Source organism: Mustela lutreola, chromosome 8 (genome assembly GCF_030435805.1).
Source record: "Mustela lutreola isolate mMusLut2 chromosome 8, mMusLut2.pri, whole genome shotgun sequence".
Lineage (NCBI taxonomy): Eukaryota > Metazoa > Chordata > Mammalia > Carnivora > Mustelidae > Mustela > Mustela lutreola.
In genome coordinates, this window is record NC_081297.1 from 68,381,637 (window position 1) to 68,512,864 (window position 131,228).

Genomic DNA, 131,228 nt, shown 5'->3' on the forward strand with positions numbered 1-131,228 from the left:
CTTCCTTTTGTCTGTCCTGCTGAGAACAGAAGTGACTTCTTGGACCTATCCCCTCTTGGGATGACTTGGGTGACTTCTGGGAAGTGGGGAGGAAAAGAGCTTAGACAAGTGAGCTAGAGGGTCCGTATACACACTTTAATTACAGAACAGGGCCACAGAACTTCAATTGGCACCTTTTGCACAGGGAGTAGGGCCACAGAACTTCCATTGGTACCCTTTGCACAGGGATGGGCCTATTGAAAGGAATAGCTGGTTATTCTTGATCAGGAAGACAATAAAATCCAATGGTCTCAGTCATCTCTGAGAACAGAGGGTGCTATCCTATAGAGACCCAATTTTACAATTGACAGTGAATTTTACAAATGACAGTGAAGCAGAAGAGACCATGTTATTTCTAATACCTAAGTCCAAGCCATCTGACTTAAATTCCTCACTAAAATGAGATAGGATAAAGGAAGAAGACCCTAGGAACCTTTGCTAAAAGGCCCATCAATCTCTGGAAAGCCAGAAATAGGTTAAATGGGCCCCTGGGCAAAGGTTTGCCAGATAAATTATAGTATGAAATATTCATTATGTTCTTATACTAAGAAATTATTCATTGTTTATCTGGACATCCTGTATTTTAATTTTCTACAACTAGCAATCCTATCTAGGAGAGGCAGCAGGTCTGCTCTTGCTCATGCCTCAGCATTTTACCTCCTCTGCTCCCATCATCTCTCCTATATTATTCACAAACATAAATAACAGCTCCAAAGGCAGACAGAAGGAAGTGAATAAGGGGGAGACAGAGAGAAAAGAGATGAAGAGAAGGAGGAAAGGAAGGAAGGAAAGCCAAGAAAAGAAAAAAAGAGACAGAAGAAAAAATACAGGGAGTACCTGTGTGGCTCAGCTGGTTAAGCCTCTGACTCTTGATTTCAGCTCAGGTCATGTTATCAGTCATGGAATCAAGCCCCATATAGGGGTCCATGCTCTGCAGGGATTCAGCTTGGGATTTTCTCCTTCTCCCTCTGTTCCTCCTACAACTTGCATGCACATGCTCTCTTTCTTCTCTGCCCCAACCAAAATAAATAAATAAATATTAAAAAAAGAAAGAAGGAAGAAGGAGAAATACAAGGAAAGACAGAAGGTGTGTATCTAAGAAATGAAAACAAAAGCAATTACAGGGAAACGGATTTTTTTTAAAGATTTTATTATTTTATTTGATAGAGATCACAAGTAGGCAGAGAGGCAGGCAGAGAGAGAGGGAGGAGGAAGCAGGCTCCCTGCCAAGCAGAGAGCCGGATGCAGGGCTCGATGCCAGGACCCTGAGATCATGACCTGAGCTGAAGGCAGAGGCTTTAACCCACTGAGCCACTCAGGCGCCCCAGGAAACAGATTTTTTTTAAGTTAAAGAAATAGCTTCAAAGAAACTACAAACACAACTTCACATTAAGAAGAGCTGAGGGGCGCCTGGGTGGCTCAGTGGGTTCAAGCCTCTGCCTTCAGCTCAGGTCATGATCCCAGGATCCTGAGACCGAGACCCGCATCGGGCTCTTTGCTCAGCGAGGAGCCTGCTTCCCCCTCTCTCTCTCTCTGCCTGCCTCTCTGCCTACTTGTGATCTCTGTCAAATAAATAAATAAAATATTAAAAAAAAAAGAGCTGAAAAAAAGAGGTAAAATAATCCAAAGAAGAGCTTCTATGACAATAGAAGGAGATAAAAAGTTAGCCAGCAAAGCTTAGGAAAGAAATGAGAGGAAAAATTAAAATGTCACAGAGATAAAAAGTCACATTAGAAATAGAATAAACAAAATTTAAACACTGTTCTGGGGAATGAAACAAATTAAACAGAACAAACTACAGGGATAGTTCTTGTGAACATGTTATGAATGGAAGATACAGCAGATACAAAAGAGCTATCATTTGTATTTCTGAAGCTGAAAGATAAAACAAAAAATTTTAAAACCTAATAACATTAATGATAATAATGATCATTATAATAGCTACTAATTATTTGAGCCTTTATGTGCCAGACACTGTTCCAAAACTTCTGACAATTATCTCATTTAATCTTCATAACAATCATACTAGCTACTATTATTCATCCCATTTAATAGATGAAGTAACTGAAATGGAGAGAAGTTAAGTAACTTGCTTAAAGTCACGCAGTTAGTGGTCGAGCCAGGATTTAAAACTGCCATATTTAACAATCTGTACCCTTAAACACTCAAAGTATTTCTAGAATAAGGAAGTCTTAAAACAGCAGATCTATAAAACAAGAAAAATTTGATTGTTGGTATAGTGATTGTTGGTATAGTGACCGGATAAAGATTGATGGGAGCATCCAAGCAGAAAAAGCAGATCCTAGAAAAGGGAAAAAATTGTATTGGCCTCAGACTTCACCATAATAAAAGTCAATGCTGCATGATAGTGTTGTAATGCCTATAATGATTTGAATGACAGGAAGGGGAAGATGAAAGACATACAGGAAGCTGGGCTGTTTTGTAAGTATAAAAGTAATGAGAAATATTTTCAACACGTAAAATTTTAGGAAATTCAGTACCAGTTAGCTTATATCATTCTTCAGCCTTAGACTATTCAAGACTATGGGTTGAAGCCCAAACTCTATGGTTAGCCTTTATAAATTCCTTTATAATCTCTCTTCTACCTGCTTTTTCAATCTCCTTTACAGCCACTCATTCCAGAGTTCTTACTCTACTTAACATCATGTTCAGTACTAAATCTTTCTTCATTGTTTTCAGTTCAAGAAATACTTACCAAACACCTCTGATGTTGCAGGCCCTGTGCTAGGTAGGCACTGGGATACAGCAGTGCCGTCCTTAGGCTGCTTGCTATCTAGTAGGGAAGTCTGATTCAGCAAGCAATTACAGGAAAGTGCACTTCAACATGGTGGCACAGGGAAACCCTGAACTCACCTCTGCCCAAGGACACAACAAATCCACAGCTACACATAGGACAAGGTTTTGTTTGTTTGTTTGTTTTGTTTTTAAAGACCTGAAAACTAGCTTAACAGCTACTCCTTAACAAAGGATTAAAAAGGCCACAATGAGACAGACAGAAGAGGCAGGGATGTGGTCTGGCCAAAAACCCCAACCTCAGCACGATGACCCACAAGTAGGAGAAATCTCACAAACACAGAGTATATTCCTGAAAAAAGAAGTTTTTGAGAACCACATTAGGTACCCCCAATCCTTGGGACCTGCACCAGAGAAATGAGCCCCCAGACCATCTGGCTTTGAAAATCACCATGGCTTATATCCAGGAGATCCAAAGGGATGGAGCAAACTAAAAGTCCACTCCTAAAGAGCTTGTGCACAGACTCACTCCCCCGGGAACCCAGTGCAAAAGCAACAATTTGAAAAACACTTAGACTGGGATGTCTGGGTGGCTCAATCATTAAGCAGCTGCCTATGGCTCAGGTCATGATCCCAGGGCCCTGGGCTCAAGCCCTGCATTGGGCTCCCTGCTTAGCAGGAAGCCTACTTCTCCCTTTACCACTCTCCCTGCTTGTATTCCCCCTCTCTTGCTATCTCTATCTCTCTGTCAATTAAATAAATAAAAATCTTTAAAAAAAAAAAAAGAGAGAGAGAAAAACACTTAGACCATATGTAAAGAAGATTCCATGGCTAGTTGTAAAGTATCTGCTGGAGGGCAGAGGTCCATTGAAACTGTCCAGGGACAGAGGCCCTGATAAAGACCATTTTTGCACTCTATCTCTACCTTGCTAGTGCTGTTTGTTCTGACCCAACACCACTACCCCTGCTAGCCGTACTCCACTAAACCTGGCAGATGGGCCTGCCCTAGGCAAGTGCCTCAAGCAACCCCAACCTGCACATATAATGTGGTCTGGTACCCATGCACCCAACTGTGGTTCTGCCCCACCAAAGCCAGCAGGTGGATTTTCTCCAACTTAGGATTCCTTCATAGCCCCACCAAAGCCATCAGGGGCATGTAGCCCAAACAGGGGTCACCCCTTGAATGCTGGCTCTGGTGCCAGGGGCCTTGCATTTCTGGGTCCCACACGACTGAAACAGAGTTATTGGCAGGCTATAGTTCCCAGGGTACTGCAGAGACAACAAACAGAAATGCTTCCCCAGTCTTCCTGTGACCATTCTTTAAACACTGAGAGAGCTGTTTTGCCCAGTACATAGAAACAAACACAGAGAATCAAGCAAAATGGGGGAATGGAGGAATAAGTTCCAAATGAAAAAAGATTAAAACCCCAGGAAAAAAATGAGATAATTTACTTGATCAAAAATTCAAACTAAGGGTCATAAAGATGTTCATCAATCTCAGGAGAAGAATGGATAAATACTTGTATAAGATATAAGAAAGTACCAAACAGAAGTCACAGAGCTGAGGAACACAATAACCAAACTAAAAAATATTCTAATAGGGTTTAACAATAGGTTGGACAAAGCAAAAGAAAGGATCAGTGACATGGAAGACAGGGTAATGGAACCCACCCAAACAGAACAGCAAAAAGAAAAATTAACTTTAAAAGTAAAGATATCCTAAGAGAGCTATGGGAAAACATCCATAGGAAAAATGTTCATATTAGAGGAGACCCAGAAACACTTATTTGGAGAAATAATGGCTGAAAACTTCCCCAACCTGAGGAAAGAAACAGACATCTAGATCCAGGAAGCCCAGAAAGTTCCAAATAAGATGAACCCAAAGAGATCCACATCAGGACACGTAATAATTACAATGTTAAAAATTAAAAATAAAGAGAATCTGAAAAGCAGCAAGAGAAAAATAACATTTTACATACAAGGGAAAATCCCATAAGACTACCAGTAGATTTTCAGGAGAAACTTTGTTGGCCAAAAGTGGCACAATATATTCTGAGTGCTGAAGGCAAAAACCCCTAACCAAGAATACTCTTCCCCTCAAGGTTACCTTATGGAATAGAAGGATCAACGAAGAGTTTTCTGGACAAGGAAAAACTAAAGGAGTTCACTGCCACTAAACTGGCCCTCAAGAAATGTTAAAGGAATACCTATAAGCTGAAAAGAAGAGACACTAATTAGTAACAAGAAAATACATGAAAGGAAAAATCTCACTGGTAAAGGTAAATATATAATAATGATAGTGGATTAATCACTTATAAAGCTAGCATGAAGGTTAAAAGACAAAAATAGTAAAAATAACTATAATGACAACAATCAGTTAAAGGATACACAAAATAGGGGTGCCTGGATGGCTCAGTGGGTTAAAGCCTCTGCCTTCGGCTCAGGTCATGATCCCAGGGTCCTGGGATCAATCCCCGCATTGGGCTCTCTGCTCAGCAGGGAGCCTGCTTCCTCCTGTCTCTCTGCCTGCCTCTCAGCCTACTTGTAATCTCTGCCTGTCAAATAAATAAATAAAATCTTTAAAAAAAAAAAAGGATACACAAAATAAAAAGATGTAAAATTTGACATCAAAAATATAAAATGTGGTGGGGGCAAGAGTAAAAATATAGTTTTGGAATGCATTCACATTTAACTTGCTATTGACTTAAAATTGTAAGATTTATATATAGCTGATATATGTAAGCCATATAGTAACCACAAAGCAAAATCCTATAGTTGATACAAAATATAATGAAAATGGAATCTGAATACAATGGTAAAAAAAGACATGAAACCAGAAGGGAAGAGAACAAGAGATAAAAAAAGATATAGAGAGCTACGACACAACAGCTAGAAAACAAGTAACAAAATGGCTATCTATAATTACTTTATATGTAAATGGCTAAACATTCCAATCAAAAGAAAGAGTAGCTGAGTAGATAAAAAAGACAAAATCCATCCATATATTGCCTACAAGAGACCTCAGAGGGCAAGTAAAAAGATATTTCATGCAAATGGAAACCAAAAGAAAGCTAGAGTACCTACACAGACAAAACAGACTATAAAATAAAGCCTGTAATAAAAGACAAAGATAGTCATTATGTAATGATAAAGAGTCTATCCAGCAAGAAGATACCATATTTATAAATATGTATGCACCCAACACAGAAGCAGCAAAATATAAAAAGAGTTTTGTGAGGTGGGAAAAATGGGAAAAGGGGGTCAAAAGGTACAAACTTTCACTTATTAAAAAAAAGTCATGAGGCTATAATGTATATAGCACAGTGACTAGAGTCCTTAAGATTGTGTTGCATATTATGTAAATTTAATGGTAAGGGGAGGATTTAGACATATTGTGGTAGTCATTTCATAACATATACAAATATTGAATCATTATTCTCAACAAAGGAATATAAAGGAAATATATAAAGGAAAGGTATAAAGGAAATATACCTCAATAAAATAATGGCCATATATGACAAGTCCAAAACTAACATTATATTCAATGGTGACATACTGAAAGCTTATCCTCTAAGATCAGGAACAAGAGAAGGATGATCATTCTCACAACTTTTATTCAACATAGAATTGGAAGTCCTAGCCAAAGCAATTAGGCAAGAAGGAATAAAATTTACTGACATTGGAAAGAAAAGTAAAATTGTCACTATTTGTGGACAACACATTTTTGTATATCTAGAAAACCCTAAAGACTCCACCAAAAAACTCTTAGAATGAATAAATGAATTCAACAAAGTTGCAGAAGATGAAATCAATACACAAAAATCTGTTGTATTTGTATACACTAATAATGAACTATCAGAAAAGGAAATTAAGAAAACAATCCTACTCGCAATTGCATCAAGAAGAATAAAATGCCTGTGAATGAATTTAAACAATAAAGTGAAGAGTTGTACACTGAAAACAGGAGGACATTTATAAAAGAAACTAAAAAAGACATGAACAAATGGAAAGATATTCCATGCTCATGGACTAAAAGAATTCATCTTGTTAAAAACTGTGTATTACCAAATGCTATATATAGATTTAGTACAATCCCTATAAAATCCCAATGGCGTTTTTCACAAAAATGCAACAAACAATCCTAAGATTTGTATGAAACCACAGAAGATCCTCAATAGCCAAAGCAATGACGAGAAATAAAAACAAAGCCGGAAGCATCATGTTCCCTGATTTCAAACTATATTACCAAGCTAAAATAATCAAAACAGTATGGAACTGGCATTAAAAATAGACACATACATGAATGGAACAGAACAGAAAGCCCAGGAAAAAACCCACACATACATGGTCAATTAATTTATGACAAAGGAGCCAAGAATATACAATAGGGAGAGCACACTCTCCTCAATAAATTGTGTTGGAAAAACTGGACAGTCACATGCAAAACAATAAAACTAAGCCATTTTATTTTTTTTGTTGTCCGATTGCCAAGGCTAGGACTTCTAGCACTATGTTGAATAACAGTGGTGATAGTGAACATCCCTTCCATGTTCCTGACCTTAGGGGAAAAGCTCTCAGTTTTTCCCACTGAGAATGATATAAGGTGTGGGCTTTTCATATATGACTTTTATGATATTGAAGTATGTCCCTCTATCCTTTCATTGTGAATAGTTTTAATCAAGAAAGGATGCTGTACTTTCTTTCAAAAGCTCTTTCTGCATCTATTGAGAGGATCATAGGGTTTTTGTCCTTTCTTTTATTTATGTAATGTATTACATTGATTAATTTCCAGATATTGAACCACCCTTGCAGCCCAGGAATAAATACCACTACCACTGGCACGTGGTGGATAATCCTTTTAATGTACTATTGGATCCTATTGGCTAGCATTTGAGTGAGAATTTTGGCATCCATATATTGGTCCATAATTCATAATCCAAATGGATTCTATAAACCAAAATGGACCCCCCTTTTAAGTGGGGTCTTTGGTTTGGGGATCAAGGTAATGCTAGCCTCATAAAATGAGTTTGGAAATTTTCCCTCCATTTCTATTTTTTTGAAACAGCTTCTGAAGAATAGATATTAATTCTTCTTTACATGTTTTGTAGAATTCCCCTAGGAAGCCATCTGGCCCTGGATTTTTGTTCATTGGAGATTTTTTATTTCTGATTCAATTTCCCTGCTGGTTATAGGTCTATTCATGTTTTCTATTTCTTCTTGTTTCAGTTTTGATAGTTTATATATTTCTAGGAATGCATCCCTTTCGTCCAGATTGCTTAATTGGTTGGCATAGAGTTGCTCATAATATGTTCTTATAATTGTACTTCTTCAATGTTGGTTGTAATCTCTTCTCATTCATTCATGATTTTATTTGGGTCCTTTCTCTCTTCTTTTTGATAAGTCTGGCCAGGGGTTAATCAATCTTACTAGTTCTTTCAAAGAACCAGCTCCTAGTTTTGTTGATCTAGTCGACTGTTCTTTTGGTTTCTATATCATTGATTTCCATTCTAATCTTTATAACTTCTCTTCTCCTGTTGGGTTTAGGCTTTCTCTTTTGTTCTTTCTCCAGCTTGTAATGTTGGGTTGCATTTCTGGGATCCCTCTTATTTCTTGAGAAAGTCTCCTATTGCTATACACTTCCCTCTTGGGACAAACTTTGCTGCATCCCAAAGGTTTTTAAACAGTTGTGTTTTCATTTTCACTTGGTTCCATGAATTTTTAAAATTCTTCTTTAATTTCCTAGTTGACTGATTCATTCTTTAGTAGGATACTCTTTGGCCTCCATGTATTTGAATTCTTTCCAAATTTCCTCTTGTGACTGAGTTCAGTTTTAAAGCATTATGGCCCCAAAATATGCAAGGAATGATCCCAATCTTTTGATACCAGTTGAGACCTAGTTTGTGACCCAATATCTGATCTATTCTGAAGAAGGTTCCATGTGCACTTGAGAAGAATGTGTATTCTGTTGCTTTAGGATGCAATGTTCTTAATATAACTGTGAAGTCCATCTGATCCAGTGTGTCATTTAAAGCCCCTCTTTCCTTATTGATCTGCTTAGATGATCTGTCCATTGCTGTGAATGTAGTGTTGAAGTCCCCTACTATTATTGTATTATTATTGATGTGTTTCTTTCATTTTATTATTAGTTGGCTTATACAAATCACTGTTCCCATGTTAGGGGCATAAATATTTACAATTCTTAGATCTTCTTCCTTTTGGATCGATTCTTTAATTATGATATAGTGTCCTTCCTCTTCTGTTATTACAGTCTTTTGTTTAAAATCTAATTTGTCTGATATAAGGATAGGAGACAATATTTGCAAATGACAGATAAAGGGCTAGTATCCCAAATCTCTGAAGAACTTATTAAACTCAACACCCAAAAAACAAATAATACAGTCAAGAAATGAACAGAAGACATGAACAGACATTTCACCAAAGAAGACATCCAAATGGCCAAAAGAACATGCAAAAACACTCAACATCACTCGGCATCAGAGAAATACAAATCAAAACCACAATGAGATACCATTTTATACTAGTCAGAATGGCGAAAATTAGTAAGTCAGGAAATGACAGATGTTGGCAAGGATGCAGAGAAAGGGGAACCATCTTACACTGTTGGTGGGAATGCAAGCTGGTACAGCCACTCTGGAAAACAGTATGGAGGTTCCTCAAAAAGTTGAAAATGGGGCTATTATATGACTCAGCAATGGCACTATTGGGAATTTACCCTAAAGATACAAATGTAGTGATCTAATGGGGCACCTGCACCCCAATTTTTATAGAAGCAATGTCCGCAATAGCCAAACTATGGAAAGAGCTCAGATGTCCATTGACAGATGAATGGATAAACAAGATGTGGTATACATATACAACGGAATAATACACAGTAGTCAAAAATGAAATCTTGCCATTGGCATCAATGTGGATGGAACTAGAGAGTATTATGCTAAGCAAAATAAGTCAATAAGAGAAAGACAATTATTATATAATCTCACTGATGTGTGGAATTTAAGAAACAAAACAGAGAATCATAGGAGAAGAGAGGAATAAATGAAACAAGATGAAACTAGAGAGGGAGAGAAACCATAAGAAGCTCTTAATAACAGGAAACAAACTGACAGTTGCTGGAAGGAAGGCAGGTAGGAGGTTGGTGTAACTGGGTGATGGACATTAAGGAGGGTATGTGTTATAATGAGCACTGGGTATTATTTAAGACTGATGAATCACTGACCTTTAGCTCAGAAACCAATAATATGTTACATGTTAGTTAATTGAAGGTAAATTTTAAAAATAATATGTCTTTCATATTCTGTAAATTAATATGGCAACAGAGGGAACTAGATTTATTGTAGTGATCACTTCTCAGTGTATACAAGTACTGAATCATTATGCTGTACAACTGAAACTATGTTATATATCAATTATACTTCAATTAAAAAAGAAACAAGCCATTATAAATAGGATGCATGCCACAAATGAAGAAGTATAGTGTATTGTCTAGGATGCCAGGAAGACCTTCCTAAAAATATGGCATTTCATTTTTTTTATTAAATTTATTTACTTATTTAAAAAATATGGCATTTCAAATGAAGGATGAGTTAGAATTAACTGGGCAAACAGGGTAAAGGGGGGTTTGGGACTTGGAAAGAACTGCACGTAGAAGGAAAAGACACAGAGGTGAGGGTGGGTAATAATATCTATGAGAAACTGAAAGAAATCCAGTGTAGCTAGAGTGTAGCAATCAAGAAAAGACTGGTATGAGATGTGGCTGTAGAGGAAGCAAAGGAAAGCTGACCAGCTATATCTATAAGTCATGTGAACATCTTTGTGCATGTCTATGGTCACAGCTTTTCCTGATTGCGTTCAGTAAGTGTTATTAATGATGAAGTCTACTAGTACTGTTGAGGGCAAGGTTCTAAGCCCAGAGCCCCCTATCACTGCAGAGTCTCTTCTGACTTAGTAAGCACAGTCTCACTAGCGCTACTGATATCTAGGTCTACAAAGGGACAGCTGAAGACCTCAAGTTCTTTTATCACCCACAAATGCATTCTTATGTAAATTCTATATATTCTTAAAAAATAGTTTTCATTTTAGAAGAGTTTTATATTACAAAATAGTCGCAAAAATAGAACATGATTTTCCATATGCTTCCTATATCCTTTCCCCTTTTGTTATCATATTAGTATGGTACATTTAATACAACTAATAAACCACTATTGACATATCATTATTAACTGAAGTCCATATCTTATCCTGATTTTCTTCATTTTTACCTAATGTTCTTTCCATGATCCCATCCAGGATATCACACTACATTTATTCATCATCCTTCCTCAGGCTCCTCTACAGAGTGACAGTTTCTCAGACTTTCCTCATTTTTAATGATCTTCAGTTTTGAAAAGTACTAGTCATTATTTTGTAGAGCATCTCTCAATATTGGGGTTGTCTTTTTTTTTTTTCTTCTCATGATTGGACTGGTGTTTAATGCCTTTTGGAAAGATCACAGATGTAAATAAAGTACTATTCTCATCACATCATATCATGGGTACATTCTGTCAACATGACTTCTTACTGTTGCTATTGACCTTGATTATCTGGCTAAGGTAATATTCACTAGGTGTCTCTACTGTGAAGTTACTCTTTTTCTCCTCCTTTTCATACTGTATTCTTTGGAAAGAAGTTACTAGATATACCCACCTCCATAACAACAAAATATCTATACAAATAATTTGGAATGTTTCTGTATAGAAAATGTATATATTTTCTCATATTTACTTATTTATTCAAACATTCCCTAATATGGACTCATGGATATTTATTTTATACTTTGGGTTGTAATCCAATTCTACATTATTAATTTTGTTGCTAAAATTGTTCCAGCTTTGGCCATTGGTAAGTCTTTCAATTGGCTTTTGTGTCCCTTTGACACACATTGTTGTAGTATTTATTTCTTTGAGAATTCCCTTACCTTTTGGAACTACAAAACACTACAGGAGCATCTTGTTTATATGCATTGCCCCAGTTCTACTATCAGCCATTTCTCCAAGAAACCCTGGTTCATATTGTTGAAGAACAGTATTAGAAACCAAGATCTGGGTGTTAGGTGTGTTCATTGTTACCAAGATGTCATTGCTTCTTAGCCTTCTTAGAGGACAGAGAAAGGACAAAATGTGTGTAGTGGCCCACATTACATACGTACTTAAAAATATTTATGTACCCATATGTATTTATATGAAGTTAAACATGAGGTCACAATGATGTCATATGTTCATGAGATAAATCTTTACCAACTAGAGTACAGTGCTTATGTACAATTTTTATTTTTTTTGCCTTTAGTCTTAGTTCCCACCCTTTACAAGGGGCACCACCCCCTACCCCAATTTTCTTTTCTGAGAGTATGCATTCCATTCTGAGACTGCCCAACCTCCTAAATGCTATTTTAAAATACTCTGTGCTGTAGTTCTATGGGGTTTAACAAATACATAATGTCATATATTCACCATTACAGTTGCATACATACATTTTCCACCATAAAAAAATCCCTTGTACTTCACCTGTTCAACCCTCCCTCCTCCAAAAACCTTTGGCAACAACTGATCTGTTTACCATCTCTATAGGTTTGCCTTTTCCAAAACGTCAAATATATGGAATTATACAACATATAACCTTTTCAGACATTTCTTTTTCTTAACAATAAACACTTATAATTCACTCACATTTTGTATGGTTGATAGCATACTCCTTTTTATGTCTGAATATACCATAGTTTCTTTACATATTCACTTATTGAAGAATATATTGAATGCTCCCAGTTTTTAGCAATTATGAATAAACTTGCTTTAAACACTTGCATGCAAGCTTTTGTGCAGACATAATTTTTCAAATCAGTTTGGTAAATACTTAGGGAGCATTATTTCTGGATCATAAGATAAAACTATGTTTAGCTTTATACACTCTAGCCTTTATTATTTCCTTCTGTTTGCTCTGGGTTTAATTTATTCTTCTTATTCTAGTTCATTAAGGTTGAAGTCTAGGTTGTTGATTTGAGATCTTCCTTCTTTTTTTAATATATTCTTTAGAATTACTGAAATATACATCTGAAACTAATGATGTTCTATATGTTGGCTAATTGAATTTAAATTAAAAAATAATTATATAACTGTTTGAAACTAGAAATTTCCCTCTTAGCACTATTTTTATTCTATTCCACAAATTTGGGTATGTTAATTTTTCTCCCCGTCCCCAGTTTTATTGAGATATAATTGATGTATAATGTGGTATAAGTTTAAAGTGCACAATGTATTTGTGTGCACAATAATTTGATACATTATATAAAGTGCACAATGATTTGATACATTATATATTGCAGATTACATAATCTGGCATCTCTATCAGATTACCCCTCATATGACCTTAATTATCCTCTCACTAAAAGTAAGCTTTTCTTTTTTATTAAGGGTTGCTCTATTTGTTGCAAGCTTTTGTTTAGATTCCAGAATCCTCCAAAAATGTTTATGGTTACAGGGTTTTTTTTTTGCCACTTAATCTCTGCTTTTGCAGAGAGATGTACTTTGTGAGTTCCCTACTATGCCATGTTGCCTATCTCTCTCTCTTTTGCCTATTTTTAAATTGTTTTGTTTCCTTATTACCGCCTTTTAAGAGTTCTTTATATATTATGGGTATAGTCCTTTATCTGCTATGTGATTTGCAAATCTTTTACCAGACAGTGATTTGTGTTTTCATCCTTCTAATAGGATCTTCTGCATTGCAAAAAAAAAAAAATTTTAAGATTTTTTTATTTATTTGACACAGAGAAAGAGATCATAAGTAGGCAGAGAGGCAGGCAGAGAAAGAGGGGGAAGCAGGCTCCCTGCTGAGAGAGCCCAATGCAGGGCTCGATCCCAGGACCCTTAGACCATGACCTGAACTGAAGGCAGAGGCTTTAAACCATTGAGTCACCCAGGCACCCTTGCATAGCAAAATTTTTTAACTTTAATAGAGTTTAATATCCACGTGTTCTTTCATGGATCATGCTCTTGGTGTTGTACATAAAACCACATCACTGGGACACCTGGGTGGCTCAGTCAGTACAACTATTTTAGCTCAGGTCATGATCCCAGCATCGTGAGAGCAAGCCCCAAGTCCGACTCTGTGCTCGGCAAGGTGTCTGCTTGAGATTCTCTCTCTCTCTCTTTGCCCTTCCCCTACCACTCACATTCTCTCTCTCTTAAAAAAATAATAAATAAATAAATAAAATCTCATCACCAAACTCTGTCATGATTTTTCTCATGTTTTCTTCTATAAGCTTTACAGTTTTGTATTTCATATTTAGATCTATAATCTGCTTTGAATTAATTATTGTGAAGGGTATAAAGTTGGTGTCTATGTTAATTTTTTTGCATATGGATGTCCAATTTTATAAGCAATATTTATTGAAGAGACTATTATTTCTCCATTGAATTGCTTTTGTACCTTTGTCAATAATCAGCTGACTATATTTGTGATATTCTATTTCTGGGTTCTCTATTCTGTTTCACTGAGTTATGTGTCTATTATTTTGCCAATGCCATCCTGCTTGATTACTGTGGCTTTTTAGTAAGTATTAAAATATGGCAGCGTGAGTTCTCCAATTTTATTCTTCTTTTTCAGTTTTATGTTGATTATTATATGTTCAGATCTGTATCTTTGACCTTAATTATCTTTTTAAAACACACCATAATAGAATAGCTGCCAGGCATGGTGACCTTTAAAGTATGTAATATTAAGTAAATGTATTTGAGAGAAAAGAATAGACATGTTCCAAGGATTCCTTGCTATACAATCATGAAAAAAAAGAAAAGTGTGTTGAAAAGACATAAGAAAAGGCAGAAAATTTATGAGGATTACTACTCCACACCACTGGAAAATGTAGTTATTAACACTATGATCCTAGATCCCCAAGTTGAACACAATTACCAGTTAAAATATTAGTTCAATGTCTGAATTTGTGAATCTACTCACTATCACCAAAACCATTTATAACACTTCGGTCATGACAACTTGATCTAATTTTACTAGAATTAACATAAAAAATCTTCCAACTAAGCAGCAATGTCCACAATAGCCAAACTATGGAAAGAACCTAGATGTCCATCAACAGATGAATGGATCAAGAAGATGTGGTATATATACACAATGGAATACTATGCAGCCATCAAAAGAAATGAAATCTTGCCATTTGCGACAACATGGATGGAACTAGAGCGTATCATGCTTAGCGAAATAAGTCAAGCAGAGAAAGACAACTATCATATGATCTCCCTGATATGAGGAAGTGGTGATGCAACATGGGGGCTTAAGTGGGTAGGAGAAGAATAAATGAAACAAGATGGGATTGGGAGGGAGACAAACCATAAGTGACTCTTAATCTCACAAAACAAACTGAGGGTTGCTGGGGGGAGGGCGTTTGGGAGAAGGGGGTGGGATTATGGACATTGGGGAGGATATGTGCTTTGGTGAGTGCTGTGAAGTGTGTAAACCTGGTGATTCACAGACCTGTACCCCTGGGGATAAAAATATATGTTTATAAAAAATTTTAAAAAAAGAGAATAACTAAGAGTGTTCGGATTTTTATTTAAAAGTAATGTCTGTGACAAAAAGCACATAAGAGACCGTCTGTCATATTCCATACTAATTTTTCCAGTGAAGAAATTTTAAAGTGAATTTGTTGCTAAGATGAACAAATGCCCTACACATATTCCTGATGTCTCTGGAAAACTTGAGTAAATCTGAGAAAAAGAGTCAACATGACAGAAGATTCTTTTAAAGGACTATAAAAAGTTCATAAGCTTAAGCAGCAATTCAGGTTGCCACAGAATTAATGTTCCTGATTCCAAATTAGACCAAGTACTCAGAATGATGGATTTTCAGACAAGCAAGAAAGCTCAGGAAATTTTATTTTTATAACCATTTAAAAAGAAACATAATGCTCATTTCTTCCCTTGAGTAATATAAATTTTAGTGTCTTCTCTTTAGTACTAAGTGTTTCAGAATCTTCAGGAAATGTTAAATGTTAGAACTAAAACAAGATGATATTAAAATAATCAGTGGGGATTCTACTGTCAGACTCTGGTAGGTTTTGCGGGCCGACAGGCACGAGGAGAGCGTCCGGGCCAGCCGGTAGCTCCCCTTGGGGCTGAGTGGGCTGGCGAGTGTCGCGAGTCCAGGCGCATTAACGAACCACACCAGACTCGGGGGATCTGTTGAAGCAGGATCTCACTTTATTGAGCGGGGTTGCAGCTTATATCGGGTAGGGGATGGGAAATGAGGTCAGCGGGGAGAGAGCCTATGGGGTTTGGTTACGTAGTCAGTAACTGGGTAGGGTGTGTTGGGCGAGAGGAGGAAATATCAGAGATATGTGGAACCGAAACCACCACGTTGGCGCCAATACTGCCACGGTGGCGCCTTTTCTAGCCGGAAGAGAAGGCAGGCCAGCGCCATCTTTGCTGTGCCCAACATTCTACTTGAAATAGCTTGGTCTCTACTTAAGGAAAACCATCTATTCAATATCATCCTCAGGAGACAATATGGAAAAATAGCATTATATGTTCAATTATTGAACATCTCATTTCGTTGTTCCTCCAAAACCCTGGAACTCTTTGTTATAGGTTCTATAATGAGATAACTTTTTTCTGTTGGATGCTATTAAAATTTCCTTTGTGTTTTTTAACTTGAAGGGACCAGTGTCAATGTTGGTGGTCTCTAAATTAAGACTGCATTTATTTTTAAATGTATTTGCAAGTGGAATGGGTCATTCTTCAATTTTGTTTAACAAAGTTAGAATATATCTTTTCTTTAATAGGTACTAATATAAAACTCATTTTGAAAATGGCATATTGTGACTTATGGATAATAAATATTGGCTTGTCTTACCCCTTTGACACTATGTGTAAGCCAACATGAGTTTTACTTTATCCTCTTAGCAGTTGAGTAATGACGTTTTAGCAGAGGTTCTTTTATTTATTCGCTTTATACATTCACTGATAACTTTAAGGCTACAAAAAAAAAATCCTGCTGCTTCTCACTAATGGTAACAAGGGTCAAAAGAGCCTATGTGTTAAGATATTGAATGGATATTAATATAATACAGCCAAATTTCACTGGGCACCACAAATTATGTCACAGTTTTATTAAAGCCCAAAGTTTAGTTCCTAGTTGCTTCCTACTGGTGATACAGCATCTCAGATTCCTTCCAAAGTATCTCCTAAGTATTCCTATGGTGTCTTGCTTGCCCTAAACTTTCACCATATTTGTTCTACTGGGCTACAAAAAAACCCTCTCTTACAGTTCCATCTAGCAAAGCAATTCTTTGCTGATGACTACTGTTGCTCTGTTGAGAACTGGTGGGAACTTAGCACCATCACATGTTGTTCCTTTGCATGTCACAGTCCCTCCTGCTGCCTTGCCAGGCACAGCAGTTCTTCAAAGACAGCTACACTTAGCTTTCAAGGTACCCAAACCACACTGTTGTCCATAGCAGGGGTGGGCAGATGGCTCCCTCAGATTTCTAACTTCAAGTGCAGTACCAAAGATATTTGGGACACAGTGGGTAAAGATTTTAATGAAACAATCCTTTTGGTTTCTATTTAAGCCATTTAGTTTTTTTCCCCTGGGACTCAGAAACATGTTCAGGGGCTAGACCCAAAACAGATTGAGTAATAATCACTGAACTGTACTCAGAATCCTTATTCTACCAGCAGAAAATATGGCCAAATCTAAAGCTGAGAATCTACCAAGTTTAATTAGAAAGAAGCATTAACAAATTATTTTTTCTTACTAAATATACAGGTATAATATTTGAAGTGAATATTGATGATATTTGAATTCAAATGTACAGAGAGATAATATTTGAATTTTAAATTATTTTTCACTCAACAATTCTTTGTTATTCCTTCAGTTTTTTTCATCATTAAAATGACATCATAGTACTTCTAGTTTTCAGTCCAACATATAAGCAGCATAGAAGCCACCACTCAATGCTGATGAGTAAAAGCTGAACAAATTGAAAAAACAAAAACTCCTCTTATGACTGTCAGAGAAGTGAGTTCAAGAGGCAAATCACTGTTCCCCCAAATTGGAGAGACACACAGATGAATATAAAGAATTATAACTTACCCGAACAGAAACCTCAAGGGGAGCCAGGGCCAAGGTAGGAAAGCCTAAACTTCACTGGTGAATTTCTGGAAGCTCAGCGTGGACAATTCTGATAGCTAAAAACTCCAGGAAGACCCACTCAAAAGAGCTCCCATACTTTTGGTGTTTCAACTCCTAGAGCTGTATGTAGTTCTCACACTGAATGTCAGAGAAAAATACATTCATGCTTCCATCAGGGAGAGTGGAAAAAAACCATTTTTTAATATGTCAGAGCATTCTGTTCTTAGTAAGGCCTATCCTCAAGCGAAACTACTTTAGCAGAGCATGAACTACTGGAATCTCATCAGAGACTAACTGACCAGGAGGAAAGGAAATACCCAACTCCAGCTCACTCACCCCACCTAAAGAGGAAATGGGAGAACTGAGAAGCACTTGTGAAGCCCACAGTCCAGAGGTATAATCTTTACTGAAAGATTAGATATAATTGGGGTGCCTGGCTGGCTCAGTCAGTACAGCATGTGGCTCTTGTGCTTAGAGTTGCAATTCCAGTCCCATGTCGGGTGTAGAGATTACTTAAAAGTAAAATCTCAAAAAAAAAAAAAAAAAAAGAGGGATTGAGACCTAATCATAGGACTATAGAACATTTCCTACCCACCCCTCCCCCATAACTTACTATCATATTCCTAAAGACCTACTTTAAACCAGTTACTTTAACCTAGTATGTCTAAGTCCATTGAGGCTACTATATATATCTATCTATATATAGATATTTATATATATATATGTATAGGTAGATATGTATATATACATATCTACCTATACATATATACTACCTATACATATATATATTATTATAGTAGTAGTTTATAAACTGGGTGGGTTATAAACCACTCACAAAAAGTATTTTTCACAGTTCTGGAGGCTGGATAGTTCAAGATCAAGATCTTGTAGGTGCTACTTTCTGGTTCATAGATAGCCATCTTCTAGGTATGTTTTCAAATGGCAGAAAAGGCAAGGGAGTTCTCTGGGGTCTCTTTTATAAGCTTTCTAGTCCCATTTTTAAAGGTTCCCCCCTCATGAACTAATCACCTTCCAAAAGCCCTACTGAGAAATATCATCCCATTGGGAATTAGGTTTGAACATTTTGGGGGGAATTTTGAATTTGGGGAGGATACAAAATTCCATCTATAGCAGAGTACATCATGAATGGCTAACAAGAAAAAAAACCACAAGGCATACTAAAAGCCAAAAAGCACAGTTTGAAAAGACAAAGAAAGCATCAGAATCAAACTCCAATATGGCAAGGATAAAGGAATAATTTGACAAGGAATTTAAAACAATATGCTAAAGGCTCTACATAAAGTAGACACATGCAAGAACAAATGGGCGATGTAAGCAAAAAGATGAAGGTTCTAAGAAAGAATCAAAAGAAATACTAGAGGTCAAAATCACTGTAACAGAAATGAAGACACAGCTGAGCAATAGATAGCCAAGCTTGAAGAGATCACAATAGAAATTTCCAAAAATGAAAGGAAAACAGAAAAACAATACTGAAAAAACCAGAAGAGTCTATCCAAGACCTGTGGGACAATTATTGAGACATAATAGAAAATATACATATGTTGGTCTTTGCCCCTAGTTCCTGGTACAGAGATAAAACAAAACAAAACAAAACAAAACCCTTGTAATTTCCTACATGATAAGAATATTAGGAGCTTATTTTTTTCTAATACTTCTTCTTTGACCCTAGTCAATAACAGAAAGCTCCTAAATTCCCTAGAATTCCTGGGTGACAGGTGACTCTTGGTGGGCTCCTGGATGGCTTTACGATGAGAGTTGTTCAGCAGAAGTAAATAAGGAAATTCCATCCTGCCTCCCATCCTCCAGGAAGGAGTGAGGTACTGGAGACCGAGTTACTGACCAATCATATTATATAATGAAGCCTCCATAAAACCCCCAAAGTACAGGGGTAAGAGAGCTTCCAGATTGGTGAATACATCCAGGTGCCAGGAAGGTGGTACACCCAACTCCATGGGGACAAAAGTCCCTGCACTCAGGACTCTTCAGGACCTCACCCAATGTATGACTTCATGTGGCTATTCATCTGTACTTTTTTCTATCCTTTATTACATAACAGACATATAGGTAACATCTAAGTCAAAGTGAGTTCAGTGAGCTGTTCTACCAAAGACTGAACCCAAAGGGTGGGGCATAGAAACCTCCAATTTATAGTTGGTTGGTGAGAGGAAAAAATGACAAGCTGGGACTTGCAAATGACACCGAGGTAGGAAGGGCAGTCTTCTGAGACCAAGCCCTTAACCTGTGGGGTCTACACCAACACCAGATACTGTCAAAATTGAACTGAATTGGGGTGCCTGGGTGGCTCAGTGGTTTAAAGCCTCTGCCTTTGGCTCAGGTCATGATCCCAGGGTCCTGGGATTGAGCCCCACATTGGGCTCTCTGCTCAGCAGGGAGGCTGTTTCCTCCTCTCTCTCTCTCTCTGCCTGCCTCTCTGCCTACTTGTGATCTTTATTTTTCAGATAAATAAATAAATATAATTTTTTTTAAAAAAATTGAACTGTAGGACACCAGCTGGTGTTGCTGAAAATTGCTCAGTTGTGTAGGGGGGAGGGTGGGGGGTAGTCCGCATATCTGTTGTCAGAAGTGAAGTGCGGTAGTGTGGTGGTAGTGTGAGAGTAAAGAAAAACCAAGGATTGTTTTGTCCTAGACAACTACCGAAGGTGTAACATACATGTAATGGGAATATTGGAAGGAAGGAAGGGAGAGAAGGATAAAGGGAGACTGAGAGAAGAAAAAAAAAGGGAAAAGGAAGGAAAAGAAAAAAATACGTGAAGTAATAATGACAGAATTTTCCCCACATTAGTACTAGACACCAAACTCTTCATCAGGAAGCTCAGAGAACACTAGGCAGGAAATGTGAGAAAAAAAAAAAAAACACCTACAAACTGTAATGAGGCAGAGAAAAAAACTGTAGAAAATAAAAGATAAAGACAAGATCTTAAAAGAAGCCAGCGTTTAAAAACAACAACAATAACAAAAAAAAAACTTATCTATAAAGGAGCAAAGATAAGAATCACACCCAAATTCTTAGAAACCATGCAAGCAAGAATGCAGTGTGGAATGACGTTAGCAAAATGGCCAAATAAAGATGTGGCTCACCTGTAAGCCCCCAGCAACAATTTGGTATCCATTAATAGGAAAAAAATTTCCATTGTCAGAGCTGCGGTCTACAGCACCATACACCAAAGGACCTGCAAGGAGCATTACCTACCCCATTTCTTCAGTAGCAGACATACTGACCTAAGTCTTGACTGTGGCCCTCCTGCTGGTCCATAAAGCAGTTCCAGTCCTTCTTGACTGTGGTCTGGAAGCCGGTCAAGAACACTGTCTTAGATAATGCCTGCAGAGCCTTTGTGAAAGTCCAGGAGTCTAGCAGAGAAGTTCTAGCACACTGCTGGAACAAAAAAAAAATACATTTGGATACCCTGGAGAGAGTAAGAAAAAGTGACTTTACTCATACCACCCTTCATCTGAGGTGGCACAGCCCAGGGTCAAGAGAGAAGTAATCGGCTTGTGATTTCTCCTGCAGGGGAAAGTGAGTGTGTGTGACTGTGTGGGAGCCCCCAGAGAGGTCCATATCTCTCTCACCCCACCCAAAGCAGTATTGAGTCTTGAGCTGCACAGCTGGCAGGTGGAAGGATCCTAGAAGGGCAGCAGATAGAACTCTCTAATGGCATTAAAGGGACATGGATCCCACTAACAGCGTCATGAACTCCATCAAGGAGCTTGCCCACAAGCTCTTGGGGACACTGCCTAGAAATCACTCCAGTGGCACACAGGTATCCCTAGCACTCAATCTGTCTCACCCACGTACCCCACTCTGTGGCTGGTTCCCTACATGCACTCTCAGAGTCAGTGAATATATACAGAAAGCCAGACTGAATCCGTGAGTCAAAGAGAGACCACAAATTTGAGCTTTAGCAGTGTCCTTAGAAAGCAAAGGTAGTCTATTGGCATAAAGGTATGTTGCAGGACTGAGAGAAAGCAAAGAAACTTAAGAATTCTGCCACAAGATGAAGTAAGAAATGTTCAACAGACATATCTGTAAAAGATCTGAGAAAGCCTCAGAATCTGTAGCAACGCTGATGGAAGATATTTCTCTCCCAAAGTCACCCAGCAAAGACAGAAGGAAGTGTGTGAAGAGAACAATGCAAGACATCAAAGAACATGAAAAATCAAGAAAACATGACACAATCAAATGATCATAAAAATCATTGTCACCAACACCAAAGACATGGAGATCTACCCAATAAAGATTTACCCAAAAAAGAATTCAAAATGGCTGTTTTAAGAAATCTCAATTAGCTACAAGAAAACAAAGAAAGAGAATTCAATGAAATTGGGAAAAGAATACATGAATAAAATGAAAATTTTAGCAAAGAGATATAAATAAAAAGAGCAAAACAGAAATTCTGGATCTGATTAATATAATGAATGAAATGAAAAAATGCAATAGATTACATCAACATCAGAATGAATGAAATAGAAGAAAAAAATCTGATTCAGAAGATGGGACCTTTATATTATCCAGAGGAGAATAAAGAAAAAAAAATGAAGAAAGAAAGAAATCATATGCGATTGATCGGATAACATTGAAAGACCTAATCTGTGAATTACTAAGGTCCAAGAAAGAGATGTGGGCAGAAAACTTATTTAAAGGAATAATGGCTGGGGCGCCTGGGTGGCTCAGTGGATTAAGCCGCTGCCTTCGGCTTAGGTCATGATCTCAGGGTCCTGGGATCGAGCCCCGCATCGGGCTCTCTGCTCAGCAGGGAGCCTGCTTCCCTCTCTCTCGCTCTGCCTGCCTCTCCATCTACTTGTGATTTCTGTCTGTCAAATAAATAAATAAAATCTTAAAAAAAAATAATAATAATAAAGGAATAATGGCTGAGAACTTTCCAAATCAGGGGAGAGATTTGGGCATCCAAGTTTGTGAAGCTCATAAACATGAGGAAGTTTATCACCACTAGAACTGCCTTACAAGAAATGCTGAAAGGAGTTTTTCAAGCTGAAATGAAAGGACATTAATTAGTACCATAAAAACACGTGAAAATATACAACACATGGGTAAAGGTAAAGATTTAATCAAATTCAGAATACTTTATTACAGTGGTGTGTTAACCATTTAACTCTAATAAAACGGATTGAGCCCCACATTGGGCTCCCTGCTCAGTGGGGAATCTGCTTCTTCCTCTGCTTCAGCTGTTCCCTCTGTTTGTGCTCTCTGACAAATAAATAAATACAATCTTTTTTAAAAAGAGATAAAAGCGAAGAACATTAAACTAATAAAAAATTAAAATACATATAGCTACAATACATTCTTAATAAATACACAATACAAAAGAGATATATTGTGACATCAGAAACATAAAGAGAGAAGGAATGAAAGTGTTGAGTTTTTTATGCAATCACAATTGCGTTTCAGCCACTGTGGAGAACAGTATTGAAATTCCTCAAAACATTAAAAATAGAACTATCTTATGATTCATTAATTCTTCTACTGGGTATATATCTGAAGGAAATGAATTTACCATTTTGGAGAGATATCTGCACCTCTACATTCATTGCAGCATTATTTACAATAGTCAAAACACATATTTGTATTTGGAATATAATACCCAGAATGAATGCCTGGCATTGTGTTTAAACAAACTGATACAGAGAGATCTTTCAGGAAAAAGATTTCATATCTCTGGAAAAGCGCTAAAACTTTATATGATCACAAGAAAAAAATAAGCTAAATGTATTATAAAGATCTCAAATGATGTTAGATTTAGTAAAATTTATTCCTTGAGTTCTTCATGTGACAACATGATTAGATAGGCATAAGATAAACTTATAATTGTCAGCTAAGGAGTCCATAAATGGCTATAAAATCACCTGACTTAAAAAAAAAATCCAGTCCTATTATTCTTAGTTTCCTTTTTTACCCTGGAACTACTCTCCGTTGACTCTAATGACCCCACCACCCAAGGAAAAGAGATCAGTTACATAAAGCTTTAGAGTGTTATCATAGAAAGTGCTTCGTCCATTGTTTTAATAATGTAAAATTCTCTTCTGGTTTTGCTCTGATTATTTATATAATAGTCTCAGTAAATTCTCTTTGCATGAGGAAGACACTATACAATTTCCATCTGTAGTGATTCTAATCCTCCAAGAAAACCCCAGTCGTCTTCTTAAACTCAAGTTATTTACTTACTTATTTATTAACTTATTTATTTATTTGCCAGAGAGAGAAAGAGAAAGAGTATGCATGAGGGGAGGAGGGGCAGGGGGAGAAGCATGTTCCATGATGAGCAAAGACCCCGATATGGGACTCAATCCCATAGGATCATGACCTGAGCTGAAGGCAGACACTTAACCAACTGAGCCACCCAGGTGTACCAAAACCCCAGTCTTCTTTAACCTAGAAGGATTCTACAATCAGTATTGAGATTGTTGTTTCTTCTTCTCTACTAATCCAGACAGGGGCTGGGATCTGAGCTCACAAGAACTGATGAGAAATGTTACTTTTACCTTCAAGACATTATTTGCTAATATTCTGTATGGATAGTCACAAATCTACACTTTTCAAGTTTTTGAAAATGTGTCAGATGTGTATATGTTAACCCAAAAATCTGTTCAAGACACACTAAGAGGGGCACCTGTGTGGCTCAGTGGGTTAAGCCTCTGCCTTTGGCTCGGGTCATGGTCTCAGGGTCCTGGGATCGAGCCCTGCATCAGGCTCTCTGCTCAGCAGGGAGACTGCTTCTCTCTCTCTCTCTCTCTCTCTCTCTCTGCCTGCCTCTCTACCTACTTGTGATCTCTCTCTGTCAAATAAATAAATAAATAATCTTTAAAAAAAAGACACACTAATAAATTTACATAGTAATAAGTACAGTTTGAGTCCTTTTTTAAAAGGAAAAATCCTTTATATTTTAATATAACTGTGTGTGTGAGTTTAGAGATTGGTAAGAAGGGAGATAGACTATCTTTTTAATAATAGATATTTCAAGTGGGTGGGAGTTGACTTGTAAAGAAAAAGGGGAGTAACTTTTCTTTTGCAGTTTGCCGAGGTCACTTAAGAGAATTTAAAAAAATCTTTTCAAAAGAAAAAAAATTAAATGGAGAATTAGATGACTGAGTTAGCTCCTAAAACACTAATTCTTCTACAGATAACAGATAAACGTTGGACAATATACAAAAATTACTTGAAGATTCTGGAGAGAAAGTAAAAAACAACAGGTAGTTTTGGGAGGAAAATTGAAAAACTGGGAGACGAGAGTGACACAAGGCATTTCACATTTTTGTGTGGAAGACAGTTTAGCCTGAGGTCAGGCCAAAGTGGTGGCACTATGCAGAGCTCCAATAATCTGTAGTTTTTCTGGCCTGAAGACTGAAAATACAGAGTTCAGGGCAACCTGCATCATTATAAGCTGAGAGTGGAACCTTAGAAAAGAAAGAACCAAAGAGAGATCCCTAAATTTTGTTTCCAAAATATAACCAAGTTTCCAGCTGACCCTTGAACTACAAACACACAGCAAATAGCTCAGGTATAAAAGAACTACACTGAAATTTGAGCTGTCACCAAAAAGATTTTGCTGTAAATTGCATGCTCAAACAAAAAGATGAGCACTCTTTGGAGGACTAAAATGGAAAACAAAATCTCCACAACATTAAATTCAAAATATTCAAGATACGATCCAAAATTACAAGACATATAAAGGATCAGGAAACTGTGATTATCTTTCAAAGAAAAGATAATAAATGGAGGCTAATCTAAAGATGACTCAGATGTTAGTATTAGCAGACTAAAGCCAGCAGACAAGCACTTAATCAAGCTATTATAACTATGCTTAATGAGGTAAAGAAAAATACACTGTAATAAATTAAAAATAGAAAGGCTCAGAAGAGAAAAATTATGAAAAGAACCAAACAAAAACTACCCCCCCACACACAAAAAAACAATAACTAAAACAAAAAATTTACTGGATGATCTTAACAGCAGAATGGTGATAACAAGAGAAAGAATCAGTTAACTTGAAAATAAGCCAATAGAACTGCCCCAATCTGAAAAATAGAGAAAGAATGACAGAAAGAAAATAAACAGATATTCATGAACCTGTGTAACAATACCAAAGGTCCAAAATTTAAGAAACTAAAGTTACAGAAGGAAAATTAGAAGAGGAAGAAGCAGAAAAAAAATTTGAAAAAATGTCTGAAAATGTACTTGATTTGTCAGTATAATAAAAAATACAGATACAAGAAATTCGGCAAATCCCTAGGATAATAAATATGAGGAAAATAATAACTAGGCATATCCTAGTCAAACTGATGAAAACAAAAGATAAAGAGAAATCTTGAAAGCAATAAGAAAAAAATGATAACTAACATACAGAAGATATGGTTAATGGCTAACTTTTTAAAATTTATTTATTTTAGAGACAGAGAGAGTGAGGGAATGGGCAGAAGGAGAAGAAGAGAGAGAATCATAAGCAGACTTCCCGCCAAGCATGGAGCCTGATGCAGGGCTCAATCTCATGACCTTGAGCTGATGACCTGAGCCAAAATCAAGAGACAGATGCTTAATTGACTCAACTACCCAGGTGCCCCAAATGGCTGACTTCTCATCAGAAACAATGGAAGCCAAAGGTACTGGAACAACACAGTCAAAGTGCTAACAATAAAAAACTCAACAAACCTGAAATCTTTATCCAGTGAAAATACCCTTCAAGAATGAATGCAAAATAAGAACACAGATAAAAGATAGCTTGGAAAATTTATCTCCATCAGATTTTCAATATAAGAAATTCTGAAGGAAGTTTTTTAAACCGAAGAAAAATGGCATGAGATAATCTTAGATCTTCAGGAAAGAATAAAGATCATTAGAAATGCTAAATATCTGAATAAATAGAAAGGGCTATTTTCCTCTTAATTTCTTTAAAACACATAGGACAAATAAAAGCCAAAACTATAACATTTTCTTATGAAATTTTTAATAGAAGTAAATATAACACATGACAATTATAGCCAAAAGGACAGTAGGGGCATGAAAATGGACCAATACAATTGAAAAGTTTTTACATTTTATGTGGAATGATATACTATTAATTCAAGGTGAACTTTGAAAAACTAAAGGTATATATTGTAATCCCTAAAGCAATTACTAAAATATGCAAAAAGGTAACTAAAAAAAACTAGACAAAGTCTAGTCTAGATAAAATTTTTTAAAACACTAGATAAAATAAAGTGAAGTTTTAAAAAAAATAACTGAATAATCCAAAATAAATCAAGAAAAGAGAAAGAAGAACCAAAAATGAGGAGGATAAACAGTAAAGAAAATAATAAAATAGTAGACCTAAATCCAATCACATTAGTAATTGTATTATATGTTAATTGATTAAACAATCCAAGTCAAGACAAAGATTATCAGATTAGATTTTTATATAAAGGAAGACGCAATCATACAGTCTGTATAAGATGCTTTAAATATAAATATACAGATGAGTTGAAAGTAAATGGGAAAAAAAGCCCATGAAAATTTTAAGTATAAGAAAGATGAAATTAGTGTGTTGAATAGCTTCAAACAGTATTTCCAGAAACAAAGGGGACATTTCATACTCATGGAAAAGGGCCAATTCACAGGAAGACACAATAATCTTAATTGTATACCCATTCAGTAATCAAGCTTCAAATTCATGAAGCAAAAATGACAAAATTAAAGAAAGAGAATCACATTACTATAAATACATTTGGAGGTATTAATATCTCTCTCTTACCAATTTATGAATAAACAGGTAAAATATCAGTAATAACATGGATGACCTAAACAACATGATCAATTATCTGATCTAATACAGAACATTACACCCAGCAACTGCAGAACAGATGTTCTTTTCAAGTGCACCTGGTACTTTTTATCAAGACAGACAAATATACTTGGCTATAAAAAATGTCTCAATAAATGCTGTATGATTGACATCACATGAGTTATACTCTTGGAAAATAGTGAAATTAAACTGGGAATCAATAATAGTAAGATATGTATTTTTTTTTAAAGATTTTATTTATTTATTTGACAGACAGAGATCACAAGTAGGCAGAGAGGCAGGCAGAGAGGCAGGCAGAGAGAGGGGGAAGTAGGCTTCCTACAGAGAACCTGATGCAGGGCTTGATCCCAAAACCCTGAGATCATGACCTACGCCAAAGGCAGAGGCTTAACCTTAACACTGAGCCACCCAGGTGCCCCAAGATATGTATGTTTTTAAAGAAAATTTTCAAATATTTGGAAATAAAATAACACCCTTATAATTACATGGGTCAAAGGGAAATGACAAAAGAAATCAGAACATATTTAGAACTGAATAAAAATCAAAACACAATATATCAAAATTTGTGGGATGCAGCTAAAGCTGTGCTCAGGGTGAAGTTTATAGCTTTAAAATGTTTACATTAGAAGAGAAGTTTAGGGGTGCCTAAATGGCTCAGTCGGTTGAACACCCAACTCTTGATTTCAGCTCAGGTCATGATCTCAGCACTGTGAGATAGAGCCCTGCATCAGGCTCCACACTTAGGAGGGAATCTGCTTGAGAGTCTCTCCCTCCCTCTTTCTTGGTCCCTCCCCCTTTCTTGGTCCCTCCCCCTGCTCATGCACTTGCGCGCTCTCTCTCTCAATAAGTAAATAAAATCTTTGAAAAGAGAGAGAGAAATTAAAATCAATGACCTGAGGATCCCTCTTTAAAAGTTTTTTTTTTTCATTGAAGATTTTATTTAATTGTCAGAGAGAAAGAGCACAAGCAGGGGGAGCAGCAGGGCAGAGGGAGAAGCAGACTTCCTGCTGAGCAAGGAACCCAATGTGGGATCCCAGGACCCCAGGAACATGACCTCAGCTGAAGGCAGATGCTTAGCCAAATGAGCCATGCAGGCATCCTTAAGAGTGTTTTTGTTTGTTTTTTTGTTTTTTAAGAGCAAATGAAACCTAAAGTAGAAATAAGGAAAAAAAAATAAGCAAAAATCAGTAAAATAGAAAACAGAGAAAATTCATAGAGGCAAATGCTGTTCTTTGAAAAGATCAACTAAATCACTAAAGTCCTAGCTATCCTGATCAAGATAGAAAGGCGACACAAACTATTAATATCAGGCATGAAAGAGGGGTCCTCATTACAAACTTTACAGATAACAGAAGGAAAGTAAGAGAATACTTTGAGTAATAATCTGCCAACAATTTCAACAACTTAGCCAAAATGGACAGATTCCTTAAGAAATTCAACTTACCAAATTTGACACCAAAGAAAAAGAAATATCTATTATTTATAATCTTCATTCAAAGAAAATGCCAGGCTAATATGGATTCTCTGGTGAATTTTATGAAATGCTTAAGGAAGAAACAATACTAATATTATACAAAACTTTCAAAAATTAATTAGAGAATAAGGGAACACTTCTCAATTCATTTTACAAGGATAGGATTACCAAAATGAAAAAATATGATTGAGACAGTACTAAACAAAATGAAGAAGCTTCATCTTTTAAAGCAGCTGGAAGTGAATATTTCTGTAAAAAATTCACTCCCAAATGTTTGTATATTCACACTTACGTACCTGTAGGCTCATACTCTTCTATCTAGGTTGACTTATTTTAACAGCTGTTTGAAAGTATACTCTGGAATGAAACTTAGAGCTACTTCATTAAATAATATAGATTTTTAGCATATTTATTTATTAAACACTTCATTAATCTTTCTATTTTCTTAAGATTTTATTTATTTTAAAGAGAGAAAGCACATGCAAGTTGGGGGAGGGGCAAAGGGAGAAGGAGAGAGACTCTCAAGCAGACTCCATGCTGAGTGCAGAACCCGATGCGGGGCTTGATCTCACAACCCCAAGACCTCAGCAGAAATCAAGAGTGAGAAGCCAACCCAACTCGGCCACCCAGATACCCCTACAAAGATTTCCTTATTTCTGTTTCAATTATCTATGTTTTGCTTTTATACAGCCTCAAATCCTTTTTAAAGTACATGTAATATAAACAACAGAGACATAATTGAAATATTCTAGTAGCTGGAAAGAAAAACAATAATTAAATTGGGAAACATCCTCATAGGAATATTGTGGTAATTTAATTCCTGTCAATCAAATGGTAATAATACAAGTTTTATGACACAACGGTAACAAGAAAATAAAACTATGAACATTCGATTTGTAACTATGTGCTATGTGTACCATGAAGAAATATTGAAAGAAAACATGCATAAACGAAAAAAATATTCTGTTAGTTAGATGGTGATTGTTGCCCATTCCTGCTCTGTATTCCAGATTGCTTCACTGTTGTTGACTGTTCGTCATAATTGTTAGAAGGAACATTCCAGTGAGGAAGGTTTTGAAGATGTTTCATGGATGTTAAAGCTTAATCAAAGTGAAGACTGTCTTTAAAACTTTTTATTGTTGGGCACCTGAGTAGCTCAGTTGGTTAAGTGTCTGTCTCTGGTCCAGGTCATGATGGCAGGGTCTTGGGATTGAGCCATGCATAGGGCTCCCCACTCAGTGGGGAGTCTGCCCCTCCCCCAGCTTGTGCGCTCACTCTCTCTCTCTCTCAAATAAATAAATAAAATTAAAAAAAAAAAAGATTTGGGGCGCCTGGGTGGATCCGTGGGTTAAGCCTCTGACTTCGGCTCAGGTCATGGTCTCAGGGTCCTGGGATCGAGCCCTGCATCAGGCTCTCTGCTCAGCGGGGAGCCTGCTTCCCCTCTCTCTCTGCCTGCCTCTCTGCCTACGTGTGATCTCTGTCTGTCAAATAAATAAATAAAATCTTTTTTAAAAAATAAAAATTTTTATTGTTATAGAAAGCATAAAGACTAAATTACTTTGAAACTAAATTCACCTAAGAAAAGGTTTATTTTGGAAAATAGTCAATTATTGTTTATCTACATATTATTAGATCCTTCTGAGAATGGCTTTATCTCATGGATTTGTTCTATTATTTTAAAAATAAATCTAGAAGAGAAAGTAAAAATCAGTGGAACTCATATAGTAAATTCAGAAGACATGTATCTATTGCATGTTAACATTCTGTTGGCTTGAGAGCTGTGCAAATACCCTTGTTAAAAATATGAATATAAGATATAAGATTCTGATAAATAGTAAAATAGTAATTTATGAAGCTGACAAAAGTACTTCTGAAAATTAGTATGTAAATGATTTTTATATGCCAAACATCATTTTAAGAAAGAATATCGTCATTTTTTGTTTTGTTTTTTTAATTAAAAGTCTATCTTCTGTTGGCTCTAACTATTATAAGATAGCTTTAGGAAAATAAGACTTAAGTGGCTGGTTTATTAAACTGATGCAAATTTTCCTATATGTTATTTCCCCATATGTTTTAATAAAGGAATTTCTCAAGGGTGAGTATATATTGTCTATTAAATCCCACTGTGTCTTTTGGATTATCAGTGTTTAAAAGAGTATTTTCTTTTTATTTCCTAAAAGAGATTCTGGAAAATTGCCAGAATTTTTAAAGGGTGAAAATCTCACTTAACATTAAAAAAAGTTTTAAAATTAAACAAAGTATTACTCTTTAGGACTGTTTGAGAAGTACTGCCATCTTTTCTGCAGACTATTCCTAACTTTAATTAGTTGTATGACCATGGGCAAGTCATTTTATAAATCTGACCATTGATTTCTTAATTTTTAATGAATTATGGATGGAGAAAAAAAGGTAAATGTTTCTATGATGTTGGAGCAAGAGGCAGTGATTAGGAGAAGCTTTTCTAAGCATGACAAAAATCTAGAAGCCACAAAAGAAAAGCCTGCAAGATTTTAATTCCTAAACAGTAAAACCAAAATTTCTACTTGGTAAAACAAACAGGGTTTCATCGTGAACAATGATGATGACAAATAACAACCAGGGGAAAGTATTTGCAACAAATATGATCATATACTAATAGTCCCTGTATATAAAGAGCTTAAAAAAATTTACAAAACAACAAGAAAAAGACAAATATTTCAATAGGTAAAAAAGAGTAAAATTACAGGCAATTTCCAAAATTGGTCTCCAATTATTATTATTATTTTTAAGATTTTATTCATTTATTTGGCAGACAGAGATCACAAGTAGGCAGAGAGGCAGGCGGGGCGGGGGGGGGGGGAGCAGGCTACCTGCTGAGCAGAGAGCCTGATGCGAGGCTTGATCCCAGGACCCTGGGACCATGACCTGAGCTGAAGGCAGAGGCTTACCCCACTGAGCCACCCAGGTACCCCTCCAATTATTTTTTTTAAAAAACAGAATAATCCAGGGGCACTTGGATGGCTCAGTTGGTTAAACTTCAGGCTCTTGATTTCAGCCTAGGTCATGATTTCAGGGTTGTGAGATTGAGCCCCATGTCAGGTTCCCCACTGAGTGTGGAGCCTGCTTAAGGTTCTCTCTCTCCCTCTCCTTCTACTCCTCCACCACCACTGGACCACTGGCACACACCCACAAGCCCTAATTCTTTAAAAAAAAAAAAAAAGGAATAATCTGATGAATGCAAATTTTTACAAGTGTGATATCCTTTGTTAGTTGTTGGATTGGTTATGACAAAACAACATGGAATATCAAATGTGGTGGACTGGAAAAAATTATGTGACTAGTTTGCTTTAGGGAAAGAGCTATCTTTACCTACAAAAAGATCTTGATAACTTATTTGGGATTGGCAAGAGAAAGCAGAATTGGGTAAGTCTCTTTACTTAAAAAATGAACAGGAATTTTGGATGGGGTGGAGAGAAGAAAAAAGAAAGAGAATGAAATAAAGCACCTGTGGAAAGCTAGAGCTTGTGTTAGGAGAGATGGCCAAGGTTCCTTTTTACTTATTTTTATTATTTTTTAAAATATTTATTTAGTTTTCTTAGAGAGGGAGCATGCATGAGTGGGGGAAGGAGAAAGGGGAGGGAAAGAATCTCAAGCAGACCCCCTGCTGAGATGGAATCCATGTGGGGTTCTATCTCACAACCCTGAGATCATGATCTGAGCCAAAACCAAGAGTTGGACACTCAAGTGACTAAGCCATCCAGCCACCTCAGTCAAGGTTCTTTTTTAAAAAGGAGAAGTAAGAGGCACCTGGGGGGCTCAGTAGGTTAAGCATCTACCTTTGGCTTAGGTCATGATCCTGGGGTGGTGAGATCACATATCGGGCTTCCTGCTCAGCAGGGAGTCTGCTTCTCCCTTTGCCTCTGCCGTTCCCCCTGCTTGTGCTCACTCTCTCTCTTGCTCACTCAGATAAATAAATATTTTTAAAAAATTAAAAAGAGAAGCCAAATATTTGATTTTGAATTATTTCCTGTATGGTTCCTTGATGCAATATCTAACATTATCTCCTAAATTAGTAGTTCAAGTCAAGTATCAGCAAAGCCTTGCCTATATCTGGCAAAGATACTAGTTTCTCTTTATAAAAGTAAACTCTGGTTGAATTAATCATAAAGGGATTCAATAGAAGGATGCTGGGCACCTCACCCAAGGACTCGGAGAGCTAGGGAATTAGGCTTGGGACTAAGCAACTGGTAAAAACAACGAACTCATGTCCAAACCTGGTTCTGGCACGGAAACATTTAGCAGTGTGCAGAAAAAGAGAGGAAGAGTGAGAGAATTTAGCCATACTATTAGTGTCATTATATCCTAAATTAAATATAAAGTGTTTCTGACTGATCATATGCCTCTGCATAGTACCAAGAGAGGCTGCAAAAGTGACTTGTGTAATTCCTATAGTGAGAAATGGACTTTGACTCTTACCAAGACTCATAGAGTTCAGATTCTAGGTACCAGAAAAAAATGAGATATGATCACTACAATGGTTTTTGGGAAAAAATAAAGGAGAAGCAGCCATGCCCCATATTTGGGTTAATACCTGGACATTGATAAAGAATAAACTACAAAATATAGATATGAATTAGTAAACTGAATAAAGCAACATATAAAAAGGATTGTACACCATGACCACATGGAATTTATTCAGAAATGTAAGGTGTAACCAAAAAATCAATTCATATACCTTATCACTAGAATAAAGGGGAAAGTCTTAAACAGATTCAGAAAAAGTATTTGACAAAGTCCAATGTATGATAAAATCACTCAACAAACTTAGTTCATAGATAGAAAGGAACTTCATTAATGTAAAGGGCTTCTATGAAAACTCATAGTCAACATCATACTTAATGATGAAAGACTGAATGGTTTCCCCCCTAAGATCCAGGACAAGACAAGGATGTCAGCTCTTACCACTCTTTTTTTAAAGATTTTATTTATTTGACAGACAGAGATCACAAGTAGGCAGAGAGGCAGGCAGAAAGAGAGAGGAGGAAGCAGGCTCCCCGCTGAGCAGAGAGCCCAATGCGGGATGTGGGGCTCCATCCCAGGATCCTGGGATCATGACCCGAGCTGAAGGCAGAGGCTTTAACCCACTCAGCCACCCAGTGCCCCAGCTCTTACCACTTTTATTCAACACTGTCCTGGAGATTCTATTCTAGCAAGGACAATGAGGCAAGAAAAGGAAATACAAGCCCATATTTGAAAGGAAGAAGTAAAACTACTTCTATTCACAGATGACATGATATTGTATGCAGAAAATTCTAAGGAATCCACCAAAAAACTATTAGAACTAAAATTTTAGCAAAATGTCAGGAAACATGATCAACAAAAATCAATTTTATTTCTACACACCTGTAGTGAAGAAACTCAAAAATGAAAGAAAACAATTTCATTTGTAAAAGCATCAAAAAGAATAAAACAGGTATAAATTTAACCAAAAGGAAAAAAAAAAAAAAGAAAGGAAAACCTATACTCTGAAAACTACACAAACACTGTTGAAAAAAATTAAAGAAGTAAATAAATGGAAAGACATGTCATGCACTGGACTGGAAAACTTAATATTGTTAGAGGGCAATAATCCCCAAACTGATCTACAGATTCAGTCTGATCACTATCAAAATCCCAGTAGCATTTTTTTTTGCAGAAATTGACAAGTTGATCCTAAAATTCACAAGAAAATCCAAGGGACTCAGAATAACCAAAACAATGTTGAAAAAGAACAAAGACCCATATTTTCCAATTTCAAAACTTACCACTAAGCTACTTGTAATCAAGACAAAAGATCAACTGGGATAGGACAGACATAAAGATCAACGTAATACAATTGAGGAATCTAGAAATAAACCTTCATATTTGTGGTCAATAGATTTTCAACAAGGATGTCATGACATTTTAATGAAGAAAGGAAGTCTTTTCAGCAAATGATGTTGGGACAACTGGATATCCATATGCAAAAGACTGAAGTTGTATATACACGAAATTTATACATATACACATAAAAAATTAATGGATCAAAGGTCTAAATGTATGAGCTAAAACTACTAAACTCTTACAAGCAAATATAGGCATATATCTTGGTGATGTTGGAATGGGCAACTAGTTTATTAGATACGTAACCAAATCACAAGTAACAACAATAAAAATAGATAAATTCAACATCATCAAAATTTAAAAATTCATTCTTCAAAGAATACCAAAGTGAAGATAATTCATAGAGTGGGAAAAAGATTTACAAAGCAAATATATGATAAAGGACTTGTATCTAGAGTATATAAAGAATTTACGGCTCAATAATAAAAATAGCCCAATTAAAAATGAGCAAATGAGGAGTACCTGAGTGGCTCAGTCAGTTAAGTGTCTAACTCCTGATCTCAGCTCAGGTCTTGATCTCAGGGTCCTGAGTTCAAGCCCTGCACTGGGCTCCATGCTGGGTGTGGAGCCTACTTAAAAAAAAAAAAAATGGGTGAATGATTTGAATGGACACTTCTCCAAAGATATATAGACAAATTAACACACGAAAAGATGTCCAAACTCATTAGCTACCAGGGAAAGGCAAATTAAAATCACAATGAGATACAAATTCATATTTAATAGGATGGCTGTAATAAAAAACACAGAAAGTTCCACGTTTACTGAGTGTGCAGAGAAATTGGAATCCTCATACATTACTGATGGGAATATAAAATGGTGCAAAAGCTTCTTTGGAAAAGAGTTTGGCAGTTCTTCAAATGGTTAAACAGAGTTACCATATGGACCTAGCAATTCCACTTATAAGTATATACTTAAGAGAAATAAAAACATATGTTCACATAAAAATTTGTACATGAATATTCATAACACTATCATTCATAATAGCCAAAAAGTGGATACAACCAAAATGCCCATCAATTGATGAATAGATAAATAAAATGTGGTATATCTATATGACAGACTATTACTCAACAAAATAAATTAAAGAAGAATAAAAAAAGAAGTACTGTTACATGCTAGAACATGAAGGAACCTTGAAAACATTATGCTAAATGAAAGCCAGTCAGAAAAGCCTGCATATATATTATTCCATTTATATAAACTATCAAGAATTGGCAAGTCCATAGAGACAAAGTAGTTGCCTAGGGCTGGGGGATAAGGAGTGACTGCTCATGGGTATAGGATTTGGGGAGCGTATGATGAGAATAATGCTCTTAAAACACTGATTCTGAAGGAAGGACCTGGGTGGCTCAGTCAGTTGAGTGATCAGCTCTTGCTTTTGGCTTGGGTCATGATCTCAGGGTCCTGGGATTGAGCCCCACCTGAGGCTCCATGCTCAGCTTGGAGTCTGCTTGGGTTTCTCTCTCCATCGGCCCCTCCCAACCCTTCCATCTCCTTCCGCCTCCGTCTCTGGCGCGTGTGCTTTCTCTCTAAAATAAATAAAATCTCCAAAAGCAAAAAAATTTATGGCAAGGATTCTTGCATAACTCTGAATATATCAAAAACCATTGTACTGTGCACTTTAAATGGGCAAATTGTATGGTGTGATTAGTGTATCTCAAAATAGTTGTTAACTTAAAAAAAAAAACATAGAAGAGAAAGAGAAATTAGTTAAGTCAGAAATTAGAACCAGATGTAACTGGGAATAAAATAAATTCCTGGAACTTTCAGAATCATGAAGAAGACTCTAGACTTATCCTAGAGCATAACATGAGTTTCAAGAAAATTTTATCTAGCCTTTATGTGAAGAGCAATGGGTTAGACATCCGGATCACATTCCTGTTGGTAAGTAGTGTATGAGGGAACTGGCACTCTCATGCCCTGTTGGTGTATGTGTAAATTGGTGCAATGTGTCAAATTTTTTAAAATTTTAAACATGTGTACCTTTAATGTGGCAAACCTACTCCAAAGGATGAATGCATTAAAGCATGCTTTGTAATATTGAAAACTGAAAAAAAGAAAACTCTGTGTGTCTATCTATAAGCAATTCTTCTCAATCCTAGCCAACTCAGTTCCCTTCTTATAATAAATACGTTGTTAACACTTCCTCTACAGTTCTAAAATGGAAGTCATAGATAAACAAAATATACCTAATTGTAATACCAAAGAGAAATAAAAGGAAAGCAATTTGTAACAAAAATAATATGTATTTCAAAACGTGAATACTTTAGACACAAAGTATACTCTAGACACAAAACATACTCTAGAGGGCGGTACCATCCAGTTAAGAACTCATTGTTTACAGGAGGCTGGTTAAATTACAATGTATCCAAATGATGTCTGTATATCTAAATATGCATGGAATGATGTATATCTAGGATGATGTATATCTAGATTCACTGATATATTACTGAATCAAAGAGCAGGTTGTAAAACAGCAATCACACGGATAGTTTTATTTATGTAAATATATGGGAAATGGTACGAAGAGATACTCACTAGGATGCTGATGACAAGATTGTCTCTAATGATGAGCTTCATGACGATTATTGATTTCTCCTTGTATATTTGAACTTTCTTATCTCTATATAAATTTAAAAGTTTATGGCAAGTCCCAGTGGGACAATCACAACACAAATCCCTTAGGTTCTGGAATGAGGTCATGTCATCTGCAATGGAGTCTTAAATATCTTTTGTTGAATAGTTACTGGTCTTTTCCAGGCAGATACCAAAGTTGGTGTTGGGGCTAGTCACAGTACATGGATAGCCAAGGCCATCTCTTGTGTTGTCAGGTGAGCATCATGGCTCAGAAGTATTGCCAGGCAGAAGTTGTGAGGGCATCCACATTTCTGGCAATTTCTACTGAAACAAGTTGCTGTACCTGGTCTTCTTCCACAAATGCATGAACACCAACTCATCCTGTGAGCTCTACCACTTCCAGTCCCCTGTTATTTCTGGGTCCCTAGCTGTATCTTTTTGCAGAATGGTACAAGGCATTTTGCTGCTCAAGACCAAGTAAGACCCAGCCGCCTTGGATAGCCTCATGGTATCTGATGGGATCTCACTCCTGCTCCTGTCCCCCACCCTCATAAGAAGAAAAAGTGAATGGTGGTTTTTACTGCCCCCCAAGGTTGTGCATCTGAAGCCCACTCAGGAGTTTGCATACCTGGGCACCTGGCTTGCAATGTTTCCAGGAAGTACAGGCCATGATGGCCACCCTACAGGAAAAGAGAAAGGAGAAGGTCAAGTTCCATTATGGGAAGAAATAGTAGCTCATGAGATAACAGAAACAGGCCAAGAAGAAAAGACAACTAATAAATACAATGAGTTCCTCAAGACCCAAGACTCCTTGTTTGGGTCCAATAAAGATTTTATTTCTCATGCTTGGCCTGACCTTCCCATCTTCCATTGGTACCCTAGGATGTGGGGTACCTAAAAGTGGCAGTCCCAATGTCCAAGTGCTACAGGCAGCTACTTAAGAGTGGCCCTGAAAGAGGGGAATACCTCTAAGTGAGCAGAGATCTGACTTGCAGAGATCTCCCCATCCAGAACCAAAGTCATTCCACAGCTGCTAGAAGTGTTGGAGGCTGATAGCTTTCAAATGAACCCTACTCCAGAACTTACCTTTGGCTTAAGAAGGCTTCCTTACATTTCTGGGTTCTGCCAAAATTACTGGTAATTGAGGTAGCATAAAGTCTTCAGAGCTCTCTGCAGGAAAGGTTGATACCTTTGCTGGACTGCATCATAGTTTAACTTCTTCCTCTGTCCAATCTTACTTCCTTTACTCATTCCAGAGTTGGATCCCAAGAGCAATACCCAAGGAAATTTCTGCATCTGAATCTCTGTGTCAAAGTATAGTTGTGGGGAATTCAATCTGTGACAGATTCCCTTCCCTGTGTATCTTATAACTGTTAAGACCTTTTGTATTGTGAGTTTTTTAAAAACTAAAAGTTACTTAAATAAGAAAGGGGACTTATTGGCTCACATAACTGGGCAGGTATCAGGATTGATTTGATTCAGTGGCTTAATGATGTCAAGGACCCAGTTTTGCTCCTTCTCTGCTCTGCCTTAGAGAGAATCAGCATTACTCTAAAGCCAGCTTTGTTCACAATGACAGTAACTGCAGTAATTCCAGGGTTTATATTCACAACCCTCACCATCCAAATGGAAAGAGGAGGTTTTTAGCAGCTTTATTTAAAGAATAAGGAAAAATCTTTCTCAGAGTCACTAGCAATTCAAGGTTCACAGATACAAATTGGTCAAAGTCTGGGTTTCCTAAACCACTTTGCTGTGACAAGAGATGTGGGATTACCTTGAGTGCTTTAAAGTAATCAGAGTTCATTCCTGGAATTGTTGGTATGTTTTAATCTTTGCCTTCTATAACCACATGGATGCTATACAAGGGGGAGGTATGGAAGGAATATTGTAGAGACAACCCATATTCATTTGCTAGGACTGCCATAACAAAGTACCACAGACTGTGTGCTTAAACAAGAGAAATCTGTTTCCTCACAGTTCTGGAGGCTAGAATTCTGAGATTAAGAGGTTGGCAGTATTGTTTCTTCTGAGGTCTTTTTCCTAGACTTGTAGATGGCCATATTCTCCTGTGTTTGCCTGGTTTACCCTCTGTGTACACACATGTCTATGTGCTAATCTCCCCTTGTTATAAGGATACCAGTCATATTGGATTAGGGTCTACCCTAAAGAACTTATTTTAAATTAATTCCCTCTTTCAAGACCTTGTTTCAAATACAATTACACTCTGAGATGTTGGGGATTAGGACTTAAAACACATGAATTCTGGGGGCGGGGGGACACAATTCAGCCTAAAACACAAACTCAACATCAGCATCAATTACATCCTGAAATATGTTCATTTGGTTGACTGTTGCAATAAATTGTAAACTCTTTAAGGGCAAGAACAATATCTTATTTATACCACCAGTGCCCAGCACAAAGCCTGGTACACAGTAGGCAGTCAATAGAAGACAACAACTGCTTGCTGAGGACTATAAAGTGTTCATCACACTTGGTCAGTATGAGGTCACTGGTGATTTTTTCCAGGAGGAGTTTCAGAGGCGTGGTGATGAAATAAGCCTAATTGTTGTGGGTTTAAGAGTGAATGGATAGGTTTGGCAATATAAAAACTAAAACATTCTTATGACAAAAGCCACTATGAGCAAAGTCAAAAGATGATTATGAAAAAAATAGTATCTACATATATGGGACACCAGGAGTTAAGAGCTCTAACATAAAAAAGATCCTATAAAAAGTTCAGAAAAAGAAGACAAACAATAAAACAACATGATAAGGCTATGCACAGCCTTAGAATATATGAAAACAAGTTCAGCCCTATTAGTAGTCAGGGAAACACTAATTAAAATACTAGTGAGATAGCATTTAATGCACATTACACCAACAAAGATGTAAGATTCATGCTTCAGTCCTGGTAAGAGACAGAGAAATAGACATTCTACCATTTTGATTGGAATGTGAACTGCAATAATTCTAGAGGTAATCTGGCAGTGTCTTACTCAAGACATCTTTGATCACAAGTAATAGAAAACCCAACTCACCCCCCCATGTCCCCAAAAGTTATTTATTTAACTGAAAATCTAGACATAGCTAGATGGAATCTACTGAAATGTTATCATTAGAATCTAGTTTCTTTCCATGTTTTAGTTCTGCTTTCCTCTGAGTGGAAGTCATTTTCTGTAAGTCTCCATGAAGAGAGCTTACATCCTTACAGCAACAAGTTTAGCATAGAAGAAAAGTCATTGATCTAATTCTTATTGCCCTGAATTGAGTCATGTGCCCATTCCTGAACTATAGAATATTATACCTCTGTGATATTTTACTCTCATTGACCAAATGTAGAAGCCAATGGAGGAGTCAATATCATTTGTAACCCCATAGTTTAATAGATGAGTAATTCATCTAAAGAAAATGAGGTGCTGTTACCAGAAAAAGAGGAGATGGATGCTGGGTATCAAAACAAACAAGACAAAAAAATCCATATATATCCTCTCCAGGCAGTATCTATCAAAATGTGTACATATCTTTTGTCTCAATAATCTCAAGTTAAGGACTTGAGTCTATAGAAAGAAATTGCACAAAGGACACTCATTCTAGCAATGTCTATAATGGCATAAAATCTGGACAAATCTATATTATCTACCAATAAAGGAATGGCTTAAAAATTATGGTACATTAACAGTATATTGTGCAGCTAGTTAACAGAAGGAGCAAGAAAAGAGTATCCATTATAAACTTTAATAAGAAAAAGTTGCAGAAAAATATATATGGTGTAATTTACTATTTGTAAAAAATCAAAATTTCTATTAATATGTATTTCTGTAACCATTGGAAAAAATATGGAGAGAAACATTAACCTTTTAACCTTGATTTTATCTAGGATTGGGATGGGGAGAGGAAAACTATCTTTTTCTTTATTTTCTTCTTTATTTTCTGTTATACTTCTGTGTTGTCTGAATTGTTAAAATGAATGTTTATTACCTTTTAAACAAGTGAGTAGAAAGTGAAATGAGGATGTAGTCTTAAATATAAACTATTTTTAGATTTGGAGAGAAGAAAGATAAATTAATCTCCAGTAAAGCAGAGATTGAAAAGATGGAAGACAGAGTAATCCATCAGGTGGGCCCTGAGGGGATGGAGAGGATCCATTTCAGAGCAGTGTCCCCAAAGCGCCAGGGCTGTGATGGCTTCACTGTTTCACAGGGAAATACAAATAAACAGTGTAGTTCCTAAAAATTTAGTTCTTTAGTGTTGAAAGTGCATTTTCTTTAAAGGAATTGAGGGTGATAAGAGATGGGAGGACTTTAAAAATTTATATCATTATTTGTCAAGATTAAAAGTTAATAGCCCTATCTATGCCAGTTCCTGAACTGGTAGAAATACTAATGGTCTGTAAATCCCAAAGTCTGGAAAAAAACAGGTCTACAGCACAAGTAGAAAGCTAAGTAAGCATTAAGCAAGACAAGAGCTAGTGCTTCCTTTGTGGTAGAGGAAAAGAAGTGTGTATGGATATAGATAGTTATAGACAGAATTGGCAGGTATAGGGAAAGAAGGTAAGAAAGTTAAAAGACTATGGTGAGATCTTTTTCTGGGTTAGGGTTGAGGGGCTCTGCAGGCGTAATTGTAAAGTTGAGACTTGACGGGAGTGTTAAAAAATGGTAAGAGGTGCTGTGGGGGTTGGGAAACCAACCTGAGAGAAACTGGAGCTTTTAATATGGAATAATACCTGACTCTATTTTGTTCAGATTTGTTCCTTTATGAACTTGTCCTTGGTCCTTTTTGTATTCTCTCTCATTTGACACCCCCTTTCCCAACCAGCACTTTTGTTTTTATTCCTTTTATGACACTTATATTCTTTCTTTGTTTTTGTAATTATCAGTACCCATTAAACTGTCTCTGAGACACTATTCATTTATCTATAACAACCTCATAGCATGTCCCAGAGAGTAGAAACCCAACTGATTGGTGCTGAAGTAAATTTAATTCCACATAGAAAATGGCTGTATAATAATCCACATCATCTTGATTAAAATTTTTCACAGTTGTGAAAACAGAGATAAAACATTGGCTTTTTTCTTTTTAATTCCTATTAACTAACTTTTCTCTATGGCATGTATTTTTCATTCCTTAAAAAGATAAATTATTTGGTCATAATTTGCTTGTAAGAGTCTTAAACTGTAAACCCTTGGAATTCATACACTTCTGTTATAAAACTGCTACAGAAATCATTAAAATAAAATTTCCACTGTAATGGATATGAAAACTGAGGACCTGAAAAATTGGGCAATTTGTTAAAAACTGCAAGGGTATCATGTGAGAGTCCATATGAGAGTCTTATTTCCAACTTAATTCAGTTACACAGTAATTCCACCTCTTAATTTCAATATTATTTTGTATTCAATTTATAGCAGTTAAATTAATAAGTTATCTCTGATAAAGCTCTCAAAATCAATACACTGATTATCCTTCAATTTTTTTTTTTTTTAAGATGCCAGTATGGGTTGCTGTTGCTATGTGACATGTTTGATTTTTTTAAATAAAGATTTTATTTATTTATTTGACAGACAGTGATCACAAGTAGGCAGAGGAAGGCAGAGAGAGAGAGAAAGGAGGAAGCAGGCTCCCTGCTGAGCAGAGAGCCCAATGTGGGGCTCCATCCCAGGACCCTGGGATCATGACTCAAGCCCAAAGCAAAGGCTTTAACCCACTGAGCCACCCAGGCACCCCAACATGTTTGCTATTTTAAGTACCATATTGTTTGGATATTTTAATCCAATAAGCCAATTGGGCGTTCAGTTGAAGGTTGTTTTACGAAGGGTATTATTTGTGTTATTTATGGTTATAATCAAACCTTAAATATTGACAGTGATGGTTGGTATAGCAATCTTTACTCCTGCATTTTATAGTTCATCATTTATTTAAAACTCTGTATCTCTTTATTATATTATAAATAAAGAATTGAAACAACAGAGACAGTAACAAATCCTCACATGCAAATGTAACTAGGAGGATGCTGCACGTACAGAAATAGTCTTTTCCCTGGAAAGATAAGAGATGGCCTATTAAAAGCCACCACCCTTTTTTCTACTAGCACATGAAAGTAGAAACTGCTAGTACATTAGCATTAAAAACATTTTTCTCTTAAAATATTCTCACATGGGTGCCTGGGTGGCTCAGTGGTTTAAGCCGCTGCCTTCGGCTCAGGTCATGATCCCAGAGTCCTGGGATCGAGTCCCACATCGGGTTCTCTGCTCAGCAGGGAGCCTGCTTCCTCCTCTCTCTCTCTGCCTGCCTCTCTGCCTACATGTAATCTCTCTGTCAAATAAATAAATAAATAATCTTTAAAAAAAAAAAAAAAAAACTTGTTTCAGAAATAAGTTAGAATGGGGAGACAAGTTTTTAAAAAAAAAAAAAAAAAAAATATTCTCACATAATACCTACAGAGTCCAAATGTAAAAAAAGTGGAAAATGAATTATCTGCCAGAGAATAAATATATCCAAAAATCCCTATTGTTCAGTACAGAGGTTCCTCAAAAAATTAAAAATAGTATTATCTTATGATCCAGTAATCACAGTACTGGGTATTCACCCCCAAAATATAAAAACACTAATTCAAAGGGATACATGAACCTCTATGTTTATTGCAGGATCTTATTTACAATAGCCAAACTATGGAAAAAACCCAAGTGTTCATCAACAGATGAGTAGATAAAGAAAATGTGGTTTATATATACAATGGAATATTATTTAGCCATAAAAAAGAATTTTGTCATTTGCTACACGAATAGATCTAGAGAGTAAAAAACTAAGTGAAATAAGAAAGATAAATAACATATGATCTCAATTATATGTATCATTTAAGAAAACAAAAGAGCAAAGAGAAAATAAGACACAAGAAACAGACTCTTAACTATAGAAAACCGATTGTTACCAAAGGGGAGGTGGGTAGGGATCAAAGAGTATATTTATCATGATGAAAACAAAATAAAATAAAATGATAAAACAAAGGCAAAATAGCCTCAGTGGGGGGGAAATGATTTATATTGTTCAGTTTTGCTGAAATGGTATATACTATTATTGCTTTTTAAATTTTTTATTACTTTTTAAAATATTTTATTTATTTACTTGACAGAGACATTGAGAGAGGGAACATGAGCAGGCGAGCAGGTAGAGAAGAAAGAGAGGGAGAAGCAAGCTCCTGGCTGAGCAGGGAACCCCATTCCGGCTGGATCCCAGGATCCTGGGATCATGATGTGCGCTGAGAGCAGACGCTTAATTACTGAGCCACCCAGGCGTCCCTGCCTTTTTTTAAATTGTAGTTTTCTATTGGCAGATATTATCATTTGACCTCTCATTAAATTTTAAGAAGGAATCCTTTTTAAACAAATAAATAGATTTTCATGTAAAATACCCACAGAAGAATATTGCCCCATTAGTCTCCATCTGAAGTGACGCTCCCGGAAGTCGCACTCTCGAGGGCGAAGATGTGCCTGTATATACATGACAAAGCTACACCCTGTTTCGGTTGGATGGCTCATCACCGTGCTTGTTGACCTGATTATTTTATGGAATTCTGTTTGCTCTGAGAGTGACAGGAAAAGGCCGTTCATAAACATTTTGTTCTTCCATCAGAAAAAAAAAAAAAAAAAACCCCACAACATTTTAACTCCTCTAGATCATCATTCCCTCAAACCTTCCGAACACCGCAAAGCCCACCTAAATCCCCAGACCTCGAATCAAAAACTAGACATCGTTAAAACTCCAAAGACTTTGAAGTCGGGCCAAGGCTGCCATTCGTATACCCCCCCCCGCAATTACGGACCAAGTTCTCATTGAACGACAGCTCACTGTGCCAGGTGCTGTTGTTAGGAACGCGGGAGACCCTGCCCCAGAGCTCGCAGAGCCAGGCGGACTCGGAGCCGACCGAGCAGGATGCGCGCACAGTACCGGGAGCAGGGGACGTGGCAACCAGCCTAGTCTGGGCCACAGCGGCAGAGAGGTGGCCTGCCGGCGGGGTATCGGCCACGTGGGGAGGCAAGCCGTCCTGGGCAAGGCTTAGCGTGGTTCAGGGGGGCGCCGCGTGCACAGCAAGGGGACGGGGCGGACCGCAGGGAAAGGGGCGTGCGGCGCGGCTGGCCGAGACCGAGACCCGGGGGAAGCCGCGCCGGCCGGGCGGTCCGGAGCCAGAGCTTCCTCCCGTGGGAGCCATTAGCAGGACCCCGGGGTGCGCGGGGGACGGGAAGGACCGGCTGGAAGAGGAGGGGGTGGCCGCCGGCGCGGGAGGAGCAGTCAGGAGCGTGCGGAAATTGTCCGGAAGAGACACTAGGAGGTGGAGGAGTCAGTGACTTTGAAAAAACAGCCCGTGAAGGTCTTTCCGAAGGAAAACGAAAGCTCTGACGACCGGACGGGGAATGAACCAGGCGCACGGGTTCCACTTCGGAGGTCCGGACCAGGTACCGCAGCATCACGCCGCTGCCTGACCACCGAGTGGAAGTCCTCTAAGCCCAGCATAACCAAGTTTGATTTTTCTGCTGTGGTAATTAAGACACGGGGAATAGCGTAGGCTCGACGTGCCGCAGGGAAAACCTCTCCCCTAGGATAACCATAAAGATAGGGTTGCAAATGCCACGCAAACCACCTCACGTCCAGGTCCACGAGGGACTCCCTCATTGTCCACCGCAGCTAAGCCCGCTCAGCCGCCAGAGGAGCGCCAACTCCAGCGCCCCACACACGGCGCCTGCGCACAATCTGCAGGGTGGGAGGATGACAGCGCGCGGAAGACGTTTCCCAGAAGCCCGCGCCACTCGCCGCGGTTCTCCCTCCCACTCCCAGGCCGCGTGACGTCACTCCGCCCGCCACGTTCTTAGGTCGCTACGGGTGGTTTGGCAGCGCCCCCCAGTGGTCTGGTTGAGCGTTGCAGCAGGGCGCGCGGGGACCCAACAAGCAAGTAGGGAGAGCCGCCGCCGCCGCAGTCGTCACCGTAGCGCGCCGACATGTGGCGGCGCGGCTGAGCCGAGCGGAGGGGAAGAAAGGGGAGGGCACCCGCGGGGAGGGCAGGGGAGGGAGGAGGCCAGACAAGGCGGGGGGAGGGGGAGCAGCGGTGGCGCAAGTCGCGCGGAGCAGCGCAGCCTGGGTCCGCTCTCTGCTCCGTCGGCACCTCCCGACCCGGCGGGTAGAGCCGGCGCCCCAGCGACCCCCGGGACAACTCCAGGCGGACTAAGGAGTCCATGTTGGGGAACTTGGCGTCGTGACGGGGACCTAGGGACCTGCAGTGGAGCCGCCGCCGCCGGAGCAAGCGCCTCGACCTCGGCCTGAGGTAAACACGGGCCGACCCCGGGGGCGGAGGGGCTCCGGCAGCTGTCGGGGCGAAGTGGGGGCTGTTACAGGCTGGCGCGGAGCGGAGGAGCGGGCCCGGGGCGACGGGAGGGCGGACAAAGTTTCGGAATCGCGCGCGGCCCAGACGGCGTCCTGCGCTTGGAGGAAAGTTGGAGCTGCCTCTTGAGGCGGGGGAAGCTGCGGCGGGGAGGGCCCCGCTTCCTTCTCACTCCCCGGCGAGGGAGGCCCCGCTCCGGCCGCCGCCGCCTCACTGGCGACACCCCGTCCCATTTCCTCCTTGTGGCCTACCCGGCTCCCGCCGCTTCTGCCGGCGGAGCCTGTCCCCGCCTGGATGCGGGGTCCGGTTGTGGGGGGTGGGGTGAGGCAAGGGGCTCCACGACCGAGTGGGCACACACACCCCCGCTCCCTGCAGGGGAAACGTGTCTTGCTGGGCTTCCGGGTGCTCCCCGACCCCCGAGTTCGCTTACTTAGAAGACTTTGCTTTTGTCACTGGTGTCCAAGCCCGCTTGTGAAACCAAACTTTACTGCGCCGTGACCTCTCCGTGCGCGAATAGGGAAGAGCCGGCGCTGCTAGGCATCCGCGTTTACCCCGGTCCTGAATTTCAAACTGCTCTCCCACCCCCAATTTTAAACCCGTTTCCTACCCTGACAACAAAAGGGCCGATCTAAACTTAGCCAAATGAGTCGCTCCTCCTCAACACCTAGGAATTTTAAACCATTAAAGATGTTTTTTAGAGATGGCTGGCCGTGTTGCTACCCACATATTTTGAAAAATTGTTTTGAAAGTAAATGCGTGGTTTAAGCAGTTGGTTAAAATACAGATTCAAATGTTGAATTGTAAAATCCCCCTAGCATATTTCTCTAGAGGATTTCTTCCAGTGTCTGCCCAGTTGAGCGATTATTAGTTATTTTGGATTGCTTCTAACATCTTTATTCATACCACCAGTGAAATAAGATATTTAAGCAAAACTGATCAAAAAGTTTTTAGTGTTTGGCTAATGGGCGCTGATCTTAAATATTCCCAGTTTCGGAATTTTCACTGAATTTCGGAAAAAGCATATTAATAGATACATTTTTCATTTTAAAAGTTAATTCGAGCATGTGACTGCTTACCTCAGGAGAATATTGAAGGCAAAACATTCTTAAATAACTGGCAGTTTTTGTATTTTATTGGTAATTGTATTAAAATTTTGATAATCAAATCTCTAGGCCATTGCTTTCTCAGGTTTCTTTTTGCGTTTGGCTTAATCGTCTCACTTTTTTGCTGTTGGTTAAGAGCTGCAGTAAAAAGTTTGTGAGATTTTAATTTTTGTTGCTTTAAATTATGGGGCAGATGAAATTTTGAAATTGTCTTTGGATTTCTTTCGCTTTATACTCAAAGATAATCTGAATTTATAATTTTAAAAAATTAGTTATTCTTTCTGTGGCTGCAGTTTTGCATTATAATATTTTTCGGTGCCTGCAAGTATATTAATAAAAATTCAGTTTTACGTTCAGATGGTGACCTTTTTGCCTGAGAATTTGAGTACATCAAAATAAAAAGGATTTTGAGTACATTTTAAGATTTTGGTAGGATAAGATTTGGATGTTTGCTTACGCCTAGTGTACTCACACTCTAAATTTAAACATTCTTCAGTATGTCAAGGGGGAATACAACTGTAGAGGAAAATAGAAAATTGTTCATAAATATACTGCCTGCCTCAAATGTGTAATGAAAAAATTTTAAGTGATTTTTTTGGTATGTCTTCAGGTGGTGGTAGTGGGGTCCATGAGTTAAGATTGAAACTCTTCAGGGGTCACCCAGCTTCCCCATTATTTTTTGGGCCCTAGCCTGTGCTTAGGCAATTTTCCTGAAAAGCTGTGCTGTTGATTAGAGGTAAGAGGAAACACTTCAGTTGCCTGGTGTTGATTCACCATCAGTAGCATGTTTTAATAGTAGGAGAAGTATTTACTACTCATCGACTTAATACTGAACTTTTTAGGTACACCTGTGAGAGACAGTTGTGAAACCTAATCAGAGAGTGGCAGATGTAGACATAATAAAAAGAGTCAGTCTTAGAATTTTCATTGTAGCTTCCCTTTAGCAAGGTCTGCCATCATCTACCCTTGCCTTTTAGTGACGTACACTGGATCCTGACTTACTTTGCCCAGTGAAATGAAGGTTAAAACCTAAATTCTTAGTTTTTAATTTAGGTTAAAACCTAAATTCTTATTCTTTGTCCAAAGAATAAATTAGTAGCTTTGCACCTTATCTTGTATTTGAATTTTACTAACTGGTAATAGTACTGAGTAGAGCTCAGAGTTAAAATACCTGGTATTCTCTTAATATTCCCAAGACTCATCTTTGCATTTTCATTATTGTCTTTTTTTTTAAAAATCTGTGGCTTTGTTAATTCTGGTGCTTAGGCATATACAGTTTTACTATAAAATGTAAAAACAATACCATCATTTCTTACTTACAAAATAGTTTCCTAAAAAGTCTCACAATGACCTTTGCTTAGTACATGGTCTTTAACACTCAGCTGCCAGTGTGATCTTGATGAAGTTTGTCAAACCATGTCACTTGTCCTCTCAAATGGCTTCTTTTCTCAGTCATAGTAAAATCCAAGTCTGTGGTTTACCAGGCTCTGTGTGGTTTTTTTTTTTTTTGTTTGTTTGTTTGTTTTTTAAGATTTTTTCTTTATTTATCTGACAGAGATCACAAGTAGGCAGAGAGGCAGGCAGAGAGAGAGGAGGAAGCAGGCTACCTGCAGAGCAGAAAGCCCGATGTGGGGCTCGATCCCAGGACCCTGGGATCATGACCTGAGCCGAAGGCAGAGGCTTAACCCACTGAGCCACCCAGGTGCCCCGGCTCTGTATGTTTTGTCTCTTCTTCCTCTCTGACTTGATTACCTCACTCTGTTCCACCAACTTCTACTCTGCTACTAAAGTTTTCTCTGACTACTCTGTATAAAATAGCAGACCTTGCTCCCACATTTCCTATCACTTTGTAAGCCAGATTTTCTCCATAGCGTTAATCACTTTCTAACATACTGTATAAATTCCTATATTAAGTTTATTGTATTTCTCTTTCACTTTAGTGCATTTCTGTGAGAACAGGGTTTGTCAGTTTGGGTCATTGTTTTGTCCCCAAATACCTGAACAATACCTGATATGTAGTCGATGCTTATATTTAATATTTAATAGGTCAACCTGCTTTCAGCTGGAAACATTAAAAATAGTAATTGTGGTTCAAAACTTTAAACTATGCAAGTCTGTCTTTTGCATGAACTCTAAATTACTTGTATCCATGGTTTATATTCAGTTCAGGGGAAATTTTCAAAGGAGAGTATGATCGAATGTGATCTTAAAACTGATCTGTCAGGATATAAATGGAACTAAGGATACGAAGTTAAGAGTAAAGTGGTATAACTGTCTTACTGTCTAAAATGTTGTTGTTTAGAAGCCAAATTGGACTTATTTTTGGTAGTTCCAGGAAGTAGAATTATGATTGTGGTAGTGGATATCAAAAGGGAGGAGAAGCAGCAAGAGTGGGTATAGGGAGATTAGGACTCTTTCAGTAGTAGTACAGAAGAGATGGAGGATAGCTTGAATTAGGATGAGAATTGTGAAGGTGGGCAAAAGTGAATTTAAGTGGATTTAAGATCACCAGGCCTCTGTTGATGGACGGAAAGTGCGGGATATAGAAATTTCAACCATCAGCTCAGGGAAACAGCTTGGTTGATGGTGATACAACATAAGGTCCAAGGTGCTTTTGATTCTGGCATATTGCATTAAAGGTATCTCTGGAACTTTCAGATGGAAATTACATAATATGGTTCTAAATTTCAGAGAAGAGGTGTGAGCTGAAAATAGAATACTGGAGTCACTGATATAGATAGTCCAAACTACTGGTGGAATTGCCTAAGGGAGGGAATATAACTTGAATGGAATCACAGTGGCCTTTAACATTAAAAAAAAAAAAAAAAAAAGTACACTGGAGGAATGTAAGCTCCCAAAGAATACTGTGAAGGTCAGAGAAGTATGAGTTGAATGTGGTATTAACAGAAACCAAAGGAATAGAGTATTTTAGGGGAAGAGTAATCAGTAGGGTCAGGTGTTGATGAGAGTTGAGTAATATAAAAGTTTAAGATTTTTTTCTTAAGTTTTATTTATTTATTTGAGGGAGAGAGAAAGAGAGAACGAGCAACAGCACAAGTGGGGAGGAGAGGGAGAAGCAGGCTCCCCGCTGAGCTGGGAGCCCAGCTCAGGACTTCATCCTAAGACCCTAGGATCATGACCTGAGCCAAAGGCAGATTCTTGACCGACTGAGCCATCCAGGCCTCCCAAGATTTTTTTTTTTTAGAGACACAGAAAGAGGGGGAGAGGAAGAGAGAGTCTTAAGCAGGCTCCAAGCCCAGCACAGAGCCCAACAAGGGGCTCGATCTCCGCCCTGAGATCACCACCTGAGCCAAAATCAAGAGTCAGGATGCTTAACTGACTGAGCCACCTAGATGCCCCAAGAGCTAAAAGATTTTTTAGTAGAATTTAACAAGGAGTTCATTGGCATTTTGAATAAGCAAGATAGTAAGCTGCTTATTTTCAATTTGATGTTCCTGTAATTACTTAACTAGTAAAAAAAAAAAAAAAACTTGAGATCAAAGATTAAGAAATTATCTGTTCACATTACAGAAAAGATGTAATGTTTGTCAGACATTTTTTATTTGCCAACCACTCTGTTTTAGACATTTTATATGAATTTTCATTTGACCTTTTCAGCAGTCTTGCAATGTTGGGCATATTAATCCATTTTACAGAAAGGAGTCTGAGGCTCTAGAGAAGTTAAATGACTTGCTAAGTGTCAGGGAACTTGTTAAGAAATATATACTCAAGTCCATCTGACTCTTGGGCCTTTAGTTATTCGTTGTTTCAGTTGGTCTCTCAAACTCTGCCTCAGTCCTATCTAGAAGTAGACTTTTCTGTGATGATTGAAATGTGTATCTTTGCTGCCAATACAGTAGCTAATGTGGCTGTTGAGCTTTTGAAATATGGCCAGTGCATCTGAGGGAAGGAATAGCCGTTACAGCGCAGATATAGATCAAAAGTCATTGAGAATCCCATAAATCATAAAGTAGAGTCTTTTCTTATAAGAAGAGGTGGAAACACATATTCTTCATTTGGAAGGAGTAATATTCTGCTTATATATTCATTTTAGGTGCTATAAATGAATCTTGTAGACAGTCTTTTTTTTTTTTTAAACAATTTTAAACTTTCAGAAAATTCTAAGTACAATACAAAGGACTTTTTTCCCTGAACTACTTGAGAGTAAGTTGCCAACACAGTCCTGCTTAAATCCCAGATACAAGTACAGAGAAGTTTTTTCAAACCCTGAGCCATTTGGGAGTAAGTTGCAGATGCCTTCTCATCACCCCAAACAAGGATAAGGACTTTCTTTTATATAAATATATAAAAATCAGGAAATTAACATTGGTATATTACTACACTTTAATTCTCAGACCTCATTCAGGTTTTCCAGTTTCCATAGTAATTTCATTTGTTAACAAGAGGATCCAGTTCGGATTGTGTTACATTTAACTGTAATGTCTTTTTACACTTCTACCTAGAACAATCTCTCAGTCTTTTCTTGATTTGTATAATCTAGGCACTTTAAAAGATTGCACGTTAGTTTTGTTAAATGTCTCTCGATTTAGATTTGCCTGGTATTTCCTCATGGTTGGGTTCAAATTGTGCATTTTTTTTCCCTTAGGAGTGTCTCAGTTAATGCTGTTGTGTTCTCATTGCATCCTATTGGATGGCATACCATTTCTGTCTGTGCTGTTATTGATGATGTACGCTTTGATCACTTGGTTAAGGTGAAGTCTCTCAAGCTTCTTCACTAAAGTTTTTTTTTCTTTTTAGTAACTAACAAGCATTTTGTGGGGAAGTATTTTGATACTTTATAAATAGCCCATTCTTTATCAGATTTGCTATTTATTCTCAAATTGTCCCAGCTTTGACCAATGAAAACCCCTTCAAGCTGGTTTTTGTGTCTTTTGACTTGCTTTGAGTGCTTCCTTACTGTTTGACATGAGAAGATGTTCTGGGGTCACCTTGCACATACTTTCCCTGCTGTGACCCTGGAATCAGCCATTTCTCAAGGAGGGATTTCTTTTAGTGGAGAATTTGGGTGCTATTTTTATTTCTGTATATATAAAAAAACATGAGCTGGTACTAATTTTTCCAGTTTCAGTGTTTGTTTTCCAATGTTTGTTTTCATTTTCTCCCTTTCCAAATTTATAACTCCCTACTCTCAGAAGGAGAAACCTGACCCAATATCCTTAGTGTGTTCAATCACCATGATGTAGCTAAATTCCTCCCTCATGTTGCATAAGATTTTCACTCTTCCTAAGGCTCTGATGATTTGTGCCAGGAGGCATTCCTCATCCTAGGTCCCTTGGATACCTCACATTGAGGATCTCAATGTTCTGCTTGAGTTCCAGTACCTCACTCTGGGCTACCTCATATCCTTCATATGGACACCTGGCATTAACTTGGGTTCCAACACCTTCGGGCCGAATACCAACAAACAGACATGTTTTCTTAAAGATTGTATTCATTTGTTTTTATAAAAGATTATCACACCAAAACTTGTAGTGAAAATTATGATCAAATAGGTTCTCAACTTTTAAAATTTAAATCCTCTTGAGACCCTGACATCTCTGTTAGTGATAATACTAATCTTCCTCCTTATTTTCTCATTTACCCAAAAGTTCTCAGATGTACTTTCAGTTGAGTCTTTTTAATAAAATTTTGACAGTAAAGTTAAAATTGGTTCTTTGGAATCAGTCAGACCTAGCTTTGCATTTTAGTTGTCCCAGATAGTGATTGTCACCTTTTATTGGTGACCTAATCAGTGTCCTCACCTATTTTAATTTTTAAGGAACATTTAACCTGACTGAGTCCAGTGGTAATAGCAGCTAACGCCAATCCCTTTTGTTTCATACCTTTAAGTTAACTCTGTTTAGCAATTTTGAAACCTTTTTAATGCAGTATTACTAGTATACAATATTAGTGGTGTTTTAATTTTTAAAATGTTCTGTAGTATCAGATCTTGAGGATTAAATGTGCAAAGGCATGTCAGTTTATGGCTTTATATAAAGGAGGCATTTCCCTTACATAATCTTCTGCTATAAGTTTGTTAATATCTGTGTCTAGTAGATCTGGGATGAAACATGGCCTTTGCCTTTAAGGGGCTTAGATCTAATCAGGCCTTCTTAATTTGCTCCCCAGTGTTCCTCCATTTTTCCCTAATTAGTTTCCCATACTTTCCTCTCTTTCTCCACTTTCTGCTGCTACATTATTTCAAAACACCCAGTTTAAACATGTCAAATTAGTTAAATGGGATCAAGGTGTTCTTTTCCTTAGTGATTTCCTACTTTTTACAAAACACAATTTAAGGTCCTACCTTGGACTTAAACTTTAAGTCCCTTTACATTCTGGCCCATAATTATGTCTTTACCCTTATCTCCTATTGCTGTACTAAATGAATTCTTTCTGACTAAATTAGTCCTGAAAAATGCTTGTAGTTCACATTTGGCACTTAGCATTTGCTATCTTGTTCATCTTTTGTATGCTACTTCTCTAGCTCTTGTTTTTGCAGCAGGGAGGGTTATAGTATCCTAATCTGTCTTTATATTCCAAGCCAGGCTCAATACCCTGGCCATTTTAGTAGTTCAGCTGCTTAAAGTAAACGAAAACAGAAACAAATATTCAAGAGAGCAGCCACAGCATCACTGCTTTGAAAATACTCTGGGATCAGTGAAATAGCTTACAAATGATAAATGATCTGTTAACGTAAATATACTTGTAAAACTATTTTGTATGCCTAGATGGCCTGTCAAGAAAATTGTTTCTTTAAATTATTGTTCTAATAGGGAATAAATATTAATAACTTAAAAAATTTGTAAGGTAATCCTTCACCTGAAAACCTTATCATAGAAGAGCCTTCAGATAGGACAGCTTTAATGCACTAAAGCCATATTTCTTTAGGAACTGTTGTACGTGTTCAGTTTCTTAGACATCAGTATGATTAATATGAGGGAGATGTGTGAAATGGAAAATAGCTTTATTGTTTCAAAACTGCTACAGGAGTAGTTAAAACTAAATGAAGGAGACACTAATCCAATCAAGCTTCTAAAAGAAGTTAAAAATATATTTTATATTACTATAGCCACTCCAGCTTCTTTGATTACTGTTTGCATGGTGTATCTTTTTCTGTACTTTCATTTTAACCTGTGTCTTTATATTTAAAGTGAATTTCTTAAAAAACAAAACCAGATCTATAAATACAGAGAACAAACAGATAGTTGCCAGAGGGAAGGGGAGGGTGGGAGGCTGGACAAAATGGATAAAGGGGAGCAGGAAATACAGGCTTCTAGTTATGTGGTGAATAAATCACAGGAAAAAAGGCACAGCATCTAGACTATAGTCTTAATATTGTAATAGCATTGTATGGGGACAGATGGTAGCTACACTTGTGGGGAGCATAGCATAACATATAGAGAAGTTGAATCATTTTGTTGTATACCTGAAACTAATGTGACATTGTGTGTCCACTATACCCAAATAAAAAAAATTTTTTTAATTGAGTTTCTTGTAGACAGTATGTAATTTGTTTATATAAAATCTAATCTGACAGTATCTCAGTATGTTTGTTATTTATATGTAATTATTGATAAGATATACTAATTTCCCATTTCCTGCTTTCTTCAATTAAGTGAATATATTGGATATTCTACTTTAAATTTATCTGTTGACTTTTTGACTGTATCTCTTTGATTTATGTCTTTGTGGTTGCCTTAGGTTTACTCTTGACAACTAGAAATGTGTCTAGCTTGATTTGAGATATGCTATAAATGGAAAATACACACAGATCTCAAAGACTCGTTTACTACCACAAAAAGAATATAAAATGTTTCATTTAATAAGTTTTTTACTGGTTAATATTTGGACATTTTGGGTTAAGAAAATATACTAGATTGGATTTTATCTTAAATATGACTACTAATAATATAAAATTGTATGTGGCTCACATTATATTTTTATTGGATAGTGCTGCTCTGGGAATTATATATATACTGAAATATTAACAATCTATTTAGAGTTAATATTTACAGTTGGAGAAGCCAAACAACTCCTCCAGTGACCTTTATGATAAAGTTGTTGCATGTATTACATGTATATGGAATGAAAACCCCACTAGGCAATAATGTAACTTTTGCTTGCAGTAATCATGCTTTTTAAAGAATTTGAGGAGAAAAATAGTCTTTTATCTGTATGTGGCTATTGACTATTTTTCTTCTTTGTTAATGGAATTTCAAGTTTCTTGTTACCATTTCTCCTCAGCTTGGAGAACTTCCTTTAGCATATCTTTTAAGGTAGCTGATAAATTCTCTTAGTTTTTCTTTGTTTATTATTATTAATTTTATTAACATATAATGTATTATTTGTCCCAAGGGTACAAGTCTATGAATCATCAGGCTCACACATTTCACAGCACTCACCATAGCCCATATCTCTTTGTTTTTGTTTTTTTTTTTTAAGATTTTATTTATTTATTTGACAGACAGAGATCACAAGTAGGCAGAGAGGCAGGCAGAGAGGAGGAAGCAGGCTACCTGCCAAGCAGAGAGCCCAATGCTGGGCTCGATCCCAGGACTCTGGGATCATGACCTGAGCTGAAGGCAGAGGCTTCAACCCACTGAGCCACCCAGGCACCCCATCCACTTTCTAATGGATTTCTTTACCAGATACAAAATTCTGGGTTAAGAGTTATTTTCTTTAGCACTGAAGGTGTCCTGCCTTCGTAGATGCCATTGTTTCTGATGAGAAGTTTGCAGTAATTTGAATCATTAATTTCATCTGTATGTTGTGTTTCTCTATTTTAAAGATTTTTTTTTTCTCCCTTTTGCTTTTTCGTGGTTGATTATGATTTTTCTAGTTATGTTTATCCTTTGAGTTAGTCCTATTTGTTATCTCCCCAAAATTGTGAATTTTTAAATTTGGGGAGGTTTTGGGAATTACTTCTTCAACATTTCTTTTTGTTTGCTTTTTTTTTTTTTTAATGTACTAATCTCTTTCTCTTATTTTTCTGAAACTCAGATGACATAAATAGAACTTTGGATATTGTCCATAGGACCCAGAGACTCTTCATTTTCTTTCAGTCTTTCACTTCTCTGTTCTACAAATTAGATCAATTCTTTTGATACATCCTCATATTTACTGACTCATTCCTTTGTGTTTTCAATCTGCTGAGATCTTACTTCAGATGCTATATTTTTCAGTTCTAAAATTTCCATTTGTTTCTTAATTTTTTTATAGCCATTATTTCTCTCTTGAGAATCTCTGGCTTTCCATTAATTTCCTTTAATATATAGTTACCCAGATTAATACCTGTTTTCTTTTAAGCCCTTTTAACAAAGGGCTAGTTGAGTTCCAATCCTGATACTTAGAACTGGCTTTGTGACCTTAGACAATTTACTTAATTTCATTGTACATAGGATGGAGAAGTTTTCACAAAATACTATAAAAGTTAAATGAGATCATTTAGGAAATGTCAGAAAGTAATATCTAGAAGTAGTGTGGAATGCATACCTGAAAGTCCAGCTCTTGGGGCATTTGGAACATTTATAATAAGATTACAGTTAGGAAAGAATCCCAGTTATCTGCCCATGCCCGATGTTAATTTAGAAGAATGTTCTTTCTTTTTCATTTTTTAAGTGAGTTTTCATAGTAAGTGATAATATATTTCCAGATTAGAATAGTAATGTTTTATAGAAGTAAGATGAAATGTCTCTTTAAGTTATGTATGAGATATTTATTTGAGAATACATTGATTATATGCTTAGGTAACATAAAACTGTACTTATCTGAGACAACTGCCTAGGTGATTTTAAGAAATTCAGATTATAGGCAGAACTGGAGTGGAGAGTGTGAATGTCCTGCTCACTACACAAAACAATTGCTTTTTTCTTTTCAGTACTAGTTTCACTATAGCAATTTGTACCAATTTACAAAGGATTAGAGAATGACATTTCTTGAGGAACCAAAGAATGACCTTTCACATCTTTGCAGAAAAGAGACTAATTTCTGAAGTTGAAACTCTATAATTAAGGTTTTTAAAATCTTGTTTAAATAAAGTATTTCAGAAATAGTGTTTTGAACATTGTCCTTTTTTATCCTGTTACAGTGAAATCCATTTCCATTCCACTGTAACAAGCATTTGTATGTGGTCATTTATTGTCATTAACTCCTCTTTGATTCTTAGGATTTGTTTATTTATTTGCAGGTGTTTTCTGTGCTATTTATGTTTTGGGGAGGTGGGTAGGCAAGGATTGCCATTTCAGGTTGGGCATCTTTCTAAGGTAGAACAAAGGTTAAGTTAAAGATATAATTGATAGTTTTTCTGTTTTGGATTAGAAAAAAAGATGAAAAGATAACAGTTCCTTTACTTCCCATACTTCCATCCAGGACAACTTTGTTCTTCTTGCCAGATAAGAGGGTATGGTGCTGTTGATCCCAAGGGCTCCCCTATAGCTAGTCCTTCTGGGAAGTTTGGTTGTGAGATGAGTCTCTACCACCGCACTGTTCCTTTTGTTCTTTGTTCGTAGTAGGCATAACATTTAATCTTCTCAATGTAAATTTTGCTTTTCCACATTTATAACTCTCCCCTTCAAGGGATCTATAATAGGCATTGAGGAATTGCTGATGGAAAGAAACCAAAAAAGTCAGAGTGTTAGGTTTGCCTTTAACCATTTGATTAGTTATGTCATCTTGTGTTAGTAAATAGGGATAAGAAAATGGAGATGAGAATCTTGAAGACAGGTGAAGATTGCACAATCAGTTCCTCCTTTCTCTTCTGTCCGCCATACCTTAAGCAGGAGTGGTGGGGTTATTAGAGAAAAATTGCATAAATATGTATTGAAATTATTGGAGGACATATAACATGATACTGCTTTATAATATTTTTCATTTGGTGAAATAGTGGAAGCTTTTCCTATGATTTTCTTATCAACTACTTTTCATGATGAAAAGTAGCCAGGCACATAGAAGACACTCATTTTTCTTTTTTAAAAGAAAGTATTGCTTCATAGATACATTCTTTTCATAGAGTGAACACCTGTCACATTAAAGTGTAACCCACGGGCGCCTCCATGGCTCAGTCAGTTGAGCGTCCGACTCTTAGTATCAGCTTAGGTAATGATCTCTCAGAGTTGTGGAATTGAGCCCTGGGTTAGGCTCTGTGCTCTATGCGGAGTCTGCTTGAGATCTTCCCTCCCTCTCTGCTCCTTCCCCTGCTTGCTCGAGTGCACACACTTGAAATTAATAAATAAATAAAGTCTTTAAAAAAAAAAAAGTGGATCATCCAGTTAGAAGTCATCTGTAATGCTGGTCTTCCCCCAAGTAGTGAAAAACTTGTCAGCTCCATACCATTGGTAGGGTCTTGGAACTGATCTGTAACACTGCCTTAAAATTTGAAGGAATTGTGAGGTTGTGCCTGTTGCTTTTAATCTCTCTTTCTCCACAGCCTGTAGAATACATGACCTTTGACAGAAATACAGGAACCAGAAATAGGAAAATTAGATACCTCTTCTCAAGCTCATCAGTGACAATGATAGTCTTTACTTATAAAACATTTTCAGTTTAACTCATATTAGTAAAATTGACCTTATTTGGTTTTGTTGTTCTTTGAATTTTAATACACATGTAGGTTTTTATTACCATCACGAGTCAGGATTCAGAATGGTTCCATTACCTCCTAAAAGTTCCTTCACACTATCTTTGTAGTTAAACCCTACTCAAACCCAAGTGACGACTAATCAAAGAATTCTTTGTCATTACAGTTTTGACCTTTTGAGAATGTCATATAAATGCAGTTGTGTAGTATGTAACCTTTTGACAGTGGCTTCTTTGAGTATATTGCCTTTAAGATTCATTCAAGTTGGTGAGTGAAGTGCTAGTCCATTCCTTTTGTTTTAGACTGAGTGGTATTTCATTGCATGGCTGAGAGTACCATAGTTTATTTTTTGTTAAATCTAGTATGTCAGTTTGTTCTTTTCTTTTACCATCTTTGTCTGGTTTTACTATCAGGATAATGCTGGACTCATAAAATGAATAGGGACGTACTTACCTTCCATTTTCTGGAGGAGATTGTGTTGAACTGTTGTTATTTCTTAAAATTCACCAGAGATCCTGGAGATTTCTTTTTTTTTTTTTTTTGGAAGACTGCAGATTTAATTTCTTTAAACAGTACAGGTCTATTTAATGCTGTTTGCTAGAGGATTTTTATTGATTTTTCCTTTCAAAGAATAGGCTTTTGGTTTCATTGATTTTTTTTTTTTCCTGTTTTTCATTTCATTGATTTCTGCTCTCTAATTCTTTCCTTCTGCCTGCTTTGTATATCTTTTTCTTTTTTAAGTTTTTTAACATAGAAGTTTATTTGAGATCTTTTCTGATGTAAATACTTTGCAGTTATGCTTACCCTGCATCTCACATTTATAACTATGGATATATTTGGATTTAGTTCTACTATTTTAATTTTTAATTTTTTAGAATGAGAGCACATGCATGTGCAAGGGGGTAGGGAGCAGAGGGAGAAGGAGAGAATCTTAAGCAGCCTCCATGCTCTTGGTGAGGGGCTTGATCTCACCACCCTGAGATCATGACGTGAGCAGAAATCAAGAGTCAGATGCCCAACCGACTGAGCCACCCAAGCGCCCTCATTTTATTTTTTTGGTTCCCTCTTTGTTCTTATGTAATCTCTTTCTTTGGGATATATGAATGTTTTTTAGTATTCCTTTAGTTTATTGTGTTTTTAACCTGCTATATATCATTTTTTTAGTGATTGCTCTTAAGGATTATAATACATACATTTATATTTTCACAGTTTCCTTAGAACCAGTATTTTATCACTTCAAATGAAATATAGAAACCATATCATCGTATCGGTCCCTTTCCCCTTTATGTTGCAGTTGTCTTGTGTACATCTACATCAACAGGAAATCTTACTAGAAAGTGTTATAAAAATAAAAATTAAAAAAAGAAAGTATTGTAATATTTGCTTTTCATTGTCAGATACGTTTTAAAGAATTCAAGAGGAGGGTAGTTAATTATATTTATTCAGGTATTTATTATTTCTGTTGCTCTTCCATCTTCACAAACCCAACTATGGTGTGTCTAGGCATGGATTTCATTATCCTATTTGGGGTTTGTGAGCCTCTTGAATTTGGAGGTTTATATCTTCCATCAAATTTGGGAGTTTCTGGCCATTATTTCTCTTCATCTTCCTTTTTTTCTGCATTGAACTCATTTTTTTCTCCTTGGGCTCTTGACATGAATGTTAGGGTTTTGGTGTTGTCCCAGGTCCCTGAGGCACTAATATTTTTTTCAATGTTTTTTCTGTTGCTCACATTGGGTAATTTCTGTTGATCTGTCTTTAAGTTCACTGGCTTTCCATTCGGCTATTAAGTCTGTCCTGTGTATTTTTCTATTTCAGTTATTGCATTTTTCAGTTCTAAAATTTTCATTTGATGGTTCTTTATATTTTGTGGGTTTTTTATTTGTTTTTGCTGTGACTGTCTAGTTTTCCATTTGTTTCAAGAGTATTTGCTCTTGTGGAGCATTTTTTTTAACCTGCTTTAAAGTCTTTGTCAGATAATTCACCCAGTGCTCTAAGATCTGTGTTATCTCAGTGTTGTTCTCTGTAGGTTCTCTTTTTCCCACAAGAGTTTGAGATTTTTTTGTTCTCTCTGCCAAGTAATTTCGGGTTGTGTTTTGGAGATTTTGAACATTGTGCTTGAATCTTAGTGTGTTGCTTAAATGCTGCAGAGACTTGATGTTTTTGTTTGGGTAGGCAATTGATTCAGTTAGGTTTTAGGCCACAATTCTAACCAGCTTTTTTCAGGTTGTAGTTTTATTTTCTATTTTTATTTTTTTTAAAGAGTTTGTCAGAGAGAGAGAGCCACAAGCAGGCAGAGTGGCAGGCAGAGGCAGAGAGAGAAGCAGGCTCCCTACTGAGCAAGGAGCCTGATGCGGGACTTGATCCCAGGACCCCAGGATTGTGACTTGAGCCAAAGGCAGAGGCTTAACCTACTGAGCCACCAAGGCGTCCCCAGATTATAGTTTTAATCTCAGTTCTGTTTTCAAAACCTTTGTAGTACGTTTGGGTTTTTCCCATAATGTGTATTACCCACTAGCCAATCTGTGATTTGCATGGGGGTTTATCCTATATTTTATTTTAATCTTCATAGTCTATGATATGCTGCTTAAGGTTAAACCTGTAGATGAACAGCTCAGGGGTAAGCTAGTAGTTCACAAACAACTTATAAGTTACTTAAACTCTTTCCCATCTTTTATGCTCATGGTGTTTTCTAGATCCCTTGGAGACACCCTCCCCCCCATCCTCTGGCTGGAAATCCCAGTCTCATTTCATTAATTACACTGTGGTATATATTTTCTACAATTGCATCTGGAGGCAAGTGACAGGAAGACAGGAGGAAAATTGAGATTAGTCCAGTTTCTACAGTCAGTGAGGATGGTACCTTTCCCTCAGAGTTTTCTGCTGGCTCCAATGCCTGCCGCTGTTGCAGCTGTCACCACAGGATTGCTTGGGAATTGGGTCATGGGGAATGAGAAACAGAAAAAAAGAGATTTCCCTTACTCTTTCTAAGCAGTTAGGAGACCCCTTTTCCACTCTTTGGTCAGAGACAGAGGGCCTTTCCGGGAGCTTTCTCTTTTGCTACTCTTTCTCCCTTCTCCTGTTCAGAACAGCTTTTTGGGTTTTAGGTTGCATTAAGCCCAGGCTGGGGGCAAAACTAGATGGGAAAGTCATGAGCTCACTACCAGCCTGAATATCAAATTCTGGCCTCTTTCTCAATCCACCTGCTGTTACTTACTTTCAAAATTTCAATTAGCTGCTCCATTTATTCTGTCTGGGTTTTATAGTTTCAGTCAGTGAGATTAACAAGGTGGAATGTGCTTACTCCATTTTACCCAGAACCAGAACTCCAGTTTACTTACTGCCACTTACAGAATGCAGTGGCAACTTTGAATCTCCTTATTTCATTTATATATGGTTTATCAGTAACATTTTTTTAACATGTAAGAATGCGAGCCCTATTTTTTTTTTTTTTTTAAATAAGATTTTGTTTATTTATTTGACAGACAGAGATCACAAGTAGGCAGAGAGGCAGGCAGGGGCGGGGGGAGAGGCTCCCGGCTGAGCAGAGAGCCCGATGTGGAGCTCCATCCCAGGACCCTGAGACCGTGACCCGAGCCGAAGGCAGAGGCTTGAACCTACTGAGCCACCCAGGCGCCCCCAGGGCAAGCCCTGTTGAGGAGATGATACTACATTAAATGTAAAAGGAAATAGGAAAAATAATTTCTCTTTTAGAGCATAGTCTTCATGAACCCTAATCTTCCATAATTATATTACATTTGAAAAAACTGTTTTCCTATTTTCAGTTTAGTCTACGTTTTCTGCCCGAGGATTTGCAGTTCCCTTCACTTTGGAAACTTTTTTCTTTAGTCATTTTAACCTTTTAAAAATGATTTGCTTAAAAAAAAAAAAAAAATGATTTGCTTAGGGGTGCCTGGGTGCTCAGTTGGTTAAGTGTCTGCCTTTGGCTCAAATCACGATCTTAGGGTCCTGGGATTGAGCCCTGCATTGGGCTCCTACTCAGTGGGGAGTCTGCTTCTCTCTCTTCCTCCTCCCCTCCTCCTCTCATGTTTGCATACATCCTCTTTCTCAAATAAATGGAATTAAAAAAATAATTTTCTTCTAAATAAGTTATTGGTCATTGTAGAACTTAGTATGAGGTGATATGCTTCATATTAGTGGACTCTTGGCTTTCACTCCACAGGAATTTTAGAGACATTTTGAAGCACATCTTCACTTCCTAGATTGATATGGGAAGCTGATTTTATTTTAAGACTGATAAGTGTAGATGACTTCATCTTTTCTGTTTTCAGTTTCTTTGGTAAACAAGATTATTTGGTCATCAGTGAATGGTGCTTGGAAAACAAGCTTTTTTCTGGGTGTAGGCCCAGGATGAAGGAAGGGCCTGATTCAATCAATAGAATATGAAAGATTTCCAGAAATTCTTGTTGTTGATCAGCTGCTGACAGGCAACCAAATCACTGAAAATCTTATCAAAAACTAAATTAGGAAGTAGTTCCAGGGACTGATTGTGCAGTAGTAACGGAAAGAAGAGCATGTGTCTTATCTGTTCAGGCTGCTATAACAAAACACGTGGCTTATAAGCAGTGAAATTTATTTCTCAGAGTTCTGGTGGCACAATGGTTGGGTGAGGGCTCTTTTCCAGGTCACGGACTTTTCCTTGCATACTCATGTGATAGAAGGGGCTTGGGATCTCTCTGTAGCCTCTTTTATAAGGTACTAATCCCATTTATGAGGGTTCCACTTTTATGATTTAAGCACTTCCCAAGGGCCCCACTTAACACCGTCGCCTATTCAGCATTTTAACATGTGAATTTGGGCGGATGCAAACATTCAGACCATAACAGCATGTAAATGAGTTCACTAAAACTAAAATTGGTTGAAAGTCTCAGGTTTCATAGCCATTTCAGTTTTCTTGGTAGTTATAAAGGTGGGGTGAAATTGAAACTATTGGCAGAAATGAAAATTTTGTTGCTGTTTTTATAAATACATACCATAATTTGCTCGTTCTTCATTGTACTTTTTTTAAAAAGATTTTATTTATGTATTTGATAGAGCACAGGTGGGCAAGGTGGCAGATAGAGGGTCAGGCGGAGGGTCAGGCGAAGGAAGAAGAGAAGCAGGCTCACCAGTGAGCAGAGAGCCTGATGTGGGGCTCAGTCCCAGGACCCTGGGATCATGACTTGAGCCGAAGGCAGACACACTTAACCAACTGAGACACCCAGGTGCCCTGCCCCGATTATTATTTTAAATGTATGGTGTTCATTTAGACAATATACTCAGATAATTGTGTGAAATATACTATTTTATAATTGTAGAAAGAGAAAAGATCCTTCTCTTTTACCAGTGTGTATGTGTAGCCATTGTCTGAAAACCTTTTTTGGAGATTAAGCCTTTATGGTGTGGGGTTGGGCACAGTGTTATCGTTTATGTTTGCCCAATGGTCATTTCCATATAGGAAGTCTAACATAGCAAGCACATCAGCTTATCTATGTGCTGTGATTCACATTTGTCCTTTCTTTTGAAAATTAAAATTGGGGCACCTGGGTGGCTCAGATGGTTAAGTGTCTGTCTTTGGCTCAGGTCATGATCCTTGGGATCCCGGAATCAAGCTCCCAACTTAGTTGGGGGTCTGCTTCTCCCTCTCCTTATGCTCTATCTCACTCTGTCTCAAATGAATTAAAAAAAAAGATTAAAATTCTCACTATCATTTTTAAATTGGCAATTCCAGTTCCAAGTCCTTTAAAGATGGAAATGCTCCAGTGGTACAGAATGGTCAGAGGGTTAGAAAAATATATTTTTAATCTATTTGCTCTCAATTGGGAATCCTTTTTTACAAATGTAGATATGTTACAAGGATTTGGTGGTTATTATGTGCTCCTGTTATGTCTTGCACTTACCCCAATTACAGCACCTACTTACTGTATTATATTATAATTGTTGATTTTTGTTCTTGTTTTTGTTCGGTATGTCAGTGCTTAAGGCCTAATGGCACCTAGAAAATAGGGGCATTGGCTAAGTATTCATTGAATGAATAAATACGGACTGTAGCAAGGAGGGGAGTCTGGTATAGGGCCTAACTAAAAGAAAGAGGGGAACAAAAGAGGAAAGTGACTATTGGTTAAGTATACTTAAGGTCTGGAGTTCAGGAAGTAATTTAAATTCTAGTAGTTGTTGAATTTCTATATCTTTTCCTAAATTGTCTTTTTAGGTGATGTGGCCAGTCTATTTGTTGGGGTAGATCTTTTCTAATTCTCCGTTACTTTGTTTTCAGTTGTTTTTTTCCTATGTGCTGAAATGTGACTTGTGCTTCTCTCACTAAACAAAATGTTTTTTTTCATTGTTTGCCTCCATTACCTGTAAGTATCTTCATATGTGAAGGCATATACTTAACTGTGTCAGAATGTCTTCCATTCTAAATAAAAGGTATTCACTACTCAAAGCCTTCTGGAATAAATCATTTTTTATGTTTAATTGTTCTTTTATCCTGAACCCAAGATAAATAGGGTCACAGCTGGGTGAAAGTGAAGTAAAATAGGACTAATTTTCATAATTCCCTCCCCAGAATAATTTGATAGAAAACTGATTACGTGACTGTTCCACCTGAAGAATCTTAAAAAGGTAAGAGGGCTTGTGAATATTTCCATACTTATGAAAAACTTAAAATGGCACTCGTAGGTACTACTTTGGGAATTGTGGTTATAGCTTCACTTAACTATGTATAACTTCCTGGAGTTGCCATGTTAAAACATAGTGTTTTATCTCCTATACATATATAAAGTAGGAAATAGGATGTTATAATAATCCTAGAACTATTTTCTTTTGAGTCCTAGATTTTGTCTTGCTGTGACATTTTTGTTTCCAGATAAATAGAATAAAGAACATATTTACCACATATAAGATCTGTTCAAAAAGCTATTTGGCGAATTAAATTTTGTGAACTCTTCTCACATTCTTTCTGTATGTGGGTATTCTTTGAAATACAGAAGTTTTAAAATATGAAAATCTCATCCTAGTGGGAGTCATACAGATTAACTATCTTATATCCTGTGATACATCTAAGATCCTTTTGGGGTGGGGCCATGTTTGTGCCTGTGTGTTAGTTGTTGAGTACTTCTTTTGTCCTAGTCTTTTTGCTAAGCACTTTAAAAGGATTATGTGATTATGTAATTTAGTCTTCATAATGACTGAAGTGGTTACTACATTTATCTCCATTTAATAGATGGGGAAACAGGCTTAAAGACATTATCAAGTAAGTGGCAGACTAGTTGTGGTTTGAACCTAGACAGTTTTTTCCTAAAACCTGTGCTTAAAGGGACAGTCTGTCTCTTTACAGAAGCATACTGGTATTAAAGCTCCAGCAACAAACTTGTAGGGGAGGGCTATTTTTAAACAAAAACATGTTAGAATAGCCTGCTTGAAGCAAAGAAAACTACTTACAAACTTAAATAAAATTGCGGTACAGGTAGAAAAAAAATTGGAGCATTTTGTAAGGGATTTAAAAATCAAAAATTGTAGAGCAGGACTGAGTTGATTAGCAGAGAGGCTGTAAAGGAAATAATTATTAAGCTGAAGGAGTTAATTACTTTAACCTTACTCTGAAGTGAATTAATTGAAGGCACTGGAGCAAATATCTGTGATAGTTTAAGCCACACTGAGAAAATAAATGTAGATAAATCAACAAAATCACATAGCCTTCAGGGGTGTTTTAAAAGGAACTCAAGGACAACACTGTAGAACCATTGACTCAAATGTGTAATAAGTAACTGTTGTGCCAGAGTACAGGTTGAATATAGATGTGGAGATGCCTATACTTCAGAAAGCTTGAAGAGCCCTCTGCAGTGAGAGACTGAGCCACATCTGTAAACTTTTTCTGGAAAGGGCCAGGTCGTAGGTACTTTAGGCTTTGCAGAGTATATAGTTTCTGTTACAGTTATTTATATTTGCCAATGTAGTGCAAAAATCATAGGCAATATATAAAGGGATAAGCATGGCTATTCAACAAAACTTTATTTTCAGAAAAACTCGGCTGGTTTTTTGAACATTGGCCTATAATAATGGATACTATCCCTCCCTGGACATCACTGAAAAATAGCCTTGGAGGATCAAATTTTTAATAGCATTGGGAAGCAGTTAATGACTTTATTTAAGACTGGCATTGAGATGAAAGATCCTGCACTGAATAGTAATGTAACATTTGCGTGTTTATTACTGCTAGACAATCTCATAAGCACAGGTTGGCCTGACACCAGTGCCCAAGTCATTAATCATGGAAATATACCACTCAGAGTACCTCCTTAAATGCCCCCTCATTTTTAACTGAATATTTGGCACAGGGGATTGAATTTGGGGACCAGTTTATCTTGGATTAGGGGATTGGAAATAAAGGAGGAAGAAGAATAAATTATCTTAAGAGTAGTTCTGGGAGTCACTGATTCTCTGAAGACCTTAGCTGTGTGAATCAGTATACTATTTAGCATCTTCGTGAAGTATGCTTGTCCTTGGCATAAGTATGCCCAGCACAGGGACAGCTCTTACTTTTTCCCAAAGTCCCTTTCATTCAGTCTTGGTTCCCATTTATCATATCTGTGCCCTTTATGATAGAGTCTATAATGGCAGAATTGGGTGTGAGAGTGGGGTGGGAAACAGAGTTAAACTTCTCATGGCTTTTCATAGGTCTTCTTTTTTTGTACCCCCAAAAATCTGACTACTCTTGACAGAATATTAGTAGACTTTATCAATTTAGTTGTTACTCAGAAGTATTGATTTGTGTTTTTTCAGTCCTCTGTTTGCCTTTATTTTTCACTTTTGTCTAGGGAAAACACAGAAATTGGGCAGTTAACACTTTTATTACGCTTCCCTATTTTTTTGTTCTTATTAGCACCAATAATAAAAATAGGGGCCCCTTGTTGACTCAGTTGTTTGAGCTGCTAGCCCTTAATTTCAGCTCAGGTCATGATCTCAGGGTTCTGGGATCAAGCCCCATGTCAGGTTTTATGCTCAGCAGGGACTCTGCTTGAGGATTCTCTCTCACTCTCCTGCTGCACAACACCCCCCACCCCCGCACCCACCCCATGCATGCTTAGACACTAGCTCTAAAAATAAATCTTTAGGAAAAAAGTAGTAATGATAATAACAGCCACTAACTACATGGCAGTGGAGCTACGATTTGATTGTATGTCTAAGTCTTAACTAGGATGTACATCCTTAACTAGGATGTACCATGGACTTGCTTGAAGGACAGTAGGAGGAAGCAAGGAGGTGGAGGTTTGAAGTGAACTGGATGTAGATGGAAGGAAACAGACTTTGAAAGAGAAAAGGATGGGGAGAAGGGAAGGATAGAAACTTTAAATGGAGTTGGCCAAGGCTAAAATGTTTAGTTTCTGTTAGCAGGAACCCCTTGTCCTTCTCCAATTCCTTGAAGCTTGTTGTGCTTCAGCAATTACAAAAGAAAATACATTGCTAGCGTCTTAGGTGTAGCTTGAAATAATTTCCTTTTATAGAGAATGGTAGTAATATCCTAGAACTGTGCTCTCTAGCATGGTAACCAGTACCACACTGGATTACTTAAATTTAAATTAATTAAAACCTAAATAATATGAAAAATTTTATTCCTTGGTTGTAGTAGCCACACTTCAGGTGCTTGTTAGAACAGTTCTTGTTGGGCAGTCTTGTTCTAGAGAACTGAGCTATCTTCTACACTACTGTTACTTGAATGCACTATAATTGCTGGCCTGGGATTCTTGCTTCCATGTATTCCAGGGTATGTGTGGGAAAATGAGTTCTGAATTCTGAAAACTGATTGGTAATAGTGCTCCTTCTTTTAAATTCCACATCTAAAAGTTGGTGCTTTTATGATAAATAAAATTTGTAAATTAGGTCATTCTTCCCAAACTGATTTTATGAACATATTTGGAATAGGATTTCTAATACGTAACAGAAACAATATATACTGGAATAAAAAGGGCAACTTGTAAGATATAAGTGCTTTAAGATCATTATGTTAGGAATAAAAGACTTAAAAGATACTTTAGCTTGGAAAGGTGGAGCCTGAGAAGAAATATTAAAGATTGAAATTTGTAAATTAGTCATCTGAAAAGTAAACAGAATTAAAATCAAGAATGAACAACCATTCTTTGAGATTCATTTGTGGTAAACCAAATTTAAAAGAAAATTCTGTTTGGTTTATAGATAATTTTTAGAGCTCGGTTGAACTATTAAGGAGTCTAGGTAGAATATGATATGATTAAGAGTCATTAATAGTTAATATCATGAAATCAAGTTATATCTCTTTGGATAACCACAAGAAGGGATAGTTCTGCCCACCCATAGCTTATCTCTTAAAGACCACAAATTATTGGCTTAGGACCATGGTGTCTGTATTGTATTCCTGTGTTCCTATTACTGGAAATTCAAAGCAAAACTGGTATTAAAAACCATGAATCCTTAGATTAAAAATGAATCTAGGCAGATAGAACAAATAAGCATAATAAGTTATAACTTTATATGCTTTTGAACTAAAAGTTGTGACTTTTATCTACTGAAATGCTAAAACCCTATCATTTTGAATGAATAAACTAGTAATGTAGCATAATTGGTGTTAGATACGGCAGCAGTAAATACATGATGTATTCAAGAAGAAGCGCACAACTTCTAAGAATTTGGAGCACTTGGTGTTTTAAGCAGATTTCTAACAAGGAAGGGCAGTCTGTAACTTGATTGAGGGTTTCTCAGTGATAAACTATTACTTATGTACTCCATTGCATGCGTTAAAATAGAGAGGGAGTATTTGCTAATTTTACCTCATACACATTTTCTTTGACTAACAAATTCATTTCCTTTCCCACATTTCTCATTTTGCCTCTCATAATCATTTTCTTAGTCCTCAAGGCCAGAGTAATCTTTGACTCCTTCCCTGTATTTATTTAGTCACCATATCTCAGAAATTCTTATTTGTTAATTCTTTCTTTTTTATTCAGTTCATAGCCAGTTACCCTAGCTATGTGGATCTCTCTGATTCTGTTCTCTCCCTGCTATAATCCATTTCTGTGCTTTAGTGGCAGATCATTCTTTTAAAAGAGTCGTAATACTTTTATCATTTCAGTCTTCAGAGGAATCTGTAAGATTGGATCTAAACTTCTCAATCATTAGAGATCCATTTGTAATCTGTCCCTACTTGATTTGCATTGTTTTGCTTACTGCTTTCCTTACTCATTACCATAGTCTTCCAGATGAATTTCTTGGCATATATCCCTCCTTAGTACACACAGACACACACACACAGACTCTCCTTTCTCTCTGTCTCTCTCCCCCCTTCTCTCCCTTTCTCTCTTTCTCTTATACTTTTCTTGTTGTTGTCAGATTGGCCTTGTTAAATGCTATTTTACTACTTTATACTGTTGCCTCTTAAATGTAGTAAGCTCAACACATATAACCTGTCACATTCAGTGAAAACTCAGTTCAAATTGATCTCTTTTTTCCCTAAGCTCTAATTATATTTATGCCTGTACCACGAAATCTATCATTTATTCTTTGTTGCTTAATACTTACAGAAAGCTTTTTCTTTCAGTAAGACTGCTTGATGGCAAGGAGTATAAAAGAGTACTGGATTATCCATAAAATTTACTGGTGTGGCTTGTACTGTGTTCTTTTGTGTGTAAAATAATTTCTTACAGTTCTGGATTTTTCGTTGTTTTTCATTGATACTGGAAGAATGCAAACATAAAAACTCTCTATTATAATTCATCCTATAGGAAGTCCATTTTTAAGGAGAAATGAAGAGGAAAATTATATATACCCTAAATGTGGGTGATCAAGAGTATGAAGATACGGAAGGTAAATTTTTATCTTTTATAAAGCTTGTGTGTTGAAAGCAAAAGACTTAGTGGTTCTAAACTGTTCATTTGTGTACATTTCAAAATTTACAAAGAGTTTTTTTGTTTTCATTTATTTTCATTGGTCTTAAATTCTGAAATAAGCTTCTGAATAAGAAGTGTATACATTTTTTCCCCTCCTCCCATGACTTATTTTTGATTGATCAAGGTTTTTTGTTTGTTTGAACTCTTTCTTCTTAAATTTTTTCCCCTACTGGTTTATGAATATATTAATCTGTGTTTGTTGTTATAATCTTATGCTTTGGGTTTTTTAAATAGGTGGCATTGATCTTTTCCTCTACTTCTAAATTTAATAATTTAATATTTACTGTTAATAGTAAAAGAACCTTAGAACACTTTAACTGATCATCCTACTCTTACTTATAGGTAATAATCATCCTTTTTTTTTTTTTTTTAACACCACAGATTAGTTGATTTTTTAAAGATTTTATTTATTCGACAGAGAGAGATCACAAGTAGGCAGAGAGGCAGGCAGAGAGAGAGAGGAGGAAGCAGGCTCCCCGCTGAGCACAGGGCCCGATGCGGGACTCGATCCCAGGACCCCGAGATCACGACCCGAGCAGAAGGCAGCGGCCCAACCCACTGAGCCACCCAGGCGCCCCAATTTGTTGATATTTTTAAATGGATAGTATTTGAGGGGATTTCTTCTCCATTTCTTTTTCTTTCTTTCTTTCTTTCTTTCTTTTTTTTTTTTTAAGATTTTGTTTATTTATTATTTGAGAGAGAGAATGAGCATGGAGGTGAGGGTCAGAGGGAGAAGCAGACTCCCTGCTGAGCAAGGAGCCTAGGATGCGGAACTGGATCCTGGGTCTCTGGGATCATGACCTGAGCTGAAGGCAGTCACTTAACCAACTGAGTCACCCAGGCATCCTCCATTTCTGTCTTTTTTCCTGAAAAATCTTGAAGTTCTTTTAGTGAAAGTCTATTAGTGGGGGCACCTGGGTGGCTCAGTGGGTTAAGCCGCTGCCTTCGGCTCAGGTCATGATCCCAGGGTCCTGGGATTAAGCCCCGCATCAGGCTCTCTGCTCAGTGGGGAGCCTGCTTCCCCTCCACTCTCTGCCTACTTGTGATCTCTGTCAAATAAATAAATAAAAGCTTAAAAAAAAAAGAAAGTCTATTAGTGGTAAATTCTTAAGTTTTTGTATTTATTTTAACCTCTTCAGAACTATTCAAAGAGCTACAATTCTGTATTGATAGTTTTTGTTGTTTTCCTCTTAGCACTTTGGGGACACTACTTAACCATTTTATGGTTATGTTTTTACTGTCAGGGAATCCCTTCTCAGCCTAATTGTCAATCCCTTAGAGATGATCTGTCTTTTCCTTCATTTTTCTTTTTAGATCTTATTTTTATCTTTGATGTCTTTGATGTTGTACAGATCTGCTGCATTGTTTCTGGCATGGATTATTTTCATTTCTCTTGGTTACCATACTTTCTATGTCCTTTTATCTTTTGGATCTTTTTTGTTTGTTTGTTTTCTCATTTCTCAGCCATTACTGCTTTAACTGTTGGATGTTCTTTATTCTCTTCTTCTGGGCTTCAATTAGTAGGTTAGACTTTGTTTTGACCTCATTTCCCACTCTCCCAGGTTACATCTCCTTGTATGTCTGATACAGTCTAGGTAGTTTTCTCAGCTCTCTCTTACAGTTCACAAATATTCTTTTCTTCTGGGTCTAATACACTGTTTAATCATTCTATGTTGTATTTGCAAATTCTGATATTTGAAGCCAGTGGACATCTAAATAAATTTATCATTAGTGAGTATAATGTGTAAAATATAAATAATTGTTTCTGTTGATTCTTACTCAAAGTAACTTATTTCATAGGTTTGGTAATGTTTCATTATGAACTCATATTTGATAAATTTAATCTGTAGAATTCTGAGGGCCTACCTAAGGGATGTTTTCCTTCAGAGGATTTGTATTTGTTTTTTCCTAAACCCATGCTCTACTTTAGCATGGTGTCTTGACTTGATATGGAGGTTTCTTAGGATCAGTTCCCCGGCCTGGGTTGGTTATAAGTTTTTAGATGTGAACCCTAATATGAACATTTGCTCTCAGGACAATCTCCACTTTTCCACTTGCTTGGTGTATATTGTTCACATTTCAGCTGACAATTTCTTTATTGTTGTTTCATTTTATGTAGAATTTTTGAGTTTCTTTTACTTTTGAGCCAACAGTACATATTCTTTTATGTTGGTTATATTGCTGGTGGGCATTTAAATTAGTACAAACCGTAAGGGATAAAATTTCATAGTATCCAAACTACAACTGTAGTCCATCAGTAAGTTAAAACAAAAAAAAAATGCAGACTAGTGTATATAGTGTTTTAGTATTTGTGTGAAGAGGGAGCCTTAAAAAGATATGTTTTCAGGGGCGCCTGGGTGGCTCAGTGGTTTGGGCTGCTGCCTTCGGCTCGGGTCATGATCTCATGGTCCTGGGATCGAGCCCCGCATCGGACTCCCTGCTCCGCAGGAAGCCTGCTTCCCTCTCTCTCTCTCTCTCTCTCTCTCTCTCTCTGCCTGCCTCTCTGCCTACTTGTGATCTCTGTCTGTCAAATAAATAAATAAAATCTTTAAAAAAAAAAAAAGATATGTTTTCAAGTTGCTTGCTTCTGCATTAAAAAAATATCTTTGGAAGAACAGAGAAGAAATGTAATAGTTGTTACTTATTGCATTTGGTGGATCTGGATGGATGGCAGTAGATTTGAGTAGGAGATTTGTCATTATAACCTTTTTTTTACTTTAAAATATTCGAACCATCTGATTATTACTTATTTTAAAAATTCATAAAAGGGCGCCTGGGTGGCTCAGTGGGTTAAACCCTTTGCCTTCGGCTCAGGTCATGATCCTGGTGTCCTGGGATCGAGCCCCGAGCCCTGCATCGGGCTCTCTGCAAACCAGGGAGCCTGCTTCCCTTCCTCTCTCTCTGCCTGCCTCTCTGCCTGCTTGTGATCTCTGTCTGTCAAATAAATTTAAAAAAAAAATTTTTTTTTCATAAAAAAATTATTTTTATTTCCCCATTAAAAATATAAATTAGTAAATGTTGGGGGTATTGTGCTCAAGGAGATGTTTATTACACTGTAAGATTTAATTACTTTGTCTTTGGGGGCCCTTTAGAATATCTAGTTCTTGATACTGCCTTGAACATGTCATTTGGTCTGGAAAACTTGAAAGTGTATATGGCTGCTTTACTTTATAGGTGAAGAAAACAAAGATAATACTGCTACCACTGGTCTGTTGTACAGTGAAGCTGACAGATGTCCAATATGTCTTAATTGCCTGTTAGAGAAAGAAGTTGGTTTTCCAGAAAGCTGTAATCATGTCTTCTGCATGACCTGTATTCTTAAATGGGCAGAGGTGAGTCTAGAATGAACTAATATTATTGTACTTTAATTTCCTAGCATGGTATCATGCCACCTAAATAGCTGATAATACTATTTTATAAGTAACACTTGTTCCCCTTACTCTGGACAAATTTCCCTGTATTAATCCAATTCTGTCAGTATATTTTCTTCTAGTTTTTTTTTACACATCTTTTTTGTTATTTTATAATTTAAAAATATTAATTGCACATTTTTTAAAAAAAAACAACCTTATAGGAATAACCGATTTTTTTTTTTTTTTGCGAGGGAGTAGAAATGCAGTAATTTGTCTTCAGTGTACTTTATCCTCTTGAGATAATATCTGCTTACTACTAATAACGCTTTCTGTCCATTTTGTGTTTTATATTTTTCAGGGAATTTTTATGTAGATTATTTGATTTCTTGTATCAGCCTTGTGGAATAACAAGAGCAGATATACTAGGGTTTTTCAGTTTTACGATTTCATAGCTTAGAGAGGCCGGAGTGAATTTAGAACTGCCATTCTCTAATTCCTGTCTTTAATGTAGTGTAAAATAATTTCAGAGTCCAAGTTAATGATATTGCTTGAGATTCTTCTTAGGTAGTAAGTGATTAAGAAAAGGATATTTTGGACTTACAATGTATTATGTTGACTTAGTTCAGGCCAAGTAGATCATGGTACTAGTACATTGAATCACTGAATATGCATTATAAGCCCTATTGTTATGAATTGTGAAATAAAAATTCATTGTCATATGAATCATGCTGTATTTTTCTGAATTAGTAGTCCTTCAGTAAAAAAGATAAATCACGAAAATATTTTTTCAACAGTAGCTGCATTCAAGTTGATGTCCTTAAGCACATTGGATAATTGCTTCTTAATAATTGGAGCTTTCAAAATTCTGTGTTTCACTTATATTTTTATTAATAGTGTAGAAAGGAGAATATAACTGTATACTGATGCTGTGGCCAAGTTCTGGAAGGAGGAAAAAAGATTTGTTATACCAATTGAATTCATTTATACCAATTGAATTCCGGTATACCTGGAAACAGTTCTCATTAGATTAAAGCCTCAACTGGTCTTGGCAAGAAGGGACTAAGGAGAGGTAAAAATGTATTTTGGGAAAAAATATGTTGAGTTTAATTTAATTATTAATATAATTATGAATCTCCATGTGTTTATAGGAGCACTGACTAATGAATGCATATTTTTCTCTGCCACCCAATTAAAGATTTCATCTGTGTTGAATTTAGTGCACCTTGGTTTGCTTTGTGATTATATATTTTAAAAGTAGAGATTTTTGCTTCCAGTAGAGAAGTAACATTATTAGATGGGTAGAAGGTTTCAATTCAGTGCTTTCATAGGATTTTATTTAGCTGAGCTATCTGAGGTTTGTACTCCAGGTTCATTGAAATAGGAATCAGAATGGATATCAAGAACCAAAAAGAAGTACTTATTTACATTTACCTTACACCCTCCTGAAATTTGTCATGCTCCTAAAGTTTCTATATCCAAAGTCAGAGTTAGTTTTTAATCTTTTCAAGCTCTAAAATTTTGGTTCTGTGTTTATTTAAAACAAAAGCCATGTAAGGCCTTTCAAGTGATCAAGTAACTAAGCTTTAGTCTGTAGGTATTTTATACAGTATGCCTTCCCCAGGTAGGAATGATTCAGGGTAATAGAACCTATAGTTGCCTTCCTGGCCCGTAACCTAATTTCCTGCGTTTTGGGACTCTAGAACAAATTAAGCATGTCCACTATGACTATGTTTAATTTTAAGGAACTCTTGCATGATAGGCCTGTTGGTTTGTGAAATAATGGTGATGATGATGATGTAGAAATAGAATATTAAACAGTAATTAGCACTTAAGGAAAGTTGAAATTTTTATTTAAAGCATTAATATTAGGGCTGAGACTCTAAAACTAAACAAAGTAGACCTTTGAACTGATTTATTACACACAGAGCAATACACTAAAACTAAAGTTTATTAGCCACTTAAAAAGTTATTTTACCAAATTTACCTACCTATATTTTACCTACATTACCTATATATTTTACCTTATTATATCTAAATGGTCTAAACATATTGTTAGTTTTTACTTTGTAAGTTTAACCTTGATCCTCTGAGTTTGCACGTTTTAGTTTATTTTATTCATTTTATTTATTCATTTGAGACGGAGAGAGATTATGAGAGGGAGGAGGGGCAGAGGGAAAGGAACAAGCAGGCTCCATACCAAGCAGGGAGTCTGATGACTTGGGGCCAGATCCTAGGACCCTGAGATCATGACCTGAGCTGAAGGCAGATGCTAAGCCAGTTGAGCCACCCAGGCATGCCCTAAGTTTATATATTTTAAAGTAGATAATTAGAAAGGTGAAGGCCAAGAGAAGTCTGACACACAGCTGTAGTAGTGATAGCTGATTCTTAATTGTGATTCCTATAGACAATAAGATATCACTTCCACCCATACACACACAGGTTGAGAAAATAGGATTTATGATTTGGCAGATTGCCAAGAAGTGGTTAAAATTTTGGCCCTAAAAAGGTTTTAAGTTTAAAGCCTTGGAAGCATTTTATGTTTGAAGTATTTAAGAGATTATGTGAAGGGACACACATAGGCGATGAGGAGGTTCTGATATCCACTAGGGTTTTCTATCTTTAATATAAAATACTTCCCTATCTTTTTAAGTAATTTTTTAAATGTGATTATCTTTCTTTCTGTAAGCAAATTATCTTCCAACTTATTTATCTCAGTTTTCCATCGCATACCAAATGCTGATAGCTTCAGTTTGAGAAAGTAAGGTTAAGGAAATCAAATTTGGACAGCTGGCAAAGGTATGTTTTCTATTCTGAGAGTAGAAATGAAGAGGGTCTTACTATGATGAGTACAGTTCTTGAAGAAGTTAAACGACAGTGTTCAATGCAGCCAGGTGAGGAATTTATTTTTCAATTAATAATGCATACCAAAAAATCAGAACCTAACTAGTTGACTTATATCTTGATTACTGATGGGTTTTATATGTAGATATTCTTTATGCAGTGAGTAGAAATTTACACTCTAGTGATTAGAATACTTTTCAAAGCTATATTGCCTGGATTTCTTTAATTTTTTTCCTGGAATTTTAGTTTTTGTTTATTCCTGAATGAGACTAAACCTCTCTGTTGTGTAGTTCGCTGTGAACAAAAATGTAAACATCTGTGGAGCAATACTGCTAGTCCTTATCTTTAAAACTTTGTAAAGCATTGTCAAATACATTATTTCATTTACTTATTACAACTTGTGTAGAGGTGATTCAGGACTATCATCATCCTAAAAGTAAGAGAGGTTGCTCATTCTGGGTCCTCCAGAGCTTGGAATTTGTGACTCATTATTCCAGATCCCCTGTTGTTTCTCCTCATAGATGAATCCTTTGGTAAAGCAAGGAATATTTTTACATTGTGAACCACTCATTATCTAAAGTGAACACTTGTAATCTAAAGCATAAATGTAATAGATTTTCATTTAATACTGTTTTTACCAATTAGGTAAATTAAGATGTATTTCTGTATAGCCTACTTTTAAATGTCAGAATTTTAAAATGATTTGTGCAGGTAGTTTATGGAATTTAGTGTTTTTATTTTTCCAGAGAAAGAAAGTATTAACTATTAAATGTAAAAAGAAATTATAATTAAAAGTAATTCTTACCCAACTGTTGAGTTTTCAAGAACCAAAAAGAGTTCCCTTTGAGTAGTTAGACAAAATGCTTTCTTGGTATTAATTTTGTCACTGACAGTCATTTGTCCTTTAGGAATAGATTTCTGAAAGCTGTTACAAAGAACCACAGTTTCACTAATGTGGACTGACAAGGACTGTCTTGAAGAAACTGGTTAAGTGTGATAGGGATCTTGTAGTCTGTCTGACTACAGGTGAGCACTTTCTTTGGAGGTGTTCAGGCTAGGTATCTTAGAACCATTAACAAGAAAAATAGGTTCTTGTGAATAGGTTTTCAAAATAAGCCTCTAATGGTATGCATTCCTAAATCCTTTTTATTTGCTCTTGAACTGTAGTTTTATGTATTGTGCTCTATTTGTTAGTAGGAAGAATAGATGTTCTAGAGATTCCCATGAACAGACAAACCTACTTAGAAGCATAGGTACTGAGATTTAGTCTTAAGAGCTTACCTTTAACACTTGCTTCTCTCTCTCTAGGAGGGGCTATCTGTAGGCAGCCTTTGTGATTGAGGATAGAGCAGCAACAGGAAGCAAGAAATATTAGGAATCAAGAATCCTGAATTCCAAATAAGGAAGGTTTCCTGTTCTTACATTTAAATATGGGTTTGTCTGAGCTGAGAATTTACAACGCTTCAGAATACTAGGGTATGTTTTACTAAAATCATTAGGAAGATTTTTTTTTTCCTATCAAAATTGCCTCCACTGAGAAAACCTTAGTACAGAGCTTCATACATAAAATTATGCTCTGTTTTTCAATACACATTACATTGTAAAGCAGTGATCAAATTCTATTAATTTTGTAGCTCTGTCAAGTTGAATGGTGATATTGAACTATGTTGATTATAAAACAAAGTAAGATACTTTACAGATTGTTGAAATGAAAGTCATATTGGCTTAAATAGGTGATTGAGTATTTTTGATGTATATAAGAAATCGAAATGGTGAATAATCAAGGGGTATTTATTTTGTGTATATAAGGAAAACAAAATTTGGGATAATTTTCTTCAAAACTGAAGTCACATTTTTAAGCACAATAAGCATATTAGTTCAGAATTTTCTATGTTAGTTTGACTTGTGCATTTTTTAAAACCATACAACTTAAAAACTAAATCATCTATATTAGTAACAAACTGTGAAGACTAAGATTAAAATATCTGACATTTTCTGAATGGCTGTCTGTTGGGTATAAGGGTGAAGTACCCTTGGGAATGCCTTAAAATTAGGCCAGTGCAAACCATTTTTTAAACTCTATTTGCAAAACTTTCCTAGTAAAGGTATTTGATCATCATGTTATCTGTAATTTTATGCATTAGTACCTGCTAATGATGGTGTCTTTGAACTTTGCCCTGTGTACTTTTCTTACAGTATACATTAACAAAAAAATTAATGATCCACTTGATTTTTTAAAAATCTGTTTTGATTTCTTTTTTATTCTTCTTTAGTCAATCTTTTTTTTTTTTTTTAATTAAAGATTTTATTTATTGGGGCGCCGGGGTGGCTCAGTGGGTTAAGCCTTTGCCTGCCTCTCTGCCTACTTGTGATCTCTCTCTGTCAAATAAATAAATAAAATCTTTAAAAAAATTTATTTTTATATATTTGACAGACATTGATCACAAGTAGGCAGAGAGGCAGAGAGAGAGAGGAGGAAGCAGGCTTCCTGCTGAGCAGGGATCCTGATTCGGGGCTCGATCCCAAGACCCTGGGATCATGACCTGAGCTGAAGGCAGAGACTTGAACCCACTGAGCCACCCAGGTGCCCAGGTGCCCCTTCTTTAGTCAGTCTTAATTTCTTGAAGTATGCTATGACAACTTAACTCAGGATAACCAAATTTCTCTTCTATTTACCCTTTGAATTGTTTTGTTAAACTGTTCTAAGGTCAGAACTGAATATCATCATTTCTAAGTAGCCATGGCAAAGATACTATAGGTAGCTTGTTTTCTGACCTTTGCTTCCTTAACTGGAGAGGATAACTTGGTTTTCAGCATTTTTTCTGATGGCCGAGCCTGAGCTAAAGAAAACCTATTAACTTATTTTCTAGTACTAACTAGATTTAGAAAATGTAAGCATATACAAATTTTGATAATATATAACAATGGTTTTCTGACTTTTTGCTGTTTTCTTTTTGTTTTTGTAATAGCAGTGAAACCTTTTCTTCAAATGAAACCTTAAACAAATCTGTGGCAATTAAGCTTAAGGAGAACAGAACAAAACCAAAATCTTACTCAGAACCCTGTTATTTGAAACATCAAAATGGAATGTCTCAGTTAAAACTGTCAGTTTTAAAGGCAGGAGTGCCATATAGCTGGTGTCAAATGAGGAAATTTGATAAGGAAGAAAATACAGTTATGTAATTTCAAAGTTTTTGAAAGATTCGATGCACCTAATTTAGAGTAAGTTTCTTGAACACAGTGGCTTTCTTTATTTGTTAGATATTAGTGTTTTGAAATAGTTATAATAAAATGAAATATTTTAACTTCCATAAAAATCATTGAGAATGGTCTCTCACATGCATGTATAAATCATATTGTGGGTTGTCTTTTTGTTAATGAACTAAGCTTTTTTTGTTTGTGCAGTGAAGTTAGTTGATGTTTAGAAGACTTTACACAATGCTTAGTATATGACATACACTCTTCTAAGATTAATTCCGGTAAGAACCTTAGAAGTTCTATTATCCACATAGTTACAAATGAGGTAACTGAGACGCACGAAAAGTATGTTACTTGCTCAAGGTTACTCTCAGAGCAAGATATGAAAGTACATAGTAGATTCACAGCGTCCATACATCTTTGTTAATGGCTTTTTAAAGAACATGGATGGAAACAGTTTTCATCTATCATTGTTTGAGCTTTTTTTAAAAAAATATTTATCTAAATTTGCCTTTAAAATAGAAGAATATTCTGAAACTTTAGTTATTTATAAGAACTTGAAAGTTTTTATTTATTTTTTTAAACCAGAGAGACAGACAGACAGAAGAGGGAAAGAGAAAATTTTAACTAGGCTCTATACCCAGTGTGGAGCCTGATACAGGGCTTGACCCTACTACAACCCTGAGATCGTGACCTGATTTGGGCACTTAACCAACTGAGCCATCCAGGCACCTTGAAAATTTTTACTTTTAAATACTATTTTGAGTTATAAATATATTAATACAACCTTAGTTGTATTAAATTAAATTGTTTTAAATTTAGTTGTCTTAATCTCCTTAAATTCCAGTTTAAGAAATTTCATATAGAAAATGTTAATATGGTAAGCAACAATCACAAAAGAACTCAACTAGAATTGATATTTGCAGTGCATCATTTAAAAAGATGGACAGCTTTGTCACTACTTGTTGCAAAGCTTCTTAAGGGGTCAAGTTTTCTGTAAGGAAAGTAATAGCATCCTAAATCCCTATTACTTGGAAGTAAGCGGAGCTGGCTTCTACCAGTCTGAACTGATTTAATGCAGTAAGGTCACATTTCCTAATTCAGATGTGGTAAAACATTTTATCAAGGCCTACTTAAGAGGAAGAGAAAAACTACTTTTTAGAGTAAGTAGAAAGTAACTCAATTTGTATTTTGGCTGCTCTCAAAGTGATGCACAGGCTTTGTGAAAATGTATTCTATGATCAAAGGCTACACATAGTCTATCGACCTGTGCTTATGTAAGTGTATCTTGGTATGTTCCATAGTCCAGAAAGGCAAAAATGACAACATATTTTTTTTAAAGATTTTATTTATTGTTTATTTGACAGACAGAGATCACAAGTAGATAGAGAGGCAGGCAGAGAGAGAGGGGAAGGGAAGCAGTCTCGCCGCTGAGCAGAGAGCCTGATGCAGGGCTCAATCCCAGAACCTTGGGACCATGACCTGAGCTGAAGGCAGAGGCTTTAACCCACTGAGCCACCCAGGCACCCCAACAACATTTTTCACTAGAGAATATAAGATAATTTACCAAAATTCCACTACAATGTTGTGGTCTTTTAGGCTTTTGCTGTTACATTGTTAAAATCCTGTTTTACTTTTATAACCATGAGCACTAGTAATATCACCTTTTGGTATTTTTATATGGTATAGAATCTTCCCTTCATCATGCTACCAATGGGCAACATACTGTATCTTTAATAATTTAAATAATATAAACCTATTTCTATGCAAATATTTAAATACTGTAATCACAGAAACTCCTATAGTTGATGCACATTTATTTTGAAAGTATAGGAAATAATTTTATCAAAGTTCATTTAGGATCACAGTGATCAAAAGACTATTTTCCTTAATCTATAAGGAGTGCCTACAATTCAATTTTAAAAAGATTAGAAACTTAATAAAAAAGTTAGGCAAAGGGCAATGAATAAATAATTTAAAGAAAAGGAACTTTGTGAAGCACTTAAAAATACAAAAATATGCCCAATCTTACTATAAAAGGAAATGTAAACTAAAATTTTTTTTTTCTTAAAAAAAGATTTTATTTATTTATTTGACAGACAGAGATCACAAGTAGGCAGAGAGGCAGGCGGGGTGGTGAGGGGTGGAGAAGCAGGCTCCCCACTGAGCCGAGAGCCCGATGCGGAACTCGGTCCCAGGACCCTGGGATCATGACCTGAGCTGAAAGCAGCGGCTTAACCCACTGAGCCACCCAGGCACCCCGTAAATTAAAACTCTTAAGCATACCATGTTATTAATAGAGAATGGGACCACTCAGAAATAGTAATATAAACCAGTTTAAGATACATAATTAAGAGGGAAAATTTGGTTCAGCATATGTTTAGTTTTACTGTATATTAAAAAGATACACCATATATACATGTATGTGTGGGATATATCCTAAAGGATATATAGGAAACTACTTCTGGAGACATTATTGCTGGTGTAACTGTTCATTCAAAACAATTGATTTGGGGAGAAATGTTAAGTCATAGAATATTAAGATCTGTACAGGACCTGTCCAAGTCATTCCTTTCTACAGCTGATTTAGAGTTGCCCAAGTGCTTTAGGTCACAGAGCTGTTGATTTCCATGTAGTTCTCCTTTCAGTATACCAGTAGTTCTCAGCTGGGCAAGCAGGTCTTAATGGAATTATCTTTATATTTTGATAACAGAGATTTTATCTCTTGTGGATTGGTATAGTACACTTATGTAGCCAGCATGTAGTAGGTGCTCAGTAAATGTTTGAATGAATTGAACAAATTTAGGATATTTATTACTCGTTTTTATTTATTAGACTTTGACATGGTATAGGTGGAAAGTATTTTATCTTTATCTTTGAAAGAAGAGAAATTATTTTTCTGTTTCCTTTTCTAGTGGAAAACTTATTATAAATGCATTTGTTATGGTTTAATTTTGATCTGTTCTAAAGAAACATTTGTAAAGTTACAATTTGCTAATCATTTTTCAGATACTGGCTACATGTCCTGTAGACCGAAAACCATTTCAGGCAGTGTTTAAATTGAGTGCATTGGAGGGTTGTGTTAAGGTAAGGTTTATGTTTTACTTTGTAGTATGAAATGTATAAACTTAGTTGAGATGATTTTCTTTAATAGATTTCCAGTTTGAGTATATTTATGAATTGTTCAACTTTAGGTTTAATATGTGATTATTATTTCTATTCAGCATGGCAAGCCTAGACCTTTCTACAAGGCTACAAAAATTATGAACCCTTTTTATTCTTTGCCTTCTTAAAGAAGACATATCTATGGTAGTCACCTTACGATTTTCCACAAAATACGACTTCTGATGCTCTAAAGGAAGTTTCACATTTAGTCTTAAATTGTAGGAGGTTTAAATTTTTAGAATGTTTTTAGTGTGAGGATGATTATATATCAGAAACATTTACTAATTAATTGGATAGTGCTTTGAATATATTCTTCCATTGAAAAGGGGTTTGAAATGGAATATGAGATTCAAAGACTGACCCCACAAAAACTTAAGTTTGAAAGACCTGAAAATTGTTTTTCATGAAAAGCATTATTATGTTTGGAAGGTTAAGCCAATAAAACTAAATATAAAATGGTATCTTTGTTTTTAAATGCTGGTGCTTGAAGGAAAGTGAGCAATTAGAGAATATGGGGTTTTGTAGAGATCTTGAGAGAGACTGCTCACAGTTTCAGGGTTAGTATAGGCAGATGACTTTTATTCTTTATGTACAATTTTATTGTAATCCTTAATCATAATCACTTTCATGAGATGCACATTTAAATACATAACCTCATTGATGTTATTTATGGTTATGAACCATGATTATGGTTTGTATTTAGATTAATATTTGGCTTACAAATAAAAGAAGAAAAAAGAAATAGGAACATATTCCTGAGTTAATGAATAAAAGGTGAAATGACAAAAGGAGAGTAAGTAGTTATATAAGATATATGAGAAGATTTCTTGAGATAACATTTACAAGTCATGAATGATGCATTGCGGTACTTGGCTGGCTCATTTGGTAGAACGTGCAGCTCTTGATCTCAGGGTAATGAGTTCAAGCCCATTTGCAGGTAGAGTTTACAAAAAAAAAAAAGGAATTTTCAATATATACATACCTGATGCCACTGATGAGGGGTAGAGAGGAAGACTATTCCCAAGTAGCATGATAAGCCCATAACAACTCAGTTGCTGTCTTTATGAATAGAAAGGGGTATGGAAGTGACATACAACTATTTAAGCATAAGGTATTCTCAGTGTAGGTATTTATAATTTGTTTTGATATATTTTTACCAGATGAGTCTCAGTGACATAAGGAACAAATGAGATTATAATTCAAATAATATGACATATGTAAAAAATTTTTTGCTTGTTGTAATTGTGTTAATTGTGCATCTATATAAATTAGTATGTCTTGGAGAAAGATACTATATAAATGTTATGATCAAAATTAAAGCATGGCTTCTCTGAAAGATAGATTCTCTGTTTTTCCCGACTATATATATAATGTTGCTGAAGATGTATTGGCATGAACTAGCTTCTAAAGATACTGTCCTCTAAAACTTTATTTTGTAGCTTTATGTGAAATACTGTTTTTGTTGCTTAGATTAACAACTTATGTTTTCTTTAATATGGTTTGTATTTTACTTAAATTAAAAGTCTGCAGGGGTGCCTGGTTGGTGCAGTTGGTTGAGTGCCCCACGCTCAGTTTCTGCTTGGTTGTGATCTTGGGGTTGTGAGTTTGGGCCCCAGGTTAATCACCACACTGAGCGCAATCTGTTTGGCACTTTATCTCTCTCTCCCTCTCTCCCTTCCTCTCTCAAATAAATTTTTTTAAAAAAGTTTAGAGGAGTGTTAACCTAATTTAGTCACTTAAGTATTTCTTATTATGTGATACTAACTATATGTTGTTAATATTTTCATTTGACCTTTACTTCTGAATCTTCACTTTATCCCTTTCCAACTAAACGAATGAGACATCTGTACTTGCTTACTCCCTTTTTATACTTGTTTTTCAATTCATATTGAACATTTTACCTCTGTAAAAGTGTCCTCACTAAGGTTTGGGATAATTCTTTGTTTTCTGCATGTGGTACTTTTGACTGCCCTTTATTTTCTTTGGCTTATAGGGTATCTTTTTATGAATTTTGTATGTATGTTTTACTTTTCTGACCTTTTCACAATCTTTTCATCTCTCTGCCTTCCTTACCTTCTTAAAAAAACATTTCTTAAATTTTAAATTCCTTTCAGTGTCCTGGGGATACTTTCTCTCTAAATCTTCTCAAGTACTCCAGTAGTTATAAGCTCTTACAGGTATTTGTATGGCTTCTAAAACTATCACTAGCCCAGATCTCTTTCCTCAGAACTAGATTTATGTTTTCATCTGCTTGTTGGATATCTCCGTGTAGAATACTGAGGAATGTAAACATTAACAGATCCAGAACTCATCTGGGAGTTTTCCTTTTTTTCTTTCTCCCTCATCTTTGCTTAGTCCTTCTGAGCGATGTCTTTTTTTTTTATTTATTTGACAGACAGAGATCACAAGTAGGTGCAGAGGCAGGCAGAGAGAGGAGGAAGCAGGCTCCCTGCTGAGCAGAGAGCCCGATGCGGGGCTCCATCCCAGGACCCTGGGATCATGACCTGAGCCAAAGGCAGAGGCCTTAACCCACTGAGCCACCCAGGCGCCCTGAGCAATGTTTTAAATTTGTTTTCTCTTCATTCTTTTTTTGTCACTTCTTTGTAGACCTTCATGCTGTCATTTAGACTGGTTCTGCCAATAGAAATATAGTACAAGCCACTATAATTTAAAATTTTTACTTTCAGTAGTTACATTGAAAGAGTAAAAAGAAACCATTAAAATAAATTTTTATAGTATATTTAATCGAACATAACTAATGTATTATGTCAACATACAGTAATTTTAAAGAATTATTGAGAAGTTTTATCTTGTTCTATATCTTTGAAATAGTATATAGTTTTACACTTAGAGTACATCTCAATTCAGACAAGCCACATTTCAGTGCTCAATAACCACATATGGCTAGTATCTTTTCTAAGTGTGTAGATCTGCTATACAACTCTAAAAGCTTTCTTCTGGTTTCCCAGACTTTATAGTCTCTCCTTAACTGGTTTGTTCTCTACAATGCTTTAATACCTCCATTTATTCACTGTTTCCCCTGGAATTATTTTCTTATTTGAACCCCTTTACAATCTCTTCCTAATATGTTACATCAGCTTCATATCCTGCTAATATTTTCTTACCGATCTGCATTGGCTTCTCATTGTTCCTTGTAACTATGTTCATTCTTCTATTCAGAATACTTTTTTCTTAGACAAATTCCTACTCTTTAGGACTGACTCATTAAAGTCTTCTCTTTTATCCTCAAATAGTAAATTTCTCAGTCCTACATGTATACAGAGATCTGTGCTCAAGAGCACTTTCTGTTTACATGCCTCTCACTATTTTGTTTCCCTGGAGCTTTAGCACACTTACCAGTCTTAAAGCTTAGGATACTTGAATGAATAAGCATGTGTTTGGGCTACCCTTTCATTCAGAAAATTTTGCTTCTTTAATTTTTTTATGCTTTCAGAGGAGAATTGATAGACTATCATTTGTGGTGCTGGATTATCACTTTAAGGATTTTGCTTTTCTTCTAGGTTCAAGTAAAAAGACAGTTGAGAGAAACAAAAGACAAAACTGAAAGCTCTTTTAAGAAGCAGCTCTCCTGTTGTGAAAATTCTAAAAGCTGTATGAGGTTAGTGATGAACTTCATAAGTGGAGTCCAAACGTTTAAAACCAGAAGGTAGCTAATAATAAAAAATAAAGAGTTATCTTTTTTTTTTTTAACAATGTGGCGTTTAAATGTATTTAATTATTTCTTTTAAAGCACACACTTGATATTAAGAAATGATCCGCTGAAATCTGAGAATTGAATTTGAACTATCTTATTCATGAATTTTTTTGGTTTTTTTTTTTTCTGTAATCTGTTTAGATGAATATTTTTATAAAATAAAAGTGTTATAGCAGTGTAAATTAAAGCTTATTCATTTCTGTTTATGACAAACCAATAATGAGTAAGTATTGGTATACTGACCACATTTTGGTTAGCACCACTCTAGTATTTATGGACAAAAAGTAGAAAATAACTAACGATGTAGCACAACATTCTTTATGAGACAGTTATAATTGAAACTGCTTATTATTATCTTTATAGTTTTCTTTTTTTGTATAGTAGCAGGCACTTGGTACCTACCATAACAACCATTTATGTTTTAACATGTTTGGATTTCTTTCTTTAATTACTGTTGTTAAAATGTAATTGCCTAGAAATACAGTGCTTAGTACTTGAGTTTATTAGGTATTTAACATATTTTTTGAACTAAATTGAGAAGATAGTGTACTGGAAATTAATTCATTATTAATACTTAAATTGTTCCAGTACATTTAGAAGTTAAGCCCATTTTGATCTGACATATATTCAGAGCTTTCCAAAAATTGTATTCTGAAGACAATATATATTGTCAAATTCATAATGAAACCTATGATTCATTAGTATATTTAATCACAATACTAATTTCTTTTTTTTTTCTTTCAAAGATTCATTCACTTATTTTAGTAGGGGGTGTGTGGTAGAGGGAGAGAGAGAGTCTAAGCAGATTCTGTGCTGAGCATGCAGCCTCACTTAGCTCGATATCCCAACCCTGAGATCATGACCCAAGCTGAAACCAAGAGTTTGGACCCATAAAGGCACCCCTTGAATACTGATTTCTTAACAGAGTAGATTTATTTAGTTACTAAAACAGTTGACAGGGGCGCCTGGGTGGTTCAGTGGGTTAAAGCCTCTGCCTTTGGCGCAGATCATGATCTCAGGGTCCTGGGATCAAGCCTCGCATGGGGCTCTCTGCTCAGTGGGAAGCCTGCTTCCTCCTCTCTCTCTGCCTGCCTCTCTGCCTGCTTGTGATCTCTGTATGTCAGATAAATAAATAAAATCTTTAAAAAATAAATGAATGAATGAATAAAATAAAACAGTTGACAGTAGTTGTTAAGATTTATGCAGTCATGCCACAGTTTATAACACTGCGGATCTTTAGATCTTTTTGGAAGTTATGGACTTATTTTAGAATCTGAAGAAGACTATTGACAGTTTCTACCAGAAAAACAGGTCATAAAACATACTTACACACAAAACTTTGTATGTGATTTTAAGGGATTCGTGGAACAGCCATAAACCCAAGTTAGTAAATGCATTAGAGCAAATTTTATTAACATTTTCTTTTAACTCGGAATCAGTTTTGATTCTTGCATTTATGTTTACAGAGAAGATGGTAGCACACTTTTCCTAGGACTCTGAGAAACTTCTGCTAGCTTCATTCTTGATACATCTCCTGTTACTTGATATGACTGTGTCAAGAATATACATTTTTATGCTTCCTCTGAATTACCACAGTTCTTTGGCCCTTACTGAGAGTGCAGTGGTCATCACTGTATGTCCTATATAACAGGGTCATACACGGGGTCTAACACAGCTGAGGTAGTTCATATGCTTAACTGCTTTTTCTCAGGGATTTGTGGTAGCGGGATGGTATAGAGAAATAACAATTACAAAATAATAATTTGCTTTTGCCTACCAAATCAGCCCCTCCATAATTTCTCCCAAGGCGGAAAACCTGTCAGCTATTGAATATTTATAGTATATTCTTTTTTGGAGTCTTTGGTGTTTTAGCATTCCTTTCATTCAATCTTATATTCACTGTAGTCTCTGTAGCACCTCGATATCCATTCAGTGCTGCCTCTCCCTTCTAAAGCAGTACAAAACCCCTGATGCCCCTTCCTTTCTGTTACTTTCTACCAGTTCCAGGGAAGGGGATTGTGGTTTTTTATTTGGTTTGGTTTGGGTGTTTTTTTTCTTGGTAGTGAACCTCCCTTGTAAGTCATTGGAGTGGAGAGTGGCATCTGAATGGGGAGTAGCAACTGGTCATTCTTTCTTTGCTAGAATTTAAAACTCAGTGCATAATCCATTTCATTTTGCTTGGCAGTGAACTGAAAAATGAGCAGAACAACAAAGTTCTCTTAGTTATTTCACCTCTCTATTAATGTTTACAGAAAAAAAGTCATAAAAGAAGATATGTTAAATGCAAAACTTAAGGATTTGAAGATGACACATAGTAAGTGACTTGTTTAACTTGTGTTTTCTACCCTTTTTTGTTTCTTCAGTGCTTGCGTTAAAGTTCTTATTAGATACATTTTGGTTCAGAAAATAGTCATACAGAGAGCTCTACTGAGCTCTGTACATTGTGTTCAGTCCTATATCAACTGTTGCCATGTAATCATTTATGCTTTCCCTTCCCCCCTTTTATGCTCAGCTTGGAAGGAGGGAAGAGATCGAGTGCGAGTGTGTGTGCGTGCACACGTGTGTGTGTGTGTGTGTGTGTGTGTGTGTGTGTGAAAAGGAAAAGGAGAAAAGAGTGTTTTCTAATTACTTGGTGGGTAGCAGCCTGCATGTGGTCTTACTCCATACATTAGTGCAGAAGTGCTTAGGGGAGATAAGGTAAAATACCTTGTGGGCCAGAAACTGTAAGCAGTAGCCTTATAGTTACTGAGAGAGGTCTATGGCAGTAGGAAGTTAATTCACAGTTCCCAGAAGAAGTTGTGGTTTGGCCTCTAATCACACTTCTAACTTGAAACTGTTTGGAAATGGAGCACCTCTTACATATTTATCTGATGAGCAGTTAAATATTCCTGTCTTTTGTTCTTTTCTAGTGCATGGTTCTCTAAGTTAGTAAAGCTTTGCAGCAGGGTGTGAGAAAAATGGCACCACCGTTCTTTGTGACTCCTCCTCAGGGCTCAGGCTATTGATTCTGTTTCAAAGAAGAACTTACTATAGGTTGTTTATAAGCAGGGGGGTGAACATTTATTTTTCAGATTAGGTTCCTATGAAGTTCTATTTATAGATATAAAGAATTAATTCACTGTTCTTAAAAGTAAATGATAATCAGCTTAATTTTTTTATAGATTATGAGGTTTGGATGTTATTACTTTTGCTGATTAGAATTAACATGATCTCTCAGGTTCATGGATGCCCAGATTTACTGCCTTTGAATTCACTGATTACATGAAATTGCAATATAAGGACTTCTGTGGTCGTATAGCATTTTTCTTTAGTTAAAAACTTTAGATGTCAAAACTTCTTCTGTCATTGCTATAGATTAGCATCATTTTTTATGGATAGCCTTTGCTTGGTATAATTCTAGGATCTGATATAAAATTTATGGCTGAGGAAGATTAAATGATGTTTTAGATTTTCTTTAAATAATTTGGCATGCTTTCACTATATTAATCTTAATTTTAAGACTACTGTAATTTCCTTTAGTGTTTATCTTCTGCCTGGCTTTATTTTTAGAGAGAGAAAACTATTCCTGCCAGAAGGTTAACATTGTCCAAGCCCTGTTAAAGTAGTGCTATGTCTACTTGTTAAGATGCCTGAATTATTTGTTTGGTTTAGGATAGTAAAAAATACTCATTATGCTTTATGAGTGGATACTACAGAAGTACTAACTAATACCTAGGTAATTATGAGCAAATGTGTATACAAGTCTGGATTCATTTGAGGGTACTTGGTGATTTTCCTTTTAGTTTTTTTCTGTGATGTTGCTTTTTACTTGGGGAATTTAATATATCTAACATGGCCAGTTTTACTTCCTGCATTGAAATAGATTACGTACCTGATAACATAGTTAGTTTGTATTTAAGTATTGTATTTAATGAAAATTACTCAGGTTTAAGTTCTAAATCCATCCATACACAGTATGTACTCAGTGTGAGATGTTTGTACTAGTAGAGCCAGAGAATTGAGATCAACTCATCCCATTCAATAAACCATGCTAAGCACAGTTGTAGACTCTTAGGAGTATAGCAGTATACTAAAGAGACAAAGTGCTTGCTAACGGAGTATCTTCTGTGGACAATGAAAAGATAAATGTGTGTAATATGACAGGTAGTGATAAATGCTTTAAAGAAGAATAGAACTGGGGCGCCTGGGTGGCTCAGTGGGTTAAAGCCTCTGCCTTCAGCTCAGGTCATGATCCCAGGGTCGTGGGATCGAGCCCCGCATCGGGCTCTCTGCTCAGCGGGGAGCCTGCTTCCTCCTCTCTCTGCCTGCCTCTCTGCCTACTTGTGATTTCTGTCTGTCAAATAAATAAATAAAATCTTTAAAAAAAAAAAAAAAAAAAAAGAAGAAGAATAGAACAGGGTAAAGTGATAAAGAATGATGATATTATAGATGTGATTATCTCATGTAAGTGGTCAAGGAAAGCCTCTTGGTGAGTTTATATTTGAATAGCAACCTAGAATAATTAAGGGATGAAGTCATAAAGAATATCTCAAGGAAGAGCGTTCTAAGTGAGATAACAGCAAGTGCAAAAGCCCTGTGACAAGAGCAAAACCTTGATATGTTCAAGGAATATTACAGAGGTCAATATGACTAGAGTGATTGAGTTAGATAGGTAGAGGAGGAAGAATAAGACATTGGTGGGCAGGGCCGTTAGGGCCTGTGTGAGATGGGAAGTACTTTCTGGGATAACATCTGACATATTATTAAAGGACAACTCTGCCTATTAAGGGGAAACAGATCATAGGAGGACTGAGAGACTAATAAGGTGCATTTTCTAGGCTAAAGATCATGGTAGATTGGGCGGAGAAGGTATTAGTGGAAGTAGTGAGAAGTGGTTCAATTCTGAATCTATTGTATTTCAAAGGGGAAATTAACAGGATTTGCTGATGGATTGGATGTTGGGTATAAGGTTGATTTTAAGGTCTTGGCTTGATTGTTAAAATGGAGTTGCTGATTACTAAAATGGTGAAGGCTGGTACAGTGTTTAGGAGTGTATAATCAGGAATTCTCTGTTGAACATGGAAGATGCCTACTCTACAACCAAGTAGAGGTTCTCTGAAGAAATACGGATGTTTGAATGTCATATGCAAATAAACCATTTATCTTTGGGCCATCTTATAGATGGTCCCCAATTTATGATGGTTAGACTTATGATTTCTGACTTTTAGTGGTGTGAAAGTGACACACATTGAGTAGAAAGTGTACTTTGAATTTTGATCTTTTCCAAGTCTAGCAATCCATAGCATATAGTACTCTCTTGTGATGTTAGGCAGCTCCTGGTCAGCCATGCAATCACAACAGTAACCAAAATAATATACTTAAAACTACCCTCTACCCGTACAGCCATTCTGTTTTTCACTTTCAGTACAGTATTCAGTCAATTACATGAGATATCCAACACTTTATTATAAAATAGATTTGGTGTTAGGTGATCTTACCCAATTATAGGCTAAGGGAAATGTTCTGAGTGTGTTAAAGGTAGGCCTAAGCTAAGCTGTAAGGTTCAGTAGGTTAGGTGTATTAAATGCGTTTTAAGGTGTTTTCAACTTACAGTGTGTTTATTGGGATATAACCCCATTGTAAGTTAAGGAAGGTGTGTAATTAGAAAAAGCTTGATTCTACATGTAAGGAGGTTTTACAAATACCTCAGCTATTTATTATACCTGTATATTTTTTGTTTATGATTTTATTTTTAAAAAATTGCCTAGATCTATATTCATTTCCTAGGGCTGCTGTAACAAACTAACCACCAACTTGGTGGTTTAAACCAACAGGAATTTGTTTTCTCACCATTCTGGTGGTTAGAATTCTAAAGTCAAAGTATTGGCAGACCCATAATCCTTTTCAGGGTTCTAGGGAAGAATCCTTCTTTGTCTCTTCCTAACTTCTGGTGGCTCCTGGCAATCCTTGGCATTCTTGGGCTTGTAGCTGCATTACAGGATTCTCTGTCTCTGTCTTCACATGTCCTTCCTCTTTGTCTCCCTGTATATCATTTTCTGTCTCTGATAAGGACACTGTCATTGAATTTAGTTAAGGTCCACCCTAATCCAGTATTATATCAATCTTACCTGAATTGCATCTGCCAAGATCCTCTTTCTCTCTCTCTCTCTCTCTGTTTTTTTTAAGATTTTATTTATCTGAGAGAGAGAGAGAGTGCAAGTGTGGAGGAGGGTCAGAGGGAGAGGGAGAGGGAGAAGCAGACTCCCTGCTGAGCAGGGAGCCTGCTATGCCATCGAACGGAGCTCGAACCCAGGATCCTGAGATCATGACCTAAGCTGAAGGCAGAGGCTTTAACTGATCCACCCAGCTGCCCCAAGATCATATTTCTGAATGTCATAATATTTTGAGGTTCCAGGTGGACATGAATTTTGGTTGAATTCTTTACAAAGTCACTGAAGTGTAAAACACGGAAGAGTTGTTACAGTATTTATAAAATAAAATTTCTAAGTGATAGGAAAACAGTGTACCCCAACCCTGGTGCCTAGGTTGTGTTCTCCTAGTACCATTTCCCAATGAAAGTACCAGGGCATCTTGAAATAAATGACTGACTGATTCCAGGTTTGAGGTAGTAAATAAGATGTGTCTAGAACATTTTTCTAAAAGCAAGAAGTTTTTAAACACTACTTGCATCATAACAAAAAGTCTTTAGGAATCAATTTGCTTGGGCTCCCTCTTGCCAAAAATGGGATAATTTGAGCATCAAGAAGAGTAATAAAAAAAAAAAGAAGAGTAATAAAACTACAGTTATTGAGACCTGTCAGATAAGTTGAAATCCAAGAGTTCATCACGCTACCTTATAAGTAAACACACTAATTGATCTGTTTAGGAGGATGCTAGGAGGTTAATTTATTTTGAAAACCGGTACATGAAGAAAAATATCAAAGCATCTTTCATGCTTTTCCTTGCGGTAAATAGATAGATGAGGATAATTGAACAGTAATAAAGGAAAGTTAATTTTTTTTTTAAAGATTTTATTTATTTATTTGACAGAGAGAGATCACAAGTAGGCAGAGAGAGAGGAGGAAGCAGGCTCCCTGCTGAGCAGAGAGCCTGATGCGGGACTCGATCCCAGGACCCTGAGATCATGACCTGAGCCGAAGGCAGCGGCTTAACCCACTGAGCCACCCAGGTGCCCAGGAAAGTTAATTTTTTAAAGAAATATTTCAGCACATAATTTTACATGGAATTACAGATTATGAATATCAGCATTTTGTAAACTGTAGTGAATTAATGGCTCCTAGGCAGTGATCAGCAGTGGTTGTTCGCATCACAAAAGGAGGGAGCAGCAAACATTAAACATCTCCTTATAGAAGTAGATAATATACAGTAGTAATAACAAAATGAAAAACCCTGCATCTGATTAAAAATCTGACTACTGATTTATAGGGTATATAGAAACACAGAAACATACTAAGCAACTACAAGGGGATGCAGTCAGCAAAATTTAGACACAGACGAATGACTTGGGTTTCTTCAGTCCGAAAATTCCAAGGAGTTTAAGAGGGATGGAGGGGACTGTGGATTAAAGAGACAAGCATTAAAGCAACCACAATTTATGGACCTTATTTGGATCCTTATTCTAACATGTCATAAAAAGAAAGTAAGCAAATACAACTTGGGATGCCTGGGTGGCACAGTAAGTTAAGTGTCCACCTTCAGCTCAGGTCATCATCCCGGGGTCCTGGGATGGAGCCCCACAGTGGGCTTTCTGTTCAGTGGGGAGCCTGTTTCTCCATCTCCCTCTGCCTGCTGTTCTGCCTGCTTATATGTGCATTCGATCTCTCTGTCAAATAAATAAAATCTTTTAAAAAAAATACAACTGTGGACAGTTGGGGAAAATTGAGCATTGGGTATTTGATATTAAGGAATTACTGGGTTTTTGTTTGTGAGAATGGTATTAAGGATTTTTCCCCCTTGTCTTTTTGGAGTTACATACTGAAATATTTATGTATTAAATGATAAAATGTCCAGAATTATTTCTAAATGATCCTGAGAGGGTTGTAGATAAATTAACAGTGGGGATGAATTAATAATTTTGGAGACTGGGATTTGGGTATATGGGGATTTCATTATGCTAGTCTGTCTACTTTTCGGTTGTTTGAAATTTTCTGTAATTAAAAGAAAGTGCTATGAGAATTTAATTGTCCATTTCTGCCTTCCCCCATAGTGGTACATAAAGTAATTCAAGGCCTTATAGTTAACTTTTAACTTACAGTTAAGATACAGTATATTGTCTTGGGTATATGGGTTTTTTTTCTATATGATTCTGTTTCTCGTGGTTATTTTCTAAATGGCATTTTCCACGGTATCATGCAAAGTGGTAGTGACCATTAAGTGTTTAACAGTTTGATTGTCCTTGGCTGCAACTACCTGATGACAGAAGATAATTGATCTATAGATATAACAAATAGAAAACTGAGATTCAGGAAGTTAAACTAATAAAAATGTGCATGAGAACATTACCTCCAATTTCGGGAAGTAGTTTCCTTTAATAAAGGAAGGAGACAGATTAATGTTAAATAAAAATGGCTAAATTTAACATTAGTCAAGTCTGCTCTGTAGGTGTCATTTTTTGTACTTCATGTAATGTTCAAAATCATTAATAATTGTAAACTTTAAGACAGTTTTAAAAAGCTCGGTATCTTAGCCAGGATCACACAGCTCACAGTTGGACCAGCCAGAATTTGATTAGTCTTCAGACTCCGTATCTGGTATCTCTTCCCACCACACAGAAATATTAAAGCATGCTATTAGTAATGTTACCCATCTTAAGCCTTTCACTTTATGGTTGTCTGTAGTTTTTATAACTCAGATTATTATCTTATTTTGATGGGTCTTATTTGGATGTACTTTTGAGCTAAAAAATAATATAAAATTAACTGTCATTTTGATAGCATCATATCTGTTTTCTACTTGATAGATCAATTAACCTTGATTATTTTGCCTTACCTTTCAGAAATGTGTTATCAGTCTTTTTTTTTTTTTTTCCCAGACTAGTTTATAAACCATACCTATAGGAATAGAACATTAAAGAGTTTTTAACCTTTAGTTTTCACTTTCCTCCCTCTTATACTGTTTGTGGGAATGCAAGTTGGTACAGCCACTCTGGAAAACAGTATGGAGGTTCCTGAAAAAGTTAAAAATAGAGCTATGACCCAGCAATTGCACTGTTTATCCCAAAGATACAAATGTAGTGATCTGAAGGGGTACCTGCACCCAATGCTTATAGCTGCAATGTCCACAATAGCCAAACTGTGGAAAGAGCACAGATGTCCATCAGTGGATAAATGGATGAAGAAGATGTGGTGTATATATACAATGGAAAATACTCAGCCATCAAAAAAATGAAATCTTGCCATTTGCAGTAATGTGGATGGGTATTTGCTTAATGAAATAAGTCAATCCGAGAAAGGCAATTATATGATTTCACTCAATATGTGGAATTTAAGAAACAAAACAGGAGCATAAGGGAAGAGAGGAAAAAATAAAACAAGATGAAATCAGAGGGAGACAAACCATAAGACACTTTTTTTTTTTAAATTTTTTTTTATTTATCAGAGAGAGAGGGAGAGAGAGCGAGCACAGGCAGACAGAATGGCAGGCAGAGGCAGAGGGAGAAGCAGGCTCCCTGCTGAGCAAGGAGCCCGATGTGGGACTCGATCCCAGGACGCTGGGATCATGACCCAAGCCGAAGGCAGCTGCTTAACCAACTGAGCCACCCAGGCGTCCCACCATAAGACACTCTTAATCATAGGAAACAAACTGAGGGTTACTGGGACGGAGAGGGATGGGGAATGGGACAACTGGGTGATGGGCATTAAGGAGGGTACCTGATGTAATGAGCAATGGGTGTTATATACAACTGATGTATTACTGACCTCTACAGTAATACACTAATACTAAAAATACTGTCACTGAACTGTACAGTAATACAGTAATACACTATGTTAATTAATTGAATTTTGATTTTAAAAAAAAAAGGAAAGTGACTCAGCAGCCCTCCCTTCATTCAGTATGAAGCAATAACAGAGAGAGCCCCTAGCATCTAATAGTGCTCCAGTGCGATCACTGCTCTTTGCTGGTAACATTCCTTCTGATGTGTGTTTTCATTGGTTGTACTAAATTAAAAGGTTAAATGTTAAAATTTCAAAAAAAATTTTTTTTCATATTCTGCATGAGATTTTTTAGTTTTTTTTTTTAATTAACAGACTGCCTCCTTAGAAGACACTGAGAGAATCTGTAAATTATTACTTGTAATTGTCCCAAAGTTTAGGGTAGAAATGAGCCTTTATACAGGAGAAAAGCAACCTTGGACCCTTAAATTTAACCACTTGATGACTGAGCAAAGAATGAAGAGATTAAGTTAAGGTGAAGGTAAAGTTAGTGGCAAGTTATGCATATTAAATATATCTTTATTTACTTAACCTGTTACATTGAACAGGAGCCATTGTGTCCTAAGGATGATTTAAATTTCTTTTTATAAAAAACTTTTTGAGAAAACCTTTTTTCTTTACCTAGGACTGCTTAAGTAGATTTTAGAAGCAGCTTAGTGTACTTCTTTCATTTCTTAAAGTTTTTTGAAGCAGGAAGGGACTGTTCTTTGAACATTTATGTATGGCTTTATGCCTGAAGTTATTTATCTTTATGTTATACACTACTCAAACTAATGAACAGAGCATATGAAACTGAAATTCTTTTATCTGAATTAGAAATTATACATTAGTTAAAATTGTAGAAGGCCTAATAGATTTTATTGGGAGTTGGGCCACTTGGCCTTTGTACTGGTTTTTCCATTAAATCATCTGTGACTGTAGTAAAATTAGGTAAATTGTTTAATTTAGTTTCTTCATATGATGAAAATACTGGTGCCTCACTTGAAGATACTGGGAAAGGTTAGATAGCATACCTTTGGCAGATTTGTTGAGGAAATATTACTTTTTTTAACTCTCACTAGGTAACTGAGTTGTCATACTTTTTTTCTTTTTTTAAGTCATTTATGTACTTGGAATAAACATTAATCTTTTGTTTGGACTAATAGTTTATAATTGGTGCAGTTTATAAAAAGTATCCCTTTTTTATTTAGGCATTTCTTAATGGAGTGCTTCTTGAAGTACATGCTAGAGCATTTAATTATGGCTTTATTAACTTTGGAATCAATTAATCAAGCTGTAATTGGGTACCTGCCAAATAATGGGCTCTAAGTTAAAAGCCTTTTTCATACTTGTTTGTATTGTAGAAAAGATGTTTTCATGAAACATCTTTTGGCATTAGTATTTCATGATACATGTTTAGGATGTGCTGAATTCAAACAAGACAACCTTCTAGCTAAGCATAGCAGATTGACAAACATGGGACCTGTTTAATTCCCTAAACCTTCCAAGAACCCTACTAAAATGATAACAAAAGAATGAAAAGAAAAAAAAAAATTTAAGCCACAAATCCAGAGAACAAGGGAGAAGAGACAGCAAATAAGAGATGTCCACAAAACTTGAAAGTGATTGTGTGAGGCGAATGGTAAATTGTCTTAACAGATGGGGTGCCTGGCTGGCTCAGGGAGTAGAGCATGTGACTCTTAGGGTCACGAGTTCAAGCCCTGTGTTGCCAATAGAGTTTATTTAAAGAAAAAAAAATTGTCTAAGCAGATAGCTGAACCTTTCATGGGGAGCATGGAATTAATTAAAAATCAGTTTACATACCATAGAACCTTAGGCAGACTTGGGTCTGAGGACCTCCATTATCTAGAAGGCAGGGATATGGGTGATGCCAAAAACCAGAACTGGTTAAAGTGTTTGTTTGTTTGTTTGTTTGTTTGTTTTAAAGATTTTGTTTATTTGACAGAGAGAGACACAGCAAGAGGGGAAACACAAGCAGGGGGAGTGGGAGAGGAAAAAGCTTGGCAGGAAGCCTGATACAGGGCTCAATCCCAGGACTCTGGGACCATGACTAGAGCTGAAGGCAGACATCAAACAACTGAACCACCCAGGCACCCCTTGGTTAAAGTGTTTTAAAGACTTATTTATTTATTTGACAGAGATCACAAATAGGCGGGGGGGGGGGTGGGGGGTGGGAGAAGCAGGCACCCCGCTAAGCAGGGAGAGCCCTATGTTGAGCTTGATCCCAGGACCCTGAGAATATGACCAGAGCCGGAAGGTAGAGGCTTAATTCCTGAACCACCCAGGCACCACGGTTGAAGTGTTTTAAAGAACTTTATCCTGCAGAGTTTTAGCAACTTTATCCTGCAGAGTTTTAGCGCAAGAGGGTAGGGGTGGAGTCCCCCCAGGCAAAGACTGGATGTTTCCTCCATAGAGTGAGTGGTTAAATCAGATTAAATTCTGGCACAAGTGAGGGTTGAGGAAACAACAGTAAAGAGGGAAATTAAATCAAATATTAAAGCCTCTAATTCTCTACCCATGGCACTTGCACTCTTGCTTATTGCTAAATTAGAAATAGGAGGCATCTTATCTAAGACAAAAGAGTTGAGATTCTAATATTTGGGAGTCTCTGAATGAAATAGCCAGATCCCTGCTTGATCAGCTTAAAGTGAAACCCGTTAGTTGAAACGCTCTGACCACCTGTTCTCAAGATTTTCAGTCAGTATTTTAGTGTCTCAAAAATCATGGGTCACTGGGTATTTGTGGGGAACCTCCAATATAAGAGAGGTCAAAACAGAGACAAAAGGAACTGGATAGAATAAACCAAGTGCTGGGAAAGGAAACTTTAAAAATTAATATTCACAGAGATAAGGGATAGTTCATCATTGACACAAGAAAGACTGAAAAAAGGCAACTTGGAAACCAAAAATGTTATAGTAGAAATTTTAAAAATTCAACAGGGATAAAGAATAAATTGAGAAAACTGAGAAGGTGAGATGAAAAGTTGACAAGATGGTAGGGTATTAGTCTGTAAGGTTCAGTACGGACTAATAATATTTCAGAAAGAAAACAAGCCAAAAGGCAGAAAGTTACCAAGGTACTACAAAGGAAAATTTCCCCAGAGTTGCTGGGTATGAGTATCTGAATAAAGAAATAACCCAACACCTGGTAAATAAGGAAAGAACTAAAGTGCTTCATAAAATTCTAGAACTCTGCAGATAACAAGATCCTAAGAGGTTCTAGAGAGAGAAAACAAGACTATGTATAAAAGAATGTTATCAACAATGGATGGAGCACTGGAGCAATGTCTTGAAAATTCTGGGGAAAATAATTGCTAAACCAGGACATTGTAAACCCTGTTAAACTGTCAATCAGGTGTTAGGGTAGAATAGACATTGTCAAACATGTAAGAGCCCTTGCTTCACTAAATAAGATAGTAGTGAACATTGTTCCAAAAAATGAGTTCTGACCTAGGGATTTAAAAAATGAGTTCTGGCTTTTTCACAACGGGTTTGCCGCCAGAACACAGGTGTCGTGAAAACCACCGCTCATCCTAAACCAGAATGGGGAAGGAAAAGACTCATATCAACATTGTTGTCATCGGACACGTAGATTCGGGCAAGTCTACCACTACTGGTCATCTGATCTACAAATGTGGTGGGATCGACAAAAGAACTATCGAAAAATTCGAGAAGGAGGCTGCTGAGATGGGAAAAGGCTCCTTCAAGTACGCCTGGGTCTTGGATAAACTGAAAGCTGAACGTGAACGTGGTATCACCATTGATATCTCCCTGTGGAAATTCGAGACCAACAAGTATTACGTGACCATCATTGATGCTCCAGGACACAGAGACTTTATCAAAAACATGATTACAGGCACATCCCAGGCTGACTGTGCTGTCCTGATTGTTGCTGCTGGTGTTGGTGAATTTGAAGCCGGTATCTCCAAGAACGGCAGACCCGTGAGCATGCCCTTCTGGCTTACACACTGGGTGTAAAACAATTAATTGTTGGTGTTAACAAAATGGATTCCACTGAGCCACCCTACAGCCAGAAGAGATACGAGGAAATCGTTAAGGAAGTCAGCACCTACATTAAGAAAATTGGCTACAACCTTGACACAGTAGCATTTGTGCCAATTTCTGGTTGGAATGGTGACAACATGCTGGAGCCAAGTGCTAATATGCCTTGGTTCAAGGGATGGAAAGTCACCTGTAAAGATGGGAATGCCAGTGGAACCACACTGCTTGAAGCTCTGGATTGCATTCTGCCACCAATTCGTCCAACTGACAAGCCCTTGCGTCTGCCTCTCCAGGACGTCTACAAAATTGGTGGTATTGTTACTGTCCCTGTGGGCTGAGTGGAGACTGGTGTTCTTAAGCCTGGCATGGTGGTCACTTTTGCTCCAGTCAATGTTACAACTGAAGTCAAGTCTGTTGAAATGCACCATGAAGCTTTGAGTGAGGCTCTTCCTGGGGACAATGTGGGCTTCAATGTCAAGAACGTATCTGTCAGGGCGCCTGGGTGGCTCAGTGGGTTAAGCTGCTGCCTTCGGCTCAGGTCATGATCTCAGGGTCCTGGGATCGAGTCCCGCATCGGGCTCTCTGCTCAGCAGGGAGCCTGTTTCCTCCTCTCTCTCTCTCTGTCTGCCTCTCTGCCTACTTGTGATCTCTCTCTGTCAAATAAATAAATAAAGTCTTTAAAAAAAAAAAAAAAGAACGTATCTGTCAAAGATGTTCGTCGTGGCAATGTGGCTGGTGACAGCAAAAATGACCCACCAATGGAAGCAGCTGGCTTCACAGCTCAGGTGATTATCCTGAAGCATCCAGGCCAAATTAGTGCTGGATATGCACCTGTGCTGGATTGTCACACAGCTCACATTGCTTGCAAGTTTGCTGAGCTGAAGGAGAAGATAGATCGTTGTTCTGGAAAAAAGCTGGAAGATGGTCCCAAGTTCTTGAAATCTGGTGACGCTGCCATTGTTGATATGGTTCCTGGCAAGCCTATGTGTGTTGAGAGCTTCTCTGACTATCCTCCTCTGGGCCGTTTCGCTGTTCGTGACATGAGACAGACGGTTGCTGTGGGTGTCATCAAAGCAGTGGACAAGAAGGCAGCTGGAGCTGGCAAGGTCACCAAGTCTGCCCAGAAAGCTCAGAAGGCTAAATGAATATTATCCCCAATACCTGCCACCCCAGTCTTAATCAGTGGTGGAAGAATGGTCTCAGAACTGTTTGTGTCAATTGGCCATTTAAGTTTAATAGTAAAAGACTGGTTAATGATAACAATGCATCATAAAACCTTCAGAAGGAAAGGAGAATGTTTTGTGGACCATTTGTTTTTTTGTGTGTGTGGCAGTTTTAAGTTATTAGTTTTTAAAATCAGTACTTTTTAATGGAAACAACTTGACCAAAAATCTGTCACAGAATTTTGAGACCCATTAAAACAAAAGTTTAATGAGAAAAAAAAAAAAATGAGTTCTGACCTAGGGAAAAGGTAAATGGGATTATCAGGATGTTGATAGAGGATAGTTCTGAATGACTGTTAAACTACTTTTAGAGGGTTACCAGTTCAGACTAGAGTGGGACAGAGGAGTACCATTTCCGTGAGAGTGGGAAGCAGAGTTTGTGGATGAGATGATGTGTTTGCGTATAGTAAGAGGAGATTGATACTTTTGTTGAAGAGTTAGCTATAAATTAATTATAGGTAATAAAGAGAAAAAAGGAAAAGAAAGCAAAGTAGTTAACCCTAGGAAAAGCAAGCAGTTGTGTAAGAAAAATAATCATAATGTAGTATATGGTTCAGCTGTGAATAATGTTTATATAGTTATAGTAATGTAATATTGCTTTTGATATATCAAAAAGAACATTTGGTGGAAGCAGCAGCTAAGCAGGTAGATAGGGTAGTGGTGTAAGAGAAAAGTCTTTATCTTCTATAGTAAAAAAAAATTAGAAAATATCTGAAACCAGAAAAAGTCAGGTAGAGTAGTATAAGCTTGTTATTTAGAAATAAAGAAGCAAATATTAGAAGAAACAGTTAAGGGATTTGATGAGTGCTTTCAGGGAACAGGAATTTCTGTAGTTTGCTGTTGTGCTGTTTGATTTCTTGAAGTTTGTACATGCATTACTTTGATAAAAAATGCAATATAAAGGCCTATCATTGCTGTCCAAAGGCAGTTAGATTAGTAGGGTGGATTTGTGAAATGGTCTTTGATCACAATTTAGGCATATCCACCAGTATTGAGTATTTTTGAGATTGTTATTGGAGCTGCTTAGTAATTACCTGAGAATTACCCAAAGATAGTTGGAATACCTTTTGAACCAAATTTTCATTTAGCGTCTGGCCAGAAAACAAACAGTTTTTTGCATAGAGAGCATTCTCTAATGGTGGCTTCCTGAGATAGGTTTTCAAGTGAGGGAGTGCTGTGTAAACTTTACAATCTTAGAAGTGTTAAGTGAATGAAACTTGAGTGAAAATAACTCAGTACCCTTAGGTACTGGTTGTACACTGTCCAACTATAATAGCACTTCTGTGCCTAGCTGAAAGAAATAGTTAAACTTCTAAGAATGTGACTGGATATCACACATTTTATTCCTGGCTTGATGCACAGTTTAAAAAATCAGTATTAGGGGCACCTGGGTGGCTCAGTGTTTTAAGCCTCTGCCTTCTGCTCAGGTCATGGTCTCAGGGTCCTGGGATCGAGCCCCGCATTGGGCTCTCTGCTCAATGGGGAGCCTGCTTTCCCCTCTTTCTCTGTCTGTCTCTCTGCCTACTTGTGATCTCTCTTTCTGTGTCAAATAAACAGATAAAATCTTAAAAAAAAAAATCAGTACTGGGGTGCCTCGGTGGCTCAGTTGGTTAAGTGTCCTATTTTGGCTTAGGTCATGATCTCGGGGGTCCTTGGATTGAGCCCCGCATTAGCCTCTTCACTTAGTGGAGTCTACTTTCCCTCTCCCTCTGCTCATCTCTTTCTCCAATAAATAAATAAAATTTTACTTATAAATAAAATTAGTATTATCTTTTAAATATACGTTGAAGAGTAAGAAAATAAGTTTCTGGAACTCAGCCAGTACCTCTTTCCCCATTGTTGAAATTACATTTGTTAGAACACTTCTGGGTGGGACATGTGTGAAGGATGGATAATAGCAGGAAACCAAACAGCTGTTGTATGGTAGCTTAAAAGGAAATTAGTATGCTCTTAAGCAGAATGTAACCTATTACCAACTGGACTGACTGAAGAAACCCCAAATACATATGGTCTTACAAGTAGCAGCAAACAGGCCTCCTCGTTAGAGTGATTTATTTTAACAAGGTCAGTAGGTCCTTTATGAGGCAAGCAAGGCAGAAGATCGAAAGATCTATTGTCATTTGCACTGTGCACTTTATAGAGTTCTTGAGGAGAGAGCAGTGACAACAGTAGCAGCAGCGGATTATTGCAGGCAACAAATGCCCTGATAGGCAAAGAAGACTAATCACACAGGGTCCATGGTAAAGAAGAACTAACAGCAGTAATCTGTAAAGATGCTAACACAATTTTTGTGATTAGCAGAAACTGTCCTTTATCTTCCTTAACCTGGAAGTATATATCCATAGAATAAATGTCCTGATACAACAGGTAAGACCAAAAAAAACACAAAACACCCACCATGAGCAGTGCAGCCAGAAGCATTGCTCTAACGGAAAGCTATGTGTCCTTCCTACTTTTAAAGTTTGAGGAGAAAGGAGGGTACTTGACATTGGTACCAGTAGCTAAATGATAATTTACGGGGCTCATGGCCCCAGTTCCTCTGGTCAGTTCTGCTTGAGGTGAGTTAACAGTTGCTGGTTTTTAAGTTACAGCAGGGAAGGTTATATTCAGTGCATTACTGATATTATGTAATTTAACATCTTGTATATATTTTTTGTAACAAAGTAGTGTAAGTTTACATAGGCTGCCAGAAAATGTTGACAAGAATTTTAATACTCATGCTCTGAGCATAGTATTTGCACATGTTTCATACCAATTTTCTGTTTTTGTGGCTTTTTAAATTTTCTTTGTATCTGCAGCTTAACAAGATAAAATCAGGATTTGAAAAAGTTATAAAATGCAAGTACTATTATTTTAAATGCAACTTTTCTACATATTTTAACTTTATCAGTATGCCAGTATATGCCAGTGTCAGTACTGCTTTACAACCTTGTTAAAAATTTTTTTTTACTATTTATTTATTTAATTAGAGAGAATGGGGTTCGGGGAGGGGCAAAGGGAGAGAGAATCTGAAACAGGCACCACATCCAGCACAGAACCCAACACAGGGTTCAGTCTCACCACCCTTAGTTCATGACCTGAGCAGGAATCAAGAGTCGGATGTTTAACTGACTGAGCCACCCAGGCACTCCTTTGGTTGGTTGGTTGGTTGGTTTGTTTTGGTTTTGGGTTTGGTTGGGTTTGGTTTTTATTGTTTTTGTTTGTTTTTCAAGAGAGAGGGAGCAGGGCAGGACGAGTAGTAGGGTACAACCTTGTGAAATAAAAAGTGAGGGGCACCTGGTTGGCTCATTAGGTAAGCATCCAACTCTTGGTTTCAGCTCAGGTCATGATCTCAGGGTCGTGAGATTGAGCCCTGTGAAGGGCCCTGCGTTGGGCCTGGAGTCTGCTTGAGATTCTCTCCCTCTTCCTCTGCCCCTACCCCTGCTGCGTGCATGTTGTCTCTAAAATAAATAAATAACATCTTAAAAAAATAAAAATTAAGGCAAGGTAACAGTCATTTTGTGTCTTTGTACAGGAAATTCTACACACAGTGAAATGGAAGGAAAGAAAAATGCAACAATAAAAACAAATAAGGTTTGTTGAAATAAAGAATAACTTTTAGATAATAACATTCTGTGGTGGTTTATTACCTAACTATAGCTTGGCTATATCAAAACATTTAATATAACTATTAGTTATCATGGAGGTTTTATTGTTTGCTGTTTCACTAACTTCTTTTTACTTTTCTAGCCTCGAAGATCAAATCAGTGTACCAGTCAGTGCTTCAGAAATTTTTTCTCCAATATGTTTTCTTCTAGTAGTCACACTGGAGAATCTTTCACCTGTAGAACTTACTGGTTAGTATTTTCTATTTTAATTTATGTGTTTGTACTTGATGATTCATTATTATAATTAACTTTTGGTAAAAAAAAGTTCTGGCTCAAATATGAAAGCCCATCTTGTTCCTTGGTTTTGTTTCTTTTGGAAAATAAACTAGTTCTGGTAAAGAGGAAACCTGTTTTATGACCCTCTGTAGCATGCAGTGACTGCCCATGATCTAGTGGGTTTTGTCTTCATTAATAATAAATTGTTCTACACTGGCTTTTTATGTGATGGAGAAGTAAGCTACTTGTTAAATTGTAATCAAGCAGAACCCTTTTAGAGTAGAACCAGTCATCCTTGAATCTGTATTGACTGGCATGTAGATACTAAGTAAAATATTTGTGGAATTTGAAGGTTAAGTTGGGGTTTTATTTTTATTAATATATTTTTTTAAGATTTTATTTATTTGCTTGACAGAGATCATAAGTAGGCAGAGAGGGAGAGAGGAGGAAGCAGGCTCCCTGAGAAGCAGAGAGCCCGATGTGGGGCTCGATCCCAGGACCCTGGGATCATGACCTGAGCCAAAGGCAGAGGCTTTAACCCACTGAGCCACCCAGGCACCTCTAAGTTGTGGTTTTAAAATCACCTGCTTTAGTTGAATGAACAAGACAGGTCAGGTTTGCATGATTTAATTTTAGAGCTTGGCAAAGGTTACCAAAGATAACAATTACATCTAAGTAGCTTTTGGAAAGCTGAACTCTACCCATTTTTGGTTATAGGACCTGTATCTTTCTTTATTTTTTCCTTTGTCTTACACTTCGTTTCAGATGGAAAACTACTGCAAATACAATTTCTGCTGGGACTGCTGGCTGCAGCTTTGGTTCATGGGATAGAAAACAGTGTTGCTTTTTTCTCTCAGTAATAAGGGTTTATTCTGAATTGACTTGTTAAAAATTCTGTCACTTCAAGATACAAATTCAAGCATTATTTTTATGAATCAGATAAACAGAATTTTGATTTGTAATAAATTTTACAATTAGTAATGAGTTCATATTGAAATAGAAGTCTGTTTTAAATGTGGTTTATAATGCTAGGTACAAAATTTTTGCTATCATGATTTAACACAAGTATTACGCTGAACTTAATATTTGGAATTCTGATGAGGGTCTAAAATTTATCTTTTAGTACAGAATTTATAGAAATCAATGAAATGAGTGCATTGATTAGACAGAAGAGACAGGAATTGGACTTGTCATGGTTTCCTCATACGTCACCTGGAAGTGGAAGGTAAAAAAATTTTTTTTTTACCAAAGTGTTTACATGCTAACGTAAGCAGAAGGTGTCATTAATACTTAAGTAACAGGTATCTTAATCAATAGTTGTGTTTCTAAGAAAGTTTTATGCAAATTAAATTTGGTGTCTCAACTGCCTAAAGAGGATTGGTATTTAAAGAATCCCTTGAAAAATACCTTTTTTAATCTGTTTAATAAATGTAGATACTTGGGTCATTTAAAAGGAAGACTCTTGAATCCCAGAAACAGTTGTGGAAAGGGAGGTGGGTGGGGAAGGGGGTAACTGGGTGATGGGTGTTAAGGAGGGTACGTGATGTGATGGGCACTGGGTATTACATGCAAATAATGAGTCACTGAACATTATGTCAAAAGCTAATGATGTGGGGGTGCCTGGGTGGCTTAGTTGTTGGGCGTCTGCCTTCGGCTCAGGTCATGATCCCAGGGTCCTGGGATCCAGCTGCGCATCTGGCTCTCTCTGCTCAACGGGCAGCCTGCTTCTCCCTCTCCCACTCTCCCTGCTTGTGTTCCTTTTCTCACTGTGTCTCTGGCTGTCAAATAAATAAAATCCTTATTTTTTATTTTTTTTTAAATTTTTTAAAGATTTTACTTATTTATTTGATGAATAGAGATCACAAGTAGGCGGAGAGGCAGGCAGAGAGAGAGAAGAGGAGGAAGCAGGCTCCTTACTGAGCAAGTAGTACGATGTGGGGTTCAATCCCAGGACCCTGGGATCATGATCCGAGCCAAAGGCAGAGGCTTTATACCCCACTGAGCCACCTAGGCGCCCCAAATAAAATCTTTAAAAAGAAGTAATGATATATGCTATATGTTGGATAATTAAATTTAAATTTAAAAAATTAAAATTAAAAAATAAATAAATAAAAGGGAGAGCACCAAGATGATAAGATTCATTGTTAGTAATGGCATTTGGATCTGTCATCTTTCTGTTGTTTCACTCATTTGAATCTTAACCTGTGTGCTCTTAGCGGACACACTACTTCTTTGGTCACGACATTTCCCCTCTCCAAAAGATTTCTCTAAAATTTATTTGACTAAGTCTTTATACTCTGACCTGGCATTCATGATTTTCTATAATGTAGTCCTTTCTTTCTTAGTTTAAGTCCTATAGCTACTGTCAAGTTGCTAGGTGTTTTATAAATATATATACTTAAATTAACTTCCTACAAAATGATTGATTGAGGTCCTTACCACTGTCATTCCTGTAACATTATAACTTTATCTTATGTAACACTGTAATATAGTTCTGCATATATAACACTGTAATATAGAGGCCTTCCCTGTAGGAATGACCGTGGAATATAAATACAAGTGAAATTAGGAAGTCCAGATATATGAGCTCTCAAATATTTTTGCGTATGTGTAGTTGCACATTGTTTTTGAAGCTTTTCTGCTTTTACTACAGATTTCATTGGGATAAAGTAGGTTTTCTTCTTTTTATTAGGCGATCTGAACTGAACAAATACGAATCAGAAAAAAGCTAAGAGTGAATTGGGTTTGGTTGTAGAAACTTAATAGGGACATTGGGAGCTTTGAAGAGCCATTATTCTTAGATTGAGGAATGTCATAATATAATAGAACAACAGAAATCAGTCCTTTTTTTTTCTTTTTAAAAAATGTATTTATTTTGATGTTTTTGCTTTTGATACGTGTTATAAAACAAATGTGAAAACATAACTCATGTATGTATGACATGCTTCAAATTCAAGTGATACAATTCTATTTCCAAGTTATGTTAAATTATTTATTCATGAACTGATTACTCTTTAACCTTGCTGATTTCTTAAGACCTTGATTTGATTAACTTGGCTAAATTTTCCTTTGGTTGCCCAGAAAGGGGCGTGCGTAGCACAAAGGGCATGAAATCACCTTTTGGTGGTTGGGGGTTGTGGTGGTTACACAGATCTATACATCAGTCAGGTGTCATCAAGCTGGGCACTTAAAATCTGTGCATTTTATTTATCTATACATTTTATTTTCCAAATTGAATTTTTTTAGAATGAAGGTAAAAAAGCAGAAACTAAAAAAAATTCTTGGCAAAATATTACATTAAATTATTTAAAAGAGAAACATGTATTATATATGAAGTTGCCCTTGGTCTCCCTTTGCCCTTAATTTATCAGAAAAATATGCTTTTAAGGGTTTTTTCTATATAGTCAGTTGGTAGCCATCTTTGAACATGAGTAACCTGGAATTTACATTTTCAGTTATTTTGGCAAAAACTAATTTAAGTATACAGTATTTTAAAGTTGCTAACCTGATTTGGGAAAGTAGTAATTTTAAATTGTTGGTGTAACTTTTTAAACCATTTAAACAAAATGTCTTTTTTTGTTTTGTTTTAAATTTTCAGAATTGGTTTTATACCCTGGAATATTGAAACACAAGTACTTCCTCTCATCTCTTCTGTGTTGCCAAGAACTATTTTTCCAACAAGTACCATATCTTTAGAAAATTTTGGTAAAGTTTGTGTAATGTTTTTCTAGTCTTTAGAAAATTATTACTAGTTTCTTTCAGTATCCAGTGAGTGTTCATGACTTAGAAAACTATAAAATAAGGTAAAGATAGTAAGTCCTAGATACTTCTGTAAATATTTGGGTAGCGACTTGACTTTTAGATTGTTCCAAGTAGAAAATCTTTTTTACTTAAGAAATTACGTCATCAAATATTTGAGAAACTGGCTAGAAGTATCCCTTCTGTTTAGGGCTTTAGCTTTCAAAATATAGATCTTTAGAGGTTACATCTACTAATTATGAACAAATAGTGTCAGTCTTTATATTTGTGGATAACTTGTTTTCTCTTTTTTTTGCCTAGGTATTACCTATTCATAACACAGTGGTATTTATCAAACCAAACATATTTTCTTGTGGTTTTCCTATAGATTGCCCACAAGAATTCAAATCTTGTGATAATTCATTTCAGTAGCATTAAAATAACCTGATAAATACCTGCTGTTACTTAGATGTTAGTAGCTATGCATTTATTCATAACTTGATTCATAAGTATATTTTGTTTCACTTTGTTACAGACATTTATGCTAACACAACCTGAAGCCAAAGGCTTCTCATTTATTGAAACATATACTTTTTACTTTTTAAAATGTATGTATTATTAGGTACCTCCTGCAAGGGATATGCATTAGCACATACTCAAGAAGGAGAAGAGAAGAAGCAGACTTCTGGTACATCAAACACCAGAGGAACAAGACGAAAACCTGCAGCAACAACTCCTACAAGGAGATCAACACGTAATACGAGAGCTGAAACAGTCAGTCAGGCTCAGAAATTGCCAGTATCAAATAATTCTGGATGTGATGCCCCAGATAACAACAATCCATCTGTAAGTGTTTCCTCTTCGGGTGCATCAGAAAAGCAAACAAGACAGGCTCCAAAACGGAAGTCTGTAAGAAGAGGAAGAAAACCACCTTTGTTGAAAAAGAAACTTCGGAGCTCTGTATCTGCCCCTGAAAAATCATCTTCCAGTGATTCAGTAGATGAAGAAACAGCAGAATCTGACACACCACCTGTGTTAGAGAAAGAGCACCAATCAGATGCAGAAAGTAGTAACAGTTGTACTGTGCAGGCAGGTGTAGAAAATGAGTCTGTTAATGACTTGAGAAGTTGCAATGAGCACGTAGAAGAAAGTGAGGAACATACTGAGAACCATGATACAGAGGAAGCAGTGGAATCTTCATATTCGGAGTCTCATGTTCAAGATCCTCCTGTACTAGTTGGAGAGGAAGAGGACATTCAAAAAGTTGAGAATACAAGTATAGAAGCTAATATTTTATGGTTAGAAAGTGAGACCCCTAAAAATATTTCTGGAAAAGAAGGTGATCAACTAGGAAATCAAGACCAAACATCTGGACTTTCAGAATCAGAGGTAAAGGTGGATAAATGTACAGATCATTGTTCAGATGATCTTCTTACTTGTTCAGGATCTGAAGTTGAAGTAGATGAATCTGTACCAAGCTTAGGTGAGTTACCAGAGAATGCAGAGTCCGTGGTTAATGAAGAAAAAGTTATGGAGAGTCCTGTGGCAGAAATTACTGATCATAAAGATTCAATAGTAAAAACAGAACAGCTTGTAGAAAGCCCCAAATTAGAATCTTCTGAGGGTAAAATTATGCAAACAGTGGACAGAATATCCATAGAGAGCTCAGAGGTTCAGTTGCTTGGGCATGTTGAAACTGAAGATGTAGAAATAATTGCAGCATGTGATACTTCAGAGAATGAAAATTCCAGTAGTATTCAAGACTCTGAAAATAATTTATTAAAAAATAATCTTAACACCAAATTAGACAAATTAGAAAAGACTGAATCTCCTATTGAACATTCCGGATCTGCAGAATTGCCTAATACACACATTGAACAAATTCAGAAGCCTTTTAGTGAGGACAATAATGAAATGATACCTATGGAATGTGATTCACTTTGCAGTGACCAGAATGAATCTGAAGTTGAACCTTCTGTAAATGCTGATACTAAACAATTGAATGCAGATTCTATGGAGCACAGTTCTCAAAATAATATGCCATCTTCTGATCCTGCAAATGGAAATGCTGAAACTGTATCTCAACCATCTGAAAGCCCTGTAGATGTGGCAGAGAAAGCCAAAAAGCCTCGTACCCGAAGATCTAGATTTCACTCCCCATCTACAACTTGGTCTCCCAACAAAGATACTGCACGAGAAAAGAAGCGGTCTCAGTCTCCATCTCCCAAAAGAGAAACTGGAAAAGAAAGCAGGAAGTCTCTCTCACTGTCTCCCAAGAAAGAATCTGCAAGAGGACGTAGAAAATCTCGTTCTCCGTCCCCAAAACAGGATATCGCAAGAGAAAGGAGACAATCTCAGTCTCGATCTCCAAAAAGAGATAGTACAAGGGAAGTCAAAAGATCTGTATCACTCTCCCCAAAAAGAGACACTTCTAGAGAAAACAGAAGATCTCAGTCAAGAGTGAAAGATTCTTCCCCAAGGGAAAAATCCAGGTCCCGGAGCAGAGAAAGAGAAAGTGATAGAGATGGGCCAAGGAGAGATCGAGATCGAGAAAGGAGAACCAGAAGATGGTCTAGATCCAGATCTCGTTCTAGGTCACCATCAAGATCTAGAACAAAAATTAAGAGTTCATCATTTGGCAGAACTGACAGAGACACTTACTCTCCCCGCTGGAAGGAAAGATGGACAAATGATGGTTGGAGGTGTCCACGAGGAAATGATCGGTACAGAAAGAATGACATAGAGAAACAGAATGAAAATACAAGAAAAGAAAAAAATGACAGTCCAGGTGCTGATGATCCAAATTCTGCTGACAAACATAGAAATGACTGTCCCAGCTGGGTAACAGAAAAAATAAACTCTGGGCCTGATCCAAGGACCAGGAATCCAGACAAGTTAAAAGATTCTCACTGGGAAGAAAACAGAAATGAAAATTCAGGGAATTCTTGGAATAAAAACTTTGGTTCAGGTTGGATGTCTAACCGTGGTAGAGGTAACCGTGGCAGAGGCACTTACAGAGGTGGTTTTGCCTATACAGATCAAAATGAAAATAGGTGGCAAAACCGAAAACCCCTCTCAGGGAATTCAAATAGTTCAGGGAATGAGTCTTTCAAGTTTGTGGAACAGCAACCCTATAAGCGGAAAAATGAGCAACAGGAGTTTTCATTTGATACACCGGCAGATAGATCTGGGTGGACATCTGCATCTAGTTGGGCTGTGAGAAAGACTCTACCAGCAGATGTACAAAACTATTATTCACGACGAGGGAGAAATTCTTCAGGCCCGCAGTCTGGATGGATGAGACAAGAGGAGGAAACAACTGAACAAGGTAACATGTTCTGCTTATTGAGTAATACTGTTTTATTTAAAGAAGGAGATTATAAGTTTAACATTTATATGAATTGCAATGATCCGTGTTTATAGTTTTATAATGTTAAATTGAATCCCCGTTTAATAAGTCACTTTGCATTATATAAATATATATACACATCAGCATTTACTGCATTTTTCACCTGTGCGTCACCCCCCCACCTTGCCAAAGACTTACGTACTGTAAGTACAGTTTGTTAAAATAGAAGAATTTGAGATGTTAAAATAGAAGAATTTGAGATGTTCTTGTGCAGGATTTAACTTCTATTTCATTTATCTCAGATGTGAGCATTTGGATTTTTTTGATGATTAGTCATATAAATAAGTTACTCTTCTAATAATGATTTACTTTTCTTTGGCTTTTCTTGTGAAGAGCATTCTAAGAAAAAAGCTGTTGAAGATTTAAAAAAAAGTGATTAACCTTCTAATTTAGTATTCTAATTAAATTTTATAGGATTATTTCTTTAGCAGATTTCTTGAGGTACTGATTCTTTGCTAATGTTGACAGATGTTGTTATGTGAACTTATTCTTAAAAATAATTCTAAATTGTTTTTAGTTAGAAAATCAGTCCACATAATTTAGAAATGATAGGATTAGACTAAATGATCTGAGATTCGTTTAGGTGTTCTGAGTCTGTTCATTGCTATTTAACCTTACTATAACCAGTGGTTCTTTGCTTCTCTGGCTAAAGAAGTTTGCAACATGATTTTATTTCACAAGTCTTTTTTTCTTTTGATAGATTCTAACCTAAAAGACCAAACAAACCAACATGGAGATGGTTCTCAGCTACCGATAAATATGATGCAACCACAAATGAATGTAATGCAGCCACAGATGAATGCACAACAGCCTGTGAACATCTTCCCATACCCAGTGGGTGTTCATGCTCCTTTGATGAACATCCAGCGCAATCCATTTAACATTCATCCTCCACTACCCTTGCATCTGCACACAGGCGTGCCTCTCGTGCAGGTGGCTGCTCCTACCAGTGTATCTCAGGGACTCCCACCGCCACCACCCCCTCCCCCACCATCCCAACAAGTCAGCTACATTGCTTCACAGCCAGATGGAAAGCAACTGCAGGTATGTTTTTAGCATCTAAAGTTTAATCAACATAACCATTATAAACATTTAGCTGTTAGGGACAGATGGGCAAGAAAGGGCTTTCTGGCATCCGGAACATTTGTTTGATTAGGTTTATGGGAAACCTTCATAGCCTCCTTCACTGTCCTTCCTCAAACCTCCTACCCCTCAAATAAGAAAATGAATTGAATGCATATCGTCAGATCTAAGCTACATATATACTGTGGTTGATGTCCAAACAGATTTGCTTTTTCAAGTTAAGACCAAATTACGAGCCAAATTAGAATCAGCTGGTGGGTGCTTTAAAATAATTTTCCAATTTATTGGACTTTTAAGGGGGTGGGAACTGGTGATGAAACTTAATACTGTCTTGTTGGGACAAATGCCAAATAAAGCTGTTCATTATCTGTTACCATCAGTGTTTCGTTTTCACTGAGTTTACCCCGCTAAAAAGAAAGAAGTGACTCGGAGGCATATAGAAAATTTGGACAATAGTTTGTAAACATAGTGTTCATTATAGTTCTGTGCCTACATTTCACAAATTCTAGAATCCTAACAGCAGTGTATAGTTGGAAGATAAGGGGATAGGATTCCAGAATTTGGGATCTCTTATCTTTTTTTTTTTTTTTTTCCCGTTTTTTTTCCTGTCCGCTCTCTGCAGGCCATTTGACGTCACTGTCTCCTTTCCCTCCATCGTTAAAGTGGGGGTAGTACTTTAGTTAATTTTCATAAAGAGCCTCTCAGGAGAGATACTATTCTTTAAATGCTGTTCGTTTCCTTCTTGTTTTGTAGTCAGAACATGACAATTTGCAGGTGTAATTTAAAAGTCACTTAACATATTTACATAGATCTCTATTTAAGAATGTTACTCATTTTTCTTCGGAGTCCTTTGGATATACATGACCCGAAATAAGAATTTTCCCTAAGTACTGAGGTTGACTCACTTTGAATTTTTTTGTTATTTCTTAATAAATGACTAAAAGACTTCTATTGAAAACAAGTAACTCATTAACTGATGATAACTCTTTAAAACAGGGTATTCCTAGTGCTTCTCATGTAAGTAACAACATGAGTACACCGGTCTTGCCTGCTCCAACAGCAGCCCCAGGAAATTTGGGAACAGTTCAGGGACCAAGTTCTGGTAATACTTCGTCATCAAGTCACAGCAAATCCTCTAATGCTGCTGTAAAATTGACAGAAAGCAAAGTAAGTGTTACAGTGGAAGCCAGCGCAGATAGCTCGAAGACAGACAAGGCAAGTTCAAGGTTGAGAGCAACCTACATATTCTGTATATGATAAAGATGAAAATATAAGTTTTGTTTTGTATAATTGGCAAAGGGAATTTATGTTGATAATCTTAAATTCCAGTGTTATTTGAAGGGTTCTGTCTAGATCATGTTGGTGTCCAATGAGTTACTGGTAGTTTTTCATGATTAGTTTTAGAAATGTTTGGTATATGTGTTAATAAATAACTTATATTTATGGCACCAATATTTGAAGAATTCTTGCAACAATGTAGAAGTGTAGTGTTTTCAGTATTATATTTTTAAAGACATTTTTTGAAAGTACGTGATTGGGCAAAGAATAATTATACTTTTTCCTTTTACCAGAAATTACAGATCCAAGAAAAAGCAGCACAGGAGGTAAAATTGGCCATTAAGCCATTTTACCAAAATAAAGATATCACCAAGGAAGAATATAAAGAGATTGTACGGAAAGCAGTAGATAAAGTAAGTTCCAACTTTAGCAGAGTTATGTATGTATTGTTTGAATCACCTCTATTTTAATAAAGGAATGCTTAAGGCTAATTAAAATAATAAGCACTAACTTCTAATTCTTGTCTACTTTTTTACCTTTTGAATAAGTTCACATGAGATATGAAACTTAAGAAAAAAATCTGATTATCTTTTGGGGGGTTTTCAAAAAGCTTTCCATTTTGCTGTAATCCTTTTAAGTATGAGAAAAATATTCCCCCTCCTTTTTTCATAGGTTTGTCATAGTAAGAGTGGAGAAGTAAATTCTACTAAAGTGGCAAATCTGGTTAAAGCCTATGTAGACAAATACAAATATTCACGGAAGGGAAGCCAAAAGAAAACTCTGGAAGAACCTGTGTCCACCGAAAAAAACATAGGTTGAAATGGGGAGCACTATAAAGGACACTATCAAGATATCTGCAAAGTGCAATTTCAACATGTACCTTTAACTGAAGATCATAACTGTGATTGAAATTTGGTTTTGATAAAATTATTTTTTTTAATGTAGAATATAAAGTTTTGTTCTAAATAAATATAGTTCTGCACTGCAACTTCTTTCTCCTTTCCTCCTCCCCAAAATAAAAGCAAATTCAAGGGAAAGTAAAGGGGTTAAAGGAGTGTGCATTTTTACTAAGACTGTGTTATAGTGTGGATACTGGAAGATGTACAGCTTTTTGATTTGAACAGTGGAGTGCATAAATTAGAGTCTTCTAAGTGCACTGGTTTTGGAAAAGATATATATAATACATTTATTCTGTCAGGCTAAAAATAAAGTATGATCTCTGATTTTTCCCTCTAATTATAGAAAGTTAAATAATGTATTACCATGAAAAATATTTCTAATAACAGAATATACCAATTGCAGGGTTCCTAATGTGTATTTTTAAAGCACACATCTGAATAAATTGCCTAGATAGAAAACAAATTATCACATGAGTAAAATTCAGTGTTCAGAACTTTGGAACACGGTTATTGTATCACCAAATAAAGGTTATGCTGCTTGTTTTTCTTTTGTGCCTTTTTTCCCCCCAACTGAGATGAAGCAGTTTGATTTGCTAGATTTACAACTTTGGAAGTCTAAAACTGTTGAATTTAGAAGACTAGTTTGGAAAAAGTGTTGTCTTTGTAAAAATTATGTTATTTCATGATATCTTCTACCTGTCAGAGAAATGATAACTTATTTGTGCCAACTGGGGAGTTGCTGTGGAGTAGTGACCCTCCCTTCCTTGGGAGGAAGGTAGAATTATGAAACTTGCTCATCTGTCTAATCACTAATGAAATTCTTTTCACACTTGAGAAGTCTCCAAATACTTTACAGTGAATAAAGTGTTAATTAGGTGACCATATGGTAGCTATTAACCATGTTGCAAAATTGTAGACATTAAAACCTGTGTTTTGGAAAGAGAAAGGAATTTAAATAATGGGGTCTTGGTTAGGTTTTCAGGGACTAGGGATTTGACTATCTTTTTTACAATATTAGAATATATTAATTTTTACAAAAGGTAAGTTCAAAGCATTAGAGAGCCACTATTTTAATTAGAGAGCCACTATTTTAATTGGCATCTTAGAAGAAAACATGAGTTATATCCATGATAAACTATCTTTCATTCCAGTAACAGTTTTCAGTAGATACCAAATAATGGGAAAGCTATTCGGATAAGATGTTAATGGCTCAGATAGATGTATGCCTCAGTGAGACTGATTGATCCTTAACTAGCTAACCTAGAGAGCAATACTCCGTAGGACTGTGCTTTTCTGAAGTAAAGATGATCTGTTTCTTAAGTTTATGTGCATAATACTTTCTTGGTGCTAGCTTTGATAAGGCAAATATTTTGAATTGTTGGCCCCAATAATGATTGTGTTAGTTCATAATCTTCATTAGATTATGAGTGTAATCCCCAAAAGTGTTAGAAATATTTCCAAGCAGTTCTTGATCTTTATTCTGCATTTCTGGGCATTTGTAATATGATATTCTACTGATTTATATATATATTTTTAATTAAAGTTTGTGTTTAGATACGAAGGGGAACGAAGTTTGGAAGTATATTTCTTCTAATAAAATATTAAGACTGTTTTAAATATCAACACACACCTCCTCATTTGTTTGTTTTGAACTCTAGAAACAGTGGTGTGAACTTTCAATGTATTTTCAGTTAAAGCAGGTTCACACTTTGAAAATTTTGTAGCAGATTGCCTAAGATGATTAATCACACAGGGCATACTTCTACATTTTCTTTCAGTGATGTTTGGAGTAGGGTTACATTTTCCAGTTTGTTTCTACCATTTAGCTTTACAAACATGTTTAAAAGTTTTGAAGAAAAAACTAGGTGGTATGGTCCAGAGTTAAAGTTTCACATCTTTGGTAGCAGTGCCGTGAATTATTTCCACCTTTCTTGAAAATAACAAGGGTGTATTCCATATCTGCTTTGGGGTACTTGGTTACACTGCATTCAAAATCCTAATGAAGAATGTTACTGGATTAGAATTCAGACTTTTAAAACTTAGAAATACTTAAGAATGTATTAGAAAGTGCATGCTTTATGTTCAAAAAACAATGCTTTAACATTCCCCATTCTTGCTTTTTTCAGAAATTTTCATTAGTTTTGCATGTGCACAAACGTAAAAACATTTTGTGGGGTTACAGATTTCTCATTACTTACTAAGATTCAGTATTAACTTAACCTTTGAATCCTTGGTCCCATTAACTTAATAGTCACATTGACCAATGATTGAGGCTGTAGTGATGCCTAGAATTTTGAGACTAAAAGTAGTTACTTATTACTTTAACATTCCAAAAGTTTTGTGATTTTTTTTTTCCTGGTAATTACCACATTTTCTCCATTATCTTCCTTTAAATGGCCACAGTGTGTACTGTTTGAATGTTCCATCCAAAAGATGTAGCATCATAATCACAGTGGTTGCCCAACCCCCCGTCCACGAGATGTTGTTTGTACTATGAGGATGGAGTGCTGTCTACTGAAACAATGCTCTTAAACAGATATGTAGTATGTAATATTTTCTAATAAATTCTTTTGATAAACAAAGAAGTGTCTTTAACATTTTATTATTAAGATTCTTGGGAAATGGTGACTTTTACCTCATTATATCTCCTTCCAAACCCATATTGAAGTATTTCTTGGATTTGTACCAAAGTAACTAGCACCATAGTTACATTAATTCCAAGTTGTAAAGCAAGCTTGGAGTCAGCTATAAGCATATATTTTAATAGCATTTTTTCCTAATTACAAAATTATTGTAGGAAATTAGGAAAACTTTATTTTAGAAAAATTTGTAGACGAGGGAAGAAACTGAAAAACAAAAGGAGAAAAACCACCTGTAATCCTACCATTTAAAGGTAACAGTGCTGCTCAAATTGCCCATAACTATGAGATAACTTGTCCTTTTCACTTAATGGTATATTTAGAAGTTTTAATTTTTTTCATTTTTAATTTTTCTATAAACATATAATGTATTATTAGCCACAGGGGTACAGGTCTGTGAATCGCCAGGTTTATACACTTCACAGCACTCATCATAGCACATACCTTCCCCAATGTCCATAACCCAACCACCCTCAGAAGTTTTCATTTTAATAAAAATTCTATAGCATCATTTTTAATGGCTATATAGTATTCTGGTACATATTGTACCATTACTTAAACCAGCCTTCTGCTGTTGGGTATGAAGTTGTTTTTACTAATATAAATAAATTAGTAAAATAAAAATAGTGCTAACATGCATAAGACTGATTTGAATATCTTTGTATATAAAATGATGTATCCTTTTTCAGATTACTCTCTGGGGAGTAATTCCTAGAAGTAGATTATCTGGCCAGTTTTTTATTTCCCCATAGTAGAATTTTAAATGTGATTATATATACAATTAATATATAATTTAAAAAATTCAATTATATTTAATGTAAAATTCCATTGTTTTCCTAAGCTGATTTCTCTGTCCAGAGAGAACTCTCAAAAAGGTCTGTATATCTCCTAAATCTTCAGTGCATTTACAAGAATGCTTACTAAGTTTCTGGGCAAACAGGTTTCACAGATTGTTCTCCACCACATGAAGTATATTCTGTAAACTGTTCTACATCTCCAGTCTACTGAATAAATTGAAGGTATACCTTAATGTCTTATTTGTTTTATAATGGTTATATCATGTTCCCGTGGTGATGGACATTGAAATTATGTGCAGGTTTTGGCTGTTAGAAACAATTTTATGGAGCACCCTTTGTGACTTTGCTCTCTTTTTTGTGTATGCGATTACACTGAATTTCTGATATGCACGTTTTAAATTTTGGATAGTGTTGCCAAATTGCTCTCAGAAAGGGGTATACTACACCACAGTGCTGAATTTTAGTGTAGTTCCACCTTTGATACTGTGACTGAAAATGTAAAATTAAGATTGCTCTTAGTTATAAGGTCTTAATGAACACTGATTTCATCAAACTGCACACCTACTGTGTGTCAGGGATTCTCGGATTCTTCACATATTATCAGAAATACACCACAATCTTCTAAAAGAACAGTATAGGAATAGCATGTTTATTAAGTCTGTAATTAATAAATTTAAATTAAGCCAGGTACTCTATAAGACATTATATGTGTTACCTCTTTTGCTTTAAAAAAACCAATTCTAGGGGCGCCTGGGTGGCTCAGTGGGTCAAGCCTCTGCCTTTGGCTCAGGTCATGATCTCGGGGTCCTAGGATCGAGCCCTGCATCGGGCTCTCTTTTCAGCCCGGGAGCCTGCTTCCCCTTCTCCCTCTGCCTGCATCTCTGCCTACTTGTGATCTCTCTCTGTCAAATAAATAACTAAGATCTTAAAAAAAAATAAAACCAATTCTAATAGTTCTCTTTGTTCTGATGAGAAAATTGAGGTACATATTAACTGAGTTACCTGGTTATACAGCTACTTAGTGATTAGAGACAGGATTGAGATAAAGGATTGGTAGACACTGAAGTCAGTGCTTGACTTGGGGAGTGGGGGGTTACACTGAGCTCCCAGAAGTAAACTAACAGAACACATGGGTGTTCATGGCTGAACTAAAAAGTGAAGTATACTGGGAGCACAGAAGACACAGCTGACGAGGGAAGAAGTGAGGCAGGGAAATTCATACTGTGTCTATATTGTTTCACTGCCTTTTTAATGTTCCGTATTTCCTGTTCTGGAGATACTAGCTTTTAATATTGAAGCCATCTTCCGTGCATTTTCCATTCTCATCCCATCTCTGTTCTCAGACAGTTGCTATTTCCTCTGTATTCCTCTGGAATTCCTTTGCAGAAAAACTCAACTCCCTTAGTTCCCAGCAGTGTTACCATCTGACCTCTTTTAACAGTCTCAACTATGATTTAGATTCTATACACACAGGTTTGTCTTGGACACGAAAGACTAACCTTCCAATAGCACAGCTTGGTCATGTTCTGCATCATTTCGGCATACAGTGCCAGCCTCGTGTGTACACACTAGGGAAGAGTGAGCAAAACAATAGTTCCAGTCTCGTAGAACTACATAATATGGTGGGCAAGGCAGCTGTATGTTTAAAGAGCTGATTAAGGAGTGACAGAGGACTCAGCGTGGCCCCAGAATCTGCAATAGGGCAACAGCACCGGACAGTGATCAGAGAGAGCGCCTGGAGGAAATGGCCCCCAAGAGCTAGAAGATGAGTAAGAGCTAAGCAAGGAGCAACGATGAGCAGGCAGAGGAAAAGGTGCGAAAGGTCTGGAGCCTGAAAGCATGGCCACCGCACCCCTAAACTGGCTGGAGTGAAGACTGGCGGAGGGTTCTTAAGGCAGTTGGTTTTGCAAAGAAAAGCTTTTGAAATCTTTCAGCAAGAGGTATTTGATACGAGCAGATTTGCATTTCGAAAGATTACTCTGCTCATAATCTTTCAGTGGCTTAATAAAAGTGGTTAGGAAATATGAAAAGTGTTCACAGCTAGACAATTATACATTTTCCTTTATCAAACTGATCAGTATATTCTGGCAAGAGTCCCATGAGGAAATAGTACTGTGGCCATTTGTACAATTTTTCTGAAAGGCTTTAAAATGACCATATACTCTTTCCATAATAATAAAACACACTCGTTCACATAGTCCTTTCTAGGATTTAATAGTGGAAAATTGGAGGGGATGCTTAAACTATAGTTTGTTCATGTGACGGCATTTTGCAGCTGTTAGGTTTTCAGGGATTAAAAAAATGAAATGGTGACACAGAACATAAACTATAGGTGACCCTTGGACAATGAGGGGCTGGGAGACCAGTCCCCTGCACAGCCACAAGTCCCCATAGAATTTGTGACTCCCAGATACTTAACTATTGAGAGCCTGCAATTGACTGGGAGTCTTAATTGACAACATAGTCAACATATATTTTGTATGTTACGTGTTTTATCACACGGTATTCTTAATATAAGCTAGAGGAAAAAATTGTTAAAGTCCTAAGGAAAACACATTTATAGTATTGTATTATATAGCATATTTATAAAAAAAATCCATGTGTAAGTGGACCCATACAGTCCAAACCTGTGTTAAGGGGTAACTGTATACATACTATTCTTTTTTTTAAGGCAAAAAAAAAAAAAAAATTCTTAATAGGGGTTATTTCTGGGTAGCAGAGGACCTTTCAATGAAGTAAAGCTTCCTGCTTTACTACAGTGAACAAGAGTTGTATGATCAGAAAAAAACCTTATCAAGAAAATGCAATTCTCATTGCATGGGGCATGATGGTGGGAGAATGGGCAAGAGGCTTTGCTTTCGGCTGGGGAGTTACCAACTTCCCACTCTAGAACCGGCTTAAGGTCTCAGCCTGAGCACATGTGATAGGTTTCTTACAGGTGGCTTTCCATACATAGCTCTGGGAGGAGTGCAGCCTCCTGTGGTAGTTGATGGGTGCTAGTCTGTGAGCAGTCAATACCCACTGGCTTTATGGGCTGAGCATCTCAGTCCTTAGTCATAAGAAAGTGGACCATCCAAACCATAGTCATAAGGAAGTGGACCGTCCAAACCATAACGAGTTTGGGCATATTTCCCCTAATCCTGTGAGCACTAGAGAAGGTAATCCATGTAAGGTAAGTAGGAGTCTTGGCTTTAAAGCTCACAAAGACTGAGGCACATTTTGTGCTCCTGAGGAGGTTACTTCAGTGAGCCAGAGTAGCCTCTAAAAGGGGCTGTTGCCTACCTACCTACCTAGAGGATTAAGTGAGATGACAGATGTGAAAGTAGTAATTTCCTATATATTTACTTGGGAGAATCTGCCCTATAATGCAGACTGGTTTTCCCATCATATCCTCTTGGATAATGATGAAAATACAGCTTACTTGTCCAGTGGTTTGAAATCTAGTGGCATGTTTAGGGTCACAGAGCTTTAAAAACAAAAACAACAAAACAACCAATACACAGAGACTTCCAGGAAGATGGTGGGAATAGGAAGATCCCAACATCCAGTGGATATAATGAGGTAATGCCCATATCCGTGTAAATAACCCCAAAGATGAGCTGAGGACTGGCAGAACACATTGTGCACAGCTAAATGCACAGAAGAGGCCACATCAAAGAGGGCAGGAAGGACAGAGAAACAGTGAGGAGCTAAACTAAGAGCAGGTGCTGGAGGGGCAGGTGCCTTTGGGAGACTTCAAGAACAATAAAGCTGGCTGGCACCCTTTCCCTCCCCCATGCCCTGCCACCCCCACCCCCCGCCGCCACAGACACCTGTGGGAACCAGTGCAGCAGCAACACTCTACCTAACTTGCCAGCAGTGCACCTGGCCCTGCATTCTCCTGTGGATGCACCCCTCCGGCCAGGCCTGTAGGTCTCCCACCACAACAGACCCGTACATAACTTACCACACTGCATGACCCACCCCCAGCTCTTCTGTGGATCCATCCACCCCATCCAACACCACCAGCCCTGATCCCTGGCAGCTACAGGCCCTCTCCTGCAGCACAGCTGCACAGACCTTGCTAATGCCACATGTCCCACCCCTGCGTTCTGTGGACCTGGCCCCTCCAATATGCCCTTGGCCAGAGCCCACCCAAAGTCGTGCCACGAGCCTGGCAGTGTGCACGCAGCCCCCACAGGACCCACATCACTCCAAAGTGACTCCTGCTCCGAGGGAAAGGGAAAGTAACCACACACCAGACTGACTGCGGCCGCAAAAGTGGGCGGGGGGCAGAGCTTCCCAGTGGACAACACAGAAAGCATCCTGCAGTTCGGTGCTACTGCATCTGGCAAAAACCTGGTCTGAGTCACTCAAGCCCAAGATGGCCCCAGATCGGCTTACTAAAATACAGGGACCAAACCCTGCACAGAACAGGCAAAGAGAGATACTACAGATGGACTGGAGGGAAAAGTGGCTCAGCCACAACAGTAGGGCGGGGGAGCAATACACTAAGAGACACCCCTATAGTGCCAGGTTCTGGGGAACAGGAGGCATTACACTGCAGGGCACTTACTGGACTGCTTCTTCATAAGGCCGCTACTTTCGAGAGCAGGATATGTAGCTAACTTTCCTAACGCATAGTTAGACAAAATGAGGAGACAGAGGCCATTGTCCCAAATGAAAGATCAGGATAAAATCACAGCAAAAGAGCTAAATGAAATGGAGATAAATCATATGTCTGGGAACTTAAAGTAATGGTCATAAGGAGACTCACTGGACTTCCGAAAAGAGTGGAGGATCTCAGTGAGAAACTTAACAGAGATGGAAAACAAAAAAGAACCTACCAGAGATAAAGAATTTAGTTAAAAAATTAAATTAAAACTACACTAGTGGGAATAAATAGATAGAGGAAGCAGAAGAACAGGCCGGTGACCTGAAGAAAATAATGGAAAGCAATCAAGCCAAACAGGATAGAGAAAAATAATAATAATAAAAAACGAAAATAGACTTAGGGAACTCAGCAACTTATAATAACATTCCCATTATAGGGATCCCAGAAGGAGAAGAGAGACAAAGGGGTAGAGAATGTAGTTCAAGAAATACTTGAAAGTTTCCCCTAAGCTGGGGAAAGAAACAGAAATCCAGATCCAGGAAGCATAGAGATCCTCCAACAAAATCAACCCAAGGAGGCCCCCACCAAGACACACAGTAATTAAAATGCCAAAAAGTAGTGATAGAGAATTTTAAAAGCAGCAAGAGAAGAAAAACAGTTACATAAAAGGAAAATCCCATAAGGCTGTCAACTGATTTTTCAGCAGAAACTTCAGGCCAGCGGAGAGTGGCATGATGTATTCAAAGTGCTGAAAGGAAAAACTACAACCAAGAATACTCTACCTAACAAGGCTATCATTCAGAATAGAAGGAGAGAGAAAGTTTCCAAACAAACAAAAGTTAACCACTATAACTTTTTGGTTTGTCACCACTATACTAACCCTACAAGATATGTTAAAGGGGACTTTTTGAGTAGAAAGGAAAGACCATAAGTGGGAGTAAGAAAAGTAGGAAGCACAAAAGCAGTAAAATTAAGCATATCTATAAAAACCAGTCAAGAGAGTCATAAAATAAAAGGATATAAAGTATGACACCATATACTTCAAACATGGTGGGGGAGAGGTCCCAGAGAGGAGGAATAGGTTCAGTCTTAAGCCCCCACTGATGTAATATAAATTACTATCTGCATAAGATGTTATGGGGATTAAAAGTACACTAATATTAATGAGCACTGAGTCATGAACAGAATTGTTGAAACACTGTATTGTACACCTGAAACAAACAGAATACTGTATGGTAACTATACTGGAATTAATCACTTTAAAAGGCTCACCAGAGACCAATTTAATCAGTCTTTGGGTTTGGGATAGTTGAAAATCTTCTCAGGTGGAGGCTAATATGCAGTCAAGAAGGGAACCACTCTGTAACTTTTCTAGATCCCCTGTAGATCACAGCCGTTCTGCTAGAGCAACATAATTAATTAGATCACAGCTTGTCTTTAAAACCATTTAGATTCTATCATCCCTCTCAAAGGTAGCAACAGACCTGACAGTTTATCCTCACTCTTTTTTAAACCTTGTTTTCAAATACCACTTTATCTGGTTTAGATCTCACTCAGCAGAGAGAGATCTCGAATATTCCTGAGTAGAATAGAAATCTTTCTCTCTCTTTCTTTCTCTCTCTCTCTCTCTGACAGAAGGAAAGAGATCACAAGTAGGCAGAGCAGCAGGCAGACAGAGAGGTGGAAGCAGCTCCCTCTTGAGCAGAGAGCCCGATGCGGGGCTCGATCCCAGGACCCGGAGACCATGACCTGAGCCGAAGGCAGAGGCTTAACCCACTGAGCCACCCAGGTGCCCCTGGAATAGGATTCTTGTAGGAATCCAGCTGTTGATAAGGTCAAGCTGTGTATGCTCAATTCAACAGGTTTTTTTTTTTTTTTAAGATTTTATTTATTTATTTGTCAGAGAGAGAGTGAGTGAGAGCGAGCACAGGCAGACAGAGTGGAAGGCAGAGTCAGAGGGAGAAGCAGGCTCCCTGCGGAGCAAGGAGCCCGATGCGGGACTCGATCCCAGGACGCTGCGATCATGACCTGAGCCGAAGGCAGCTGCTTAACCAACTGAGCCACCCAGGCGTCCCAATTTAACAGGTTTTTATTTTATTTGTATTTATTTTATGCATACTTGCCTAAAGGAATTCTAGACATTTCTAAAATTATCACTGTATCATGCTTTTTTCTAAATCATTTTTGGAAGTCTTTCTTTTACACTTTAATGGCTGATAGCATGTCCTCCTTAGCTCTAGCAAGTGCAATTATGATTACCAGTCACAGCAGCAGGGACTAACACTAAGTGCTTCTTACTGGCTGCATGCCAATATTTTATTGGCATTATCTCCCTTAATTTTCAGGACAACCTTTAAAGTAGGTCCTATTATTAAAGTCATTTGTCAGGTGAGGATGAGGCTCAGTTAAGCAGCCAGGGTCACTCAGAATTCACAGAAGTGGTTGAGTGCAAAGTCTATGCCCATAACCCTCTCCCAGTGCCTGCTTCCTGGCTCATCACAAGATCTAACCAACCATACGTGCCCCACACGTACTCTGCCTCACTCAACACACCAAGTTTGGGCACCAGACATGGCTTGTCCGTACTTGTACTTCCACTGTCCCTCTCCAGAGTACATGAAGTTCTCCTAATCACTCACCTACCCAACCATCCAACCAGCTGGTCCCTCTATCTAATCTTCTCTTCCAGTTCATCCTTCAGACTTCTTTTGACCATTTAATTCCATTAATATCAAATACTTGCTCTGAGCAGTATAATTCCCATATGCTGAATTGCCAACAAACTTCTTACAGAACACCTTCTAAACAAAATCTTGAACCATTATGAATGAATGGGTCTGCCCAGGCTCAGGTAAAGGCAACAAACCTGCAAAGCCATCCTCTTGCCCATCCCCCAACCGAACTGACTTTGTGGCATCTTTGGATAGTTCCAGGATCTCTCTTCTATCAGTGATTTGCAAACTCTTATAGGCTGCTCTGTGGTAGTACCTTAAGAGATGACTAGATACAATCCCACAGCTAAGAAAATGATCAACAGAAAGGCATTCCCAAGCATACCAAGAGACAAGGACAAGGCTGCTCATATATCATCTGTAACAGTCCCAAACTGGAAACAACTCAAATACCATCAATGCTGGAATACTATTCAGCAATAAAAATAAAGGAACTATTGTTACTTACAACCATACAAATGAATCATACTGCCAAGTTGAATGAAAGACGACGGAAACAAAAAACTAGAATTCAATACTACCTTTCTATATTAAGTTCAAAAGTAGACAAAACTATATTATACCATTTAGAGATCTCTACCGAGGTGATTAAAAAAAAAAGTTTAAGGGAAGTAACTGTTCTTAAAATCAGGAGAGCGGTCATTGGTGTGGGGGAAGGAGGAGTTGTGATTGGGACAAAGGTCTTCTGGTCAGGAGGGCACTACCAAGGTCTACTGCTTGATCTGGGCAGTGGTTACAGAGGGGTTTGCTTTATAGTAAAAAGCTCTACTACTCATGTTATGCACTTTGTTATATGCCATCTGAGGTGGGGATTTCACAATAAAACTTTGTGTTAAAAAAAAAAAAAAAAAAACCAAGGGAGGGGTGTCTGGGTGGCTCAGTGGGTTAAAGCCTCCACCTTTGACTCAGGTCATGATCTCCGGGTCCTGGGATGGAGCCCTGCAATCAGGCTCTCTGCTTGGCAGGGAGCCTACTTCCTCCTCTCTCTCTGCCTGCCTCTCTGCCCACTTGTGATCTCTCTCTCCCTCTCTAATAAATAAATAAAATCTTAAAACTACAACAACAGCAAGGGAAACAATTAACTCAGAGCCATTGTTTAGGTTTGTGGTAGTCAATCCACCAGTCTATATCTTTTCCTTTCTTTCAAACCAGTCCCAGTGGGAAAAGAAAATCATAAATTTGGGGAAAAATTACCACTGAAAGAATTCTGCATCACCTAAAATGTCCTTCTATTTGGAAACAGAAGAATAGAGCAACAAATATGCCAGTGCCTACTCTGTGCAAGAGAGTGAAGTCATTGTGTGTATACCCAAATTGCGCTTTCTGTATTAGATTGTGGAAGCTTTTGTTCCTTTCTTTCAGTGGATATTTTAACAGACTATATCAATTTTCAAAGGTTGTACAACTTAGAAAGTTGCCTGTTCCCAGCTCAGCAAGAGTGAATTTGTTGAAATGATCAACCCCCAAATTAGTCTTGTTATTTTTCAAATAGTTTAGCTGTAAACAGGGCATCATATCTGATCATTCAAATCAATAAATCCTCTCTAAAGTCAATTTCCCCATCAGTTTAGGGAAACCGTACAGCCCAGAGATTCTGGAAACCCTTCCCTACCCCGAGCAAATGTGTTTCAACCTATTATGATTGATTTCCAGACTACACTTCATGAAGCCCTTTGGGTTCTTTACTTGGTAGCCAAAGCATTTCTCTGCTTTAGGAACATCTAACTCACACTGCACCATTTAATCTATAACCTCTCTTCTTGAACAAGACCTCTCCAAACTCAAATACTCTCTCACCACTGTTAGGTCTGTCAAATTTCTATCAGCCCATAAAGTCTCCAAAAGACATTCTTCTTTCTCTTTGAAGCCATCCTACTTTGCCTTCCCCACTCATTAATTAAATGAAGTCTGCTGCATGACTGAACTCCCAGAACACTTTATAATTCTCATATGGCCCGTGTTTTACCTCAGTTACTGGGCCACGTTGGGAAGCTTGTCTCAACCTCAGAGCAGGACTATCTCCATCTTCCAAATGAGCAGCAGAAGCACTCCATCAATGCTCATGCTGAATGAGATGTAAGGGAGAGATAAAGAGGAAAAAATCTGATTAACATCCCAAAAAGAGTTTAGAATAACTTTATCCAGAAGAATCAGCTAATGGTTGTTCAAATTATATACCAGTGTGGATAGTTGTTGGTCAGAAACTGTGGTTTCAATTTACTATAAACTCTTCTCTTAGCAATGTTTCTTTGTTAAGGGAATTCCCAGCAAGTTTTTCTGGCTCTAAGAAGTTAAGTGATGCCAAATTAATAAATGAAATACTTGGGGGGGGGGGAACTGAGGTACTACAGAAACTTAAAAAGTCAACATAATGCATAGGAATAAAATACTTAGTAGAAAAATATGCAGCAAATTAAAAACAACAACAACAAACACCAGGAACAAGTATCTTATGTCTGACAACTCCTGGAAAGAATTCTAATTAAGTTAGCTTCATATGTGCTGGTTACATAGCTCCACTTACTTGCCATATATGACTTTGGTCAAGGTAGTCAGTCGTCCCAAACCTCTATACCCACTTTGAAACATTAGCTATTACTTTGGGTTTTTAATAAAGACTGAGACAATACATGTAAAATGCTTAGTGTAGTGAATGACAGGAATTGTGTTAAGCAAATGTTAGTGACCAGCATAATTAAAGTTTGGAAACAACTTAAATATCCGCCAATAAGAGGTCCAAATAATAAATCATGGTGTACCAATAAGATCGAGTACCACATAGCTCTAAAAAAGGATGTGAAAGATCTTGACATACCAATATGGAAGGATCTTAAGATACTAAACTTTTTTTTAAGTGCAGCAGCGTTAATGGTATAAAGTACTTTTCATTAAAATAACACACTAGTATATGCTCTTTTGGAATCAATACCAGAGGTGTACTTAAGAAACATGACCAGCAATTATCTGGCAGTGGAGGTGGGGGGCCAAGAGATGGGAAAGATTGGGGAGATTTTTCAGTGAATATCTTT

General features: G+C 37.0%; 1 protein-coding gene and 1 pseudogene across 5 annotated transcripts; both read left to right on the top strand.

The window, feature by feature from the left end:
* The first annotated feature begins 46,809 nt into the window (after positions 1–46,809).
* SCAF11 (SR-related CTD associated factor 11) lies at positions 46,810–119,060 on the top strand. 5 transcript variants are annotated; one of them, XM_059185576.1, is made up of 16 exons: positions 46,810–47,086; positions 66,387–66,442; positions 71,575–71,656; positions 74,914–75,071; positions 84,141–84,218; positions 87,818–87,915; positions 90,264–90,325; positions 106,682–106,740; positions 106,897–107,003; positions 108,154–108,255; positions 110,629–110,735; positions 111,391–114,096; positions 114,878–115,221; positions 116,257–116,427; positions 116,832–116,951; positions 117,211–119,060. In XM_059185576.1, exons 3-16 carry the CDS (start codon positions 71,596–71,598, stop codon positions 117,355–117,357), a joined length of 4,320 nt encoding a protein of 1,439 aa, XP_059041559.1. In that variant the 5' UTR covers positions 46,810–47,086; positions 66,387–66,442; positions 71,575–71,595; the 3' UTR covers positions 117,358–119,060. The 5 variants fall into 5 exon arrangements, with proteins under 5 accessions (XP_059041559.1, XP_059041556.1, XP_059041558.1 ...); XM_059185573.1 differs by having other exon boundaries at positions 46,812–47,086; positions 116,257–116,475; XM_059185575.1 differs by lacking the exon at positions 66,387–66,442 and having other exon boundaries at positions 46,812–47,086; positions 116,257–116,475.
* Positions 101,405–103,376, top strand: LOC131838856 (elongation factor 1-alpha 1-like; annotated as a pseudogene).
* Positions 119,061–131,228: the final 12,168 nt, after the last annotated feature.

Coding starts and splice junctions, on each gene's coding strand:
- SCAF11 (XM_059185573.1), top strand. CDS start 71,596: ATGAAGAGGAAAATTATATATACCCTAAATGTGGGTGATCAAGAGTAT. Junction 71,657..74,913: donor AGAGTATGAAGATACGGAAG/GTAAATTTTTAT, acceptor TTTACTTTATAG/GTGAAGAAAACAAAGATAAT. Junction 116,476..116,831: donor ATAGCTCGAAGACAGACAAG/GCAAGTTCAAGG, acceptor TCCTTTTACCAG/AAATTACAGATCCAAGAAAA.